The sequence below is a fragment of the Pelecanus crispus genome, chromosome 12 (assembly GCF_030463565.1).
Source record: "Pelecanus crispus isolate bPelCri1 chromosome 12, bPelCri1.pri, whole genome shotgun sequence".
Lineage (NCBI taxonomy): Eukaryota > Metazoa > Chordata > Aves > Pelecaniformes > Pelecanidae > Pelecanus > Pelecanus crispus.
In genome coordinates this window covers 19,288,323-19,432,501 of record NC_134654.1, presented here as the reverse complement: position 1 = coordinate 19,432,501, position 144,179 = coordinate 19,288,323, and the positions used below count along the sequence as shown (strand labels likewise).

At 42.0% G+C, this 144,179-nt stretch overlaps 4 protein-coding genes across 5 annotated transcripts; 2 read left to right on the top strand and 2 right to left on the bottom strand.

Annotated features, from left to right (window-relative positions):
• Positions 1 to 46,526: 46,526 nt before the first annotated feature.
• LOC104039128 (urotensin-2 receptor-like) lies at positions 46,527 to 47,627 on the top strand. Its single transcript, XM_009493703.2, has one exon. It carries the CDS (start codon positions 46,527 to 46,529, stop codon positions 47,625 to 47,627), a length of 1,101 nt encoding a protein of 366 aa, XP_009491978.2.
• Positions 47,628 to 69,695: 22,068 nt separating this feature from the next.
• On the bottom strand, positions 69,696 to 117,509 carry OGFOD3 (2-oxoglutarate and iron dependent oxygenase domain containing 3). Its single transcript, XM_075719755.1, has 10 exons — positions 117,433 to 117,509; positions 116,861 to 117,078; positions 107,685 to 107,760; positions 106,694 to 106,736; positions 100,296 to 100,360; positions 99,640 to 99,696; positions 91,639 to 91,792; positions 84,718 to 84,841; positions 77,929 to 78,012; positions 69,696 to 71,727 (listed from the first exon to the last, which is right to left on the bottom strand). The coding sequence occupies exons 1-10, from the start codon at positions 117,507 to 117,509 to the stop codon at positions 71,591 to 71,593; spliced, it is 1,035 nt and encodes a 344-aa protein (XP_075575870.1). The 3' UTR covers positions 69,696 to 71,590.
• A 324-nt stretch (positions 117,510 to 117,833) lies between these two features.
• HEXD (hexosaminidase D) lies at positions 117,834 to 126,698 on the top strand. The gene is made up of 12 exons (XM_075719810.1): positions 117,834 to 117,914; positions 118,067 to 118,176; positions 118,250 to 118,337; positions 118,796 to 118,960; positions 120,102 to 120,287; positions 121,683 to 121,752; positions 122,534 to 122,729; positions 123,405 to 123,487; positions 124,297 to 124,375; positions 124,454 to 124,555; positions 125,087 to 125,176; positions 125,993 to 126,698. The coding sequence occupies exons 1-12, from the start codon at positions 117,834 to 117,836 to the stop codon at positions 126,159 to 126,161; spliced, it is 1,419 nt and encodes a 472-aa protein (XP_075575925.1). The 3' UTR covers positions 126,162 to 126,698.
• Positions 126,699 to 127,924: 1,226 nt separating this feature from the next.
• Positions 127,925 to 137,620, bottom strand: CYBC1 (cytochrome b-245 chaperone 1). 2 transcript variants are annotated; one of them, XM_009480044.2, is made up of 6 exons: positions 137,478 to 137,620; positions 136,207 to 136,248; positions 134,852 to 134,925; positions 134,221 to 134,317; positions 132,836 to 132,980; positions 127,925 to 132,249 (listed from the first exon to the last, which is right to left on the bottom strand). In XM_009480044.2, the coding sequence occupies exons 1-6, from the start codon at positions 137,560 to 137,562 to the stop codon at positions 132,120 to 132,122; spliced, it is 573 nt and encodes a 190-aa protein (XP_009478319.1). In that variant the 5' UTR covers positions 137,563 to 137,620; the 3' UTR covers positions 127,925 to 132,119. The 2 variants fall into 2 exon arrangements, with proteins under 2 accessions (XP_009478319.1, XP_009478320.1); XM_009480045.2 differs by lacking the exon at positions 136,207 to 136,248.
• Positions 137,621 to 144,179: the final 6,559 nt, after the last annotated feature.

The following is a 144,179-nucleotide window of genomic DNA, read 5'->3' as shown; positions in this document are numbered from 1 at the left end:
TTTATTTTACTCTTCTACTCTGTTTAAGGGCTGGTGGGGTCACTTGGAGCTTTTAACCTCTCCTTCCTTGTTCTTGTCTCCCATTGATGGGCACCACTCCCAAACTTGCATTTTCTTATTTTTCCCCACCACGTCACTCAGACTCACACAGCAGCTCCCCGTTAACCCACTCTTCTTTCTCTTACTGATATAAATGAAAGGTCCACAGTTTTATCTGGTCTGTGCCCAGAAGCTGCAGCTGGATCCATTTCTACATGCAGATGCCTGATGTGGTACTAGATCCATGGTGGATGCTCCTGTTTCTTTCTCCAGCCCCTTTAAAGCTGCACTGCAAAACACTCACAGACAGGGAACAGCCCAAATTTGAAGACACCTGGTTGTCCTTTACCATTCTGACTGCTTGCCACTAATAAGTTCATTAGCAGAATTTTACAAAGCTTTTTTAAAAGACCTTAAGGCACTTTATTAGAAGATATGCCATTTTAGACTCTTAAGCTTTTTATTACCTATAAGCTGCTCAAGTAATAAAATCACACTAGTCCTTTAAAGGAGTTTAAACCATGAAAAGTTAAGCCTGTAACAAGAGAATAAAGGAAGCCAATTTGAATTATCAGAGTTTCTTTTTCTTTTTGGTTCACTATTCAAACAACAGTTGGAAGCCCCAGCATCTGAAGTCCTGCACAGACTGACTTCAGGCTTGGAATTCAGCACAACTAACAAACTAGACTATCACTCAAAGAATCCAGCCCTTGGGCAAGGACTATATTTTGAAATTTAAAAAAATTAAAATAATAAAAAATGAAGTATAGCAAGGCAAATTCTCTGTGTAGAATACCTCCTTTGGCTTCGAATTTTTTTTTTCCAATTTACAGGAAATTAAAATCTTGCTCATTGTTTTCTCCAATTCATGTATTCATACTTTACCGTCCCCAGACTTAGACTAATCCTTCTCTCTGAAATTTTGTCAAAAACCTTCCTATTTCCTTTTGCAATTACTGTTATATGTTTTAATAGCTATCTCTTCTAAGGAAATTGGAGGCCCCGAGCTATTCATGTCTCTGACAGCTTCCGAGTTCTGCATCAGAACAGGATGCATTTTTATGAGAAACATAACAAAGTTCTTAGCAAGCAGCACCATGGCAATACGGTATGAGGAATGCACTCCATGCACCCTCCAAAGCCAGCAAGCGGTGCTGCACCCCCTCTCGAATGGCCAGCCATGGACTTGGAGCCGTTATAAGTAGAGACCATCAGTAGTTTGTCAGCAGTCTAAGCAGGAAAGTTAGCAGATGAAGATGGTCATTGACTTCTAACTCAGAGTTAAGACCTAGCAGCAAAGCTTGAGATGCTAGTAGAGTTGTCCTCAGGTGGTAAATGGGTTTAACTCCTCTGATGGGAAAGAGAAGCCAAGTGGGGCAGGGTCCCTGGTCCCATCACGATTTCATGTATGTGCATGTGTTGTTAACAATATCCATCAGCAACTCAGTTCCTCAAGGACAGATTAAGCCAATGGGACAAATGCCTTCCCACAACACTAACAGTCCATTTTCAAACAAGTGTTGCCGGTCTTCAGCCGTGCTGCAACTGCCACACCATTCCCCGTGGGATTTATCGTTCTGCATCTGGGAAGTCCTGGCTAAGGAAGGGGACTAGTGAGAAGAATTCATGTTTTCAGCAGGTTATCAAATTACTCGGGCATACAGGTTCCAGCATTATTGCAGCATGCTGGAATTTTTAGCCCTCCTGTTAAGTTCGACCCTGGCTGGGTTTTGCATTACTTTTGAGTTCAAGAGCAGAGCCTTGCCCAGAGAAAGGGTCTGACTTAACCAAAAACTTCCCAACTGATCAGAGGCAAAGGGGAGAGTAGAGGACAGCTCAAAGTCATGATGGTGAAAGCCCTTCCAGTGGAAAGGAGAAATAGCCAATTAAAAAAAAAAAAACCAAAAAAACCCAAAACCAAAAAACTCCCACTTTTCTTCAACTTTCCTTCATTTTTGTTCATTAAAGAAATACTACTGCTTCAGAGTGATATACTATAAAAATAAAATACAAATACTGTTCTGTCATTGACCAAGGCAAATGACACCTAGTAATGAAGGTATGTCCTTACACTGTTTGAGGCAGCAAACAGTCTACAGGTAGCACAACCTGATTGAGACTAACCTGAATAAGCACTTTTCCAGGTCATGTACTTAAGGATCATGTTATCACTCTCTCTCAATATTGGGGAACTGGGTTTCACCACTGCCTCCTGCCAGGGTCCCATCTGCAGGACTGGGCATGGAGTGCTCAAGGTCCTGCCCAGGGGATGCTGTGTAAATGCAGATGAGAGGGGGAGCAAATAAATCCCTCTGCCCCAGGAATAACTAAAGGTGATTACAGTTACTCCAGTGGCTGAGCCAGAGGGACATAAGTAGAGAGCAGCCATCCCTGGCATGCTGTGGGGACACAGCGGGAGCCCATGCAGGAGGCTTCGAGCCCAGCTGAAAGCTGCCAGCAGTGCTGGCATGCAGGGCTGCACCCCACCGCACACACTATTGAATTAACTGCCCGCTCCCCTAGGAGCACAGCACAGAAATGAATTTTCATGGACAACAGAGGATCTTTCTCAGTCAAAATGAAGAGTACTTAAGCTCCACATTAGAACTAAAGATGCCTTTATCTTACAAAATATAAATCCTTTGACATGGGAGCAGCAGACAACAGGATAAACACAGGGTTAGATAGCAGAGTGGGAACGACTAGCAAGCGTAGATTTATTTATACTGGGTTTTTTCCACAGCAAAAACTAAGACAAATATAATTATCCCCATGTTGTTTCACCTGCTTTAAAAACAAGACAGGAAAGCAGCTGATGGACCTGCCATGCCCATTCCCATTCCCAGGACAGCTGTCCCCATGCAAACTGTGGGTCGCTCTCTCCAATTGCGTAGTTTATTTTGGGTGCATTGCAGCCCCCATCCAGAGCATTGTGTGTTGGTGTAAGGCTGATGGACGTAACATCACCAGAGCCAAGGAATAAGCACAGGAGAGCCCCCCACTCCTCCCACAAGCTGCCCCTCTGAAAACACCAAGGCAGCAAGACCTCCCAAAGACTCCAGTGGGTTAAAAGGGAGCCACAGCCTTCAGATGTGTACTGCTAAATAAGGGAGGGTCAAGGACCGAGCCCTAACTCCAAATTAACAACCACTGCCTCAAGCCCCTGCTGCTTGGGGCTATCCTCTCCTATGGGAGATTTGTTCTGGGGAGACCCAGGTCAGGATACACAAAACAGCATGGATGTGAAACAGCAACTGAGCTGTGGCCAGATGTACATGCAAAAATAAACACACCAAAGAGTGTGAGTGCATGTGTGGCTGCTGGACATGACTGACACTGCGAGGAAAAAGGCACAAGCTGGGAATGTAAACCAGGAATGCAGACATGGTTTCAGTACCTGGTGCAGTGGTGACTTCTGCTCAGGCTTTGGCTAAGTCACTTCACCGCTTTGCTCCCCAAAAGTAAAATGGAAGAAAAAAAGCCACTGCCTTCTCACACAGGGAAACCATCAGGAAAAGTGCAACAATTATTTTGAGGCTGAATACGACAGAGTTTGGAAGCATGTAATTATTTTTAAAAGGCATATTTTTTGAGGCTGAAATGAGGTTTCAGAAATATTAGTGTAGAAAAGAGAAGAACCTCTGTATGCTGCTATTTTAGTCTGCTTCCCAGCTTGGGGTGATGCCAATGTACCTCCCGAAAGCACCACCCTGGCACAGAGCAGTTCACCTTTGCTATGGCAGGCTCTGCGAGCACTCCGTTTGGTCACACTCATCATCTGCTAGCCTTTGTAAACATGCATATAAATTGCAATTTTTGTTTGCAAAAAGGCTTATGAAAGATGGAAACATATGTAAATATAACACATTGCCACATAAACCTTCACACTGGAAGTGTTAACCCCAAGGCTTTTAGAATCAAGCAGAGAAAAATCAAGAGTTTCAGTCCAAGGGAACACCCTGCGGCTCAGGTGGTCACTCGCAGACCACAAATAATTGTCGGCACAGTCCAAGGAGAGCAGTCTGCAAAAGCAGCTTCTCCACAGGTCCCTGGCAGAACTGCCGAGGAGAAAGCTGGCAGAGTAGATCCTTGCCTTGCCAAGTCTTAGTCACTGCTGTTAGCCCCCTTCAGCCTCACGAACACAAAGGTCACCCAAACATTATTTCATAAAGAAAGAGCAAAGTGCTAGGTCCAAGGCTGTGACATATTTGATTTCATTAGGTGGAATGTATTTACCTTGGGGTTTTTGTGGGTTTTGTTGTGAAGCAGGACGGAATGGAATCCAAATGAAAATAGAAAAGATCATCAAGCCCTGCTTTAAAGTTAATTGACTAACATGATCACCTCAAAAAGTCATCCATCAGCTTAAAAGGGGGCCTTTCTACAGAATGAGTCATTTTAATTAGTTATAGTATTTTCAGTATTGTCATTTAATGTCTCTTTCCTTTTTGACCACTAAGAAATGCACCACTTCTAAGAAGTAACAGCTGAGTGACAGCCTTTGTCTAACCTTCACTATCCAGTACCTTGGCGAGTATGCATTGGAGACAGTCTTACTAACCAGCAGCAGCTCTGGAAGGTATGGGGAGATGACAAATTTGGTCTTACCCAACATACATCACCTTTTACACCTGGTCCACAGACAACTTTCCTAACATCAAGCATGGCTGATTTCAGTGGCTGCAAAAATAATCCCTGATTCTAGCTGTCTCAGTTTTGAGGCTGGTCCTGCGCATACGCATGTCTGATGAGGGATGGAAGATCCCATGAAAACCTTCCCTGACCCCTCCTGGGACAGGGAGTAAAGCAACAGACCAAAGAATTGTCCTCCAGACTAGGTACACCAATATCAGGATATTTGGAATATTCTGAGAAGAGAATGAGAAAAGGTAAAGATTAGTGACAGATACCCAATACAAATGATCAGATAACATCTCCTCACCCTGAAGCACATTTTACAGCCTTCTTTTCAGGCTTCTCTAATGCAAGAAGAATTTCACTGAGGAACAGGCAGTTTGTTTCAAAGTGCAGCTAAGTCATAAACTAGTGCAACTGCCTTATGTCAGATGAATTGTGACACTTTGCATTTTTGTATGTTGAAACAAACTCTATTTAAAAAGCTCTGTGCTAACCATCAATCAGGAAACAAATTGAATGAGAAGCAAAGCAGCGTGCAAGAAACCGCTCATCTTCCAGGAGCTTCCAGCCCCGTGAGGGCACACAGGGAGAAGACTGATGCTGCTGCAAAGTTAACAATGGGAGGGCACCCGCTGTGGCCGGTCTTCCAGACACGCTTGCATTATATCCCCACGGTTTGTGAGCCAAGAGTCTGAGGAAAGGCTTGATCACGCCTCACCTAGCTGAGGACTCTGAGCATAAAGTCTCTCCCCCACTCATGTCCTTCTTAATAAAGTACCTGTCCAAAAGTAGACATAGCATAGAGAGGATCATTCCTATTAAAGAACTGCTACTACATTTGACACATGTATTATGCCAAAGCAACAGTGAGAGACACAGAAGCCTTTTAAAAGTAAATAACACCACCATCCCCCATCACCACTCCCAAAATATCAGGGAAAATAAAGGACCAAAGAACATTTAATTCCTTGAAAACACTCCACCATACAGCTGAGATAGAGCAAGTTGGTTTTGTTTCAAAACAGAAGTTTCTAGGAAAGATGGACATTTAAAGATATTTTAGAATTATTTTCAAAGGAAACAAGACATCCAAACCTGGAAGTGATGCTGATTTGGGGTCAGATGTTGTAATTTTATGTCATTTACATTTACTTTTTCCAAGTAGCTCTATTTGATTTTTTTTTTTTTCCTGAGTGCAAGCAGTCAGCTTACATACAGGTCGGGGACACCAGCAGCATGGTCTCAATAACTGGTGTCGACAGAGATAGAGGTAGCAATTAAGGACTTTAATTGGCCATGCATAAAAACAAGCACTGACAAGAAAGAGAAAATACATCGCTTCTGTATTTTTTTTTTCAACATTATCTTTCTTTCCTGTCCTAATGCCTGTTCCACTTAGTCTCCATGTGGTGCTTCCCCCAGAAGCTGTGTGGACACACTGGTGTGATGCTAATGCTACCCATTGCCCAGAACAGATAAGGTGTCTTCGCAGCCTGTATTGACTAAAGCTGCACAAGAGACATTGGAGATAAGCGGTTTTGAATCGAGTGGGCAGGGAACTGTTCAGAGAATGGGGCAAAAATATGCCTGAATTCTCAGAGGGCTCTGAATGGTCACAAATCAAAGCAGAGCTGAATTACATCTTCATCCACAGCAGAAAAGTGACTTTGAGCAAAACCAAAACCAAAAAAATTATAGCAAAGCCGTTTGGGCAGAAAAACTTCTCAGCTGCTCCTCTAGCACTTGAAGGCACTTAAGACTCTGCCCAAATGCACCAGAGACCCCCAGAAATCACAGAAACCCCACAGCATGGGAATGAAAACAACGGCCTCAAACTCAATGCAGAAAGCTCTTCCACTGCTTGAACCAATGCCCGCCAGAAGGAAAGTGATTTAACGCGAACAGGAGAGAACCACTACAACTTTGGGATTGTGAGGAGCTAAACCACACCTACAGGGCTACAGAAGGAAAAGAGCAAAGGAAGGAGGTGGTTTCTGGCAAAGCACCAGCCTCTCCCTCAACACAGGCCCTCTCCGCTCTCACCGAGACGGCGAGACACGGGCAGACTCTGGAATTCCTCCTGGCTGCCCTGCTCCAGCCCAAGCCACCCAGGTTTTAAGGCCAGAAAGGTGGTGTTTTCATGGCAACGTAACTACTAGGCAATAGCTATCTTGCTGTTAAATCCTAGTGAAATGAAGGCAGCTGGAGACGGTTTCCTCTCCTGCTTTGTCAGTAAAACATCAGTATCTTATATTTCCAATACTATGGGGGCTTTAAGACAGATTTGCCATTCTGCAGAGAAAAGACCCTGTTTTTTCCAGAGTTGAAGGCAAACCTGCAGAGCAACTGCTCTTTGAGAGGTAGCATGAAGACATAAGAATAAGATCGTTTTCAGAAGAAGAGTTAAAAGTAACAATTACTCGCTTGGCAGCCCCAGCAATCACATTCCTTCCTACCTGTGATAGTTTCCTTCTTGCAACCCCATGCTCATTCCTTCCAGCCACATCCTTTCCTCTTGCCATCATTGAAGTCAATGTTATTAACATGAAGGCTAATGCAGGGCACATTTTAAGCCCAAACTCCTGAAAACAGAATCCTTGTCTTAGTTCCAGTGTTGATGACGATGAAGGCAAGTTTACCCTGCATAGCAAATAGTCCATAGTAGGGCATGGAAATTTCAAGGCTCCCAATCAACCCTGCAAATAATACATTCAGCTGGAGTATTAATTCACAAGTTTAGATACAAGGAAATTGCACTCTGCTCATATAACACACGTGGCCATAAGGAAAAGTGGCAATACTTACAGGTAATAAAACTTACTCGCTATTTGAAAACAGCTGCACAAACCACTATTTGAACTATTTTTCTTAAAGTATTTTTCCTTCTATGGAAACAGTTTTGCCTCTGATGGTGATGGCTCTCTTCTAGACTATTGCATTTCAAGGCTTTGAGAGCTGAAAGCAGCACCAGCCCTTCTCTCTAGCACCAGCTAGATCCCTACATGGGAACATAACAGACCGGGGTAGAAAAGTGCTGGTTTTCACCCCGTACAGCATGCGTGACTTCAGTGGGCACAAGCCCCAAGGAAGAGGGCCCAGAGAGATGTCAGAAGTGCCAGCAGTTTTGGGGAAAACTCAGCGGCCTGTGACCTGTGTTGAGTGCGAGATAAGCAGAGGCAACGTGGAGCAACCTTAGATGCCCAGATGAGAGGATCCCAGAAACTCATAGTATTAAACTCAACTCAGCCAAGGATTCCATTCTCCCATAGAAACACGGTAGCATATTTCGCAAGTTTGTACCACGTCTAGCCTCCAGCATGCTTGCGAACACACAGCACTTTTTAGGAGGACTAACCTTGACATTCAGCAAACCGTTTCAGTGATCACAATGCCCTCCCAAGCTCCCCACACAGATTGTTCTCCCCCTCTTCCCCAGTTAAAGATTTTTCTCATCACCCCATTTCTCCTGAGTTAACAATGACACTCAGTGGCCAGGAGGATTCCCTGCAGTCTATACTCATGCTACAGAATCCAACAGTTAATATTCATTTTCTATTACACACAGCAAATGTCTTCCATGAGTTTCAGGATCCTAAGACAGGGCACAAATTATATGGAAAGATCCCCGAAGGAAAGGCTTAACAAAAAGATGAAAGAAAACCATAATCTTTTTTCCAATTTGTGCAGTGACCTGGGAAATATTTTCCATCAATCCACATCCAGGCTATAAAAAAAAGCAGACCAGAAGAGGCAAAGGCAGATCTAGATCAGATTATTAAACAGGCTCATTCAGAGAACATGCAGGCAAAGCAAATCACACTGCTAACATACCAATTCAAACCACAAGCTGAAGAGTCACGTATTTGTAACAAAACTTTTGTTGTATTAATCCTCTCCCACCTCCAAGGATGGATGCAAAACAACTGCATAAAGTACAGCCTGAAAGTCTGCCTCTGGAGCTTTGTCCTGTTGCTTTCTTGACACAACAGAATTTTTATCTGTGCTTCAGCTCTGATAAGTCAGAGCATGATGGATAACCGAAAGAGGATCAAAAGAAAATGCTATTGTGCGTGGACAAGTAAGTGATGAATAATTTGAGTCCATTCCCAAACAGCATTTAATTAGAAGGTTTGAAGGATTCCTATACATCTCTCCAGCAATACAAATCACACTGGTGCAATGCCTTTCAGTTTTGACCTAGACAAAATACTACTCTTTCAATGAATTAAACATTTGATTTACAGCATTCCTATGCTGAAAGCAAAACAAGTAATTAGATATCAGGCTTCAGTCATTGTAACATTAGGTATTTCCTAGAATCCATTTCTCATAGTAATTCTCCTCTTCCCTAAAGTGTTGTGCTTATTATTTTTCAGGGAACAGTTTGACACTGTTTTTTTTCAATATATCAATTCTGGACTGTATCTTAGGCAGATCCACAAAAGGCAGGGATTATTCTTTCAAATTATTTTACAATGTAAAGTACACATATTTTGAAGTGCACACATATGCTGACAGAATTTTAAACCATGCATTTTACTCCTTCTAACAATAACAATTCCGCTCATTTAAGATTGCTCGCTTCTCTCGGGACTAGAATATTAACACACCACAAAGGAAAAGGCTTTCCATCCTATTTATTTGCAAAGGTAATTCATTTAAATGTTACACAGGGTTTTGTTTTTTCCTCTTACCATTGTGGCATAGCTGTGTTTTCCATCATTCCAGTGAGAGCATCAATAAGATATAGCTTATTATTAAACATTATTACAGCTGCCAAGTCAAGCACTCAAAAGACAGGAAATGCAAGAATTCGATTTTGGCTCCCAGCATGTATACATTATGATACTAACTTTATAACAAGATCTCCCTTTCAGTGCTCTGAATTTTTGATGCTCAGAACTGCACCCACTGAGCATAATTTAGGTGCCCCGAATACACGCCTGGCAATGCCCACATCTCTCCATCGCCTACAAGCAGGTTCAGGGACTAACCTGACTGCACGGAATGAGTATTTGTGAATGTCCACCTCAGACTACTGCTGAAGAAACATCAGCAAATAAGACACCAGAACATCAGAGTACTCAAAATAAGGAACATGTCACTGAAAACCATTTGGGAAAGCCATCATTTAAACAACTTCCTCAGCATCACATCAGAAGTCAATATAATTTGGAGGGGAGCTGAACTGGCACAGGGGCTCCCTGCAATGAAGTCACCTTGCAGGGATGGTCCACGTGCCATCTAGCCCATGATAACAGCCACAAAACACTCAAATACACTTAAGGACAGAATTTTAGAGTCATTAATGGCTGAGGTTGAAGAAGATGATTCTATGATTCTAAGTCTCATCTAGGTTGCACACCCTCAGAATAAACTAACACCGTTCAGCACTGACAAGCAGATTGCATGCCCTCACAGCTATTGGGCCTTTCTTAGAGCTAAAGGCATTTTATAATTTGCTCCATCTCTTTAAGATGAATAGCAGCCTAGAAAATAGCATCCTTAATCCTCGCCCTTCCTCCCCATTTACCATTCTAATGATGGAAAAGTAAATTAAAATGCTCCTGTGTAAAGAAGCATGAGAGAAATAGAGGATTCTATCTCCCATAAAATATTAATCAGGTTCACTGACAAAAAAAAATCTGATTATTAAACAGACACTTAAATTACAACTCAGAATGACTCCAGCTGCCAAAATAAGAGAACTCAATTTTGCAAAGCTCCAACACATTAACATAAGTCCCTGCCAGATTAATCAACTAGGAAAGCCAGCAAAGTGACCCAAAGCATGACTTTTGCCCATAGTACTCAGCTTCCCTAGCAAGACTCATGCAGGATTTACACCAGTCAGGAATTAAGCTCAGGAGGGAACTTGGCTTTTTACAAAGATTTGCCGATGGAAATGCACTGCATGTAAGCCTACTGCCTCAGTTACATAGGACATACTAGCCAAGCAGGTCACTTTGTTTACATGGCAAGTGCAGAGCATTTAATTGCATAGCAAGACCATGCTATCCAGGAATTATGGGCTACCTGCCAACTAATTATTTCTTCTCTTTCCCCCATCCTCAAGCCTGCAGCTGCTATGTAACAGTGATCACACTTTGAGTTTATTCAAACAACCTACAATAAATACATAGTTAACCAAGAAGTCTATTTAGCAAATAATAGCCACTATTAATATTAATGGCATCTACATGTGCATATTGCTGGGAAAATTAATGAGTAAGGTATTTACTTACTAAGCCCTGGGAGGTTGTTGGAAAACAAATGAAGGTCAATCAGAGGTTAAACGTGTTACTCAGGCTTTGCTTAACTTAGATAACCCAGCAAATGGCTGGCCCAAGCTCGGAAGGCTCTTGTGCAGGTATCCCATAAGGTTTCTTTTAATAAATAAATAAATATCCACAATAACAAGGAGTTCCCACAGAGCCGAAGCACTACCCGCATTGCAGCCCGCACCCGAAGGCTGCCAGGGCAGGTACCTCCACCATGGCTTGCAATAATAGTGTCTCGCTGGTTAATAGACCCCTAGGGCCAGATCTCGGGGGTCCCACTCCTTGGCCAGGTGATTACAACCAAAAAAGAGTTGCTTTCTGAACAAGAGAAGCAGGAATTGTCCCAGATCTCCTGATCTCTTCCCCTACCAGCCCTCATGCACATCAGAGCTTTTGTCCAAAGGCCCAGGCACCCCGTGGAGTCGTGCAACCAGGACATGGGTGGAAATTCTCTCCTTTCCCACCCCATCTTTCAGAGACCAAATTTATTTCCTGAAAATAAATTAATTTAACACCCTCCCTTCTGAATTCTGTTTGAAAATTGCACCTTGGGATCTTGCATCACATCCAAGTGAGAATAAAGGACAAGCAGAAAATAAAGAGATCATCAAAATAAGAACTACAGGGGCTGAAGAGGTAAGAAAGGCATACTGTGTAACAGCATAATAAAAAGAATTTATTCCTAGCATTTCATCTGTAGAAATCAAACACCTTCAGAACGGTGATAAACATTATAATCTGTTTACAGCAGAGAGACTGAGGGACAGCAAAGAATTTATCCAAAATCTAGCAAACCAGTAACAGCATCAGGAATTACACCAACCTCCTTGCAGCCACTTTAGTGCTCCATGCCCAACCCTGCATCATCCAAGGACGTCAAATAACAGAGAGGCGACTAGGAAAATTGAAACACTGGTAATGAAGAGGTATAGAAGAGAGATTTGTATTGTTCGGTTACCCTGCATGACATTCAATTCTGCTAGCTTTAAATAACTGTAGTACATACATCTTCATCAGACCTATTCAGAATGAGATGAATCAAGTCCAAGAAGTGCCTTCTTTTCTGCCCTCATTTTCAATGCAAGTTATCTGAACAGTCACACTGACGCAGACATTGACGCTGCAAGCATTCAAACTTACTGGGTGAGAGTTTTGTGCCAGACCTCTGTGTATTTCCCTGTGCAATAATAATACCAAGACAATGAATACACCTCTCAAAGTCATCCCTATTGAGACAGAGAACTGGGCAAGTATTTATCCAAGCTCTAACTTCTAAATGTTCATGTTAGATCCAACAGGTATCCTTTTCATATGAACAGTTTTCAACAGCAAAAAGAGGGATCATTATAGATGAAAAAAAAAAAAAATAATCTTATTTCTCTGGCTCCTGTCAGCCAAAGTTACTTTTGGAAATAAAACATTGAAAATAGATACTTTTCAGCCAAACCCTACAAAAGTTCATGTTTGGCCAAGAACAGATTGCTCCCAGTTGTCTGAGAAGAAGCTAGAGGAGCTCGGGAATATAGATTAGTTTTAAAAATAAAAAATCCAGTATTCCATCAGAAAGTGTCAACAGCCCTAATTCAAGTGAGTAAGTGCCACATGCTGCCTCCCCACAGTGTTGTACTGGGAAGAGAAGTGGGACAAAGATGGGCTGGAGGCGGCCCTCATAGTGTGTGCACCGCATCTAGGCAGGACACTCAGTTGTCTGAGGTCCAGAGCATGTCCATGGGTACAAAAAAACTTGACCAACTTCCCCACAGGCAGCCATCTGTTCTTCAGTCTTTCTTTTCAGTGCAAATATGCAGCAACATGGACATTTAAAAAAATAAAATACATATAAGTCCCTTTAAGTATTAAAAGCTCTTCATTTTGCAGTGTAAACACAATGCTGTGCAGATCACTGTGAGCTTACGCCAACCCAAAATACTAGTCCCCCAAAGCACCCTAAGGCACATTGGCGATGTCCTGAGAGCCAGTGACACAGAGTCAGAAACACTGAGACTGTCAGACAAATGACTCATCTCTTGGGCATCACTGAGCTTCCATTGCTCCAACATCATCTCCAGAGAGCGTGCCAGAATATGCAAACTGGCTTGATACGAAAATTATTTCAAGACATTTCTGAACCCTCCAAGACTGCTTTCATGCCCACACTAGAAGCGCAGAGGAAGCTCTGTAGAGTATCATGTTACTTTTTCCTTGGGATCACATTGATTAAACTGTTCTAAGCCCATTCAAGGCAAAAAGCTGTTCACACAAATCGTTCCAGCTGTAGCAACTGCCTAGATGATTATTTCACTCAGGCAGCGAGGCCGACTGGATGCTGACGATGTGGTCCAGGCTGACCCAAATTCAGCAGCACAGCCAGCTGCCACAAACCTTTCCCAGCTCTGCTTCCTCCAAAGATGCTGGCAGCATCCCTGCAATTTTGTCAGGTCCAGACCTAGGCTGATCATTCCTGGACACACTTATCCTATCATATGAACTTTGTGCCAGATTTTTTTTTTTTTTTTTTAAACAATCTCCAGAAGAATCCTGGATGGGATTGCAGCAATTTGAGGCTACAAATACAATTTGAGTACAGGCTGAGTAGGGAAGCAAACATCAACACAGCTTTATAGCCAATACAACAGCAACTTTTGCTATGGAGCAACCATTAAGCTCAGAAAGAGTTAAACACGGCTAAGCCTTCTCACTGCCCCCAAACCTGCAAAGTAAATAAATAGCAGACATTTCTAGGCTGAGGCATGGTCCTGTCACCAGCCTGGAGGGAATTTATATCCAAGAGTTAAGCCATAAGAAGACATGCTTATGTAACAGAACAGTTTATATGGCACCAAAGGGCTCCAGGCCCTTTAATGCCTCATAAACTTCCAAGAATATGGGGCACTTCATATTTACACATACACCCTTCACTACCTTCAAGGTTTCCTGGGATTTTAGCATATCACTGTTGCATTTTATTTTACAAAAAAAAAAACCAAACACCAAAATGTAATTTCATGCCATCTTGGCATGTGACTTCATTGCTTTGTCAAATTCAAAGAGAAATAAAGTGTCACGTTCCTATTCACAGCCTTTGTCATATATATGAAGTTTATTTTGTTAAATAATACTAAGAGCTGAAAACAACAGCAATCCAGCACCACGCGGCCATGTGATGTCCCCTCACTGCCCTGTGATATTTTTTCATTTCATTTATTCAGACAAGCAGAAAGCACAAGTCATAGCTGGTGCAGCACCTCGGGCTGATGAAACCCGCAGCACCTCTCGGCAAACCGCTCCTGGCTGCCAGCACATCGGCGCGTCTGACCAAAACATCCCACAAAGGCTTTTTGTTGTTAACAATGGGCTGCATTTGGAAACAACGTGCTTTCAAATGAATTCATGGCTTATGAAGTGTACCCTAGTAAAACTGACTTATATGATTGGGGCAGTTGTAGCTGCATAACTGGCCAAGAACCTCAGTTTTAACATGGATGGGGTCGACTGTTAGGGTATTTGGTCTCTGCAACTCTTCAGTCTTTGACCTCTCTCCACCCAGTTGTCTCCCTACATCCCACAACTCTCATGCTATATAGAGATACGTTACCAAAATAACACAGATCTGCAGCCCTTGTCTTGATCATCAGCTGGCGAGGGATAAGCAAGGGGCGCCTGCTCTGCCTCACGCATCTCCCCCATGCTTGACTGTCCAAGGGCCAGGTTCAGCAGCGCCTGCATGGCAGCAGCAAGCCCAGACCAGCTCTGTGTTTACAAGCCTACATCACTCATTTTGGGAAGGATCTCCAAGGGCTAAATGTCGTGACGAAAAGTTATTTGGTATTCATCCAAAACAAATCAATCTCACTCAAGCCAGGACACCTCACCCTTGAATTCCCTCCAGGCAAGATCAGCAGCAGATGACATAGTGTCATGCTTTATAAATATCACATAACAGGACCAAACTGCTTCTGCCTTCACCGAATATAAGGGATGAGGGGCTGCTGTGCTCATCTGCTTTGGCCTCCCATATTACCCAAGTCAGGGAGCTCACCAGGAGTCACTCCAGAATGAAATTGTCAGGAATCATCCCTTTGCTACTCTGAAAAGCACATTTTTCCAGGCTGCTTTCCTTTGGAAAAGGTTGTTTTATTCATACCAATTAAGCATTCTTTTTCGCATCCCTCTGGAGAGTTTCAAGAAGCAGCATTTAAAAACTGATTTTCAAAAAGCTGATGGGAGAGAGGAGAAAGAGTCAGGATTTTTTTTCATCAGGTCCTGGCTAGAGAGCCCAAAAATGAGTCACTAGAGCACCTGCAGCTTTAGGACATGCCTCCACAGTTGGACGTTAGAGGGTTTTAATTAGAGTTGTGCATCTGAAGAAGGAAACCTGCAGCCTGTCTGGGTAAGCCGGAATGGACCAAAAACAAGGCAGGTGGACCTCCCTTAGCCCATCATGTGAAGGGACACTCTGTTTTCAGCCACTCGAGAAGAACCCAGAAAAAACACAGGATTTCTCTCCCAGTCTCAGGGATTTATCATACCAGCACTGCAGAAGCCATCTTTTTTTTTTTTTTTTTTCCCTGATGTCTTCCCAATAAGACGGGTTTATAGGTGTATTTCTATTAGGCCTTTAAATAATTTCAGGAGCTACACAGGGTTTAGCTACTACAGTCTTATGTACAGGTGAAAACAAAAGGTACTGTGTATGATATTGCCCAACATAAGCATAAGCACAGTTACCTTGTACTTATTATGTTCAGCTATATACACACACACACACCCCTCAATACTGCTAATACAGTCAAAGCCCCACAAAAAAAAGTTAATGTAGAGTTTTATACTAAGACAAGCAACAGAGGTTCAGAGTTGCATGTGCAGAATTTTAATACTAGTACTATTTATTTATTATGTTAAAATAGTGGTCTGTGTTTTTAAATGAAAACCACAGGGAAATTGTGAAGTGGCTTTTTTTTTTTAGGGTCCAAAACCAATCATAATGACATCCTTTATATTTATAAATGCACATGACTCATTCAGGCATCTTTGTTGAAGTGGTGGATTTCTTTCCAGTAATTTAATAGCTGAATGAGTTTATCATGAAAAAACAAACCACCATCATTGATATTCACACTGAGAAACTGGCGAGATTTTACAAAATCTACTTGCATTTGACATTTCTCCCAGCTCCAAAAAGCGAGTACACATTCCATGGGACTGTTTGTTCCTGGAAAATGCAACCCCAGCTCAACTTCATATATCAGTTTGTCTAGAACAAACATCTTGTACTTAGAAACAACATCTTAATTGACTAAATGAAAAAAAAAGAACATTTGCTCCACATGGCAAATAAGTATCTATTTTCTATGTCATGTGCCACATTTCCAAGCATATACATTAGGATAAGAATAAATACCTGAACACATCAACAAATTCTTTGTGCCAGAACTCTGCAAAGTAGTTACAGTTTTTATGCCTGGATCTCTACCCAGGTACCAATGAAACCTAACATTTTTTTCTGGTGTGAAGAAAAGAGTGTGTCTAAACAGACATATGCTGTGAATCAGAGCACTGTCACTTGACTCATGGACTCTCTGAACTGAGTTATGATCTATTGCATATCTTTGACTTCTTGCATACTCCTTAACCCTTCAATATCTTTATCGTGCAAACCACAGCATGAAGTATATTACGGTATTAATACTCCAAATATCTTTAATGCTCTAGGCAAGTCTTTTAAAATTTTCTTTAATTCAAAATTTTCAGTGGCTGTGAATGAGTTTCCAATGATGTGGGCAAAATGATTGTTTTTCTCACCATACCCAGAAATTGTAAGTAGCTCTTATTTACTCACATCTCCCAGCAGAAGTCACAGATGTTTAAATTAATTTTTGTTAGGGATTAACAGAAGATACAAAGCATCATTATTAAGCAGTAAAACTAATTCAATTTCAACAGCCTGGAAAATCATTTCAGATTTCCAGCACAAAAAAAAAAAGTTAATTCCCAAAGATGCCATTCTTAGTCCTGACCTGTCTCCTTTACACTGAAACAACAGAGCATGGGAGCATTTACATTATGCACTTTTAAAGTGAAAATTAGTGCTGAAGAGAAGCTATCAGGCACATGGACTGAATACCCCCATTCAAAACAGGGTACGACAGCAGCAGATACCGCATTCTGCGGGATATCACATATTAGAGCCCCAAAGTTCGTAATGATCCAGGTAACTTAGAGCCACCTCAATTTCAGTTTAAAACTATTCAAGGCAAAAAGGAGTCTTTCCACAGTCTGCGTTACGTAAATATTTTGTTTTCAAACAAGAACTCTACTGAAGTTGAACTTCCTTGCTCATATATGTTTTCTGACCCTTGCCTGGCATTTTCAGCAGACCCTGTGATGCTCAGTTGGACTGGGACTGGTCAAGAAGAGCTCTCCAGCAAAGCCATGCAAGCTTTCTCCATCACGACCTGCCATTTTCCTCGCCCTGACCTATGCGGGACACCAGCCAAGACACATAAAGTTATTCCCGGGGCTCTCAATCCCCAGGGCAGCATTGCCAAGAGGCGGCAAACTAGCACCGCTGATGGAAGCATCCTTGTGGCCATCTCTGCCATCTAACAGAGCAACTGGAGATGGCTTAACAGAACCAGACCAGGTGCAGGGTCTCATATGGAGCCTCCTTGCCTCCTCTCTACACATTGCACCTTGGTTTTCTCTTTGCAACACCCCCCCAATGATTAGTTACTCAAGACTGACACAGAACCCTCTTTCCTGATGATCTGAACTCACTTTTTTATAATTTATTAATCAGTTCAGAGTACAGCCTCCAAGAGCCTATTCTTGTGTTTATGTTGAAGCACCAAAGTTGCCAAATCCACAGAGGACTGCAATGTCCAAACTAGTAGTTATTTTGGCAGTGTACAGAACTACATGTGATGTATCCAGCACAATAGCAAAAGCTCTGTCAGCTTTTTCTGATCCTTTTGGAATGGAACAGAAGGTATTTTTCTTAAGTGCAAAGTATTTAATATTTCAACAGCTGCTAAACTCATTAAGCCAGCCCAGACAATGATCACATCATTATCATCATTCCATTTAAAGCACTTGCCTATTTTAAGAGGACCAACATGATGCAATCATTAGAACATTTTTCTGGCAGTTAGCACTCTTATTTGTTGTGGGGGTGAGAAGTGAATTGAAGCTTCCTTATTTTTCTTTGATTAAGGTCTCAATTAGAAAAATCAATGACTTACTGAGGTCACCACAAAATTTCATTGTCCCAATTTTTCCACTGAAGACCACAGAAACTTCACTGAACTTCAGAAGCTGAGGAAATTGATCCCCTTGCTTGCAAACCAGACCAGTATGAACTTTATTAATCACCTCTGTTCTATTTAGAATAAAATTCATGTTTCTTATGACTTGTGCGTGTTTTGCAAAGGCAGTAAGAGAATAAGTACAGTTTCTATAGAATGCAAACACAGCATCTGAGAAGAGATAATCCCTCACCACATCTCACAAACCTGCATGCCTGCAGGAAGGCAGAATATTCCCTAAAGAGCAGCCTGCAAAGGAAACAGATAGCAAAAATCCCATTATATAGCACTGAGTAGAAGTGCCAGGAAGCCACCCCTGCTGCTGCTGCCCTTGCAACCCACCCAGCACCAGGAGGGAAGAAGTTGCTGTGTAGGTGATAAGAGAGACAAATCTTTTCTGACAACCTGACAGCAGGCTAAAGCCACCCAAACCTGAAAATGACTGTCAGAGAACAGGCTGGTGGTTGGATATCCAGTATCAGCTCAACCTTGCATCTATTTCTGAGCTAAGAAGGTTCTAAGTAGCACTTCTTCCATTAAGGACTGTGTGCTCTCACATTTTAAAGCTGACAGCTGAAGTATATAGATAGGATAACTTCATGTCCATGGGATAAGTGGTTTTCTGCAAACCACTGCCTTGCCCAACTATTCACCATTTCCTGCAATTCATGAACTAGAGAATATCAAGTGAAACTGCAAGGCAGCAGGTTTTAAACGAAGACATGGAAATACTTTCTACCCACAGTTGTGTAATTAAACTCAAGAATGGTCTGCCCCGGCATGATGTGGCCAAAAGCCAGTAAGGAGACAGCACTGCCCATGTCCACACCTCCCCTTTTCTGATGATCACTGTACACAATGATATTTTTTTTTGTCTCTTACTCTTGAAGATGCATATAAGGAGGTAATTTTCAGCTTGACATGATTTCCTCAAGATCCTACAGCAGTGAATCCAGGAACATGATGAACTTATATTAGTGAGATCTTCCATTTTTCATTCTTCATGATTCGTTTCATGTTAGTGATTTTTTTTTTTCCCCTCTCACACAAGAGTCAGGGCAAGAATTGAAGACTACAGCTAAAGATAACATGGCTCAAATCAGCTCCTATAATCACAGACAAAGAAAAAGCTGTCAAGCTGTCCTGTGCATAGCTATAACACACATCCTATAAGCAGTAGGAATGCAACAGGCAAACCTGTTCAAATATCATCAGGAGCTAGAGCAAGTCTTTAATCATATGTACATGCTTACAATTCTCTGAATTCAGACTGCTGGAGCTTGGATTCAGGCTGGCACAGAAGATTCAAGCAATAGCACGGGAAGAAATGCAATTAGTGAGCTGGACAGGTACTGGGAACAGCATAAGTGAAGGGCTAAGGAAGCAATGCAGTCCTAAAATCAGGAGAAAAGACTGAGAAAAAAAAAAGTATTGCTTGGAGAATAAATGTTCTATACTGTCAGAGTAACGAAGTATTTCCAATATTGCCAAAAGTTATAAATCCTCATTTGCAATGAACCTGTGAGTCATATCTGAGAGCACTTATACAGAATTATGCTGCAGCTGCTGCGTCAAGGTCCTCCTTACTACACACCAGAGAATCCAAAGAGGAGCCAGTCCCTACCTTGTGCCAGATAGTGTGTTGTGCCTTCTGCTGCAACAAACCCCTACTGAAGTTTTTCCACAGCTGGGGGATTCATAACACCTCCATCCTTTGTAGATTCCTGCAAGCCTAGTAAAATCCTGAACTCACACCTTCTTCCCCTCCATGGGTCCTCTCATTGGGTTTTCCTCAACTGCTGTCTTTTTTTGGGTGGGTTGTTTTTGGGGTTTGTTTTTTTTTTTTTTTTACAAACATTTCTGAAATTTTTGTTGGCTTTAGCTGAAATTGGCCAAGGCACTCAAAATTTACAGGGGGACTGTCAGAAAGGCTGATGTGCACAGAGCATAAGAGGTTCATTTTCTTATGAAAAAAAGGCTAAAATGTCCCATTTTTCTGGCAGTTGGGAGGATGTGTCATTTCAAGGAGGAGATGCACAATTAATGATCAGAACACTTTGATATTCTACATTCTGGTTCTTTTCCCTCTGGGCTGCAAGTCTGGATAGCTTCAGACACAGAAAGTGAAAACGAGTAATCTGTGCTGGGTATGCTGCCTCTTGCCCATGCCAGCAGCCTGGGAGCATCTGCTGCCAAAGGAATTTTTTTTTTTTTTAAAAGGAATCAGAATCCCTAAACTTCTTCCAGAATACACAAATCTCTATTTTGCACCACTTCTTACTGAGAAGTCTTCCCCCTGTTCCTCCATTCCAGCTGTAAATTTAAGGTTGTAGGTACAGCGGGACTGTCAGCGATAGTAAAACACAGCCGTGTTGAACCATCTTCAAACTTAAAATAACGAAAAAAAATTACTAATACCTCTCCATACCTTCTAGTAAGATATTTTGGTACTAAACCATCATAAGAACAAAAATTATACTAAAAGCAACTCAGGCGCCAAGGAAATGTGGGAGTTTGTTGGCTCAATTATGAAGAATAGCTGAACATTTATATGGCATCCACGATATGCATCTGTGTCAGTAGCAACAGGCGGAGTTAAGGGCAATCAGCAATTTCTACAAAAACTAGTGTCTTATTAGATGAGGAATTTGCAACGGAATTGCAGGGCACTTTACATGCTTGGGCAGGTGTTATTCCCACACCCCAGTGGCTCCTGCTTGGTTTTGTCCTACCCTAAACCAAGCTGAGTTAGTCTTTACCCAGAGCCTGTATCGAAGTTTCCTGAGGGAAAAGCATCGGCACCACAACGGCACACTATGATTTTGGGCTTTCTGCACAGAAAAAGGGATGGAGTACTTTTCCTCCAGTTCCAGGGTGAGTTTTAACGCAGAGGTGAAACACTGAGCTGGGTAACTCCTGCTGGCGTCCCTGCAAGATCCCTCCCAAACAGAGTGACTTTTAAAAGATGTTTTGTTCCCCAAACAGGAGTCCTAAACTAGTGGAAGAGAGAAAAGCAGATGAATTTCAAATAAAAGAAAATAAAAAGAACCTAAGGCACAGCTCCTACTCTCCCCAGGAACAAAGGGATGAGGGAACGGACAGCTCTGCATTCTGCGGTAGGCGAAAGCAATCACAGTGTCTTCAGGTATGAAAAGCAAAGCTGGCCCAGTGCAAATTTCACAGGCCTTTCGCACAAATCTCAGAGCATTCAGAAAAGTAGTTTCAGCAAAATATGTGTTTATCGGCTTTGGTATTTATAGTTCATTTCTCTAGCCAGACAGAATCTTGCCTTAACAGTATCCTATCGGAGTTCCTCAAACTGCAACACGAACGCCCACTAATATTTAAGTGACAATCTAATGATTTAGTTAATGAAAGCAGTCAGCTTTCACCATTTCAAAATCCTCACTATATGCCTTAAGTTTCTGATGGCTACTTTGAAATGCCTATTAAAATGAGGAATTTCTAAATGTCAGTGCTGCACATTTTCTCATGACAACCCTTTAAAATTTGGACTGGCATTCTCCTGAACTGGCAAAAGAAAGAAAGAAAGAAAAAAAAAAAAAGGACAAAATGAAGCTACAGTTTCTTGCAATGTTTTAACTTTCCTAAAGAGAGATTTACTTTGAAATTTCCTGCTAGTACATCATATCAAAATGATGTTGTCTAAACCAATTACTCTGAAAAATTCCCACAGAAAGCTCTGACAGAAATCTGTTCCTGCAAAATAATTGGATTTTTCTGAGCAAGCATTTCCTGAAATAAAACAGTTTCTTCAGACAATTTTCAATCAGATTTTCAATATTTTTCAAATTTGCCACTATAAACAAGAATGCAAAATCTCTAGACACTTTTTTTTTTTACCACACATTTGGGCAAGCAGTGGCATATATCAAACTTTCTTCCCTTATTGATCCTGTCACTATATTAAAAGCTGCTGTACAGTAAGAAGAATAATCCAGGCAAGTCTGAAGTGTAAATTAAAAGTAAACTGAATAAGATTTCTCACAAGAACAAAACTGTTAAATCTACTCCTCCACTTATTAAAAAATCAGATTAAAAACAATGATGTCACAGTATAATTTCTGTCTTCATTCACCCTTTTTATCTGATCAGTAAAGAGACAATTTAACACATTTCTGAGGAATCTCGCTGCCTGGAATAGGAATACAAGAAGTCATTTTGATTCTTTCAGCTGTTAAAAAAAGAACATGTCCATCAAAAATTGTCCATTAGGTCAGAGGGAGAATTGGATTTAAGAGATTATCAGTGTATTGGCATGTTATGCTTGTAGTGCTCCCACTACAACAAGCAGTACTTTAAATAAATTAACAGTGAGAATTACAATTTCCATTGTAATTCCAAGTGCCATTTCAATTATTCCTACAGCAAATTTCATGCTGAGGAAAGTTGCTCTATAGCACATCCTAGTGAAGGACTGGTGAGCATAAACAACCACAGTCTCCATAGAGGTGCCACCTTATGTCCTCAGGAGACCCAAGGACCTGGCCCAATCCAGCCCGAAGCCTGAAGTTTAGTTCTTAGCCTCATCTGCATTAGAAAAGCTTTCCTACTGCTGCTTTAAATATACAGCAATCTCTCATCCTGCAGAGACAGCATATGGCAGCAAGTGATGACTTATACCAGGGTGCCAAATAAAATCTGTCAGGCTCACAAAATTATTTTTGCCACTGCAGCCACGGGCACAGGGAGGATTTGCTAACCTTCAGCTGATACTGAGATCCTCTGCTCTTCCAACTCTTAAGAGACATGTTTACACCAAACTCTACTCCTAGTAAAGGTAGCACGCTCCTGGCATGACCTTTTCCCCCCCCTCAAGATTTCCTACCAGAGCAACCCCACCATCAGAATATCCATCTTGAACCCTTCTTGCCCTCAATAAATAAAGCCAGAGAGAATTCCATCTTTGCAGGTTGCTATAGACGCACTGCTGACAGTGACCTTTCTCGGGCAGATTCTCTCATTACTCCACAATGATAGAAGGAGAAGGAGGGATGATGAGAAATTAAGCAACTCTTTGCTGTTTTTCCCAAATACTGTGATAACTGCTAGAGCGGAAAGATTAAAAACAAGTATTCCTGTTCCATCACAATACATCCTCCTCCCCCAAAAAAATCTCCACTTTGATGATCACATAACATTTCTTGACACTGACATCTAGAAACATAACACCCAATATCCACTTCCAAAATATCCATTTAACTTCCAAGCACAGCACACACACAGTTGCACACAGATGTCAAGGACAGACAATTAAAAAAAAATCTAAGCAAATTAAAGATCATGACACTTCAGGTTCATCAGTGGTGGTCATCTATCTACGTGCACGACAGTGCAGAGTTCTCTGCAGACCTTCAAAACAATTAACGTGGGCTCTCACCCATGAAAATGTGCATCATATTTCTTTAAAAAATTCATAAGGAGCTACAACCTAAAATGGATCACATTTCTCAGCAACTGGCACCCTCTTTTGCTGACAGGGAAAAACATAATCAGTGCTAAAATTCTGTTTCTGAAACACGGCTTCTATTGTCATCATATTTTGACTCACCAGCACATAGTATCAGCCTGTAGTTGGCAGTTTTAATTTCCTGCTAGTGCAAACACATGGCCCTGTTCCAAGCCCACAACTTGTCTACCAATGTAACACGTGAAGTGTTATAAGCTTACATTTCAATTAAATAAATAGTCCAGATTCTCTGCTTTCAAGAGCCATGAACAAAGCAATATCCCTGAACTAAGTTGTTAGTTGTATCACACTGAAATGTAAGGTAAAATCCAAAATGGTGATTTTACAAATTCCATTTTATCGCTCTCTTTTTAAGATATATGACAGGCAGAAGAAACATGAATCCTGAAGACATTCAGGATGCTTGCAAAACTGCTGCATCAATACGTTTATTTACATGCTGCTGCCACTGGTGCAACAATATTGCAGGTCCTGTACTTTAATCGCAACAGAAAAAAAATGCCCTAAATTCATCAGCCTGGTAGAACTAACTTGCAGTGACAGCTGCCAGCAGCTTTTCACTGCACTGATCATGAATCGACACCATTTCTCTGTAAGAGGAGTTCACAGTGCTAAAAGTTAATTTTTTAAACAATTGGCTAAATTACTAGAAATTATATGTTCACATCACCAGCATAAAGGCCTGATCCCTCAAAGCCTGGTCTAATTAGTGCAGAGAGCAGGGAGAACGTCATGGTGGACAAGATCACTCCCTGATGAAGAGAAAGGAGGGACCAGGTTTCTACATCAGTGAGATGCTCAAGTTGCTTTTATACTGCTGGATACTATCTGCAGTGTTTTCCATGACACTTGGGGGTCCTCTGCAAGGAGACAGGGTCAGGAGCAGCTTTCACTCACCAGCGGCTGCTGCGTGGTGGGCTGCATCAGCCGGGAAGTTGTCCTTCCTCTCCTGTCCTTTCTCCAGCATCGCCAGCACGGTGCCAGCCAGCAGGACGGCATCTGGCTGGAGATCTACCTCGAGTCTTGGGACACTCCCCATGGGCTGCAATTAAAAATGGGTTGGCATGAAGTTTTTTGCACCACCTAGAAGTCTGAAGTTTGTAACCAGTCCCCCAGGAAAGCTTTCTGCTGTGCTAAAGCAGATATTTCCCTCTTGGTGCTGCTAGGAGGCTTTTCTCACTTTTAAATTGCTAGGCATGGGTTGTGGGAGGAAGCGCAAGATCTGTGCAAAAAGAGGCTCTTTGGCTCTAGCTTTGTATATCACGCAACACTTTGTAGTCCTTGTCTGTGAGGTCTCCAAATTGTACGGTGGGGCAGGGACAACAGGTTAAAGACAGGCTGATACCTTTGTAACCATGCTTCAAGCTCTAGTCTGGCCTTTGGCGACATGGCTATGGGAAGAAAAAAAAAAAAACTATTTTCTCTCTACCAGTATTGTTTTCTGCACAACAAATAATGTCCCTGCAGAAAAGGAAGTATTCGTGATCATATATCAAAAGGCAGTGCATCAAGATGAAGGACTTTCCACACTGCCTTGCAACCCACAACTCCTCTGTGCCTACAGCTGCTTGGAAACATCACCCCAGCAACCCAGAAAGCATAAAAAAAAAAAAACCCACCCCAAAAAAAACCCACAACGCATCAGTTAATGTTCTTCCTAATAATCTATACAAATCTGGAAAGATCTGTAAGGTTGAGCTTTTTGATGAGAATATACACTGAAGAGCCAAGAGATAGAATTACTCCTTCAAGTACCAGGAAAATGAAGACTTTCTTCACCCTTTTTTCTTTCCCCCGGAAGTCTCTCTCTAAGAGTTCAAGCAGTTAAAGAGGTAAACATTTTGTCCTCAAAGAAGGATGAATTGATATTTAATCAGCAAAAGACTTTATCTTTACTTTCAATTGATTCTACCTATTGATTTTCAAAAATTAAAATCTATTTCACTGGAGATCTGTATGCAGTCTGATTAAAATCACTTTCTCCCTCAGTTACTTAACACAATGCACAGGGATGGAATAACACCTTTTTGAAAGGTCTGCAAGCTGTGGACTTATACTTGTTTTTGCTGGTATTGCAAAGCTGGCAGAGACCCACCATTGTGTCTGAGGAGCAACACAGATGATGTTTGTTCACATATATTGAATAATCCAGTTATTTGGGAATCAGCTGCACTATGTTGGCTTATTCACCTGTTCTGCTGTTTAAAAATGCAAAGGACACAGCACTTAAGTATCTTTTCACGTGCTGCCACTAGATCAGCTCCAGAATCATTTCCCATCTTCTGAAAGATCCCACCACCTCTCTGCCATCACAGTCATGCTAGGGTTTTGTCGTGGTTTAGCCCCAGCCAGCAGCTAAGCACCACGCAGCCGCTCGCTCACTGCCCCTGCCCCGGTGGGATGGGGGAGAGAATTGGAGGAGTAAGAGTGAGAAACACTCCTGGGTTGAGATAAGAACAGTTTAATAATTGAAATAAAGTAAAATAGTAATGATAATAATAACAATATAATAATGATAATAACAATAATAATATACAAAGCAAGTGATGCACAATGCAATTGCTCACCACCCGCCGACCGATACCCAGACAGTTCCCGAGCAGCGATCGCTGCTCCCCGGCCAGTTCCCCCCAGTTTCTATACTGAGCATGACGTCATATGGTATGGAATAGCCCTTTGGGCAGTTTGGATCAACTGTCCTGGCTGTGCCCCCTCCCAGTTTCTTGTGCACCTGCAGAGCATGGGAAGCTGAAAAAGTCCTTGACTAGCATAAGCAGTACTCAGCAACAACTAAAAACATCAGCATGTTATCAACATTCTTCTCCTACTAAATCCAAACCACAGCACTATGCCTGCTGCTAGGAAGAAAATTAACTCTATCCCAGCCGAAACCAGGACAGGTTTGACACAGAAACAGAGCAGATCTGCACTCACATAGGAACACCCTGCATGCTGGTCACTGAGCACTGCAGCACATAAATACCTTCTTTGTGTTTAGCAATGCTTGTAAGGGAAAAAGCTAGGAGCAAAAGAGGAGGTGGGTACCCCTCTGTATTCACAGTAGCATTGTAAGGAGACAGGCATGTGAGAGACCAAGAGACTCCTGCAACCTGAAAAAGGCTTTTGTGCCCCAAAAGGGGTGACAGTCATTCCAGGGAGAAAGAGGAAGACACAGAGAGTGCTGGAGGAAGCCACAAAGAGAGACAAGGTGTTTCCTTAAGACTTAGGGTTATTATTTCTCTTGCTTTCTAATTCTTCTCCCAATAATATGTTGGCATTTAACCGGTTGTCTGGCTCTTGCCAACAGACCTCAAAACAAGGAGCCTTGTTGGAGAGAACTGTGGGATTTAATAGCCTAATTTAATACGCTAGGGGCAATTTCAAATGCTCTTCCAGGAGGGAGAGAATAAAACACCACTAGCCCTGTAATAAAACCAATCTGCTATCAGCTCAGGTTGGATTTGATCTTCAGAGTGGTCTCCAAAATACGTGAAAATTTGTACCCCCTTAACAACACATAGAATCATAGACTCATAGAATGCTTTGGGTTGGAAGGGACCTTTAGAGGTCATCTAGCCCAACCCCCCTGCCGTGAGCAGGGACAGCTTTAACTACATCAGGTTGCTCATCTCCCTCTCTTGTCTTCAACACAGAAAAACAAAAATTAATTTCAAAATAATTTCCCCCCCCCCCCCCCTTTCCTTCCTAAACAAATTCCTTTCTCAAAGCATTTTGAGTGTCAAAGGACATCACAACCGAACAGGCTGGTTTCAGAGCTTTTACTACAGGCTTTTCATGTCCATTTGCAGCCAGTGCTCTGGAAAACTGCAGTGACTGAGAGACTGACTCCCAAGACCTGAGGTCTAAAATTCTCCAATTCAGACCACCACAGAGTTGCATTATCTAATAACAATCAACTACAAACTACAGCTTAGCTCTCGAGAGGCAGTTTGCCACAAAACCTTAGCAAGCTCTTACCTAGCTTCCACTGCTCCTTTACTGCATCAATAAAAATTTGAAAACACCCATGGTTTACTGTTTAAACAGTAACATTTCTAGGGTGTAGAAGTCACAGTAAGGCTCTAGTGCATGAAGCTTTCAGACCTCAGCTAAAAATAATCTTATAATTAACTTTAGTTAAAATGAAGAACCAACCACTTATCTCTAATGTTTTACTCCATAAAAATCATAGTTGTACCATAGAAACATTTATATACTGAAGCTACTAGACAGGGGTTGACTTTTTTTTTTAACGACCAGACATTTTTCCATCAGAAAGATGCGGTTTTAGTAAAATAAATATTTTTATATGGAAAATACCATTTGAAAGGATGCTAAAACTATATTTTTATTAAATTAACCTTCATGGAAAACTGAACAAACTTCTGGTTTTAATCTGAGAACACATGCACTCCCCTGGGGAAAAGGGAAGAGACTTCAAAAGTGAAAGGAAACAAAATCCAGAGAAGGAAAATGGAAAACTCAATATTTGCATTGCCAAAGTGGCACTGGGAATTTATAGCAAGCATGCTTTTGTTTAGGAATTGCTCCGGGAAGCACAGAAGGTGGAAGCAGTTGGTCCAAGTTTACACAGTAAGTCAGAGGATCAAAACCGAGGAAGGCTCAGCTCTGACCATTTATAGCTCCCCTCCTCTGGCAACAGCCACCAGAAGGAACAGGCTTCAGAACAACAAAGGTTTGGAGCCAAAAGTGGTTTCTCTTACTCTGTGCAGGACTGTTTCACATCAAAACTTATAGTCACAGACTCTGTCATAGTAGTGGTATCACACGCGTTCCCCCAGCTGTAAACACTCATTCACTTGTGCAAGTTAAGAGAAAAATTTCAAGATGGTTTTAAACCCCAAAATGAAAGGCGAGGGGGCAAAGTGCACCAATACCAACCTTCAGTCCACATAGACACCTTAATGCTCAGAGGTAGCAATACAGAAAATATTCAGACCTGGGCTGCAGTTTCTTCTTACTCATTTCTTTGAGGGTTCATTTATGCTGGATATCATTATTAAGCTTGGTTAATGAAGAGTCAAGCCCTTGGCTCCATGCTAGACTGCATTTCTAAGATTGTTCATGGGAACAGTCTGCTTCAAAGTAGGGATGTACTTTGAAAAGCACCAGAATGCAAAATGTCTCCATGGGCTGCCTTTGTTTATCACCTTTCATGGGCTCCAGGACGTACTGGCTAAGTCAACAAGAGAGACTGTTACAAGCAACAACATTTTTCTTTCAGTTCTGACATCTTTGTGGCATCTGTAACCCAAGCTCAGTCCTTCCTTGTTCCTAGAATAAGACCACAAGAGGGACAAGACAGATGTGTTCTTAAATAACACCTTAACTGATATTAAAATTCAACCTTGTGAGGTCAAAGTTACTCCCAGTGAGAATAAATCATCCAGGTTTCCTTCATTTGCAAGCCAGGCAATTAGAAGACAATCCTTGTTTGTACACAGCAGAACAGTAGAAGCAGTCAAGCACAACTGTTGAACTATGATCAGTCCTTCCAAGGCAAAACCACACTGATTTCTACATGATGATGATTCTTCCATTCATGGGAGCTCATTCATCCCACATAGCAGTCTTGAGAATAGCTGTAAATCTTGATACTTCTCCCAGAAATGACTACACTTACAAAAGAGCACGCTGAAATGAAAGGATATCATATTTTTCCTCTTTTTCTTAGGACTCCTTTCTGGCTCATCCCTTCCAAGACCAAGTTTCAACAAATCCAAGAATTTCTGACATTGCAATAGCTCATTTTCTAGCCCTGCCCTCGGGTTCCTGATGAGGGTTTCATTACAAGCTGTCTTCCCAGTCTTACTTCTCAAGTTTCAAGAATTTGAATGAAGGTGTTTAAATGCACAACTTTTGGAAGGAGATGGAGGGCAAGAAAACAAAATAAAGAGACTTATCTGCTCTACCATTCCGTTTCATTCGGAGACACTTTGCAAGAGATAATTAATTTTGAGTATCAGTAAGATTGCATAATCCAGCCACCCACTATCAGGCTGCTTAGCACAAATTTGGCTATATTTTTTCCCTTGCCAAACTGTTCCTTCAGCAGGCCCCTTCCTTGGCAGAAATGTTGCTGCTATTCTGACTGTAGAACACATTTAAGGGGAACACTTTGTTCCACTGTGTCAAATTTATTCTCGGCAAACTCTTCCTTCCTGCTCATGGCGCTCCCTACTCCAGAAAAAGCCACCAACACGAGAGCAGCCCCAGCCTCGGTCCTGGCTCATCCATCATCCGACTCCACAGCTCCACCACACCATCTTTTGTTGGGAGTCTTGAACAAGCGTCAGAGTCCTGCTGATGGAACTACCTATCCTGAAATAACTCATCTCAATGGGCAGCATGAAAAATGCTCAGCACAGGACTGCTTTCATATGGAGTGACAGGAGTTGTGTTTAGAGGGTGATCTCCAGCCCAGACTTGGGTTTCTTTACAACTGTGACAGTCATGTGTCTGTCTTCTGCCTCACTTCCATCAATACAAACTGCACATAATAAAAACCACTATGAAAGAGACTGCTGGACAGAATTAATGCAGAAGATTTGGGTTTTGTTTGGGGTTGGGTTTTTTTTTTCCCCCCCTCAGCTCATCAGGCCTGGAGACTGCTGCAACAACCTACTCTTCTCCTTGTCCAAATTATCACCATCTCCATTGAGACAGGGTGACTAAAAAGGCAGTGGGAAGTGTTTTGAACCCAGACCTCTGAAAGGACAGAATCAGGATTTCAGTTTTTTAATTTGTAAGAAATATCCATTAATTCCAGCTAGGAATCAGTGAAGTTGCTCATTATTCATAAAACAAAGCTAAAAGGCAAAAGCTTAAATACCTAAGTGCTAGTACCGGGTTGCAGGCCTTTAAAACATCCAGCAGAAAAGTACAGTCAAGTACTCTGCTCCCAAACTCACAGCTCTTTTATGAGACAAAAACTTGCATTGAAATGAAAGAAACAGATGTGCGTCGCCACTGAAAATGCAATAACACAACTTGTAACACTATCAGCGCTTATATCTAACTTTTCCTTAAAATCATTAACCTTTTTATAGCTTGCTTTGTGGCTGAGCACTTTCTATTCCACACAATGTTCTGAATAGAAAAGCACTCTCAAGTGAATTTAGCCTAATGAGAGAAATCCTTGATGACACTTAAAATCATCCATTTATCTTTTGAAAAGAAACAGCATAAGTCCACATGCTTACTTACAAATTTGCTTCAAGTTTGTTCTCTATGATGAATTTAATCCCAGGCCAGCTCCATTAGCTTCGACTTGCAGTTTTATATTGTGCTTGGTTGTTCTCTGGAAATCAGTTTGGGATCCAACAGCTTGTACCCGAGAACCATGGGACAGTAATTAACTCAGGGTTAACTTCAGCTGGGCTCACTAATGAACAAGCGATTCAAAGGTTAAAGGCTCCACATCAATTCTCGTGATATATCCACGCCGAGACTGCCTTACAGTAATTTGCAGTGATTAATACTTGTTACGTGCTGGCAGAGCCCGATACAGGCACATGCCAGAATTATGCTTCAATGGGAGAGAGAAGGACACTGCTGTCAGGGAGAGACCTGCCTGCTTGACACGTATGAAAATATAACTCTATTACCACATCATCACTACATTTTCCGAGCCTGGCAGAATGCAAGCAGCCAGCCTAACATCTCTAAGCCAAAAACCTACTGAGGATGCAGAATTATGTTTGGCTTCTACAGCAGTCAACTGTTTTAACACCCCCATCATTTTTACATTTGTATTACTTAGGTGAACATTACACTTGTTGCTGCTCCTGAACCTACCATCCAGACTGGGTTTTGTTCAGGGCTATCTAAATTGAACTTTTGGTAAAATGGCATTTTTTTCTTGTTATTACACAGCAATAAATCTTGCTGTTAGGAATAGAAAATTTGTGTTTCTCTGTTGAGAAATAACACCATCAGGAGAACAAATAACACCAAACTGAATATCTAGTCTTCATATTCCTAGTTATTGGTGAGGGGGGCAGGGGGAGAAGAGAAATGCAGTAACTTTAAAGGAAGCACAGAGCCATTCTGCCAAACAAATGTCTTGACTTGAAAAATTAGAATAATTACCAGCACTCTCTTACCTTGTTGATGAAGTCTCAAGTGAGCCTCAGACCTAAATTGTCCTATAAATGCAGCACAGCTTGAGGTCAGACAACACTTGAGAAGTGCTTGAACTTAGTTTCACTACTTATCACTGAAGATGATTTGGGTTGATTGGTTTCTGAATGAAATCAAATGAGCTGAAATAATCCATTTAAGGTATCACCAGCTCCAGAAATTAAAGGTAAAGACCCTGAAAATCAGTGAGCCTGATTCCTAAAAGTGAGGATGAACAAAGTAAGCAGAAGAGTGGGAAGTAAAACTCTAACTATCTCTGATGCTGGAACCCTTACATGGTGTAACAAGTAACTAGAGAAGTTACAAGCACTTTAAAAGGGTGATAGTTTAGCAAAGCAGGAATGTACGTACTCCTAATAAGTTTCAGCCCACTTCTGGGTTATATGGAGTTTGGGGACATTTCTAGTGAGAGCAAGTGCATCAGCACTTAGTAACTACTGAAAATGCATGGAAGAAGTATTAAAGAAATGTCCATGTACACCACAGAGACTGCAGGAAAACCCTGAATTCTGTCACTACCTGACTTTTGAGTTGGGAACTCATAGAATTCGTGCACAACAGATTTTTGCTACATTATTTCTTAAAAAAAAAGAAAGAAAAGATGGAATGGAGAATAATCAGGCAATCCACCACAGGGACCCCCATACCATCTGTCTGCAGGACCCAGCCCCTCCCATCCCAAGCCAGGGAAGCTCTGGTTGAAGCTCAGGGAGCCTGGGGTTAACCACATCTCTGAAGGCAGTCATCAGCTGTCATCCTCGCACACATCAGCCAGCCAAGGGGAATAGGGCAGGCTCCTCTCCAGAGGGTTTTGCAGCTGTTTATGGACAAGTGCCAAAGGCAGGGATTCTGGAGTCCTGGATTAGGAGCCAGACACTGGGGATGCCTCATGAGCCACAGACCCTTTTTGGGAGCTGTTGGGGTAGGCACTAATGCTATCCCAGACCTCATTACCCCATTCGTAGCTGCACAGTGCACCAGTTCTTAATTACCTCCCTCATTCCTCCTGCTCTTCATAGAATCATAGAATTGTTTAGGTTGGAAAAGACCTTTAAGATCATCCAGTCCAACCATTAACCTAACATTACCAAGTCCACCACTAAACCAATTCAGGGTAGAGTAGTAATTTCATGTTTCCTGGCTTGGTGGCTGGATTATTTTTAAATGAATGTAAAACTAGGGATCATTAAGGTTGGAAAAGATCTCTAAGATCATCAGTCCAACCATCAAACCAACACCACCGTGCCTACTAAACCATGTCCCAGAGTGCCATATCTACATGTTTTTTTGAACACTTCCAGGGATGGTGACTCCACCACCTCTCTGGGCAGCCTGTTCCAATGCCTGACTACTCTTTCCATGAAGAAATTTTTCCTAATATCCAATCTAAACCTGCCCTGACACACCTTGAGCCCATTTCCTCTCGTCCTATCGCTAACTACATGGGAGAAGAGACCAACACCCACCTCACTACAACTTCCTTTCAGGTAGTTGTAGAGAGCGATAAGGTCTCCCCTCAGCCTCCTCTTCTCCAGGCTAAACAACCCCAGGTCCCTCAGCCGCTCCTCATAAGGCCTGTGCTCCAGACCCTTCACCAGCTTCATTGCCCTTCTCTGGACACGCTCCAGCACCTCAATGTCCTTCTTGTATTGAGGGGCCCAAAACTGGACACAGTATTCCAGGTGCGGCCTCAGCAGTGCCGAGTACAGGGGGACAATCACCTCCCTGCTCCTGCTGGCCACACTATTCCTGATACAAGCCAGGATGCTGTTGGCCTTCTTGGCCACCTGGGCACACCGCTGGCTCATGTTCAGCTGGCTTCCTCCATGTGCCCTGGTCCCCAGCACCTCAGCCGGCTTTGCCCTCCTTTCTGTTGGGGACAGCAGAGGAGCACCACGAGCCCTAGACCGCAGGTGCTCCCAAGGAGCGAGGTGGGGTGATTTGGGGAAATTCCTGGGTAGGTGTCTCAGCCCTAGTCCTGTCCTAGCCTCGACGCAGGCAAAACCTTCCTGGTGTGTATGACAGAGGTGTCCGGTGCAGTGGAGCCCAGCATGAGTGAGCGGGCACAGGAACTTCCTGCACTGCAGGGTGTCCTGGCCAAATCCTGTCCGGCTGTCCTGGTTTCGGCTGGGATAGAGTTAATTTTCTTCCTAGCAGCAGGCATAGTGCTGTGGTTTGGATTTAGTAGGAGAAGAATGTTGATAACACGCTGATGGTGTAGTTGTTGCTAAGTACTGCTTATGATAGTCAAGGACATTTCAGCTTCCCATGCTCTGCCAGGTGCACAAGAAACTGGGAGGGGGCACAGCCAGGACAGTTGATCCAAACTGCCCAAAGGGCTATTCCATACCATATGACGTCATGCTCAGTATAGAAACCGGGGGAGGTTGGCCGGGGAGCAGTGATGGCTGCTCGGGAACTGTTTGGGTATCGGTCGGCGGGTGGTGAGCAATTGCATTGTGCATCACTTGCTTTGTATATCATTATTATTATTATCATTATTATACTGTTACTATTATCATTACTATTTTACTTTATTTCAATTATTAAACTGTTCTTATCTCAACCCAGGAGTGTTTCTCACTCTTACTCCTCCAATTCTCTCCCCCATCCCATCGGGGTAGGGGGAGTGAGCAAGCGGCTGCGTGGTGCTGAGTTGCTGGCTGGGGCTAAACCACGACACCGGCCAAAGCAACTCTTTAATTAGCCTGTTTCTCCATGGAGAAAATGGCTTCCAAGGCAAAACACAATCAAAAGCAAACACCCAGCATGGCAAAAGTCTGGAAAAGACCCCCACAAGCCAAAACCCAGATCTCATGGGAAGTGCTGAGCCATCTCAGCCATCTCACCTCCACCTGTAGCTACACCCCTCTCTGCTTCTCCACTTCCACACTTCATCATGCCGCCACCCTCTGCTACCCCAGATGTCCTTAGGCACGGGAGGACACGTGTGCTGTCCTCAGTCCTCAGTGAGCACAGTCACTGCTGTGCAAGCCTGCCTGCTGTGAGGGTGATCAGCGACACCTTCACTTCGGTGCCCTGCTTGGCTGCACACTACAAGCCTTTCAGTTTGCTCATTATCAGTTTACAGCAGGCAGCAGCCAGCATGTTCAGCTAATTTAGCTTGGACTTTCCCCCCCCCCCCCCCAGGGCTATAACACAACTCTAAACTTGCAGCAGAAACTTATACCAAAGACAGAGTGCACAAAAGCCTGTTTCCCTCTCTGGCAGCAGAAACTTTGAATGTTTCTTAAATCAGAAGCATCAAATGCTCTCAGCTCTATGTGGACTTTGATGCTCTTCCACAGAGTTTCTGAATCCTGCAGATAAAGCGATGTAAGATATCCTGCCAAAGTCATAAAGCTTCAAACTATACAAAGAAAGATGACTGGTTTTCAGCAGACTATCTGGATTACACGGCTGGAATAAGCATGAGTAAACCCCTCTACCTTGCAGGGTAAAACTTAATGAATTTGCACATTTTCTGATGGTTGAAACACAAGCCAGCCCAGTGTGAACACCTGGGAGCATTAATGTGCAATAATATAAAAGTAGTCAAAAACATTATAATGACTGTCACTCAGTCAGCAGTAGCTGTGTAATATGAATAAGAAACACATTAAATCTGTTCTAAATAATTGGCACTATATGTTTATATAGGACTAGGGTTGCATGTTAAAACACACCTGATTTATTCTTCATAAGCAATGAGTATTTACTACATCTGTGATAGCTGTATAGATTCAAACCTCATTTTTTAAAATGATTAATTGGTATTTAATTAGCATGCATTACCATACTAGTTATAGACATCCTAGTTGTGATGCAAATATAATTCTAATAATTACATAACTAGTTATGCTTTCAAGAGCCTAATACATAATGCAGTGCAGACAGCTTCCCTTGCCAGAGAAAAATAGAACTTAACACATACAGAGTAACATTTAAAAAATGATTAAATCCTCTTTTCAAAGTGGACTTAGGTCTAAATCAAGAACTCTTAGATTTTCTAGTGCTCAAGTACAAAACTGATGTGCCACTGCCATTCTCAAACTGTGCTACACAACCCCAGAAGCATTTTTGTTCTTGCTGGTTGGCACAGGCCAGGCCACGTAAGACCACCAGACAGTTAATGGGTTGGTCGGTGCCATACCTCAAGCTGATCCCATGAGGATCCAAGGTGGGATTCCTCACCTGAGCACTCCTGTTGGCAGTTTCCAGGTGAGCACATGCAGCCCGGGGCAGGTCGGACCATCCAGCCCACCTGCCTCAAATGCTTCCTTAGGCAGTTTGCCATTCTGCTCGCTCGCCTCTGGGTCCTCATAACAGCAATGGGAAACTAAGACATGGGATCCCCGCAGTAGATACAGCTTTGACAGCAAATAACAAGGGGTTTCACAGCTGAGTATCCTGAGCAGAGAGAGTTACCACAACTCAGGACTTGTTGATGACAAGATTGCTACGATAATGTTCAAACCCTTTCCTTCCCTGTCATCAACAGCTCCTTTTTCAGCCATTTTCTGCAATACATACATAAACGTCCACCCATGTGGAAGTAGTCTAATGAGCCTGAGCACTGAACAAGGAGCTGGGAGCTGCAAGGGACACTGGAGGGTTGTGCTCTGCATTTGTTTTATAGCTTGGACCCTCAAAGCTGCTTCAGCGACTAAATCCCAGTGATTTTCAATCAAACATATGATCCCACATCTCTTAAGTCCTTTTAAAAAAATAAGATATAGTCTTTTAAAAGCATTAGGCAGCTTGGAAAGACCTTTATATTGGCACCCTTTCTAGGAGTAATGAAACTGCCTACCTGAGGACCATTGCAGGGGTTGGAAGGGGCTCTTCCCTTCGCTAAGATATGCCTTTGTTACACTAGTTGTAAAGCAGCTACTTCTTTCAAATGCTCAAGTGATGTGTGAGCTTCTGGAGATGCATGCTTGAATCTCAGCCAAGTAGCAGTGCTGTGACACCTCAAGGACTGAGCAGAGGTGGCACCTTCAAGCGATGTGCTAGGACAACTGCCAAACATGGGCCAACGTCTCAGCACTTCTCTGGGAGACAAATACCTTTATAGTCTCCTTCCCTTTGGTGGTGTGCTAATTCAAAGTGGCAGTGCAGAGAACAAGCCTGGGGCCACCGGCAGCATAAAGACTAGGTGAATCAAGTAATAACACTCAGTGCTTGCGTTCATCATTTTATCAATATCTAAGAAAGGTCTCTAAAATCCACCCCAAATCCCAGTGGTTCTGTCAGGTTCTCTTCTACCTTCTTTCAACTCCATGCTACCAACAGGGAGACATTTCTGAACAGGTTAGGAAGGGGTAAGGGGGGGAACAGAGAGCTCTTTGGGAAGTGAAGAACAACACATCTTCTGCTATTTCTCCCACTTAGAGAAGATGCTCCAGCCCACAGCTCACCAGCCCGGACCCTGAAAGAGAAAAGTTGATTATCCCCCCTAGCAGAGAATACCTACCTTTTACCTATCTCTCGTCGAAGCTAATGTAAGACTCTTTTTAAGCAGTCAAATCTCCTCTGATGCTGACAGGTAAAACTGCTAGTGTCCCTGCACGTCCTCCCTCTGAGCACTGAGGAAGGCAGAGAAATCCCAGCCCCTTTTCTGCACTTCAGCAAAAAAATCCGCCCCCTAATTGGTGGCTGTGAAGAAAAACCGTCAGGTCCAGTTCTCTACTCCAACACCACCTCCCATCCTTTCTTTCCAATGTCCCATACCTCACATACGCATGCTTCTGGCCCCTTTTTTTGCCAGCTTAGAGATATTTCTATTTCTACCTGTAGCTCAGGGTACAGGAACTCTCCTGCAACACTTTATAGAACTAAACAACAGCCCTGCTTCCAAATCCAGGTAAGTCTCTTAAGAAGATGAATATGCTCTCTGTGTCTCTAATCAGAAGCCTACAAAAACAAGTTTCTGTATGTTAGGCCAAAGACATACAGCCTCCTTTCAACATCCCCGCTATTAGGTGCGAGCCTGCAACCCACTGAGAGGAAGAGGGTACCGGAGCCACCGGCCTCAGCGCACCTCAGAGCATCCTACAGCTGCAGTCAATGGGGGGGAAAGGCTGCATTTGTCAGTCTGGCAAAAGCAACCCCAAGATGCGGCATTTTCTCCAAGTTCAATAACTCCCCACGCAGAGGTTCCTATCCCCCGAGCATCACTCCTGCAGCCCTTTATCGAGATCTCTCCACTTCCCACCAACAGGAACAAAAAGCCCGGAGCTATTCAGCTGCACTGACCAGGCTTTCCCTCCCCGGACTCTGCCTGTGAGATGTTTATCTTTCATTTCTCCTGTTGAGCCCAGTGCAGGAAAATCCTACTGAAGATAAATCCCCTCTTTTTTAAACATAAAATTTTAATGGAAGTAGTTTTTAGTCGAAGATTTGCTGATCACTCATGGCAAATAATAAAGGCTTTGGTTTATAAACAATTGCGCTTGTATCATCCAGTCTCACCTTTTGTCATGTCTCGCTCTTTATCTTGTAGAGGTTACTGAAGTGGCTGCTGTGAGTTATTGCTCAAAAGAACCATTTGATTGTGCTTGTTCAATGCAGCCACACATCTCTGTATCATCACTGCCAGAGCTGTCCTCACAGTCATTACCAAATAAATGCCTGACCATAAGAAGCAGTAGCAAATTTACCAAGGGAAGGATGACAGAAGGTAGGAGACATCTTTATGGGTCCCACACTAGTACCGTACCAGCCACCCAAATGGGAAAAAAGAGACTTCACCCTATTTTGGCATGGCTGCATGAATGCAACTGAGTCCGTAAATACCGACTTACCCTCGGAGGTATGCTCTTCACTCAAACCCACCGCCCGGGGAAGCGTGCATCAACAAAGTGTCTCTTCTGGAGATGCCTAGATAATAGCTGTGACCAGGACTACCAAACCCCCCCTTTACCAACCCTAGGTACATTTCATATTTAAAGGAAGCATTAACATTGCATGTTTTGAGAGCAAATACATATGAATTATTGCAGACAGTTAAAGCAAAGGCACAAATACCCATCAGGAAGCAAGGAATAGTTTTATGGCTGTGAAGCTTTGTGGAGCCAGGAACATGCCCACTGCAATGTGAGCTGATCATATGGCACAGCAGATTTTGATGTTCTCTTTGCTGTATGTCACGTACTTGAGAGCTTTTGTGCAAACTGCCAGGAGACAAGAAAAACATACCATTACTGGGGGAAAATCAAATATTCCATTTTCTAGACAAAGTGTAGGGGCTTGAGCTCTGGGCTGTCTTCAGTAATAAAAGTATTAGTGTTTTTACATAAATATGCTGGTCTAGTCCCAGGCTGGTTAGTAAAGAATTGTAAAAGTACCTGGCTATCCGCAGCCTGCAGGGAACAAGCTATGCTCCTAGTGGTTAGTTCTTAAGTCTTTGAGTTTCTGAACACTGATTTTCAGATTGTCTACAAGTTGCCATGAAATTAAAAAATGGGTCCAACCCCCCCTCCAATAAACAAACAAACAGATCCCTGTGGTTCCTTTATCATTGTTCCTCTCCAGTGCTTCTGTTCATCCCAATCATCCACCGGCCGGCACGGTGACACGCAGGAGAGAGTCCTTGGGGAACAAACCTCTCTGGGTTGGCATGAGCGAGGAGCCAGCAGCAGCTGGTGGCACACAGCCATGGCGTCGTGCAGCTTCTCCAGACATGGCCTGACCAAAGCCCTCTGCCCGGGGAGCCCAGCTAGCAGCCCGTGGGGGCTCAGACAGCACATCACTGCAGCAGCCCCGGGTGGAAAAATGACGGGGGCAATGCTGTTTTGAAGATCATTTCAGGACTGGAAGTAGAGTGCACGGAGTAAATCCTCTGCTCTGTTCAGTCGAGGCTTTTAAAATCAAGTTTAACGCAGATCTTAAGGGAGACAAAGTCTGATCCAAAGGCAATGGAAAAACTGGAACAAAGAGGACTTCATTGCTCTCATTAAAGCCTATGTAAGTACCCACCCAGCGGGAGTTTTCACTGGCTGAAATCCCCTTTCAGCAGCAACATCTGACAGTGATAGACTCCGACACATACCCTTGAATAATTAAGCCAGAAGAACATTAGAATAAAAATATAACAAATGGCTCTCAGCTTCCCCAGAGGCATGAAAATCTGGAGGGAAAACTCAGTTTATGGATAAAACTGGGAGCAGTAAGAGTCCCTGCCTGGTGCTGCCAGGCTGCTGCATAGTCTCCTTTTCTGCATAACACACACCTGCACACAGTGTCTCTCCGCGGAGTTTAGGAGGAAGAAATCTATAGGAGGAGGTAGATAACGAGGAGAGAAATGACTAAGCGGAGGTGAGCAGGTTTGACTCACACACACAATCACCCTCACCCCGAGAGCTGTGCCAGGAGTGAAAGTGCTACCCGAGAGCTCTCGGCGCTGCTGTGCGATGCTGCAAGTGTGGCTGCTGCTGGAAGAGGTTTAAATAATCCACCCTAAAAAGGATCCTGCGCTGCCAACCTCCAAGGCAGAATCACCACTCAGTTCAAACATCCCCAAAGCTGGACCCAGCTCTGGTCTGAACTTCTGTTCAGAGGAAGGGATATGAGTTCTTGTTTGGTTTTTAATCACTGGCTTCCTCCAAAGCCCACTGAAATTCAGGGAAAAGCTCCTGCTGACTCAAGTGAGCTCTGACCCAGACACTGAGCATGAGGCTTGACTGGGAATTGTTTCTTTGGCAAAAAGAGATTCCTTGGGTTTCCACCCTTTTCTCACGTCTGTCAAGAGTTTTTATATAATTTTTATAAAACCAAGATGACAGAACATCCATTTTCCTATTAACCACTCCTGCAAAACAGTGGGAGTTTCCCTCTCCACAGTGCAGGGTGCACCATCCTGGCATCACCCGGCCGCTCCCCACCAGCTGCTCTTGCGGCTGCTCTTATGAAATGCCGACTATTCACCTGAAGGTGAAATTTCACTGTGTGGACAGAGAAATACTACAGAAGCCAGGAAATAAAAGAGAGTTTCCAGTATCTGAAGCCCTTTATTAACAAGAGGTTGAGTTGCAGTGATGAAAGCTTGCCATAGGTTTTGCATGCTCCTCTGAGTGGAGTTCAGACTGTAGAAAGAGCCAATCCTTCTTTGGGGGAGAAATTTGCAGACACAAACGCTATAATTTTTCCATCAGTAGGATGGGGTATTTAACGGGACTAAAAGCCTTCCTACCTTGAACAAAAACAAATCAAGTACCAAAAGCAACATTGCATTGAGCATGTGACTTCCAGAGCTTCTTCAGCTATGTAAAAGGTAACTCAGATTGCCAAATCAAACCTGCTGCTGTCCCCGGCTACACCCCACGCTCTTCAGGTCAGATCCCTGCCAGCTGTTTGGCACCGTCACTGCAATGCACGGGGCTGTGCAGATGCTGTGTTGTATAATAACAAAAAAACCTCTCCGGGAGCCAGTACTGGCTCCTTTGTACTCATGTGCATGGTGAAGGAGGATGATTTTCAGTGTCTTTTAGGTGGGGGAGAAAGAGTTCAAATCTAAGGGTAATACTGGTTTGAGTTTCCACAGGAAATGACTTGGGATTATTAACATGTATTTTTTCCATTGTAAAATGATCTCTTCTCAAATGCTCTAACACAAGGAGAAAAAAATCCTCGTAAAAATCCTGCCAGAGCCCTTACTGCTCAAAGTCACTATAATAGCACACAATTTACACTCTACTGCAAAAACCAAGGACAAATCCTCTGATCTCCCATCTTTTCTCATGGCCCGATGTAGTCTCTTCCAGTACTGAAGATTCTCAGGCTTATCGCAGCACTCTGAAGAAGCTTTCTTTGATGGCTTTGGATGTACGAGAGGTAAGGAACAGATTTTCTGGACTCAAATCTATCACGTGGTTGCTTGCAATTATATGGACTTGGAGTCAGCAACCCTGATTGTGCCTTCCTATAGGAAGCCTGCAGTGTGCCTCCAAAGGTAGCAAGCACCACTGGCCAGATTCTCCATGGGTGCAAATCCATACGGCGTGTCAGACCTTACGCTGACGGTGACGCTTCACACATGGCAGCAGGAACGAGAGAGCAATGCATTTGCTCATGAGTGCTGTGATTAAGAGGTACAAAAGCAAGTCCCTCCTATGTTCTTTATATCTGGGAAGGCTTTTAAAAACCCACTCAATTAGATTCCTGAAATAATGCTGCCTGAAACCTGTTACACAGTCTTCTTCAGAGATCTTGGAGAGGGTTCAGGTTCTCTCCAGTGACTCCTCCAGCGCTAGGACACTTGCCTCTTAAACATCTGAGCGGGGGGAGAGAGCTCTAACTTTAATTTAAAGTGTACCTGTAAATTTAAATTTAAGGGCATGTTCAACTGGAGAAGATGGATATAAACATAAGTATTAATGACAAGCTTTCAGAAGTGGTGGATCAACTTTGCTTTTGCTTATAGCTTTGCACAACAGGAGTGACTCCACTGAGATCAGTGGGTTATGCTGTGCACGGTCCATGGTTTTAAATAATCCTTTGCACCTGAGTGACGGTTCTGGTTCAGAAACAATTTCAAAGACAGATGAAGACCTATGCATATTATTGCAGAGCGTAAACATTGTTCCAATGAGATTCAATTGCCAAGCCGCAGAGATTATATATCACTGTTTTAGTAACTTGAGATAAGGTTCTGTATGGCGTACGCTATTGAGTTAAGCAATGCGGCCACATCAGTCTCTGGGCATCCCATGGGATATTATGCTGCAGTTGCTTTTGATACCTCTTTGTCATCCACTTCCACTACAACATTACATTCCTTTTACAGGCTCTAAACTAACAGATGATAACTTTGAGCCTCTGAGTTTAGGATTAAGAAATGAATGTACGGATCTCATCTGACAGCACGTGTTTGGGATCTAACAAACCTCATCCTTGGGCTTCTCCAGAGCCATCTCAATCTCTGCCTTTCTCACGTGGATGCTGTATCAAGACCTCTCTGAACTTGGCAAAGGCTAAATATTTTCCTGATGCTTTGCCAAGTGATCAGTTAAGTCTTTTCACTTCCTGCTGAGTAGGAACCTGATGGGAACAGCAGTGGCCATGTGGTGACAGGGCACAAGAGCATCGCAAGAAACAGCAGTGCTCACTTGGCCAGGCAGAATGAGCACAACTAAAAGCAACCCCATCCATAGGCTGAATCTGTGTACCACAGCATTGGTACACTCAGAGCTGGTGGATGCTGAGGAGGCATTTCACATGTTCCCTACCCTGAACTGCAAAATTCACTCTTGGCAATAAAATTCCACCACAACAGCGCTTCAAGAGGACAATGGCTTACAGTGACAGTCCATAACAGGGAACCTCTGCTTCCAAACACTCACTCGCTGCCCTCCTTTTGCCCGGCTAGCACTGAGCTCTGAAGCCTGTCACAGCTGAATGGAGCAATGAGAGCCACCTTTCAATTTGCCAAGACTACAGCTTTCAGCTGCCCACCATATATATCTGACCTTCATAACCAAACAAAGGCGTACCAGCTAGTCACTGGGTAAACCAATGGGTTTATAAAAAAGATGTTGGACATGGCTACTCAAACAGCCCTCATCATCTAGACTGCTATTGTCTACTTCCTAATAAGCAGACAATTTTGTTAGGAAATTCTAAAATTAGGCACTGAGCACCTGAAAAAAATTTCCTATTCAAAACAGACAGTAAAATGCAAAATGGAGCTATATTTTAAGATGGCTGGATATGTTTTTGTGCGTTAGCACAAATGCCTCCAGAGGGGAAATTTTGCACATGAAGTACATTATTAATCATTTTCATATCAATACCTTTTAGGATATTACAAGAAAAAACACATGGGGATTAGCAGATTTTGAGGTTCATAAAAGACAATTTGATCCTTGATGACTTGATTTTGTGTGCAATATGTCCCTGAGGACTTATTCTGGCAGTAAGTCTGCACTGAGCTCCATCTTTCTATTTGATTAAAATGTCTTCCAGAAAGACACTTGCAGTCCTTACTTAGACATCTGGAGAAATGGAAAATTCACCACTTCTTCTGGTAGCTTGTCACCCACACTGCTGAAAAATGTGTGTCTTATGTACACAGATGAACGGGGAACATCAGTATTCCAGACTCCTGCATCGTCCCCTTTCTAATTCTGATTGATCACGGTTGTCATACGCTCCAGACCCAATTCCACCAGGCATCAAGTGCTATGTCAGTTCTTGCGGGTGTGCAGAAGAGACTTGGTGCATTGCAAGAGCAGAGCATCAGAGGGAAGAAGTGCCTCTTGCTCAGAGAACAGGCTTTGCTCTGCTGCAGAATGACTTCAGGCAGCAAACTATTTTTTAACAGTTTAATAGGAGTAAGTTCCCATGGATACATGCGAGTATCCTACATGTTTAAGAAAACAAGTGTCTTGCAGACTCACTAATGCTTAGCGTTGCTCAATTAAATAGTCTTCTACTGGAAGGGAAAAAGGAAAGTTGCAATTAGGTATTTACTAAACAGATTAAGTAATTCTCTGTTTAGAAGAATGTATCACTGCTTATCATCTCATGATCACTGCTTGTCATCTCATGTGATCACCCAAAACGAATGAGGTAACATGGCAGACAACAAAATATCTGTTCTGTTCTCCCGTTCTCTATTGGCCCTCCGTCCTGGCCGTTAAATGAAGACAGAGAACAAAACAGTGCAGAGAACAGCTTCAAAACACAAAGGAGACAGGACTGCAAAAGTTGCGTGCAACCTAATTCTCAGAGATGATCTATTTATGCCAAATCCGGATCTTACTTGAAGTCTGTGGCAGTCAATCCCCTTGACTGCCATGCAGGCAGGATTTGGCCCCGGTAAAATATCCGCCTGCATTCCCAGCTGCTCGGTTCAGCTGCCGCAGAGGAATGCAGGGCTGCCGAGGGCGCTGGCATGGGACGGAGTCCGAACTTCCAGTGAAAAAAAAAAATCTCCATCTCAGCGCCTGGATCTAAACTTTGTCAGTGCCATGGCTGAATCTGATAAAGCAAATTCCTGGCTGACAATAATTCAATTTAGATTCTTCTCTCTCACCAGCATTCAAATTGAGTTTGAGCCAGCTACTTTATTGAATATAGCTTTAAGCATTTGGAGAGCTTTGGAAAGAGACGATTGACGAGCAGTACCAGGAAGGAAACCAGAGTTACACGTGTGTGTGTTCACTTTACAGCAAATTACAACCTAGTATTCAATACGATATTTTTATAGGGCTAAATCCTGCTTCGACGAGTCAACGAGAGTTTCACCACTTTGTAGCACACCACAGAGAATTAGATGATGGTTTGCACAAAAGGACTTTGAGGGGTTAAAACAAGCAAATAAACACATAGCAGTCGTTTTAGCACTCTGGATGCAAGCAGAAATGTTTGAGGGCATAAAAGCCAGTTAATTCCTGTTGGAAATCAATGGGATCTGAGGAAATACGGCACCCTTGGAAAGCTGTCCTTTGACTATGGATTGCCCTAATTTCTGCTTTCTCTAAAATAAGATCGAAATGTAAGGTGCTCATTGATTTTGCAACTGTCCCCAGATTTCCTGCCTAACTGGAAAAGCTGTTTCTGTACACCTCATTCATCACGCTGTGTACTTCACCCTCTCCAGGTGAATCCGCTGTCACTAAAGCTCAAATTTAAATCTTACTATAACAGTGCCATGCTATTCAGAGTAAAATTCAAAATACAAGCTATTTCCACGGCAAAAACAGAGGCTATTTCAGCCCCGGTTTTTAAGTGTGTCTCTGACTGTATCTGAAACGCTCTGTGCTGTCTACCTGAGAAACACACGGGGTATCTCTGCCTCTCCCTACTGCCCCCAGAGATTGCTCTGACGACCTGAAGCAAAGCAACGAGCTCCTGTCGCCAGCGGTGCTAACCCGGGAGAGAAAAGCCAAATTACAGCAGAGCGCCCGGGCAAACTTTTTAGGAAGCTCCCACAGCCTGCATCTGCCTGGCCGGCTTGGTTCCGCGGGGGGCACGGAGCGCCCCAGGTTTGCCCCCCGCTCGGGGAGCCCGTCCCGGCCGCCCCCCGCCGCCCCCCGCCCGCTCCGGACCCCTCCGCGCTGCCGCGGGGGCCCCGCACGGAGCCGCCTGCGCCGGGACGGCACCGGGACGGCACCGGGACGGCACCGGGACGGCACCGGGACGGCACCTGCCCGCGCTCCGCTCCGCGCTGCCGGCCCCGCGCCGGGCGGCGGCGGCGGGGGGGGGTCCCCGCTCTGCCTCCGGACGCGGAGAGCGGCAGCCCCGGCGGGGCGGGGGGCGGCGGCGGCGGGGGGGGGTCCCCGCTCTGCCTCCGGACGCGGAGAGCGGCAGCCCCGGCGGGGCGGGGGGCGGCGGCGGCGGGGGGGGGTCCCCGCTCTGCCTCCGGACGCGGAGAGCGGCAGCCCCGGCGGGGCGGGGGGCGGCGGCGGCGGGGGGGGGTCCCCGCTCTGCCTCCGGACGCGGAGAGCGGCAGCCCCGGCGGGGCGGGGGGCGGCGGCGGCCCTTCCCCCGAGGGCAGCCCCGCGGGCGGCCCGGCACCGCCCTGCCTCCCGCGGGGGGCGGAGCGGCCGCCGGCGGGGCCGGGAGCTCCGGGGCCGGTGCGACGCTGCGGGGCCGCCGCCGCCGCCCATGGAGCCCAACGGGACGGCGGCGGCGGGGGGCAACGCCTCGGCGGCGGCGGGCGAGGGCGGGGGTCCCCCCGGGGGCGGCCCCCTGCTCATCCCCTCGGCCTTCGGGACCGTGCTGTCGGTGATGTACGTGGCCGGGGTGGCGGGCAACGTCTACACGCTGGTGGTGATGTGCCACTCGGCGCGCTGCGCCGCCCCCATGTACAGCTCCATCGTCAGCCTGGCCCTGGCCGACCTGCTCTACCTCTCCACCATCCCCTTCATCGTCTGCACCTACCTGGCCCAGGACTGGTACTTCGGGGACCTGGGGTGCCGCATCCTGCTCAGCCTGGACCTGCTCACCATGCACGCCAGCATCTTCACCCTCACCCTCATGTGCACCGAGCGCTACCTGGCTGTCACCCGGCCCCTGGACACCCTGAAGCGGTCGCGTGGCTACCGGAAGGTGACGGCGGGGGCCGTCTGGTCGGTCTCGCTGCTCCTTACTCTGCCCATGATGCTGATGGTCACGCTGACCGAGGGGGGCAAGGCAGAGGGCAAGGTGAAGAGGATGTGTGCGCCCACCTGGAGCGTGGATGCCTACCGGACCTACCTGACGGTGCTCTTCAGCACCAGCATCATGGCCCCGGGAATCATCATTGGCTTCCTCTACACGCGCCTGGCCAGGACCTACCTGGAGTCCCAGAGGAACCCCCCCCACAAGGAGAAGAGCAAGAGGTCCCCCCGGCAGAAGGTCCTCATCATGATTTTCAGCATCGTGCTGGTCTTCTGGGCCTGCTTCCTGCCATTTTGGATCTGGCAGCTGGTACGACTCTACAGCAGCTCCCTGCAGCTCACCACCCAAACCCAAAAGTGCATTAACTACCTGGTCACCTGCCTGACCTACAGCAACAGCTGCATCAACCCCTTCCTTTACACCCTGCTCACCAAAAACTACCGGGAATACCTGCGCAACAGGCACCGCAACTTCTACAGGTTCACATCCTCCTTTCGCAAGAGGGGCTCCAACCTGCAGTGCTCCTGGGGACGGTCCATGTCCTCCAGCAACCAGTACGACTACAGCTCGGAGGCCCTGGGCATGGCCACGCTGAAGGACAAGTGAGGAAGAGGAGGCGCACCGGAGACACCAGGACCAGCAGAGCATCTGGCCAAGGTAGGCCTTTGGGACCCCTTAGCCCAGAAGGGTCCTAAAACCTCATTTCTGGTGGTCGCTGTAGTTAGGGGCAAGATGTCGCGTGGACTCAAGTACTATGAGACGCGTTTGAATTTCCGTCTGGCTTAAGGCTGTCAGGGGGCTCCTGCCAGGAGCCGGCAGCCATTCAGGACAAATCCTTTCGGGGTGTTGGGTGCAGAAGATGAGGTGGATACTTTGTTCAGTTCTGCCACAAACTTTTTTGACGCTTCGCTGAGTTTTGCCCAGCTCCAGCTCTGCACCGTTTCTCCTGTGTGGTTTCTCAGTGCTATCCTCAGGCTACCGCTGGGTCAGATCTGCAGAAGTCTGAAATTGTTCTGGTATTGCTTAATTTAGCTGCAAGCCTTGGGTTTGCCCTATATATTACTGTTGTCCGTTTCTAGAGTGTGTAAAGAGACCTTTAAGCCCCTTTTCCTATTTCCTGTTACATTATAGTGCACTACAGTTTCATCAAGCTTAAAGTCTCTATTTTAAAATTCATTGCAGCAGCACTTCCAAATCCAAGCATTCAAAAACCACAAGGTAAGCTGTGAGAAACCACAGGATTACCTAAAATAAACTTGTAATTTTTTAAGGTTTCTACGTAAGGTGATTTGAATTTGCCACTGGTTTTTTTTAAAGTTGGTCCCTTTCTCAACAGTCAACAGGGCTTGAAAAACTGAAAATTTACCTTGGAAAGAAAGAAAAATGTCTTATAATCCTATCGCTCAAAGACCTGAGGTTCTAAGAAAAATGACTGAATCCTATACCATGAGACTCATCATAAAAAGGACAAATTTATTCATGACATTTCATCAAAACCATTTTGCCTCAATGTATTCTGCTCATTTTCTCTCCACTTAGCGTCTCGTAGTAAACAGTCACCACAGCTACTAGAGATGCCTGTAAGCATCTAAAAAATTGTAAAACCTCAGTTTATAAAATAAATGCTGATTAAAAAGTGGACCATCGTCAGGTTTCCCCTCGCATGGTCTCTTCACCCAGCTCAGGAGGATGTATTTACCGAGGGAAAGGCTGCCATTCCCAGCTGTTCTCTGAAGGGCTCATGTACATGGGGACAAAGTTGGGTTCAATATTCCTCTTTCCTGTTCTGGGACAGACTCTGGGGATAAGTGAAGCACAATACGAGCTGCATAAACTGTTGTCAGCAGCTAGTGATGCCCAGGGACTTCTGAAACAGTAGGCGGCTGCTTAAGGAACAGTCATTTCCACATTCTTACAGCATACTCCGACCCCCATCCGCTTGAGAGGAGTCCCACTCCAGCCCTGAAGTGTTACTGTGTTCCTGTGTCCTTGGGTGATCCTCCTGTGGCACATGCCAAACTTTAGGGTATGTTTGTGCTAAGGCAGAGACACGAAGTGCCAACACCGCAGCCAAGGGTTGGGAGCAGAGAACACAGCACAGCAACATGCTGGATTTTATGCACTCTACTAACAGCAGAAAAATAAACCTTTCAGGGCACATGTCGGGTGAAGACCAGGGAAGCACGTTCCTGTGCCAGGAGTCATTCTTACAGATGCAGTTGTTGGGATGCTTTTCAGGGAGGGGGAAATAAGTAACTCGCCTTAGAATTGCTTGTATTGCTTTTAACCACAAGATTGTCTTTGAAATGCTGCTGACCACTTTGTCATGTTCCAGTATTGCATAGACTACCATGCTGGGCAGTATAGATAGACCTAATGGTGCCCATTTCCATACAAAATAGGGGGTCTAACACACAGTTCATGTTGGGAATTGGCAGGGAGAGCAGGCTTCGACAGTTTTTAGGAAAAACTTTTCAGGAACTAACTCATTTTTTAATTATTCATTCTGAAGTCATTGTAACTTTTCCTTTGCTTCCCATTTCCAAGTCTGGAAGTCACTCCCATATAAGAATAACAAAGATAAGACAACTCAAAAGGCAGTGTGGGAAGGCTGGCGCGAGTGCGTCATCTGCGAGGTGTGCTGTGCCATCCTGCTCTCAGGGAGCGGAACGGTGTAGCTGGACAGACATTCTGGCAGAGCCAAGCATGGCTGCACCCATTCCAGGTGTTGCACGTGCCATTTGACCACCTTTGAGGAAAAAAAAAATGCCTTACAGCTATAGAAATCAAAACCCAGCCTGATTTGGATCCTGACCTGACACAGTGCTGATGTGTCTTGATTTCCATTGCTTGGCCTGAGGAGAAGGTCCTTGGAAGACCACTTACACACCATAGCGCTACAAGGCTGCTACAGGATGGATGATTACCATGTATGAAATAGTTGCAAGGCATAGTGTATATCTTATTAAAAGGTATGTAAGGGGAAGCAGATGATGAAGAGCCGTATAGGTATCAAAAAGAATATTAGGGAGTACACTTTCTGCTTTAAAAAAAAACCACATTAAAACATCTAAAGCCAAACAGTCTGAAAATACAGTTATTAATTAGAAGGGGAAGCTGAAAAGGAGTCGTGCCTAGAAAAGGGGGATGAAAATGCAGAGCAGATAAGATCTACACTCATAACCTAATGTGGGGATAAGCAAATAGAAGGGCTTGATTTGGGGTACGCTTCCCAAGACGTCCCATCAGTCCCCAGAAGGGATTCTGCTACTCTGCTCAGTGTCACGAACGGTACATAGGGGATGTGCTTTCTGTGCCACGTCGTCAGAGCATTAAACATGAGAGGGTTGATGGAGGAGCATCCAGATGAAATGCGAAATATTGGATATTTGTCACTCATCAGGTTTTTCAAACAGTATGTTCTTCAGCCTGGTCCCATCCTAGCGCTGCTCCCCTGTCTCCCATCAGCCTCTGATAAATCCTTACGAAGTTACTCTAAGAGAGAACCAGTAAATTTGATGACACCCACAAAGCATGTCACTGGGGCAGAGGAGAGCCCGTTTAACACGCAAAACTGGCCAGCAATCAGAAGATGCCGCTGTGTGTGACGAATGACGGCTCTTCAGCAGCGCAGGAAGCATGACACAGTGCAGACCTTCACAAACACGACTCCTTGGGAGCCTCTTGTACTCCCAGGGATCAGAGCTCAATTTACAACATGAATTACAGAAACAACATCCCTCTTATTGTCCTATCAGACCAGTTAAACTGCCAAAAGTCAGTAGGCTTGACCCACTTCATAAATATCCCACAAGAACAGATGTTTTAACTGAGTTCCTCTTGTCCGTAACTGGGCAAGCCACGTCTTCTGGATGTGCTCACGTTTTGGAAATGAGGAAATAGTCTTCATCTATCTCCCTTTAACAACAAAACCAAATTAATCTGGTAGTTCGCTTTGGAAGGGGATTGCTGCTGCCTCTCTGTACCCCTGTCCGGGGCTGACACAACCTTGAAGTTACCCGTAAGGGGTAGCTTTGCCTGCAGCTCACCCAGAGTGTTGGTTTGGGTTTGTTAGGACCTCAGTATTCATAAGCACATCTCCCTGGAGCCAGTGCAAGCCATGCAAAACTGCTGTAAAGCAGCTCGGGCTCTTTTCTGTGTGAGGGAGAGGTATTACCTGTCCTCAACACTAAAAAGGATGAGTTAGGACTCCCAAAACCATGAGATTAAAACCACATCTTGTCTCCACAACCACAGAGGCTACCAAAGAGTATCAAAATTGAGACAGACACATAACAAGAATCCAGATGATGGGACTTTGCAAACTCTACGTATCCTGTCACTTGAGGTAAACCTGAAGCATCTCAGGCCAGGGCTGAAGTAACAACAGGAAAGTCAGTTTGGGCTGTAACTAAGCAAAATGTGATAATTTCCTTGAAAACAATTTTACTTTGGCTTTTCTCCTACATTCCAAGAAGGCAAGCTATGTGTACCCTGGGATCATTTATCATACCCAAATCATTGTAATCCTGTGTTTTTTAATGTGGGGTTTTTTTATTATAAATGAAATTTTGCTGCAGGTTTTGTGACAGAGATAGTTCTTCAGCAAAATGGGAAATAATAGTTTCAGGAAAGGCAACAGCATTTTTGTTGTTGGGCCAGAGGTTGTCACTGCAAAACTCCATACATGCTTTACAAGAAAGAAAATAGTTTAATCACTAGAAAATCTTTTCCAACACCCCTTAGGGTTTAGGGGTTTATGACACACAGAAAAAAAACAGACTGTGAAACAAACACAGTTTCATCCTGAGTGCTCTTTCCTTCCTTTAATCTAAGGTACTATCTACTGCAGCAATGGTAATTTTTTTGCTTTCACTTGGAAAAAGAAAATGCTGGTTCTTCGTGGGACAAGTGAGAATGGTTGTTTTCCCCAGACACAGGAGAATCCACCTGAGCCTTACTGAATTTTTCCAGACTTTACCTTCAATCACACTCTTTTTAATCATCTTTCTCCCCACTTTTTAAAACCAAATTTGCAATAAATGCAGAAAAGCCCCGCATTACAATTCAATCCTGAGTGCGAGCAAATCATTAACGTTTTAACTCCTATTTTAGCAGTTGTTTTTGGTGCTTATTGTGTGATTGAATACCAGGAAAGCCAGTGAAATAGAGGTGATTTTATGAGCATTTTGTACCTTGCGTGGTACAAAACACATGGCTTGCTGCCCAGTTGCATCAACCAAGGAGAACAGGCAGGATGACTAAGTTCATAATCTGTTCCCCCATCAGCATGATGAGAGGAGAAAGTGCATAAACCTCATATCCGAGCCCAGCCCTCAAGCCGTGGGAGCAGATAACACAGCACCTGAGAAATCCTGAAGGCAGCCCCTGCAAGTCAGACGCCTTCGCTGAGAAGTTTGGCCCGGTCAGGGATGCTCGGCTCCTGCCGTCGTATTTCTGAGTCCCTCTGGTGGCAGCAGCAATCTTCCATCCTGAGGTCTCAGGAAGAAAATTTGCTTTTTATTTTAGGCTTTAAAACATAGTGGTTGCACACAATCAGGGCACAACCTAACCCTATAATAGCATTTAATATCTTTAAAGTGTAATGTTACTACAAGATTTGAAGGGGAAAAGTCTGTTGTGAAGGGAAATCCTACTTCCAAGCGCTAGCTTTCCTCTCCCACATTTCTTTCTTTGCCGAACCCAGACTAACTTTATTCCTGTCATTTTGCACAGCATCCTCACTGCCAGCACCCACGGAAACACCCAGAGCTGGTGACTAACTACAGTTTAGCTCAGCTGGGCATTTTTTTGCCTTATAATATTGGTTGTTACTGTTAGTTTCAAGTTGTGGAGAACTGGAGAGATGTGGAGTTAATTGCTGTGGCTTAAAAGAAACATATTGCTTTGTCTTCAAAATTGTAGCAGCAGCTTCACAGGATATGAGTATCCTTTAAAGTTATTGTTATTATCATTATGCAAGCTTTTTTGCCCTTGTTTGGGAATGTATCTAAAACACAGCAGAGAGAAAGGATGCATCAGTTGGTAGCAAAGTATCAGGGGGGTTTGGATGGCCCAGGTTGAGTTTGGTGAAAGCCAAGGAAGGAGCTCGCTGCTGGCTTGCTCAGCCAAACCTCTAGGATGCCACGAGCTTCTGTCAGACACCCAACATTGAAAGAAGTTATTGAGGTATATTAAAACCCTAAATGGGACATATATTAAAAGGTTTTTTTAAATTATAAATATTTCTTCTCAGGAATCCAGCTTTCCACCCACACCGAGTTTCTAGTGTGCTATATATCACCTTTGGGGGAGGCTAACTTCATCCTAGCAGGTTTCAAATGGACAAAACTGAGCTTTATGATCTGTGGTCCCAACTAGAGCCTTCCTGTCCCTGAAGAAAAGGTTCCCAAAGGGATAAACCAAAACAAAATTGCTGCAACACTTTCCTTTTTTTCCCCACCCAAGAAAGGGACAATTAAAAGAGGAAGGGGCGAAATGAATCCTGAAGAATTCTTCTGGCATTTGGGCTCTACTTTTCAGGTTCTCCATATTTATAATTTAAATTTTAATTTAAATGAAACATTTTTGTAAACACTAGGAATGCTTCTACAATGAGAAATAAGGTGAAGAGTTAAGAAACATTCACTGAATATATTAGAGAAAGCTGAACTTCAATATTGCAGAAGATCCCATCCAAGCCCCTCCGTCGAGATATCTGGAGGGAAAATAGTAAATAAGTTTGTGCAAAATCAAACCATCCAGCAATATTAGCCATGCTTGGCAGAGGATATAACTCTAAAACCAAAAGAGTACTAATGCTGGAGAAGTAAAATCTGCTAAGTTTCTTTCGGGTTGTTTAGGCCAGTGTCTCTCCGAGATGTCGTTAGCCTTTCCTTGTGCATTCCCATTAGGATCTTGAGTTCAGCTCCAGAATTCTTAACTAAAACCAAACACGATTTCATCCAAAGCAAGCAAGGGAGATTCCTGAAACTAAATGTAGTGTGTCCATAAACACGACATTTTGGAGACAAGTTACTGCTTCATATATGTGCTCCTGCAAACCTCATCACGGATGCCCATCATATTCACAACACTTCTACGCCTTTTAGGTTTTTTTAAATATCAGCTTGACCTTTGAATACCACGAGGCTGGCTCTTGCAAGATGCCTCCCAGGAAAAGCCATTACATAGCAATTACTTCTCAGGCTACATTGAACTTACCTTTCAAAAATGTGGAAGGATGGAGAAGGTAGATTAGCTGTAATGCAGTAATGCTAAAAGGGGAGAGAGTGGCACTCTTGAAGACACATGTAGAGAGAGGACACCTAACCTTCAGGGACGTGCCGGTCCCACCAGACAAGCTGTGCACAGCAGTAGGGAGTACCAGTCCCATGCCGAGCTCCTGCAGCATCCTCCCTTTGGGGAGCATGGGCTGACAGCCAGCTCCCAGCATTGCACTACTCAAAATCCCAGTAACCGCACTGATTTAAATTAAGTTTCTGCTTTTTCATTTGTAACAGATTTTTTTTTTTTTTTCTTTCATTTAACACTGCAGAAAGAAATATCTTACAGGAATGGCATTATTACGAAGTCAGCTGGAGCCCTAGTTACCTCTAGCCACCACATTTTGAAAGCAGCTTTCTGCCCCTGGGCAGCATTCAGATTAAGGAGCAGTAGCAGGACTACACGGGGAGTCTGCAGCACCCGCCTGTCTCGTGCCTCGCGGTAGCAGCAGTTTTCTGATCCCACTCAAGCGGATATGTTTATCTTCCTTCACATCATCTGCTGGTGGGCACTCGCAGGCCATTCATCCCGAAAACACTAGTGCTGTTGATAAGTAACCCAGGCAGACAGTGCAAGATAGCTAATAAAATCCAGAAGAGATTTACAAGGGTTTTGACGTTGGAGACGCCTATTGAGGCAGCACTCACCATCAGAGCTGGAGAGAGATTATCTGAAACGGGGGGAGGTCAGAAGTCCTGGCTTCTTGTACAAAATCACCACTGACTTGCACTGTGACCTCAGGGAAGTCGCTTATTCTTGTGCTGCTGGTCATTAACTGCCTCGGAAACAGTGACTCTATTTCCATCATCCGCACAAGTGTTTTAAGATGTCACTGATGTGCATGAAATGTTTTGAGATCCTTGGATGAGAGGCGCTACCTACAGAAGGGAAAAGCGCTCCTTGTAGGGATAACTTAGGGTTCAGGTTAGCTGTTATAATGGTCGAACGGAGGAAACGTTTGTGTACCAGAATGTCTCCGTTTTTGATTAACGGCAGCCGGTCAGCGAAGATCATCATGCAGCCCACAGCAATGGCAGCTGTGCTTGGCTGGCTTTGCTGGGAACACAGCTGAAATGAGTGTCCTGATAAAAGCATCATCATTTCAGTGCATCAGTACCCTCTCTCAACCCCCTCCTCAGGTGAGAAACAATAGCAGGGGATACGGTAGGGAAGAAAAATCTTTCTTTACCTCCTGGGAGCCTCTGCTTCCCCGCGTGATGGGTTGGGAGCACTGGGGTCAGTGGAGGTAAAGGCAGGGCATCGCTCCCAGGCAGAGCCTGTGCCGCAGCCTGCTCCACTGGCACGGTTTTGGTGCAGAGGAGGCTGAATAAAAAGAATTATCCCACCACTCATCACTGCTTGCCAAACACAGCAGAGCTTTCCTGTCATTTTGTTGCTGGCATCTTTTTAGAATGATTAAATCTGACGAGGAACCTCCGCCTGCCTGAGGCACAGCACGAGTAATTCCCAACAACAGGAGCAGAGGAAATAGCAACCAAGTAACTTTGCTAGGCTGTTTTCATTTGTTTGTTTGTTTTAACACAAAGGCGAGTTTATTATGGCAAACATCTCTCAAATTTCAAAGTGCCACCTCTACCTTTGCAGCAGCTTCACTCAGGCAGGATAAGAAAGTAAAGTTCCACAGCCTACGGCGCCCAGTGTTAGGGGAAAAGCTCCTTGCGGAGCTGGCTTAAATGGGGGGACCACAGTGGAGGGATGGGGACAGAGCTGGAGCATCACTTGGTGTTTTACTTCCATTCATATAAGTGAATATTTTCTCTGGCAGGCATTGTGTGCCATGGGTGTTCAGTATCTATCTCTGTTATTCAGAAAAATATCTGTAAGAAGTCTTGAGTTTAGTCCAATAAAAGACAAGAAAAAAAACTTTAAACCTATAACTTCACAGCCTTGGGAAATTGTTTGTGTCTCCCCCCAACTCAAGTCCTCATGTTCACAGCCACAGACGGGCCCCATGGAAGCAGGGACGAGGGGGGCCTTGGGTGTGGGGAAAAGGGCTTCAACAACTACGCTACCTGCAAAATGCAAGAGCGAAATAGTTAATGTGTCACGCTGAATTGCTCATTAATCTTAATGAGAGCGCAGAGAAATTGCTTTAGGCTGAGAGGAGGCTTAGGAAGGCAATACTACCTCAGGTTGATGCTGCCTCCAGTCTTTACCAGCCTTTACACCTGGCACTGAAATAGGCCAGGGAAGAGATGGGCACCCCGAGGGCCTCCAGAGGAGAGCACGTGCTCACGCACCGACAGCTGCCACACACCAGTGGTTTCTTGAAATCTCGCCTCCTGTCAGCATCCCGGTGCGGAACCAGCATCTGATCTGACAGCCACATGCCCTGTTTGAGACGCAGCCAAGCCCCAGCTTGACTTCCGTGCAAATCCTCCTCTCTTCTTGCCCTATTTACTGTGCGCACAAGGAAACCTGGTGCAAGAGCCTCTAAACTCCGCTACAAGCACCAAGGCCTCGCAGTGCAGGGTTAGGAGATACAGAGGCAGTGTGGGGCAACAGGAGCGGGACGTCTCTGCCGCTCTGATAGCGTCAAGGCAAAGGAATAGAGAAGCTCGCTGGCATGAACATGGTGGCTTAGATCTCAAAAAAAGCACCAAAGCAGCATTTTAACAGGCATTTTTGTCTTCTGTCACATTCTTCGGTAAATGTTTATCTTGCAGAGCTGAGGCATGTGTTTCAGACTCAGTTTGGGGGGGGGGGGGTCTACGTATAATTACAGACTTCATCCCAGGACCTGCCTTAACGATGCGCATTCCCATCGCTCTCCATAGACGGAATCTCCTGCCACGTTGAAGGGAGCTTTTATGGAAAGATCGTGGATCAAATGTGACTGTTTAGCTTATTTGTGCAGTAGAAATATGTGCTTGTTTTTAGCATGTTGCTGCCTTTGGCGTTCTTATTTTAATCCTAGCTTTTTCTTTTCTGTCTCTGCATGTTCTGTCCTTTCTTCGTGTTACGTTTCCTTCTCAGCAACAAGTTTCAGCCTCTCCCAGGGACTCTGTTTCCACCCTCACTTTGCTCCATAGCTAAAACCAGCACCCATCAGACTCTGTAATACCCCAGTGAGAGTTTCAAGGCTCTGGGGAAATTTCATATCCCTTGAATTTCAAATCTGTTATTTCAGGTTGTCCACAGAGAAGGCAGAAGTCCCTATTGATTTCCACAACCTAATCAGAAAGCGGGCATGTTTCTGCAAGTGTGATTGCTATAAGGAAATCATTTAACTACATTAAAGAAGTTATGTCTGCATAGCTAGGAGTATAATTTGACAAGCGTTTCCTTTACTGTTGTTCCAGCTTCAACCTCCTCTGTCCCCTCATTTAGGCTGGTACATCTGTTTTTGCAGCCTTGTGGTTTTAAAGGATTAAGCCATTTTACTTTATAGGGTTGGGGGGGGGGGGGGGTTCAATCAAGCCAAAAATAATTATTTCTTGTCCTGATCAGATTCCCTGCCCACCCTCAGGCAGCTAAACCAATACAGCTGATAGGCCGTGAAAAGAAGTGCTTGTGAAACGACATCTTCAAATCTGTTTTAAAAATCATGGATGAAAAGCTTCAATGCACTTGAGCTTGTTCTTGTTTAAAAATATCACTCAGGCCAGTAAATGGCTGAATTCACAATCCAACAGCTTTTACCCTACTGGAACTAGAAGTGCCTTTAAGACTTGTGTTCTCAGGGGATTTGGGCTTTACCTTCTGTTTTCTCCTTTCTGGTCAGCACGTAAGGCAGTGGCTTCCCTCTCTAGAGATGCACATCAGCACCCAGGGAGGCTTTGTAAAGCCTTGTGAGGCAGAATAATCATCAGGAACCTTTATATCTTCGGCAGAGCACCCATGAAAACATAGTGCTTCAGCTTCAATCCACACTAATAATTTTTATGAGGGATCTTCAGTCTGGAAGGGACTACACACTTAAGGACTCAGCATGGGGGAACAGTTTTCCTTACATTGCCTCTGAACCTGTGGGGTTTTTTTTCCTGTCAATTTTCAATATTTGACTCACACTTCATGGGCTTCATTTCCCGGCACATTAACAGCTGGTGGTTTTGAAGGCTGCAGTTGGCGAGGGCAGTGACTGGAATGGATAGTAATTACTTGCTGAGCTCTTATAATTGTTCAATTATTGAATAATTTGGAAAGGCAGGCAGGGGGAATTTTGGTTAATTAAGAGCTCGTTTAATCACTGCTAAATTTAGCCTTCCAAAACAGTGCTCACCCTTCCCCAGATTTGAAAACCTTTGCTTACCCACACTGCTGGGGAAAGCAGGAGCACTTTCTCTCTAGTCTTTGACTTCAGCCATCAAGATGGCACTTGCTCTTCACCTCGTGGCATCATGGTTTTGGTCCTTATTCCCTACTAGCTCTGACCCTCCCACATTTGGCTTCATGGGCACTAAGATCTCTCTGAAGCTGCCATCAGCCTCCAGTGAGATGTTTAATGAGAAGCAACTCACCTGTAAGCACTCAGACACTTTTGGGACCAAATTCTCTTCTGATGAAAAAAAACATTACAGACAGAATAGCGGAGTATGAGCATTTAATAGAACCCAGTAAGTGCGAGCAGGAGAAAAGCTTTCAAGCCCTCCTCATTTTTTCTGTTGCTGCTGATCTAACGTAGGTGCTGGACACAAGTTTCTTATGTTTGAGGTTTTTGATAATTTAAGGCTTAGGAAGCAAGTTTATCACTCAGAGGATGCTTTCTGGAGCCTGGACTAACTTCAGGGGCTCTGGGGAGTCTGCGAGGCAGTGCTCAAGGCAAAAAAGCATTTACAGCTTATTGTCATGTCTTTACTGTTGCACTAAGAATGTCAAGTATCTGTATGAGAATTCAGGAAGGCTTGTAACTGAAAGGATTTTATCTGAGGACTTTTTGGGAGAGTTTTGAGGGAAGGACTTAAATGGGAAGTAGCATTTGACTCAAGATGAGTACAACTTAATTTTAAACAACTAGTGAACAGATTTTAAATAATTATTTTGCTTTGGGCTTTTATCCTTTATCCTAGATTAATTTAACACATGATATTCTTCATGCACAGTATCAGCCAGGTGTAACTACCACTGCAGATAACGCCCATGGGATTTGGGCTGTCAGCAGGCACATGCAAGTAAAAAGGGTGCCTTCCCCCCCAGCATGGAAGTCAACCACAGATGTTCAGAAAGGAGAAAAAAAAAGAAAAAGCAAAGCCTTGAAACCCTTGCTGACCACAGGCAGATTTATCTCCTTTGCACTTCCAAAGTGAAAAACGTTTAGAGCCTCCAAGAGCTAGCGGCTCTTCCGATCCTGTCTGCAATACGCACAAAATAAAGAGGAGGAAGAGTCCATACTGAACCTCATCCTTCACAATACGCTTCAGAACGAAGTAAACTTATTTCTTCTGTTAGGGAGAAGACATTAGAATAAGCCAGATCTTTTATGTCTGGAGACATACCAGTCTTTTACAAAGGCATCCATGAACTTCTTGTATTTTGCTTTTAGTTTAAATGCCGCAAAAAAGGAAAATAATTTTTAAACAGGTTTTTCAGAGCAAACTCTGCCAGGTAAATTCTACAAAACAGAAAAGCCATCAAAGCAGGTTGATTTTAAACCTGACAACCTTGACAGCCTCCTTGCAGCAGCACAAAGCCACGTCATTTCTGCAGTTACCCGTGGTTACAAAATTGTTGAATGAAATGGAATCCAAACCTGTCGAGGGTTGTAACTCTCAGACAGGCAGAACAAATGATCTGGAATGATAACTAGCCAAGTACTCCACTGGGTCCTTAATTGAATATTTTGCCAAACTGCTCCAAATTAACGGAGCTTGTCCATTCTGAGTCTGGGCTGCTGAGATGAGGAAGCCCCCAGTGGGATCTAGTTGATTTTAAATATTCCTTTTTTCTTTTTTCTTTTTCTTTTTTTTTTTAACAAGAGGGTAAGGCATAAGGCAGCTCTTCAAGAGATCCTGTGATTTCGAGTAGAGAAGTGTTTCTCTCCCTGCCCCCAAGGAAAAAGAATCAAGTTAACATACGGGCTAAAATTAGTGTTTTCTCTTCAATTAGTAATTTCTTCTAAATTAATAAGGCTGAGACATCTACTTTAGCAAAATAATTAAATAGTACATCAATAAAGTAGCTGCTTTAAACCAGGCAAGTGACTTTGGTTCATTCCCCCCCTTCGTTTCATCAGGACTACAGATATTGTGCCCTGGAGGGTTAAAGTTTGTGTGTTTAGGGCCACTTCCACTCCCAGGGCAGTGATTTTTAGGAAGACCACGGCGCGGCTGAGCTCCGGGCTGGCGGGGCACACAGCGCTGCCAGCCGCAGGCAGGTGTCCCGCAGGCAGCGGGGCCGGCTCCTGCCACCCCATGTGAGCGCTCAGCCTGGGGACACTGCGTGGCTTCAATTACGCTGCCAGACAGTCACCGATCCGATCCTCCTATGTGTCTTGCCAAGGAAGTGGTATTTAATCAAAGGGGTTCCTTAACTAAAGTTTTTTTAACTTTTCTTTCTGAAATGTCCTGCTTTAAAGTAAGGCTTTATGCAAAACGTTCCTACAAATTAGCTTATCAAGTTCCAGAGAAGCTTTAAATTAAAAAAAAAAAAAAAAGAAAAGAAAAGAAAAATCTGTTTCAATCATTAACTCTTGCCTTTGCACTTTCTGACCCTTCCTGCTGGGCATCTCTCAGGTTTCTGTGGATGTATGCCACTGAGGCAGCCACAGGCTAATTCCATTGCCCTAAGTTTTCTGCTGGATTTTGGAGGTACTGTGCTGGGAAGAGGACAACAGCAATGCTGTCAGGATCTTTTCTTCCTGCTAAGTGTCCCTGTCAAAGCATCTTTCTGTAGCACACCAGAGCAGCATGAATTTTCTGCCTCTCCTGTCAGCCTTCTTTCCTTACCTGGTACCCAAGAAGCTACGAAAAATCAACAACTAGAGAGTCCTATCAGCAAAGGATGGCTGGAGACGTGCTGCAAACTGATCTCAACTCTCAATGCTAAGTGAAATGTCCCTAAAAACGTATTTCAGCCTCTTCTTGCGAAGGTATCCCACACTCTGCTGAAGTCCCTGGGCCATCAGTTAGTTTCACCTTTCCCCATCACGTGTACCCACATGATATCAATCCCCATCAAGTGTCATTTGGGATGTTAGACCTTGTTGTTCAGCACTCACCCGGATTTAGCATTTGCTCCTTCTCAGCACCTCTTCAGCAGCAGGAGGCCTCACCCTTCCCATCACCTGTAATGTCTTGCTGAGTCCCACAGAAGAGCCCAAATATTATCTGCCATTCCCCCATAGAGTTTTTTCTGCTGCCACCACCTTCTTAGTCTCCAGATCTGGCAGATGTGCCCTCCCCATCCCAGCTGCTGACTACATTTTGGACTTGACAGACAGAGCACACCGTCCAGCCCCCACCATGCCACGAACCTCCTCCTGGGGTGGTCTCTACCACCCGTGTTGTGGGGGGCCAAGGGACACAAGGGTTTTCTTGGCTTCCCTGCACGGGAGTGTGTGCAGTCAGAATTCTTATAAGCATCAGTTTTACTGCCTCTTCCCAAAATAAACTGGACAAATAGATGGAGTCCTGGCCCCGAGGATAAACACCATCTCCATTGTTTAGAGTAACTGTCTCCTGAAAGGAGAAACGCGCAGCTGAGCTGACACCCTTGCTGCTGGGGAGCTACCTCGGGGTGCGGGAGGTGCCTGCGGGCTGGTGGCACTACCCCAGCAGAAACCTTCCCCTGCTATCAGACACGAACAGGAGCAGTCCGCAAGGAGGACTAAGACTAGAGAAAGTCCGCAGTTAACTCAGGTACCGTAATAACAATCTTAAACTTCTTTTGCAGAAATACAGAGGACTAGCTATCTTCACCTGAGTTGCTCGTAAAAACTCCTGCCAAGGGCTGGTTTAAGCCTGTGCCCAAATACGGAGGTTGGCTTTTAGTCGCAATACACCAATGTCGCAAAATGCTTGGGTTCACAGAGTTTTCATATTTCAGATTAGTTTCAGATTTTTAGCTATTTAGGAATGGTAAATCCTCATGTGGTTAGGCAGCATTCTTGGCTATTATCTCTAAAAAGAACTTACTTTAATATTTATGGTCAGGCTAGTACTTTTGAAGGAGACTGAGATTAGATAAGTTCATTAAGTCAAGCATTCTTTCCACACCTGCATTCTTCCCAACAAAATAATATTTCTCAGTTTCAAGGCAGCTAATTTAAAGACAGATTTTCTTGTTGCACTGATATGAACCTGAGCCACTGGCACGCTCCATGAATAAAGCTGGCTCAGATGTACCCATGCTGTCCTCACCTTTCATGGCCTTGAACACAACTGGAAAATACTTGTCTCCTAAGTGATGCAGTCTGGTGCAACTGGACTACTCAGAACGCATTCAGCAAGCATGCCATCACTATTAGAGAACTAAAATCTTACTCATTTTTAAAGATTTCACAATATCCTAGTCCCGTTCCCACCTTTGTCTTCTCCGTACCACAAACAAGCCCTCACCAGCGCTTAGGAAGTAGCTATGGATATCTGGAGCAAGAAGTGACTGCAGCCTCAGGAAGAAGGGTGACAACCAAGCTGAGCCTTCTCCCCTGCAGCACGTCCATCCCTGCATATCCATCCACAGCCAGAAGGAAAGAAACCTAAGGGTCAATAACCCTGTTCAGCTGATGGGCAGGGGAGAGGCAAACAATGACATTTAAGTTAATTGAGCCACTTACTCATTCACCCCATTCCATTCAGTAAAAACAAGGGTTTAAGGCTCAAAGCTTTGGTTTTTTTTCAATTCTGTCAAATGGTCTAATAAGAGGATATTACTGTTCCTTATGATCCTTGCCACGTTTGTAACTTTAATCTATAAGCCCTTAAAAAGTGTACACACACTTACAGTACTATTACACCTCCCGCTCTAGGGGAGTCAGGTGAACAGCACAGCTGCTGTCAAACGCCTTCACTCACCTTGCTCAGGATCCTGCAAGTCATGTACTGTCCTCTGGTCAGGCCAGCTTTAATTAATTTAGACCTGAACATCTCAAAAGTGTCTCCCTGAACAATTCAGCCACGGAAAGGCTTTTGATTACTGCCTGTCTGTGCATGCTTTATGGCTGAAGTATTTAATTTAAGGAGAATGATTAGGAAGAGGACAAGTTTTAATGACCTGCTCCAAAGCCTAGATAGAAGTCTTAGCTACAGAGTCGAAATGTGCTTAACTTGTATTGGAAGTGATAATTTTTGCAGCATGCTGGAATTCACTGACTCACAAGCCATCTGGAGGTGCTAAAAGCATTTAGAAAACAAAGTCAAGAGGGTTCAAGTTCCAGTTGTTGAGAGGAAAATACCAAGGCTCAAAGGTAGCAGGCAGTCAGCTGTGAAGATGGAAGACTTCAAGGCTCTCAGCACGAATAGGTGTGACATGAGTGAGTGCCTTCCTCACCTCCTGAGCTGTGTGCTTTCAGCTGGGCGCTCTTTGAGAGGAGAACAGCCTTCCTGAGAAATCCACGTGCTTTGAGAAGGGCAACAAGGCTGGTGAAGGGCCTGGAGCACAGGCCTTATGAGGAGCGGCTGAGAGAACTGGGGTTGTTTAGCCTGGAGAAGAGGAGGCTGAGGGGAGACCTTATCGCTCTCTACAACTACCTGAAAGGAGGTTGTAGTGAGGTGGGTGTTGGTCTCTTCTCCCAAGTAGTTAGCGATAGGACGAGAGGAAATGGGCTCAAGCTGCGCCAGGGGAGGTTTAGGTTGGAAATTAGGAAAAATTTCTTTACGGAAAGGGTGGTCAAGCATTGGAACAGGCTTCCCAGAGAGGTGGTGGAGTCACCATCCCTGGAAGTGTTCAAAAAACGGGTAGATGTGGCACTCTGGGACATGGTTTAGTCCAGTCTACCCTTGATTGGCTTAGAGTAGACTTGGTAGTGTAGGTTAATGGTTGGACTGGATGATCTTAAAGGTCTTTTCCAACCTAGACAATTCTATGATTCTGTTCTATGATTTATTTTGTGCCTGTGCTGAGGCAGAGAAACAAGATTCTTCCTGCCTGCATGTGGTTTGAATGGACGAAGATCTCAACCAAGTGTGTGTATAACTAGAAAGGACAAATGAACAGGGAGAGGACTAAATTTCCAGATTCTGTGCAAGCATGAAAAAGTGGAGTAGAAGCTCAATGGAAAGTACTGAGGAGCAGGTGCATATCCCCTACACCTCAACTAAAAGATTACAAAATGAGTAAAACTTTGTCCTTCCTTATGGTTCCAAAAAACCCAAATTTTTTCAAACCTTTTCTTTTTTTTTCTCCCCCAAGGGGAAGATTTCTGTATACTTCTGTATATTTATGAATTCAGTCTTAATTTCTTCTTGGATTGTTTCTTATTTACAGGCCTAGATTCTGCCTAGTGCCAGAAAAGGTACAATAGATAGATGCTATAGATGGAGGACACCATCACCTAAAAAGGCCCAGTTGATACACAAGATACATGCAGAAGAAACCTTAATTCATTATTTTTTAAATAGATGGATGCAGCATGACTTATTTTAGTGTACTCAATATTCACTATTAATTCAAACAGAATATGGACAGGATAAATAGCTTAAGTAAATGGTGTTATGAAGGGTTTTAACAGCAAGAGCTTTGCTGCCCAAAAGCTCGCAATTTCCAGTTCTTTGTCTGATCTTCTAATGAACAATAAAGCAGACTGAAGAGGGAGTGAAAATGTCAGTTCAACATTGATATGGATGTTCCAGTGTGGGAGAAGTCTCCCATAGCTGCTCTCTGCCTAACACCATCGTAAATTTAACTTATGCTCTGCTGGAGTTACTTTTATTGTATTTCTTCTTTCATACTAGTAAATGACAGTTTATTTTGATCACATTCCTCCCTGTGGAAAGGAATGCCTTCCTAATTAATTTCTATCTCCCTTTAAAATAAAGAAACAAATGAGAAAAAACACATTTATGGCCCACAGAATCCAAGTGCAAGATCACTTTTCTGTTTGTCTGGTTTCACGGCAGCCTTTTCAGTTTTGAATCACCTGTTAAAATGTGGCCTTCTTTTTACGGGGCTATTCAGTGAATCACATTTAAAGCCCTAGTATGCAGAGAGGACTCCCAGAACATGTCTCCTCTTCAGTAACATAAATCAGAAATAAAAACATTTGCCTGCTAGAAGGAATGGAAGAAACTACCATCCAGAGCCAACACTTGCCGAATTGCTCCATTAGGACCTGCCGTTGTTTATTCCCCCCAGATTTAATGGTCTGGCTGGCAAGTTAATATGCTGAGGAGGTCACCTCCAAGGTGTGAATTCACCCAGAGACCTTACCCTGGCAGTGAAAAGCAGTCTCAAAAAAAAACATTAAGATTTTTTTTGTGGAGTCAGCAGCAAAGTATCCTGGCATCTACATAAACAGCTTAATAGAATTGTATAAACTGATGAACAAAGAAGAGCCAAATTCTCAAGGTGTCTGTCCAGAAATATGCCTCAGTAACCCAGCTGGCTTTTTTTGTTGTTGTTAACAAAAGAATAGGAAGGGTAGCCATTTCTAACTGAGCTTTTTGAATACTGCAGGCCTATTACAAGAAATTTCCAGAAACAAGTAACACGAACACCCCATAAATCTCAGCTTCTCTCTATAAATAAAATATTTCCTTCAAAAAGAGGCGCCAGGGTTTCAGACACATGCTCCTTCTGTACCTCTGCACCACTGGGTCTTCAGCTTGAAGTCTCAGGTGAAGGTCTCCGTAAAGTTCACTATTAACAACGCATCTGACCTGGCAGCTTATGGATTCAACCAGTCCAGACTCCTCGGACAGCCTCAGGATTATCCAGCAGTAAACTTAGATATTTTGAGGTTTTTGCTTTGTTTGGATGAATCTAAAGGTTACAAAAATAAAGGAGATGGTACTTTCAGGCTGCTTTATTGATTTCACAGTAAGAACTATGCAAGTAAGGCATTTCTTGTTGTGATCCTGCAGTCTGATCTGCATGCATAGCATCCCATTAAAGTCAATGAGAGTTCACAGAGGAGCAGCTCTACCAGCAGTTCCCTAATGCAAAACAGTCACTGACAATCGACGTGAAAAAAAAAAAAAAAGTAAGTTTCTCTAGTATCTGTTTCAAAATTCAGTACTCACTGTCCACAAGTTACCATGTAAGACAAGAATGCTCAACAGCAGGCAACATTGTTCCCTACCTTGTCATTATTTCAGCTATATAGGAAAACAGGCAAGATGGAAATAACTATCTCTGAAATAAAGGGTGTCGTTTCAAGTATGGACAACACCTGTAATAGAAGAAAAATAAGAGAGTATTTGGAAAAAATGAATGCTTAAAAATGAAAAATTTCAGAAATTGAGCAACACTTGACAGTTCCACTACCGTTAGAAATTCTTCTTAAAGATTAATACACTGCATAGGCTAAAAGGCTTATAGGGAAAAAGCTAGTTCCTTTTCAGTTCTAGCAAGCCAGTCTAAGAATAAATAACGGACTGAGCTTATATACCCTGTTCAATATCTGCTACGGATAGAAGTTTAAATATGCTGGGACAAAATTGGGAGATGAAGTGATTTGAGGGAAGATGATAGACAGAATCAAAGATGTACAGTTTGGAAATAGGACAGTTATTTTCCTTGGACAGTCCATCCTGAAAAGCTTTAGTACAAGTCACCAACACTCATATGGAAGATAAAAAGTGCCTACGCAGATACTTCAGGGATAACCGGATTGTCATTAAAAGAGAGTTGACTGGCAGGTTTCAGCAAACATGACATAAAATTAGCTTTCAGCTTCCTAAGAAGGTTTACAAAACCAGAGATAAGGCAGAGTATGCTATAGTTCTTTATGGTGTTTTACAAGGAGCAATAGACGCTCACTTTACGATGGCTCTCTCAGCCTGATTTCCTGAGAAGACTGCCTTTCTGAATGAGGCTAAGATGATAGATGCATGCCAGAGCCATCTGCGGTTCAGAAAGGAAATAACTCTTCTGCTGTTCTTGGAACATTTGGTTGGCTTTCCACACAAGACACTCAAAAAGAGAGACAGGAGTTGGGATTTTCTTTTTCTTTTTTTTTTTTTTTTTCCTGGGGCGAGGGAAGATGATGATGACGGTTGGTTGTAATTTCCTCCCCCCCCCCCACCTCAAAGAGCACTGACCTCCAGCAACATTTCCCAGGTTTATTCCTAAAATTTAGACAAGACAGAAATATTGCACAAAACTACACATGAGCATGTTAGAGAAATCCAACTCGCATGTAAATACTGTGTAGGGATATCTGGATGTAGAAAGAATGTGAGGAACTCTATATGAAAAACAAAGCCATCTTTATTTACTGGGGAAAGGAAAGCTATAAAGGAGAAATCTATAAAGGAGAAATTCAAATGTACTAAGAATTGCAACTGAAGAAGAAACAAAACCAGATTTTCTTGACAGCATAGTCATTATCAATGCCATTTCAGCTACACTTTTAATGTGCTACAGCCTTGGCAAGTACCCTGTTGAGATGCTGACCTTATAAATAAAAATAAATAAGACATGAAGCTAAATTTCTGCTATAAATCCAAATTAAGATCTTTTTCTAAATACAGTATCCTGGTAAACGTTTCTGGACTTGAAATTCATTAAGATGGAGCTTAGAGCATTTCAGGGAGACAATACATAGTCAGGAAAATCTCAACATAAATGTACCTTTCCAAACCTTCAGTTGATTTATGGAGAATTAAAAAACACACTGATTCCACAACTGCTTGCACAATGAAAATTTTATACATGAGAAATGCCAGAAAGTCCACTCAGAGTTCCTAGAATAATGTCATAGGGGATAAAAAAAATAAAGTAAGATGCATGCTACAGCATTGAAAGCTAGGTTTACACTAAAAACCTAATCTGATCACATACCCATTAATTTTACAAAAGTTCCTGATATTCCCCAAAACCTTTGAATGGAAAAATAGTATTAAAAAAAGTACAATTTCACAGAAGTCCTCAGGAAGTTTCACTCAATCTCTTAAGAGGGATTCAAACTCTGTCTTGCTCTCCTGCCATATTTGCTATTTCACCCTGGGACTTTTCACAGAAGCAGGCTTTACCTTTCCTTACAAATATTTGTCTTTCAAAATACAAAGCAACATTCCCAAATACTTGTAACAAGTATGCTTTCACATACAGGGCTGTAAATTTAATGTCAGGACTTAGCCCAAATTCCCACTGAACATGTACTCTTTACAAAGGTTCTCGCACAACTGGGAAACATCAAGCCAAATTCTGCCATCACCTTGTATTCAATTAAGAGCACTTGCCTGCAGCAGCTTGGCATCAGATTTATGCTAGTTTAACAGAACAAATCCTATCCTCAGCATAATCAGTGTTCTAAGAAACAGAGCACTGTGTTTCCCTGTAGCAACAGGCATGCTGAACCTGGACAGGCAGTAATTCAGTTATTTCAAATTCGGAATTATCTGTCAAGAACTGGGAGGAGATACCATTAATAAAAAGTTGTTCAGGGTATTTAAGTGGACCAAAATACATTAAGCCAAGTTTATTTCTAATGATCAGTGAATTCTGCAAATTCCACTCCGCCCCAGGAACACCAGCCTTTCTGCAATTACTGTTTTCCTGCTGGAGGCTATGTTCAGAATCTTTTAGATTGCACTGTACTTCCTCATTTGCCATTTAATTTCTTCATAGATCTAGATATTGCTTTTAGTAGTCCAGATATTGAAGCTTCAATTAGAAAAACCTTGGTTGGTACTGAAACATACAGCATATTGAATTATTATACTACTTTGAAAAGATTAATTCCTTTACCAGGTACAGCACATATGTTTTTCCACAAATTATATTTGACAGGTTTGGTCATCATATTGAACACATTACTGAAGCTTAAAAACTCCAAAAGACAAATACCAACTTGATTTTATTTCTGAATGACAGTCAATTCATAGCATGAGAGATGCACTGTGTTTGGGAGATATTACAATACAGACAGAAGTACCTAACACTTTTAAAAAAGTGGCAGAGCAATTTATAAGACAATGTTGCAGAGCGGTGATAGGACTTACAGTGAAGGTAGGAATTTTGGAACATAGGACCTCAACCTGAAGAATCCCAACCCAAATCCACAAAGGTCCATTCATATTTAGATTCCACTGCTATCAGGTATTTTTGTGGAAAAGGCCCTACATTTAACTCTCAAGGTAACATTAGGAACCATGTTTTAAGCCAGTAAAGCAGTTGCTGGTGATCTTGGTATGCCTTCACATAGACTTACTACTAGGATGTAATGCAAATTTCTTGGAATTAACAGGCTCCGAGACAAGTATTTAGATATGGAACCCAACTGACTTTATTATTTTCTAGCATCCAGCCATTTTAACAATTCTTCCTTGTTAGCATGGACACAGAAGCCTTTTTCAGGTTTGAGAACAAAGAAATGAAATTACAGAAGACTAATCTTGCTGGTGTGCCAAATGAGAACACTCACAATAGAGTCGTCATTCCTCTTTATATTGATCTTCATTGTAATCCCCCCCAATACTTATTTTCATAAAAGCATACATTAAAACAAAAGTGAAAACTGTATGCATAAAATCTTCTTAAAAAAAAATTAAAAAAAATCAAAGGACATTTCCAGATTTTCAAAGTGTTTCACAGAAATTATATAGACTATTAACAAAACAAATCAGCAATTGCTAAAAAATTAGATTTTCCTACCATTTACTTATCAACATACTGACCCACAAAAATCTTTGATTGTAATAAGAAAGCAAGGTAATTAGCAAGATAAAGTAACAAACAAATGCATTATCTGTACTGCAATGCAATCATCCCCTCTTCTGTGAAGTCCTTGCAATTTATTATTCAAGGAACACCACAGACTAATAGTCCTAGTTAATAGAGAAAGTCTTCATACTAAACTGAAAAAGAGGAGTCCAAAAAGAGCTATTGAGAAACTTTCTGAAACAGATAAAACATTGTTTTGGACAAGATAAAACACAATACTTCACAACACAAAATTTGTAGTTGCATCAACAATAAAAAAAAAAACACACCCACACACAAGCTTCCTTCAACTTGGTCTTAAGATTACATTGAAAACATGTATTTATTAGGCCTAAAAGTGTTTTATTATCGAGCTCCAGCTCAAGACCATGTCAATTTAAGATGTAGGCGGACACCAGTTTCCCTCAGACCCCACATACCACAGTCCACAGGTCCATGTGGTTTTGTTAGCCAGCCTTCCAAGAGCAAGCCAAGGTTTACAAGATTGAGTCTAAGGAGGCCAGAAGTGGCATATGAAAAACCACAACAAAACTAGCTTTTTTTCTCAGCTGTTTCCCTCCCAAATCCTACTGGCCTACCTGGTAATTAGATATTGATGAATGCTCACATGAATCTGGAGAATTGTCTGCTTACCTCTGCCCACCTCTCCTTTTTAGTGTTTACTTAATGTACAGGGTTACATGGTCAAGCCACCTCCATAAAGAGCTCTTAATAACCTGGGCTTTCAACAGGAAGACTGATCATATTCATTATGACTCAGAGAAAATGAGGCAAGTTGGGAATACTGCATTTTAATCAGAGGGATCTAATGCCATGACATTCCCTTGCACACCAAAGCATTTGTAATCCAAAATCAATATGTCTTCTGGCTAACCAGAAAATTGTATTTCTGACTTTGTATTAAGCAGTCCCAGTTTGTAGCAGAAAATGTCTGTAGTAATTCAGTAAAAAAATTCAAGTAAGTCCCAGTAGTCAAGCCACAGGTGTATTACCCACTAATGCCCAGGCTAAGGAGAATACATTCCTCTCAGCAGAAGGTATGTTCAAAAGAATAACACTCATCTTGCTCTACTAACTTAGGTCAAGCTTTCTACATCCCAGACTAAATAATTAAACAACAGGTAGCAGCAACATGGGGAGTCATATCAAGACAGGTCCCAAAAGATTGTTTGTCTCAAACTGGAGAATTTAAAAAAACCAAACCACCACAAAACAAAAACACACAAGAGCCCACTCCAGAACTCTTCTTTGTAGCCTATCCCTTTAGGACATTAAGACAAACCATTTTTGGAATACACCAAATTTAAGGTAGTCTTTAAGGCACTGTTTGCAACATTTATGGGAAAGGACATGTGAAAACAAAATGTATTACAATATATTAATACAGCTGGGAAATTCTAATTGAATGTGAAGTTACAAGAGATGTTATCTCCCTCTTTCCTCTCCTCTTGCAGGGCTTCTCTCATTCCATTTGACCTCATGTTCCATCCCTGGAGGAATTACATCAAAACTGGATCCCCAATGCCATGGTCTGGGTTGCAGGTGAAGGAAATGGTGATGGCATAGCGAGTGCCCCAGTGAACCTTTTCCACCCGATGAAGGTTCTCCGATCCAGAGGTGAAAAAGGAAACCCGTCCTGCAAAGACAAAGTATTCAATCAGTGACACAGAATTTACCACTCAGCTACCAGCTCTCTACGCAGTTCTGCTTATGTCTCAGTCCAACTGTTCCCTAGCTACTTGAGAGCCCATAGGTCAAAGACAAACTTGAGCTTATACTGCACTCTGACAGCTTTATGTACTGTTTAAAATGTACATTAATCCTTTGTGCTACAAAGCTGGAGATGTAATTCCACCGTTATCTCATCGATTATAAAAGGTGGGAGGAGGCCAAGAACATCTGAAACCAGTTCTTAGTTGACTCAAAAAACCAAGCAACTCTAGTTACTGTCAGCAAACTGTATTGATTTCCTCCCTGCTCCCCTTCTAGCCTGGGCTCTAATTTTAGACCAAAGAAGGAGGAAGTACTACAAAGGTGGCAAAAAGTCTTCAGTGAAAAAATACTCAGCAGGTTTACAAGCAGCTGTGGCAGCTTATCAGCTTTGTACCAAGTATTTGCTATAGCTTTTTGTGCACAGTCTGATCACTCACTGTTCAGCCAGGTTAGAAAGTTATTTATCAGTCATATACAAATTAATTTTCCTTAGAAAGAGCCACTCCATCAATGCATTGGCTTGGAAATTGTTTTATAGATGCAAGTGCTTACTCTTGTGCTTCATCCTGCCCAAGCTTTGACCACCACCCTGCCCTAGGGTTCTCCAGGCCTTAAGTGGCATCAAGGTGAAATGATTTTCTTTTCTTCTAAATGAGTTACTTTGGTAACGACAGCAGAGGTATATTAGCATCCCACCTGTTGAAACAGCAGAATGGAGCCCTCTGCACTTTCACATTAACACAAACTCTTGTGTTCTCAGAACAGTTTAATATATAGCAAATAACTCAGAACTGATGCAACTCTGTAGGACTGCTCAAGTTCTCTTGAGAAAGCTAGTAATACTTATATGCACAGCTGTTTTATCCCAATAGCATGTGTTTTTCCTACTCAGGCTTTTTTTTCCCCCCACTGTTCAAATTAGATGAAAGTTTGTTATAAAGCTTATCATAGAGAATTCATATTGACAATCTAACTCTGCCTGGGACGCATTCACAGGCAAAATGAAACGCTTATATGCCTACTTAAATTTGCACAACAAGATAGACTATTCCAACCATCATACAATCTCCACTGCAGAAATGGGCACCAGACAGAGCTGGTTTTCTCTTTAACCAAAAGTGATCCAAAAGATCCCAAAGTTATTTTGCTTGCATACTCCCAAGCAGCACCCATGGGAGATTTGAACAAAACAAGAGTGGCCTCACAGAGCTCGGTTTACCCACTAATCTCTGAAGTCTATTTGAGTAGACTTTGTGTCCCTGCACATTCAGTTGCAGTTTACATTTAATCTTCCATAGTTCACATAGTCTTTCATAACTGCCAAGCAGAAGTCCTATCATACTCTTCTCTGCCTGTGGCTGCACATCAATAATTGGTAAAGCTATATATATATAAAAAAATAAAAAATAGATTCATTTGTACGCACAGCTCATTTATGCGTTGGTGTCCTGCTTTTCTGGATGAAAGACTAAACAAAGGCAATGTACTCCTATCCTATGAGTGTTGCAATGAACAGCACTACCCTCAAGGATTTCATACAACGTCCCTGTGTCATGATTTTTTTTTCCCTTTTAAATCTTATTTCAACATCATTCAAGTACTTTATCAGTCCCTCCCCTACTCACCCAAAGCTTTGCCTTAAACTGATTTTCAAGTGTTTTTGTTTGATCTCTTATTAGAAGTAGTAGTAATTCAGTTAGACAAGTTTCAGTGTATTGTTTAGGCCAGTTAAACTGGATTTTCTGTCTACACAAAATGACTTTTAATGTCTTTCTTTAATAAATATGTCTTCATATATATATTATCTTATAGCTCCTTGTGCATCTGGTCCCATATCTGTCTACTGTGGTCTCCAAGTCACTGAACAAGCCTACAGTCAGTTTTCAAAGATACTTTTTCCTCACTTGTAAAGGATTTCTTTTAAACTAACTTCCAGTGCAAAATTTTGAAGCAAAAGCACACTCTCTCCATGGTACACTATTTTTAATAGTATAAATGTTCAAAAAGAGGGTAAAGAATGCTAATTCCCATCCCATCTGACAAAACCTTCAAGGAATATATGGCAATATCATTGTCCAGAGACTCCTGGGGAAAGACACAAGATAAAGTTGTATCATTACTGGATAGGATGACTTCTAGGACTTTCAAGCACACCAAGAGTGGGCCCTTCATACTCTTGCTTCAATACACAGTACATGGAAACCACTTCAAAAGTTAAATCACTACAGGAAAGCAAGCAGGTCAGGACTAAGCAAGTTCCTTAAGAAAGCGTGGACCTACTCCTAGGTTATCACCTGTCCTTGTTCTAGCTAATTTTGATCAATTTTGAGTTAAGATTTTAAACCCCAAAGTTCCAAATTTTGAACCATATTAGCAAGTTAGTAGGCTCATATGCAATACGGGTCTGTTTTTAGCTGTGAGATTGCATTCAAAGTGTTTAAAGTGCACTTTTTTTTTTCCCCTTTTAAGTGTTACACACTGCCACAACTAATGTAGCTGTGATAGGATTTCTCTCATTGTGAATGGTGAGGAAGCCATGCATAGCGCAGTTCCACTAAGCTCTCCAGACTATGAAATACTGATAGAGTGAATGCTGAGCTTCACAAGAGGTTAGCGTTGTACTACAAATGCTAAAGAATGGCCATGCAATTATTCATTGCAGATAAAAGTACATATGTACTTACAATTTCCTGATGAAACATTTTTGAGTGACAAAAGCTCAGGAGAAAGTGTGTAGAATTCTAATCCCATTTTCTTTGTCCTTTTTCTTTAATTATTTAACAATGGTCTCAATTTTTTAAATTTTCTTCTCCCCTCCTCTGACCTGCCTGCACAGATTTCTTTCCAACATGCTTTTCTGCTCCACTAAAAAGCGATCTTGACTACTACCTCCTGCCACATCATTTCAGTTTGATTTATGAACACTACTGTTAAAAGTGTAAGCTTTTTTGAGATCACAAGCTACTACTCAATACAATTTTATAGTATATTATCTAACCAAAAAAGAGAAAGTGTTTAATCCCTGGTCCTTAAGGGATGAACATTTGGAGAGTAAGAAACAGCAAAGGGATCATCTCCTGTTTTGAGGTCCATGCTTCTAAGCTTTCTGAAAAGAGGCCAGTCTCTGAGCTACATTCTGAAGGATGAAGTTTGGAATGGAAGTGTCCTGGGGTTAGAAGTGATGCCAAGGGTAAAAACCAAAGGATTTGGGGTTTTTCCCACTGAGATAAATCTATAGTCTGAAAAGTATTTAATCCCAATTGTGAACATTTGACTCACTTTCCCTTTTGGATCATGGCAAGATCCCAAAAACTCCATTGCTCCTTTAGTTTCATGATGCTTTGACCAGTACCTCAACCTCAAGAAGAGTTTTAGATCCATAAGTTACAAGGAACCATGGGCTGCCCTCTCACATCTACTATCTATCATCCCCTCCTCACCTCCACTCTCCATTCCACAAGAAGTCAATCAGGCAGAGCATACCACAGCAATTAGTGCAGTACACCAGAGCATTTAATGCTTTTAACACTTGGACATACAGCCCCCATATTAGATAAAAATACATTTTGTAGGCACTTCTATCCATGCTCTTTCCTCTTTTCTGCCCACAAACACTTAAAATTTCTTTATAGCTGTTCCTAAATAGCTTCAAGATTTCCATCAGGCTGTCTAGTAACAGGGGAGTGAGCTGTACTCCAGCCTAGTTCCCATGGAAGAGTGCAACAATAGGCTGGAGGAAGTTCCTCCCACACAAATCCACTTGTTCTCACCTTTCTTACTAGAAGAGGAAAACAAACCCAAAGAATTGGAAAGATTTGTGGTAACCTCAAGACCTGCAGGAGCCTATTTCTAAATGATTAGCTTGCCTGCATGTCTCTACAGGAACAGAAGTAATTAATCCTTGCCTCTGATCTTTATTTGACAACAATACCTGAATCTACAGCTTGTTTTCTCTTCCTTTCTATGTTTTCTCTACTTTCCAGCATTAAGTGCTAGGAAATGTGTTTCAAGATGGAGCTCGGTCCAATAAAAGCTTAGCTGATGAGCTTCTGTCCTTGCAGATTGCAGAAAGTGTTATTGTGATGCAGTCACATCTCCAGCTCTGCTTCTATACTAAGATTAGTCAAGAGTTTCATCCACAGGTGGAGCTGCTTGACAGTCCCTTCTTTCGGTGATCCTTAAGCATCCACACAAGTTTTTAAAACTTAAGATCAAGCAAAGGATAAATTGTATTGGGGATGAAAGAACTAACATCATGGAAAACTCAGGTGAAAACTCATTTAAATATTCCATCCTCTCACAGTGACCTAGGACAAGGAACTGCTAACAAGCTCAGAGCCACCGCATCCATCAAAACTGAGCCTGGTCTTTGGTGTCACTGACACAAGTCAAGCTCTTAAATGCTGTCAGGCTGAGAAAAGCTTGTGATGTGAAAAACAGGAAAGGTCTTGCTCCTCTTACAGGAAGCAAGATCTTAATTGTATTAGAGGGAACCACTTATTCTCCTGATTTTTGAGAATCCATTTTTGCACTGATCCACAGGAATCATTATTTATGAAGACATACAAGTGCCAGTCACAGGCTCCACTGCTATGAATTTTATGTGATCCTAATTTAGATGAAGCAACAGTTATCTTCAGGAATAATACTTAACAAGCAACAAACAGAATCGATACTTCACTATACAGCAATTATGTCCCATTTAATTACTCAAACAAAACCACTAGAGGAATATATGTATTAACTATGAGCTTTTGCTTTTCCCTGCTTTTGCTTTCCTAGGTTTTAATCACAGACATAATTGCCCCTTAGCAATGAGTTCTTTTTAGATGTACTCAGAAAATATAACCACTGCAAGAAGCAGCATACAGGTGGGAAAGAATTATTCATTCAGCTATATATCACAGTAAAAACATAAGTATTCCCATAAGGCTTGCTTTCAGATCTTATCTGCGTTGAACTTTAACATTCAGTTACACTTCCATAAACAAGATGCCTACAATTTGCTACCTAACCTCTGTACTGTGAGGTAATATAGATTGGAGAAATATATAAAAGAAACAATTTTCAATGACAACTATGCCCTTGACATGAAACTGGGACTTCAATCAAACCACTTACTCTCTCATTTGTTTCCTTGTCTCTAAAATGAAGCTAGTACTGACCTATTCTAACAGGGTTACTGTGAAAATTAATTAGTCAACACCATGACAATACTTTGCAGTTAACACACGTTCTGTTTTACAAGTAGTATAAAAAAATCCTCTGTTGTTCTTATTCTGGCAAGAGAAAAAATAGTAAAGCGTGCCAGATTAAATTATAACAAGATGTAGGGAATATATGAAAGGACTTTGAGAACCATACAAATATTAACATACCACAATGCTCATAAGAAAAAATACTACAAGATTATTATGCCTCTAATATTCTAAATTAGTTGCATAACTTAGGTTGGGAGAGACCTTGGGAGGACATCTGGTCCAATTTCCTTTCTCAAATCAAGGCCAACTTCTAAATTAAGTCCAACTTCTGAGTTCCATCAGGTTGCTCAGGGTCATATCATTAGCACATGTGATCACAGCATTCAGATACTGACATTTCCCCTGTATGTCTCAGGCACACACATTTTGCTACCCCCATGTCTCCTGTGCTTGATTTTTGAGCTGGGGCACGGAGTAGATGACCTCCAGAGGTCCCTTCCAACTTCAGTTATTCTGATTACACATGGAACAGGCCATTCACACTAATACCAACTTTGGCAATCGCTTCCGATTTGTAGCATGCCTGTTTTGCCACTGGATTCCGAACCCGTTCATGCTCCCATCCTTCACATGAGAATGCCACTTCTACTTTCTTGGCAGCATCCTTCTGGCCCTTCTAGTTTAATTCACTGCCAAACTTCCTTGTAAACTCCTTGGGTCATGAGAAACCACAAGTTAAGCATTAGATTGTCTCAACCAGCACTCAATCATGCAAGCAAGGGAATGATAACTATCCCCTTGTTCTCCTCCTTGGTCTGCTTAAGCTGTGGCTGGACACCAGGGAAGGGCAGGGGCTGTCCCTGATGGTGCCAGTGACAGGGAAGGGATGCAAAGCAGGGCTGAGGGAATGTAAGAGGTCTCACCTCCATCCACTGTCCACAGCAACTGGTTGGGGGCACTGGAAAGACTGAGCTGCTGCTCAGAAGGAAATGAAGCAACCCATGTGCCTGATTAAAGGGAGGCAGGAATGGTTTATTTGGCACTACAGATCTATTCAACATCTTTCATCTTATGCACTGACAGCTTTGACTGTCTGCTTAACATTTACCAGCTCTAAATGTTACTCAGGAAAGAAGGAAAAACTGTGTCATCTGCTGAATGACACCAAGACAGAAGCACTGCCAGGGAAACTGCACAAACACAATTGTGTTTTCATCCTTGTCGTCTGTTTAGGATTAATTGCCAATTCATTCTCATGTAAAGTGTCCAAGAAAAACCACCATATCATTAGGCAAATAACCTGATAATAATATTTTCTGTAATCACACAATAAAACTTATTTAACATATTCAATTACTTCTAAATGTTGAATGGGGAGAGCTTTAAGCAAGTCCTTACCTAAACCCCACAAAAGTAACATGGAATGACAGCATCTGTGAGTGCCCTGATCTACGGTGAAGAGAGGGTGCCAGAAGAGAGGGCACAAGCTTCTCTAAACAATCTTGCTACACGTATGCCAAGCACAGAAGCATAAAGAAGCCTACGGCCTAAAAAAAAAAAAAACCAACCTTAACTGCAACAGGTATCTAATGAAGCCTAGTTACAAACTTGTCCCAAATTTATTTACTAGACAAAGAAATTATGTGCTGTTATAAATAAAATCACTGATTAACATAGCGAACTCTCCCACTGCCAGCTTGTGATTTGCAGAAATATTATCAATGATTTTAAAAAGTACTTGCTTCTATTTTAAATTCAGAAGCACCTGGACTGAAGACTTCCAAATTACAGTTTTTAAAGAAAACAAGTGAACTTAATTGCTTCCTACTGAAAGTACATGAGCATTTTTAGACTTCAGCAGAATCCCTGCTTGCTTCTCTCCTATCAGCGCAGTTGGTTGCTCAAAATAACAGGAGTTTCCTCTCCATACATTATGTCTGAGGGTGTGACAACAGAGTGAAGTATTTAGAAGTGAAAACTGCATAACTGTGCTCTCTCCTAATCCCCGTTACTGAGTCTCACCAAGGCCTTTTGGCTCCATTTCTTCTCCCTGCAGCGAAGAGGAAGACCAGGATATCACCTCTGCTCTGCCTTCCAGTTCTCCCCTTCGGTACTCAACCTCACCCAATGAATACGGCCAAGTCTGCTCTGTTGTCCCATGTTAGAGCACTCTGGGCAGAAGTTTTCTAAATTGGACTCCTACAAAAAGTTCTCACCACACGAGCCTCTAAGAACAAAGTGTTGCAATTTCAATCACATGAAATACCTCTGGATCATCTATTTTACTTTTCTTGACCTTGCCAAACATGGCATTTTTAGTAGAGCTGCGGTCAAATCACATGGATGCCCAAGTTCTAGGTTTTGGACTTCTGATAGAGAAGGAATTCATCCTTACATTTAGTAAATCACTAAAGCATAAACACAAGGGTAACTTCTGCTGCTCATTTCTTATTAAAAAAAATGCCCTTCAAACAGAAAGGCTTCATGATAGCACCTATGGTATGTGACATGAACACTGACAAAGCTTAGGAACCAAGAAATGAAACATCATTACTGAACTATACAGTGTAACACAGCTGAACCTGCAGTTAAGTTGGTATTTTGTTTTACTTTATCTTTTACATTACCTGAATTTCATCAAGTAACTGGTTGAAGCTGTTTTTCCTCTGGCTCCCTCTTTATGCCTTCAGCTTTGCTGCGTATTTGTCTAGCAGCATGACATCAAATTCATGCAATGTTGGCCTGCATATGCATTACATAAAACAGTCTTGTGCAGCAAGCAATGAAAAGCACACAAGGTGCATGCTACATGTATTCATTTATAACTAAGTACTCTATACCAGGGAAAAAAGCCTTAGAGGCCAATTCTCAATACTGACAGTGCTTCGCAACATTCTGTGGATAAACAAGACTGTTTAGCTCCCCCGTTCCCCCAACACTCCTCAGTACTTTCACTGGTCCAGCTAGTGTAAAGTGACCATTTCTATGCTCAATAACAGATGCCCTGAACAAGACAGTGTATTTTGTATGAAGAAGAAGTTCATATAAGCAGCATGGGAACTGCAGGTCTGACCCGCACCTCCCAGGTACCTATTGCTTTATGGGACCAATTAAAAGATTATTTCATTTAATGCCATCATAAACCAATCACCAAGCACCACTGGAATACAAAACCAGAGTCTGGAAGACAGTTATCCTTACATGGAAAACAAAACAGAAAGCAAAGAAAAATCTTCAGAGTTCTACAAAGAAATGAGGGTCTATTGAGTTATTTTCTACATATTTTTATCACAATTACAACAGGTCCTCCTTTTTCTACCATTTCTCTCTGCAATCATCTTACCAGTCCCAGGTGCAATTTGTGATTCGTATTGCAGTAAGAATGGCTCTCCTACAATCCATGAACTTTGCATAGCTGGTTATTACTGCAGCTGCTAATGCCAGCTCCATTTATGCTTCTCTAGGACTGACAGCTACATCTGTGGATTTTTTAAATCATTCTCAGCTTTCAGCTGTTACTGATTTAATATCAGGATGTGCTCCAGTTTTACTGATTGGAGCAAAACTAAAGCTAGGAATACCAGAAGGTTATCATCTACACCTAGATTCAGTGTGGAGAAAGATCAGGGTACCTATACTCAGTGGAGGGAGGAAAAAAAAAATCAACTATTCCATGATACAAGACAGATTATTACATATTTGCTTTAAGCACAATTTTCACACCTTGTGTTAATGTTATTGTGGGACTTGTGAATCTGGAAATCTTACTTTTCAAGCCACTGTGCTGCATTCCCTCAGCATTTAGTAGTGAATTCCCCCAAACTGATTTTTTAAAGAGCACAACAAAGATATGACAAATTCCCACCACTTAACTTGGAGTACTGCACTTACTTGCATGATTACAGGATCTGATGGTCATGCGATATCTAACCACTGCAATAAAGCTACACTTACCTCAGTGAATGTACACAGACACCTTGAAGCCCATTCCTGCACTATGAGAAAGCTATGTATGCATTCTTAAATGTATGCATTCTTAAATGTATGCATTCTTAAATGTATGCTTTTCTTTACCTGAGCAGAAAAAACTAACAGCTCAGGCTTTGAGCATACACTTTTTTCCCCCATTCTAAATGAAGAATAATCCAACTTCACAAGTTCCCAAATAACTCATACCTTCCTCTCAAATATTTTTACACTTTCAGGAATACACACTTCTGACAGCTATGAAAATATGCTAAGTTTGAGATTCAAGGAAGAGTCACATTTCACTCCCCAATGCACAGAATTCATTTTGCACCATAGATTATTCACTTCCACAAACACACAGAAATGATTGCAACCTTTCCTCCTACCCTTACATAATAAACAACTTGTATAAAGAACAAACTCCTTTGTGAGTTGAAGATAAGTGCAGCAAAGCTGACCTAAAAATCAGAAATGTACGTGCAAATAAGGAACACACAACTGGTACTGAAATTTCATTCCAAGTGCAGGGTTTCATCTATACTTTTATGATAAAGTGGAGTCCATGACCTGTCTATTATTGCCAGTCCCCAAATTCACACAAGAGTCTCTAAAATTATGAAATTTTAAATATGGTTTACACTGATAAATTTAGTAGCAGCAGCAAGTATACCATGTTTATCATTAAAAAAGGAATGGCTTGATATCTGCCATTTATTCTTAATCCTCCTGTATCTATTGAGGATTACTAAAACAGGTCTCAGGCCAGCAAAGGAAAGTTAATGTTGAAAAGGCTGTGGGCTTTGTTCTGAAGAACCTCATTCTAACTGTTGCTCTATTTTACGTCATCTCTTGAACAGAGCTACCCCTGGTGCAAAGGATGAAAACAAAATGCTAATAGTTTTATTTCCAAAACTGAGGTAACATAGCCATTTAAAAGCAACAGATACTATTTTAGAGTTGTTTCATTGTCAAAAAACCCCAACGCTTTCCTTCCACAGTAGGATTTCACTTGGCACCAAGAGTTCTCTTACTTATGGTACAGTGAGTTTCTCACAGCAGACAGAGGTCCTGACTTAAGACACATATATACTTCTGAAGCCCATCAGGGCACAAGATAGATGTGTTCCTTAATGCCACATTCAGTTATGAATTAGCCAAAGGTCCGTACATACGAATTGGGATCACAGTGCTGACTTGTTCATGTCCATTAAAAAGAAAAAAAAAAAATCACAAGAGCCTCTAGGTTAATAAGTTTAATTCCTCCTTAAAGGTAGAGATATTTGTTAATAATTGAACTAGGCCATGTTATAGACCATACCACAAATTATATTGAAAGTCTTTCACTCAAATCAGACTTCATATACAACCCACCAGTGATACATATTTAGAGAAGTGATAAATGTTTCAAAATTAGGCTCCACTTCTAACAAAACAGTTTTCCCTGTCCCTAACTGTCTGGCTAAGACTGATCCTTAAACGGTAACTGCTGCAAAAGCATTTGAAGCAGCAGTGGGACTTGCCTAGGCAGCACTCCAAAATACAGGAAATCCCAATGTTTTATTTTTAATTGTCTTTTTTTTTTTGTATTTCCAATTACTGTTTTTCTGCTCTGCTGCATCAGTAACAATGCCTTTCTGTTCTCTAATGCAAAGCCTGACACTTTAACAAATTACTGCTCTCAGAAAAAGGAATATGCTCAATTTTAGCACACAGTACCAGGCTCCGAAAATGCAGACTAACTGAGACAGAAGTGCCAGGTTTTGGAACTGAAATGGCATTAGCAATATGGAGAAGGTAAATTAGCTGCCATGCACTAAAACTGAACCAGCAATTACGGGAGTCATCTCTAAAAAAGCCTGAATCTCCTAAATGAGAAGCATAAAGGCTTACCAACACATGGTTTTAAAAGTTGGGTTGGAGTGGCAGGAGAAGCACAAGGGATCAAAAGACACATAAAACAAATAAAAAAAAAACACCCAAAAAGGGAAGGAGAGAAAAACCACTGCAAAGGAACATGCTGAACATGAAAAATACATCAACCTGTACCAGCAACAGAAAACACCCTGAGGTCATTCCCTCATTCGCAATCTCACACAAGCTGCATTTTATCAGCAAGAAGAAAAACTAAGTGCAATTGCTTTCACATTGTGAAGAGAACTTAATTTTCTGTTGTGTACATGTAGCACATTTGATCTTCCAAAAAAGGCTGTTCCCTCCAAGCTTTGCATTGTTTTGTTTTAAAAAGGTGTGTTTAACCAGTTCTGTGGCACACATACTGTCAAATACAACAACTGTGAAAGGGAATGGCCAAAACCAGGTGCTGTTAAAAATCTTTCTGCACTTCATCTGCTCCCTCTTCCTCCCCAAGAATGACAAAGGGCAAACAACTTGCAGCAGAGCCTGAAAATTAACCAGATGGGGCTGAATAGAAGCAATTTCACAGTTGCAGACTTTCTGAAATTAAGTCAGGGGCACGTTGCATACAGCAATCGGACCGAGTGCCCCTGTACTGTATAAGGAGACAGCTGTCCTCCCAGCTACCTAGAATTCAACTATGATTTCTACAGCTATAAAAACATGTTCATTTTAGAATTGCATCTGGAAATTAAATAGTTTAGTGTGTTCCCTTTCAAAATACTGGTGGCAGCATTTTGCAAAAGATGATACTTTCAATTTAGAGTTTATTTCCAACCACAAAAGCCAAAATAATCAAACATACAATTCTTGATACCAAATCCAGAATGCAGATAATCTCAGAGTTTATCTAAGCCAGCATTACTGCTGGTGAGTGGTTCGCTATCATCTATAAGTGAAAAAAACCCCACGCCCATCCCCATTTGCAGGCAGCAATAGTCAGAAGTCAGTAGGGTAATGCCTGTCAGCAGACAATTACTGAGGCTGTCTTTAAATGAGTAAATTTCCATCTTTTCTCTCTTGAAAAAAGAGACAGAACACAGCAAGAATACAAAGTTGTCCTTGATTTTTTTTTTTTTTCCCCTGCAAAAGTGTGACAGGTCTTGCATTATAAAAGGTTACACTGCTGTAAGCTCAAGTACTCACCTGCCAGGCAGATGAGTTGAGGCTGAGCTCTTTCTTCCTAGGCATACTGCCCAAAGTAATTTTAGTTTCATATGTGCCACTTGCTAGACAAAAAAAATCTTAAGCCACCCTTAAAGGAAAGGCTTTATTTTTATTTTAAAGGTACAACTGACAGCCATCAGAATGCTCATCCCCATCAGATCTACTGAAAGCAGGTATAGACTTAACCAAGTTACTGTAGTTCATGATGTTCCTGCAGTTTAGCAGAGCTGTGGTAATAAATCATCTTCACACGCAGCCCACAGCAATTACAGGGTATTAAGCCCCACCTTGAACAGCAAAGGAACTTCAGGCCAGACAGTCTAAAATAAATTGCTTTATTTTGGATTTGCTGTAGTCACACAGTTACCTTTGCTCTTGACGCACAGTGACCTGCTAAGCTGTCATAACTGGATTGTATTTCTAAGCCCTACAGCTTTCAAGGGAGTCACTTTGCGTAGCTTAACTCCAGGTATTTCAAACTGTGGGCACATTTTAACCTTTTTTAATCTTTACTTTTTATGTAATCAATCTGAAAACAAAATGCTACATTATTCCACAGTTACTGCTGACACAAAACAAAGTCCCACTACATCTGCCAGCCCACCCAGTTAATAAATGGCACAATTTGGCCTGCCTCAATACAGGCAAACCAAGACCCTTACCTGCTCGGGGCTCGATTGTCTTGTTGGAACTTGCATCCATGAAGACAAACCGCCCACCACCAAAGTCTTCAGTGTAGTCAGAGAGATAGAGCAGTGAAGTATAGTCAAAAGAGCCATAAGTTATCTAGAAATAAAACATTACCAAAAATTAGCAAATTCTACTCTCATCCCTGCAGAGCACAAATAATTAAGCACATGGATCTGATGGGTTTTTCTAATTTTCCAGTTTTCACATATTTATTAAAGGGATCTCTGAAAGCTGAGAACATTCTTTTCTAGAAATGATGTATGTTTATTAGTCTATTCTGTTTACACACACAATATACAAGACTAGCATGTTATATTATTTCTATTATTACAGTTTCCATAATTAAAGAAGCACTCCTATTAATTTCTATCACCCTAAGTCTACGAAACAGCTAGCAAAAAACAACATAGTGTCAGAAGTTACACCTCTGCATTGTATCAAATATATAGAAGGGCTCTGATTATTTATACTATTTCAAGATAAAATTTCACCATAAGGTTAATGAGACCCAAGACAAGCCTTTGACTAATTAATTCCACCCATTATCTAATCATGGTTATAGGTTTCTAGAAACCTCATCTTTTACTCTTTCACCAGCTACCAATGCAGGAGCTTCATGGTAACAGTGAATCAGACTGTTCCAAGTAAACACACATTTGTTGGAGGAACTTCTACTCTTTTTCATACAGATTTTGTTTAAAAACCTTCAAACGTGACTTTCAAAGTCTCTGCTTCTTCTCAACATACAGACCAAACACCCCATTTTTAAGTATAACAAGGCGATTTTCCTTCCTTTTAAAGTATTATTTTTGCTTGATATACAAGTTGAAGATGGAGAAAAGACATACTGTATATTAATGCTCAGAGTGAAGCTATCTAAATATTTAACACTGAGTTTAGCTGATTCTGGAAGTATTTCCTTTTCATATCTACACATCACCAACAATTAAAAATATACTTAAAATCAATGGCTGTGTTCTCCAATTTCTTCACACAACTCAGTCAAGTTCTGCATGACATTGTCAAACAGTGAAATGTGCAGCACAGTAGTACTGTATAAATACACAGCATTTGCAGAATGTTTCGACTGACCTGGTGACTGTTAGAGGTAGGTGCTACTTCCAAACTCAGAAGTTTTCTAAATATTTTCAGTTTGGTTTTAAGTTACATTCATTAGTGCCAGTTAAATTTTGGCTCAACAGCAGTTGTACGTATTATTCTGTAAGGGCAATGACTAAAGAGAACACAGCAGCAGATGGAATAGGAAGACATTTTCATTCTTACTCATCTTATTATTTTGACCATAAGGGCTTAAAGGAAAAAAGCCAAATCTGGTGATATGCTGCACTACACAGTCTGAATCGCAAGAATGAGAAAAATGTTGTGGTGATCCCCTTCTCCCCATATTTACCCAAACCTTAGTAGCAATACAAGGCGATAAAGGGGAACTAATGAGCATGTGGTGCTGCAGCAGCACCTCAAAACAGACATTCTACAGCCCTCCTCATGCAATCAGCTTTACAAACCTATTTTCACCTTCATTGATTTGGTGATAAAACTTCCAGTCAGCTTAAGGAAGTCTTCCAGCCACTGAAGGCATTAGCATAGTGAAGAAGCTCATTCAACGCATACGTCCAAGTCTAATCCATTAAAATTGTTTCTGTGAACTCTTCAGTGGTACAGCAACCTTTGCTCCATCAGTGTACTCTCTATCCTCTCCAAGATGGCTTTACCAATTCTGAACTTTTAAGAGCTGACTACAAACCATTTTAGCCTAACCAAACACATCTGATTTCTATAGATTCCTAATTTGGGGAACCAAGTATGCAATGGAAAATGGCCTTTCTGTTCTTGTTCGTTACTAACTCTCAGAAGGCAGCCATGCCTGAGAAATGCAACACCTCGGAAAGGAGGCGCTAAATTATACTCAGTTATTTAAAATGCCAGAAGTCATCCATGTATATCAAACAGATTTATTACCCTAGTAATGATTTCCAATACCACAAAGGTTAATAATTGAACCAGAAGTTCAAACTATGTGAGAAAAGCTGTCATTAAAACCAGGTGATAAGCCATACAGGCACACTGCAGCAAATCAGATTTCTGTAGTTCCTTATGAACAATTCAACAACAACAACAAAAAGCAGGCATTTCCACTCAGCCTGATATTTCATACAGTTAGTGTGCTCTTTTTGAGCACCCTTTACTCAAGTAAGTCAAACACAGCTGATTTAACGGTAGGTGCTCATAATGATATGTATATGATACTTCTTTAAAGGCTATTATTATAAAGACAACTAATTGTCAGAATTAGCCAACCACATTTTGCGGTGTGGCACCCTGGGGCTTTTGAGGGACACATGTTTATATGCCACTAAACAGTTGTAGGAACACGCAATAGGCCTGCAGTTACTAAGATAGATACGTAGGACAGCATCCTCTGCTTTCCATCGCAGAAGAAGATACAAATGTATTCACTTTCCAATCAGCATAGGTCTAGCATGCTATCTTGCAGAAATAAGAGTCAAAACTGCTCTTTTCCTGTAAGCCTCTACTTACCTCTTTGTGCAGATAATCACAAAAACAGCCCTGACAGCTACTTCCAATGTTCTATATATTGGTAGTACCTATTTAGTAGGCAATGTAAGACACCAAACAGCATGCCTCTGAATTACAAGGGGCTGTAGGTGAGCTGAGGTAACAGGTTTGAGCAGACACAAGAATAAACTTCCTCAAATTTCAAAGACGATGCTGTCCTGAGGCAGAAGTAGGATCTTTTGATGTATTTCATTAAGTGTCTAACAACATGAGGGGAGGAAAAAGAAGGGTGAAAAGTCTGCTAGAACAGATAGCACCTGCTATTAGTAATAGCCTCGACAGCCAAAGGAGAGAGGGCTGCTAGAAGGGTTAGGGAGATGGAGAACATATCACAGGTAAGGAGACTGGAAGGTTTGGCTTGTTCAGCTTAGAGAAAGAAAGGCTGAAAAGGGATATGATTGCTACCTATGAATACATGGGGATGGGAGGAGGGAGAAAATAGCTATAAACTGATCATGAACAAGTTTAGGCTAAAAAAAAAAAAAAACAAAGAAAATTTGCACTGAAGTCCTGGAATAGGTCTGATAGAAGAAATTCAAGGAAAACAAACCAAAACTGATCTTATGGCAGGGCCTGACAATTCTGTGAAGGTTGACAGGATCCTCACGCAGGCAAGGAACTGCAGAAACCTTCAAGTCCTGCCTCACTTCTTTTAGAGAACGTTATAAGACTATACTGCTGTCAGAGTTGAGCATGCAACAGCAATTCCAGTATAAATCAGACATTTGAAAGGCTCAGTTCCAAACAGATTCCATCTAAGATGAAACTCCACGTCTTAAGCCAACACTCTCTTTGATTTAAATGCTTATAAATTCAACAAGGTTAAATGATTCATTTGGGTGATTTCAGGGTTTCCATTCCTATATAACTAAAAACCAAATAAATTTTAGGAAAAAAAACCCAAAGCCTCATATAGACACAATAGATCTGTGCTACTCCATTATGCAGTTAAAATCTTCCAAACCAAGGATATTCAGATTGAGAAATATAATTGCAATAGACTCAGCAATATAGGGAAAAAGGCAAGAGGGGTATTCATGTGCTCCAAGAAGCCTACATCTTTGACCCAACAGTGTCAAGACTTTGAAACAAAAAAAATGTGTCAGATTCATTTTTCAAAGGCTTAATTTTACCTTTCTCTTGGAAAGAGGCAGCAGAAAAAAATTCCTGAAGTCTTCCAGGAGCAACCGTCACCATTTAATTATTATGCAGAAATACATAAAGTGATTTATCTGTTCCAAGGGGAAAGCATAAATAATGATACAACACCAAAGCACCCAACAAACTGGCAAAATATTTAACAGGCTGAGTTTTATTGATCTTTCTTCAGCTCCCTGGTATTCACACTTGTTTTGGAGGCAGAGTAAGACTACTACTGCTCTTATCTGGGAAGTATTTCCTACCTCAGATCAGTAGCAACGCTTTTTTTTTCCCCCCTTGCTTTCAACTGCAGTCTGGAAGTGGTAAGCAAAACTTAGTTTGTTGGAGAAATTAAAATACAAGGCAGGCTGACTGCACCAAAGACAACCTGTGAAGCTATACAACTTGTCTATCCTATTTAGACTTCCTTGAAATATTTCCTGACCTACTGACCTTCTATTTGAATTCAGTCTCCTACATAGCCCGATCAGCTATAAATACTTATTTTTACCTCTTTCTAAATACGTAACAATATAGATACAGATATACATAATGTACAGTTATAGTAGGTTAAAATTACATGCAGATATATATATTCTACACATACTATAACATTTTTTGCAAGCCATGATCTGGCAAACATGTATGTGAATGCTACATCCACATATAGCCGTGTTCCAATTGCACTTAAGGGGAGAATAATACCAGACCTTTTGGCACACAAACAGAAGTTAGAGAGGAGAGGTGAATTAGAGGCTTGTTTGTGCAGCAAGGAAAGGATTCAAATTAATCCTTTGATGCCAATTCAAGTGAATGATGTACCAGAAGTGAAGGCGGCCAGTGTCCAGTAGCAATGATACATAATGATGTAATTTGGCCTTTCATGATGGACATGAAGTGAACAGCATCAAGGATGTGTTTCTATCAGACCCTATTTAAAGCATCACTAGCCCGGTTCAAACTCTGAATTTTCAACCAAGTATGCTGGGGTGGGGTGGGGTGGGGTGGGGTGGGGTGGGGTGTGTGTGTCTGTGTGTGTCTGTGTGTGTCTGTGTGTGTCTGTGTGTGTCTGTGTGTGTCTGTGTGTGTCTGTGTGTAAATTCTACATGATTATGAACGAGGTGTTTAGCAACTGCCCCAACTGGGATAGTCACCTCTGCACTGCTGTCATAAATCAGACTACTCAGTTATTCAGTATGGAAACTATTAAGGTTGAGGTTATCCATAGCAAGTTTAAGAGACCACATTTTGTGTTTGTTTTGTTTTTTGAAGCTGGGGGTGGGTTAGAAAAAGCCAAAGCCAATCAGTTGATATATCTGCTCCCTGAACAGACAGTCTGCGAGATAAATAAAGTGTGGACAAAACAGATGGATAAAAACAGCAAAACATCTAGCCTGCTGTCCATCATGTATAGGCACCATCAGGATACCATAACAGAGAAGCAGCTTCTACAAAGGAAGCAAATTCTCTTTGTGGAAACAGATTTGCTTCTAAATGACAAAATAACTTGTACGTTATAGGAGAGACTTAGGTGGAAACACTTAATTGTGAGGTTATCCAACCACCCTATTCATTTACCAATGTGAAACACATGCAGAAAAGAATAAAGAGAATATTGGCAAGCCTAATGCAGACACAAATCTCATTATAGTACTAAATCAGAGTCTGAAATTCGAAAATACGCTTTTTTGGGCTGAAAGAAAACAGTGAAGAAAATAGCCATCAGCTATTGAAATTTAGTTCTTTCTCTTCCCTTGTGGCAGTCAAATTTGATTCTCTGAAAGCATGGAAAAATGAGGAACCCATGATATTCGGTGTCTCTTAGAAATGAGTGCAACATGTGATGAACCCCACCAGCACGATTTGTTCCCTACAACCAGTTCCTACCAGCCAAAATCTACTAATCCTACTAGTCAAAATCATCCCTACCACCTCTGGTCCTAGGTCCACTCCTATTCAATGGTTACATCACAGCTTTTTAAACAAGAAGCATCTGACAGCTGGTCTCATCTTTGTTATCTCAGTGACTGCAAATTCCACCCTGCATTACTTTCTTCTTTTAAACAGCAGCTGTATTGGGTATCATCCAGTCACCATGTTTTCTAAATTTAAGCTGCTTCTACCTACATGACAAGAAAGGGCACAGGAGCTTACATTAATGTTGTGAGCAACAACAGACATTTTACTTCGCTCAGACTGACTTTTTCCAGGAAATATTTTCAAGGCAAGAAATAATTCTCAGGTTGATTTTTCATCTTAGACGTTTCAGGTCATAGACTTCAAGGTACACTACCCACATACAGACCAGCACTGAGACATAACTTCAGTCTTGATGGGATAAGCTTTATTTAGTTCCATCTTGGGTGATCCGTGACTCAAGTGACTAAATTTTTAGATCCTGAAGACATGAAATGTGGGTATTCTGGGTTTTTTGGGAGGGTTGGTTTTTTTGCTATTTGATTCTTCCATTGTTAGTTTGTATTCTGCTTTGCTGCACGGAACCTTTGAACTCGGTTAAATGCAGAAATAACTCAATACCAATCCCAAATCATATAAGTCCATTGAGAAATGCAAAGTATTAAGCTAAAGCCTACAGATAGAAGACTATGCAGTTAAAAGTCACAATATTTACATTCAAAAAAACCAATAAAACATCAAATTATTAAGAGGGTACCATATCCCCATTGAAGAACATTCAGTAAAAAAGCCTCAATTCACATATAACTGAAATATAACCATTAAGCATTTATCAAGAGGCTCACATCAACGAACACTGACTGACTGACCATTTTGAAATAGCTCCTGCTACACCTGGCTGAAAGAGCGATAGCCTAACTAGAAACACAGGTTTGAAGAAACTGAAACACTTTGTAGGTACAAGTCAATTTAATCAACATTTCAGACAAAAGAGACTCCTGAGTAGTCATTTACATAATTTATTAATTCTAGCAGAACTAAAATAGAGAAAATAAAATAAAAAGAAATGTACTGGCCTATGTTTCCAAAACTTACTTATTCTTCCATTAGGTTCATCCCCCAAAGTATTTTTACAAGCACCAGTTTTCAAACATGTTTGATTGTTTAATGCAAAATGACTTTGAAGTGATCTAATAAAAGCAGGAAACATTTGCATCCCATCTCAGCCTCCTACTTACCTTGTCAACATGTGGGTGCCAGTATTCATCGTGCGTTGTCTTAGCTTCTGTGTTGTTTATTCTCGAGAAGAAGGTTGGTTTAGTCAGGTACATGGAAGCAGAGCTGATACCAAACGCCTGAGCAATCCTTTGTTGAATTCTCAGTCTTACATCACTGCAAAGAACACACCACAGCATGCTAAGTGACACTTCTCTCCTCTCCTTCATTCACAGTTACTGCTTCTTCAGGGCTAAGCTTCTCCTCAGCTAATAAATCAAGAGGAACATATACCCATACTTTCCCTCTTATTTTGCCTCAAATAAAGGAGATCTACCACATCAAAAAAAAGAGGACCCACAGTGTTTTGGGTTGGGGTTTGTTGTTTTGGGTGTTTTTTGTTTTGTTTTGTTTTTTAATTCTCAGAATATCAAGAAAAAGAAACTGTTTGTGGCCTAGGTGTTAAAATTTCTTTGTGTGAATAGCCCGCTTTCCTGAAAAATTCTACACATCTCACTGTTTATTAATTACTGAAAAGATTAAAGTGTTTCACATATAAATTTTTAATGCAAATCAGATAACTACAAAGTTGTATCTTCATAAAGGGTTGCCTCTGAAGCACCTTCAACTATTTTTACACTAATTTTAAACCAACCGATGAAGTCCCCAGCACCATGAAACTCAGGGCTCTCGGTCAACATATGTATTGGTATCATAATCAGATTTTCCTTAAAAATTAATCCAAGATGTCTTTCGCAATATTTTCAAAGATTCAACCAAACTATTTCTACCTTGGCTATTTCTGTGTTTCCTGTTTCTACCTTGGCTATTCCTGTGTTTCTTGGGAGACAGGAAGAAAAGAACAGGATTTTTATTTTTGAAGTTATTAAGACTAATAAACGCACATGCATTACTACACAGAACTGCTTATATAGCAGCATTCATCTTTCAGGACAGATATCACTGAATACAGGGCTAGAACAGGGACATCTAGAACTGCCAGCCTTAGTTCAGTCAATGCCGCTTTTAAAGAGAAGAGATTTGTGACTAATGAGGAATACCACTGGCAAATCTCACCAGTAAACACATACAGCTAGCATGTATTTAACTTTAAGGAAACTTAAAAAGTAGCAAAGAATGCAATAACACAATGAGATTAAATTAAAACATTGGGGTTTTTTAGATGTAATCCTCTATGCGTCTTAAAATCTTTATATTGTTTTTTCCCACTTTTAACACATTCTGAGCTATTTCTGTTAGTCTTCCTTTTCTTCCTTCCCAAGTGCTTCAAAAGCAGCACACAAACAAGATACTCTGCGTAAACACACTTCTGAAGTTGTGCATGGAATTACATTAGTAGTTTTGCATCTTTTCTGCATCAGACATTTACTTCTCACTGGGTAGCACTGAACTTCAGCATAATTTTCAAGAAAGCTTTTCCCAAGTTCTCTAGGGAACTTAAACAGTGACTAAAAAGAAGTGACAGAACTAAAACCAGACCTACAATGTTAGGCTGTGAAAGTCGCCTCTTAAAACTATGTCCACAAGTACTAAAAAAAATCCTAAATATTCATTCTGTTCACATCTTGTCCCTCACCAAAAATAAAAATACACATACAGATTTGATTTTTAACCTGTTGCATTTCATGTTTTTAGGGGCCTAAGCTTTAGGGGCCAATTCAAGCTATCTTACATGTGAAATACCAAAAACATTAAATGAATTTAGGGCTGGGATTTCCAGGTATTTACATGGCTGCATGAACTGAGGTTTCAAGTCAAGAGCTACAAAGTGGTAGAGTTTGTAACTGACATCAGGAAAGGATCTACAGGTCCTTCCTCTCATGCCTGTGGGAGCCTGATCTTTCTCTCTGATTTCTTTCCAAGAAGTAGGACTTCAGCAGAGGCTGCCTTATGTTTCCCAAAAAGCATTAAATGTAATTACTCATTTCACTTTGTCATGAATTGAGGGCAGCTGGCACTTTGAACAACCCAGCACAAGAATTAATAGCCTAACCCACAAATACTAAAGCAGCATATTCCCTGGCTCTGACACCAGGTGGCCAGTTGCATCAGCCAGCTGGAATATATCTACTCTGAAGTACTTAGGCCACAGTCTTGACATAACTTTAAATCTCCAGTAGTTGTATTGCTCTCTAAGCAGTACTGCTTCCTCTTTCAGGCTGATTCCTTTTCCACTTTTAAAAGCTTTCTATGGAGATTTGCTGCCTGGTGTTTATAAGGCTCTGTAAAACTTCACTCCTCTAAGACTTATGTGCAATGGCTTTGGGCAAGACTGCATGTTTTACAAACCAAGCAGGAAGCAAAGCTCTACTCAACTCCTCCTGATAGACAAAAACAGCGACCAAACGTCTGCCCAGTTTGAACTGGCCAATAGGTTATCAAAAGAAGAGGAAAATAAACTCAACAGTTTAAGTATGCTGCAAAGATAGAATAAGCATATTTTTCAGAAGGTAAGTTTGTTTTTTCCTGTTTATAAATCAAGTAGGCAGGGGAAGTAGTGACTAGGAAGACAAAGTAATGAAGCAGTTGAGATGACAGGTCTGAAAGCATGACTTCAGGTGCTGTCCTGGTCTCATGGAAGCAGCTGCCTTCAGCTGACCCAGGTAGGTGGATTTTGGGTGTGGAAGCAGACTGCTAGCCTCTTATTTCCCTGTGTGCTATTGGCTTCAAGTATTACTTTTAATCACAGTAGCTTCTTCAAGTGCACAAGGTGACAAGAGGTGCCAACCTTGCATTTCTTCAGTTGACTTGCGTGCTCCTGCCATTTGCTTCCCTGTGAGTTGTCATCCTACATATCACAGCATCGCTCAAAAACTTAATCAAGGCAATCATCGCATATGTAGCAGACTAACATGAATTTTATGCACATAAATAATTTGCGTTCAACAAAACAAATAGTAAACTATGAAAAAGCCCCACCGATTGTAATGGATCTTGACTAGGTTTCAAAAAAACAGGTATTTACCCTTTACACTTACAAGTGTGCTAACACATAATACAGACACACCATGATATCACATGTTCAGGGAACAAGTTTATAGCAACAGCCTTCCTTCAAGAAAGGGGTCAACAGGGAACAGAATACTGACTATTCATATCGGAGCTCAGTGAGCAAGAGGGGTTAACTTGCCTATAATAAAAAGTTGAAAATAACAAAGCAAAAGTAACTTTGCTTGATGTGCAGGCTGCAAAGTCATAAAAAAAGTTAAGTCTCAAGGGGAGAGGACACTTAATCTTCTAGCTGGTCTTCAGTGCTCTCAGACATATTTGAGAACTGGGGAATGACCAATTTTTTTTTTTTTTTTTCCTGGGCCTAATCAAGCACATGCTGAAGTCAGTAGGAAGTCATTTATTAATTTCAATGAACTCCAAATCTAACATGAAAAAAACAAGCAAACCAACCCAAACTCATGTACTAGTCACTTCAAACAAGACCCCTTTCCAGCAAGCTTTGCTCGTAAGAAAAGCCCTTCACAGGATGACCTTTCTAAAGAGCAATGGTAGGAACAGAAAGGAAATATTCAAGACTGTATTTTTTTTTTCTTCCCCAGTGTACACACATGACAAAATACATGTAACCTACACTGCTGTAAACTGGGTATTCCCAAAGTTCAGGCTTGAATTTAAGACATACAACAGAAACCTATGTAACATATGACAGAGCAGAGAGTGACAGGCCATCTCAGCCACCCTATTTCTTCACATCCTGTGGATGCTCTTAAATTTTTAAGCATGAAATACTATTCTGATACACAATGTGTCATCTGATACACCTCCAACCAATGCCCAAGCAGTTTATGTTTAATACTAACTGTTAAACTGGAGACACCGTGCCTACAAATATGCACATTTATTACACTGTAATGCAGTACAATAAATAACCCAATTACAGAGAATCAACAGAAAAGCTAAAAAAGACATATCAGTCATGAATAAACTGTACATTTCCACTGATGTTTGAATAACCCACATGGCAAAGATTTGCTGGAAACAAGCTCCAAAGAGCAATACCTTTGAGTGCCTACATGCTGCTTCTTGCTTGAAGATATACCATACTGCTCAAAAGCTACAGAAAACTCCATGAAATTCCTAGTTCAGCCAGCACATCAGTATTATTTCTACACAGAGATAATGTTTAATACCTACTTTCTAATAATGTGGCATCAGTTAAATCAAATACGTAGGCCCTATAACCTAGAGAAGAAAACAGAAAATATGCAAGGCAAGACTGTTTCTCAATGCATGTGAATAACAACCAGGACTTCTCACTTTGTCATATGTAAGTGGCTGCGGTTCAAAATAAGTTTAAGAAAGCCATATAAAGTATAAAAGAACTTAATGCTTAATGTCGGGGTTGGGGGGATTTAAGGTTCAGAACACTGATCTTACTGGAAAACATTGCATTGCACTATTGTAACTAATGACAAGGAGATCTAGCTTGTAGCTGATGTAAGAATGTGTAAAAAACATCCATCTACAAGTTTGGTGCCAAAGGCAAAGATAACTGTGTGCTGCAGGAGGTGTTTTGCAGCTTGCTTTGTGATAATCTTGGTTGCCCTTCATTCCACATTTACCCTACTGCAGGAGTCATCAACAGGTTGACAAACAAACTCTGCTTCAAACTCCATAAGGCATCTTGTGTCCCTCTTTGCAATAGCAAATTAAACAGTATACATGGGAATCAAATGTTTACCTTGCAGTAGGAGCAAAGGCATGACTTCTTTTAGGGATCAAAGTGTTCCCTAGAATCCTGTAAAGCATGTATCTGAACACATCCATCTGTGTACTTCAGCTCATTCTGTGCCCAGTGTATGCCAAATACAGCATGAAGCTGTTTTCAAAAATAGTATAAAGTCTCTTTTTAGCCTATAAAAACTCTTCCATACAGCCTGCTTTCCACTGACCTGGCCATTTCAACATTTATCAGCATCAGGACCGCAGGCTTTTCTTTCCATTCCCTTGCCTGCTATTCCAGCCTATATAGGCTATTGGTAAAATACTGAGGACAAACACGTTGTACTTCATGTGTAAGTCACATGACAAGATCAGCCAAATTTCAGCTTAGAAGGTGCTATCAAGGAAGGAATGAATGAACCTAGAAAATCTGGCTGCCTTGGACCTGGTACAGTAAGAGCCACATTGTTCCCTCAGCCACTTCTCATATGCATCCAGAAGAAGCAGGAGCCTCAGGCAGGAGCCTCCCTTCCCTCCTTGATCCTGGCCCACTCATTCTTTGTACTTTTTTCCTCCATGTCCCCCATATATCAAAAACTGTTGGGAGAGATCTGGCATACTATAGCTACAAAGAAAATACTTCTTTTTGCTGGAGAATGTAAGCATTCATTTTCATAAACACAGCAACTATTCTATCATTCAAACTGCTTAAGGTGTACCCTAGCTCTGATCAGATGCACTAAACAGAGCTCTGCTGTGGCAATAAATATATGAGCACAGCACCCAGTCAACAATATAAGTAACAAATTAATCCCTCCCAGAATTTTTCAGCAGCAGTACTTGTACATTTGCAGAGTCACTGGATAATATCAAAATGCACAGGCCAAACTCAGGGAAAGGCAGAACAGAAATCCCCGAAAAGAGCATACAACCACCTTCTATAAAAGCAGTTACTGAAGTTTATGTTGGAGTCAGGATGATGGGGAAGAAAAAAAAAAAGCCAACGAAGTAGCTAGAAGTCTAAGGAACATACAACTTAAGAGAAAGGATGTTCACTAGATTGCAAAGTTGCCAGCTTAATGTATCATCAGCAGCATAAAAGACTGGACTAAAAGAACTAAAAGTGCCACAGAAAGTTTCTGTATGATACAAGCTCTGCCAGACAAGCAAAAAAAAAAACCAAAACAGTCAGGAGTCACTGCAAAGCATGATTCAAGTACAGTGACAGGAACACTCAGAGATTTGCAAAACTACACAACATCTCTAGCCCACTTGTCAGCATCTCTGCACTGTTCCCAGTGAAAACCAAAGGCAGTAGAAGCAGACAAAGCAATGCTCTTCTACAGCCAGAAAGTTTTAACAGAAATCACACATGCAGAACAAGTAAAGGGAGAAAAACTATCAGCTCTTCCTCTGCTCTTTCTATGTCTCTACCTTCGTAAGTTGTAAGATTTTTTTGAATACTTTGATAGTGCCATTTTCTGCTGAAGTCACAACCCTTAAAGCAGGCATCCACATTTAAAGGTCTCTCTTCTGGATAAAGATGCATCTATTATGTGAAACAAGAGGAATTGCTGTAATATGCTTGGCAGATAGTGGCTAAAGCATCAGCCTAGAAACCATAATTGATTCTGAAGCAATATAATTCTGACAGAGACAGTTTAGAAACCAGCCTCCTGGCTCAGAATGCCTACTCAGATTTGGTATTGTTGCAATCAGTAATACTTAGACATGAATTACATTTAGTTATTTCTCTCAAGAGTGTATTTTTAAACTGACCTTGGTAGGTAAGTGAAAGTAATGAAGTTAAGTGCTCCCAAGAATAGCATAAAATCATTCATTAAGGACATAAGGTACTACAGTCCATGTTAAAGCACTGCCATTAATATGAACAGAAGCATTTAATAATACATTTTGTATTAGATTCATATCCATCAGACTGGAACATCTCCTATATTGGCATGAAATACCAATGGAATATTGATATTGCCTAGCAGCTGTCTCATCTCACAGTGTAAGGATCAGAAATTAATAAAAATTAACAGAAACATTCAGTTTTTCAATAATGTAAAACAAATATTCTTTAGTAAGACACCCCCTCCATACACTCATGTTATTTCTACAGTCTTTGATTCTACAGAATGGAAGACAAAACAAAGGCTATTTTCAAAATATTCCCCACTATCTTAGCAAGGCAGAGACTATATATCTTCTTTATACAGTCAAAGTTCAATAATAATCAAGGAAGCATCTCATTTTTGTGATCTGGGCACAGAAGTAAACACATTTTGAAGAAGTTCATCTATGAAGAAAACAGTATCAAAAAATAGTTGTCGAATAGAAATAAACTTTAACTGGTTAATATTTTAAGACAAATAACATTACTATGCTAAGAAAATTAATAAACCTATTGGCTACTTAACTACTTCCACCACTAGAGGGAGGTCATATTCCTTCACAAAGGCAAGGAAAAAAGACAGAGTTAAAATGTTCAAGCCAGGTATATTTTAAATTATGAGAAAGCAACTGAGATGTGTAACTAAAGATTTATTTTGTCTAGTCAACAAAGAATGCTTGTTCCTAAACTTTGGCCACACACCTTCACAGACACATGGAACTCGTTACATTTGTTGTCTTCGTTAAGTATATGAGCAGGTCTACAGGAAAGCTAAAAGCATCAGATGCCAAAGCTATTACATTATAGCACTACTTCATATTCTGGCTTCTTAGGGGGAAAGGATGCCCTGCTTCACTAGCCAGAACATTAGTAATTTGAAATCCTTCCACTTCCTGCTTTACCATTTTTAACATTTTGCTACACTTCACCCAAAAACCCCCAAGTTCCTAATGTAATAATAGCATAGGATTGTCTTTATCATCTAATATAACACCTCTTGGATAACATGTGAAACAGGAGTTAATGCTAAAGGATTTTTACATCCCAGCTATAATGTTCCAGCAAATAACCACAGAACTCAGATGAAGCAGCTTTCCTTACTTGCAGGTCTGCAGGGCTGGCATCAACCCCTTACGCAGAAAGGGAAACGTGTGGTGCTGCCATCATTCCGATTACACTGATGCCGCCAGTACTGTCCTGACACTGGTAATAAGCTAAGTTCAAAGCAGCAGATGTTATTGATCAGTTAGTCACCAAAAGGTCCTTTTACTTACTTTCCTCAAGGCATCTTAATTCTCCCAGAGATTACTATTTTGAACTGCAAATTCAGCTGTATGTCTGAGTCCAAAGGACAATCCCCTCCCAACCTGCACTCTACAAAAAAAAATAGTTATGTTTTGTGGTTCATTCAGCAGTTACTGAAAATCTTTACCGATATAATGCAAAATCCTCTTCTGTGAAGATGTCTTGAATTTTGTCCCCAAAGTACCTGAAAAATTAAACAAGAGTCTAAAAGAGGAGCTGCTGAATCAGACTGCCTGTGTAATACCAAGACGCATTCTCACTCCCATCTGCTTTACCCACAATCAATAAATGAAAACACAACACAAAAAAAGCCCTCCAAATGCTTTTAAGCGTGATGTTTCCAAAGCACTGCTCAAAGATCAAATGTTAAAGATTAAAGCATCAAGATGCAACAACTGATAATGAAATTTCCCAGGCATGAAAAAAATCCCCTCCCATATCATGAAATAAGCACATTGATTCAAATTCTTTAAGAAGTTCAGACTGCCTGATTTCTTCCACTGCTGACAAACTAGACTAAGTGTGAAAAAATACTATTATTTACTGGTGCAAGAACAACTCTGGAAAGAAAGGTAATGGTAGCTTTCAAAGAGCCCAGTTCATCAAGAGATTGGTTTTCATGCCACGAAAGTTTTTTAACTGGTCATAGAAGCTATGGTAAATCTAATATTTCTACAGTTTGTCATTACTAACCCCAGCCCACAGGGCTTGAGAAATCTGAAAAGGCACCGAGCACTTAAGGTGTAGCATAATAAGAGGCAGCAAGCCACAGCCCCATTTTACCTGTACAGATTAACAAAATGCTTCCCCAGTGAAAGAGCTCCAGAGTGCAAGTCCAAAATTGATGCCTGGGAAAGGAAACAAAAAAGTAGGAAAAAAAGCATGAAAAGGTTTTATCGTTATTTAACTATGACCTTTAATAACTGTCCCAAGTTGGCTCTTCACTTTCCACAGCCTCCCAAGTAAAAATATTAGTTTCTAGCATTTGAGTTCACAATACTAATGCTTACTTTACAACTACAAACCTCCCGCAGTTTGCTGTATAGATGCACAAAAGATTAAGGTATATGAATAAAGCCCAGGACTGCTATTCCTGAGATTCAAATCTGACATACAGACTTGCCAGTCTTCCTCCATGGGCTAGGGGTAAGACACGGTGTTCTTGGATCCCTTCTTGAAGACATTTCCCTTCCACACAAAGATGACTAATTTTCCAATATTTGTGAAGCGCTCAAATAGCAGCACTAATATTTATCTTGCCCAACATTTGTTACTAAAACTTCTCCTTCACCATGAGTTCCTGTACACTTCTCATATTTAATACGGCCATAAAAGTCTGTTTAAAAGAACAATTATAATTCTAAGGTTTACTAGAGCCAAACTTTCTTTTCCCCATTTTCTAAACCACTGTAAAAGAAAAACGAGTGAAAGGTTTCTACATATGAAAATTCAATCCATTTCTTCATCCAATTCAAGCCAAACACTTCTGCTGAGCTCCAGACCAGGCTAAAAAGATTAGTATTCAGATTTGCCAGGATAGAGTGCTACCTCTCAGGACTCTAAATTATTTCTCTAAATTGAATAAAGTACACTTTTGTATGTCCCTTGCTGTCCACAAAATACATGTTTGTTTTAAATCAGTTAAACAGTATTTAAAAATATGACTTCTTAATAGCAGTCTCTTTTTTTTTTATACTGGAAATATCAAGTAGCAACAGTTAATTAACCCGACCGGCACCGAAGTAATGACATCTTTGATATACAATATCCGGGCAAAAGCACTCATCTTGGAATTTGGCATTTCTTGATGCACCACATACCATTCACATTATTCTAACAAAATCCAAACAATAATAATAATACCACTAGGTAAGCTGCCTGGAAAGAATGATAACCTCCATCTTACCCGCAACAAGAATTTCTGGGTATGGTTGGAACAGTACTGTGTGAAGCCACCTTGTATCTCTCCCCCCACAGACAGGCTGGTGAACGAGCAGCAGCAAATCATCAGCACATAGACATGTGAGAGCTGCAATGCCAGGACAGCAATACAGTTTCACGTTCACCCCTAGTCTCAAAGCACTTTTCTCCTTCCTCCTCTGGATCGCATTGGAGGAAGACACCCATGACAATCTCTCAGCAAAAGAAAATTGCTGCAGGCTCAATTGCTCTGAGCTTCAGAGCTGAATCAGGGAAACTCCACTAAAGTCTCCTTTTAAGAGACAGAAACAACCTTCTTTTAACAAACCTACCCAAATCATTTTATTTACCCCTGAACAAAGCCTTAAAAATATATAAAGTAACGAGCTATTCAAGTGGACATAGCATGAGCTTTTCAGACCTCCCCTTTCCACAGAAGTTCTCCAAAAACTTCAGAGGACTGTTACAGAAACAAGTAATCTCACACTCATGCAAGAGCAGCTCTCCTAATAATCTTTACTCAAGCTTCAGAAGCAAAATATTTTCATTTTTTTGTTTCTGGTTCTGTACAATGACCTAAGCTAGAGCTAGAAGAAGTAAAACCGCTCCCATGTAGCTTCAAAAATATGCTTGTGATCATGCTAAAGTAGACTATAAGAAGTAGCAGCACACATCTGAAAAGATTAATTTAATTTAAAAACAAATTGCCTTTCAAAGACTTTCAACATGCTTTCCAAACATACACATTTCTTTTCACTGTTCAAGCACCAGATGACTACACTTGGGAAGACCCAAAATGACCAAATGAATCAATAGAAGATACCCCCAAGAACTGTAGGTAGTCATAGCTGAAAAGATAATAGCTACAATATAAAGCTTAGAAAAGCCAGATGAAGACTGAAAAGGGAATATGAAAAAGAAAGAATGTTCTTCAGGGTTGTTTCAGACAGAGGAAAACAACTTAACGCCAAACATAGACAGGGACTTGATCACACATGAGCACAGAGCTATTTGTATAACAGCTACCTTGGAAAGAAACTGAAACACATTTATTTTGGCCTCTGCCATTTCAGAGCATTACATATTTTCAGCATCATTTCCTACGCTAAGAAGAATACCTTGGTGGAAGCCTGTGTCAACACCGTTACTTCAAGTTCAGCTATCTGATCAAGGGTCAGCCTGCCGTTCAGGTCAGCGTTCCAAGGCTGAAAGCTCTACAAAGTTTATCTAAAGACGGCAGGAACACTGCAAACACACATAACCACACACCTATTTCTGAGAGACTGTTCAACAGAACTACCCCAATATCCTGGTTTACAGAACTTCTATAAAGAGGAAATTGAACTTCCTTAAAAAAAAAAAAAAAGCAAAAATGTGTTCTTTTGGACCTTCAGTATTTAGTCCCACATTCTCCACTCTCTCACCGCTAAAAGGATTCAAAGAACATGCAAGTAACCACCACTTCTCAGCACATGGCAAAAAGGATCAATTTCCCCATCTTGCAAAGCAAAGGCCCTGCCTTTGATCCTCACTAAAAGGGACTGCCAACCATTAAATATACATTCACTTCTACAGCAATTCCACCTTCTTCCTCCACCCCTTAAAAAGTTAAGTGAGATTTTTAAAGAAAAAGCAGACATGCTGCCCAAGAGAGAAGAATACAAAACTTATTTCTACTTGTCTACAGAGAGGGTGGTAGAGCTCAAAAAATCTTCCCCACTTCTCCTGTGGGAACACTCACATGCTTGAGCTGAGAAGAGGGAAGAACAACGCAGGTTCTACATAGCCACTGATTCCTGGGCAGCATCAAACTGGCTGTCACTGCAGGCAGTCTTATACAGAATCTGAATTAAGAGACACAAGTGTAACCCATCTAATCTATATATCACTCAGCTGGAGTCACCGGTTATTACTGTGGAAGTACAATATTTGGCTATGGTGTCCAGTACAAGTTTACAGTAGATATAGATTAGACACAACCAGTTCCTCTCCAGCTTCCTAGAGTTAAGTCCAGATAATCACACCAACACACAGCTGTAAGTAAAGTGAAAGACACACTGCCAGGTATGTCTTTCAGTCCTCACAAGTATGTTTCCTATGTGCTATCAGGAGGCTAATTATGAAGGAAGAAACCTATGCAGCCTGTAGTAGAGGTAGGAGATAGGACAAGTATTATGCAGAGGCTTTATCTTCTCCCTGGAAAACACAGAGCTCACAGCATTTTGAGGACTTCAGGGCTTGGTTGAGAGGGCTGAAAGCAGAACAAGGAGGGATATGGCCTGCAGAACCACTGTTCTATGCATGGGTTAGTGGGCCCACGTCAGAAACCCTTGTTTAGCATCACAGCTACACAGGTTGTTTGCTGCTCCCAGTGATTAAGAAATTTAATTTTCTCCTGCAAAAGGGAGGTCTAGGTGGCTACTCCTGCCAGTTTTGCTGCCACACAGGAAACAGACTGCAGCTGACTGGCTGCACCAAGGGATTTCTTTTCTGGGGCTTTTAAATAAATGCCAATAGATCCAATACTAAATGAGTCGTTTCATTTACACTAGAGAGATGTTATGACAGCAGCACCTACAAAGACGTGAATGAATGAGTCATGACTAAAGTGGTAACGCAAGCAGGGGTAGCATGCAAGAAAATATTAGGTAGGGAAGAAAGGGAAATGACATTATCTTTAGAAAGAAGAAAAATCCTAAGCTGAGGCAAACATCAAGAGAACTAATGCAATTCACATTCTGTGAATAAGAAACAGAGTATAAAACTATTTTACAGAGATAGAGATGTACAAGGGAAAGCAGCGTACTGGTGGAGAAGATGCTCCTGTTTGGACTCTGTTGAAAGTTAGACTAGAAGATTACAGTGGCCTCTTCTAGGCTCACTCTGTGTGTGTGCATAAATAAAAATAAATCTTCGAAAAGTTACAAAGGAAGATAAGAAAGAAAGCTCAGCATGACAACTGGGGCATGACTCCTGGGAGATTTCAATAATTCAGATGTTTGCCAGGACTTTCTCAGCACAAAAGGATGGAAAGGGAAACAAGTTTTTGTGCTATACTTCAGTCCTCCAAGGAAGCAGAAAGGGCAGCAAACAAAGGGAACAGACAATTGACAGAGTCAAGATGCAAGTTTAGGTCTTTAAATTATTAAGTTATATCCTGACACATAGACACAAATCCACTTCTGTGAATTCAAAATATAAGAAGTATGACAGACAAAAAAAAGAATCAGATATGTTGCTTAAAAAGGGGTTGGGAAGAAATCAGAGAGAATGAAAATGCAGTCTGCATCCCAGCAGAAATATGAAGAAGTTTTATTTGGAATAGCAGAAAGACCAAAGTGGCTAGAAAAGAATTAAAAAGAATTAAACAGAAACAGGAAGTTATTTAAGGAATTTTTAAGGAAAAAAAATAGTCTTATAACAACAGACATAATCGGACAGAATTATCCAAACACTTTAAAGCCTAAGAAATTTAAAGCAACAAGCCAGACCTAATCCAACAGGCTTAAAGCTTGAGGGGCATACAGGAAAAGTAGCTAGATGAAGACAGACTTGAAACATTTTGTACGCTTGTAAATAAGAGATTTGAAAAGAGGATAAAAGGCTCAGATGAAGAAAGACGGTTTCATCTATACATCATCACCACACATCCCAACAGTATTTAATGATATCTGGGAGCCAAGATAGCACTGTTGGGAAAAGATTCACTCCGTGACACGGAGAGTACAAGCATGCTCGTTGAAAAAAAGAGGAAACCAGCAGAACAGAGGAGAAAGAGGCATAAAAGAAACTAGGTAAAGAGACTGTATTTAAAGGCTTCTCCTAAACATGATCTCCCAGAAACACTGGTCAGCTTTTTTTTTTTTTTTAGCATCTTTCAGTGTTTATTTTGGATAAGGCCTCAAGCAATACTACACAACTTTCTTCTTGCACCTTTCCCTTAGGAGTAACAACATGCCATAACTTTCTCACATTTACAAATTATGAGAAATGTGAGATGGCTTGGAACACAGCCCAGAATTCTCAATGGATATCAGATTTAACAGACTTATTTTATTGCAGCAATAGAATCTTCTTTTCCCCCTCAATTTCCCTCCACTTTAAAATAAAACCTCACAGTGATGCTTCCAAAATGATGTAGATGATGGATTTATATTTGCCTGATACTCTGCCTTGTCCAAGTAAGCCAGCTCAGGACCCCTGCCCAGCTCTGTGCATTGGGCAGCAAGTTCACTGCCCCTCATGTCTCTTCCAAGCTTTCTCTGTCTCTGTTTCCCCAGTTCCCTGACCCCCAGCTGGACATTAGCTTTCTGTGGTCCAAATCCATGAATGTGTCTGTGTTATGCACTGCCCTTCTAATCCCTCTTTGTGGAAGTCTAATGAAAAATCACACGTAGGTGCCAAAAGAACAGGATAGGAAACCCACTTGACAGCACTAATGACAGGAATTAAGCCATAGGTCCCAACAAGCAGAGTAATCTAGGGCAAAGTGGCAAATTATGCAACTGCAGAACTGAAAAAAATCCAAGGGATCCTGACAGAACTGAACAGAGAATGTTAAATCTTTTAAATATATTGTTTCAGATGGGCAGCACCGCTGAAGTTTCTCAGGTTACATTTTTTGCATTTCTTTCTCAGCAATCACAAGGACAATAAAGTCTTATTTTTTCATTGAAACCTTTCTCCTTTTCTGCTAATATATGCCCCAATTCAGCAGAGGCCTAAAAAAGTGGTTGTGTTTACAAATACTCAAGAAACAGTTTCTGTTCATACACAAAAACATCCTGAGAACAAAGACAGGGGAAGAAATTAAAATAAACATGCTTGTTAAAGAAAAGTTGTTTTGTTTTCATTTTTAAAGATTACTCAAAGTTCTACTTAAGACATTACATGGCATTTTTTGTCACTACACAAACCCAGTCTTTACATGATGCTGTGAACCACTGTAATTTAGTTTCAGAAGTCAAATTTGTACAGTTCTGCTATAGTAACTGTTTCCAAATGGAAAAGACAAAATCAGTTCGAGAGAGGCACTAGAAATAACTAAACAGAATAATAGGAAATATATCAACTGTATTGCATAAGTCACAAATTATACTGCTAGCAGAAGTATTAAATGGGAGATAAAATAACTTTCCAAACAAGTTTTTTTCCAAATCTGAATAGAAGGAAAAATTCTCCATCTCCTCTTGCCCCAAAAATGCATTTATAATCTTGCCTTGGCAGTAAAAGGATATAAAAAGTAACAGGACACTGCTCACCCCTCCATCAGATCCTCCCAAGGACAGTCCCCTCTCTGCTATTCTGCAGGCAAAACAATAACCTCGATGAGAACTGAAGTCTGTTACTTTGTCCTTTAATGTCATTAGTTACAACATGTAACACTTCAGTAAGTGTTATTTGATGCATCAGATATAACCCGAGTGATTTAAGAGAAGCTGCCATTTAGTTGAAACAATCTTGCAGCCTGTCATGAAAATAAGTATCTGTGTTGGAAGAACATTTCTGAGCTTGTAGCCCCCTTCCATAAATCCCCAGAACACTCCTGAAAAACAGTCTTTCAAATACATTCTGACCAAGTAAGATTAAACATAAAAACACCCCAAATCTTGATTTTTAGGGGCAGTATAAATAAGCCTGTACAATGCAGAAACGCTGTATCAAAATCAGGAGCCCAACTGAATTTGAAGTCAAAGGCTGGCCCACCCAACTAGAGAACAAAGCACTTAGACGAGCTGCATATTGCTTCAAGCGTTACACTGATATTCCCCACTTACATGATTATCAAGTGCAAATCACACTCAAGAGGCTGATAACTTTTCTAACTGCATAATTTGACAGTGTCCCCTACTATTTGATTAAAACTCACCACTTAGAGTTCAGAGGACTATAGGGTCAGCACTAACTCATAATCACCCAGAAAGAGACTCAACTGAAAAGAGGCTTATGTTGTTTTATTTTTAAAGGCCAAATGGAACAGAAGGCCAAGTGAAAATCCTTTAAAACTTTAATTCATTTTCCTTTTTTCTCTCTACAACACTCATGCCCCACAGAGCTAGGCAGACTCTGTATGAAAGAGAACTACCTCCACTACAGGAAAAACAGAAAATGGCTTTTTAAAAGAAAGTTTAGTGTTTTAACCAGTTTAACCCATCCTCCTTCAGCCAATAAGCTTTGTGCTACACCTTAAACACTAGCACACTGTCATTAAAGCAAGTGCTCATAAAAGTTAAGAGGTAAGAGAAAAATTACCTACGGATTCTTTCAGCTTCTTCCCTTGTGATTACCGCATCAGTCACACCTCTTCCACACTTTCTAGGAGTGCACCCTGGAACACAAAAGAGAAAAGAAAAAAGAAAAGATCGTCTTTCAAACAAGGCTCAAAACAAACCTCTATTAATATCCTCCTACTCCACCTTTCAGATTACAACATTCAGAAGGGATATTGGCGATCTCAGAATATTTTAGAGCACTTAAACTAAAGAAAGTTCCATCTCCATTTTGACATGGTTTGCACCACAATCATCACAGAGTTGCTCCTGCACACGTTCAAGTCCCCAGGACTCATCTAAGCTACACCACTTTCCCTGCTATTGTTATCCAAAAATTGATGTTGCTATAGATGTCCGTTGTAGAGTCCTGCCCTAACTTTTCTTTGTTTAATTAATAAGTTGCTAAAGCAACCCTAGCCAAGTAGGTAAAATATGGTTTTGTGGACAGTTAACAAATTGTTCAAAAGAAAGAACAGAGTGATATATTACTGCTCTCATCAGTAAACCATGAATGAGTATTATTACTAGAAAAATTTGCCTTGGCAGAGAATAAAGAGGAGAAAGGTAATTCCAGCAGTGGGGAGAACACGACCACCAACTCAATTGAAAGTGGAGAAGAATAACCCACACACACTGTCTAGGCATGTGTAGTGAATTAAAAATCAAGCTGTATCTTTAAATCAAAGCGAGGAAATTAAAAACCAATAAGAAATAGGTTTTTAGCTAGCTAAATGATTGTGTATTACATAGGTGTGGTTTGATGGTACTTTGTGAGCTTACCACCTAGCACCCATCTTGGCACAAAAATGCAATAAACAGTATGTCGTCTCAGTGTGTGAAGATTGGCTTATTGCACACCAGGTAAACAAGCCCTATTTGGGACAACACTATGGCTGTTTGGTGTGATTCAAGGGGAATGACACCAACTCAACTGACAAGCTATTTCCTGCTATGTCCATAATGCAATTCAACAGAATGGAGATGATCTAAAAGGAATGAATCTCAACACCCAAAGTAGCACAGCCACTGGAGATGTGGCTGTCATGCACGACCCAGAGCCTCCAGTGCTTAGGTTAAGCAAAACGCACAGCAATACTGTGCCTTTAAAAGCAAACTACTTTTCCTGCTGATCTGAAAATAATTCTTAGAAACCTTAAGTTTGTTACAAGTCTTTACAAGTTTGTTACAAACTTTGGGATTAAAATTGACTTACGGATGTTCTTTTGCACATCTACTGCTTCAAGCTAGAGAAGATAGCCTTTGTTTAGTAAGGCCGTTATCAGACACATCTGTATCTCAATGTACATGCAGCAAGACAGATCCAGTGATTTTTCCCCTTCTTCCCAAGTGCAGTAGTGAAAACAAACGTTCCTGTTTACGAAACTGGTCTCTGGAAGGAAGATGATCTTAGATGATTTCATCTTACACACTCTGTTCTAGCCTTCGGACAGGCAGGACAAGAACTGGAAAGCTCAGCAGTGCCACATGGACCCTTCCATCTCAGGCTGACAGTTCCAGTATCAGCCAAGATCTCTAGCAACTAAACCCCCTTAATATCACATGTCCATGTACAAAACGTTTTCTATTACAGTCCAGTTAAGTCTTCAACTCAGACAAAGGTCCAGTATGCACCACTCTTAGGTACAATACATAACACGAGAAGAGTTCTGTCCCAAAATTAAACAGCCTCAACAGGATAAAGAAACTCAATTGTCCCAGAGAAAAATGAGATGCAGAAGACAAGACATACTTGGATGCAGACTGCAGTGGATGTAACACCAGAGCACCACCATGCTAATAACAGAAAAGAGAGAATGCCACTCAGACAGGAGTGAAATCACTACTTGACAGAAGAAAAACTGAAAAAAAATTGGTTAGACTACAAACAGTTCAAGCCATGAAGAAGATACTACTAGTATCTTCTAACAAGGGTTGCTGAATAGGTATAGGATCTTTATGTAGTATCAATACATGCTAGTTCATGTATTAACACAAAGAACTGCATTTAACTTATGTTTCGGTATTCAACCCTAAATCATGCAGTTTATTAACAGAGATTCCTGTAGTCAAGCACTGAGAACCACTGTATTTGTCCACTGGAAGTCACTGGAGAAGAAATGGTAACGCAAAAAAGCAGTGAATTTGACATTCCAACTGTACTGCCAGGAGAATAAGAGCAGCATATTTCAGATTTGCTCAACCCCCTCTCCTGCCAAACATGAGTCAAAAGGAAGCAAGTAACATTCTGTATGGGGTGTCTATACAAATGTAACTTGAAGGGCAGCTTTTTATATGAGCTTTTGCACAAAAGTGTCTTGAAGCACACAGCTTGGACATACATGATAAAAAAGTTTCCTAAAATTCATTGCTAAGAAAACTAACATTTCATTTGAAAAGCTCATGGAAAAAAGCCAGCAGTAAGAGTTCCAGGTGAAGAATATATGTAAGTTCTTATGAAACTGGTCCACAACAGTCTTCAGGCAAGAAGAAGAAATAAGATCAATTCTAAGCCACAAGGGAGACCTAGGGATGTCGCACCTGGCACTTTACTGGGGAAGATCCATATATATATATATATGTGTGTGTGTGTAAAGCACAGAAAAGTTGGGATGAGTGTCATTTCTGACATCTGCCAATACACATACTGTTGCTGAACTGAGCTCCCCTTCAAGGATTATTTGCTCATCAGAACATGGGGCAGCAGCGGGGGTGACACGACTCCTGGAAATCAATCTATCAATTCACCCATGCAAGTCAAAAGCATCAGTCTGCTCTGATCAAGAGCAAGTAATGATAACAATGACCACAGACTGAGAGAAAGAGAAATTTTGCCACAGCACGAGTGCTTTGTAGGAATTTCCATTCCATCTTGCTGGATATACCCTGACAGACCCCCCTAATTACACCAGTGTTTCAAGAAAAGAGAAGCAATGAGAAGGAGATGTGTGGGTGAATAGGCTGAGTCCTGACAACAACATACCAAATTCTACACACTGTTTTCTTGCCTGGGAAAAGAAAAATCCCTTGTTTGACCTATGTTTAAATTGAAGTCAAAGACACCCACACCAAGCAGACTATTTAAAAGCAGATCAAGGTCAGGAAATCAACTGGATTACAACCCAGATAATTTATTGCATTTTCTGACTACCCAGCAATACTTCACTGAAGTCAGCCCAAGATTCACATTCCAGGAAGTGCACACTAATTTTTTTTTTTTATTTCAAGTTGACCTAGGAAACTAGCAGCCTAAAATAATGCTAGAGATTACATTCTTAAGCATCCATTTATCAATGCCAGCACAGAACCCAGCAGTGTGACAAGAATGAACCCGAACCACTGCTCCTCCAGCTCACTTTTCTCCTTTTCACCCTATGAGGTCAGAGAAATGAGCAGAATCAAAACACACCGTTCATCAGAAACCATAGTGCCTATCAAGGCAAAAAAAGCACCATAAAAACTAAAAATTCTGGCAGCAACCCAAAGGTGCTTTGCATATTAAAGAACAACACTTTGCAACACAGTACCAGCCTCAAAGGTAGAGAATTCAAACAAAAACAAACCCACAAGGGCTTTACAGGTGGAAAGTTGTTCTAAGTTACAAATTTGGGAGGGGAGGGAGTGGAGAGAAGGGGGAGCTTCTGTGCCATGTTTCAGGCACATTGTAAATATCCCCTCCACAACCAGAAAGGCTATGCACAGTTTTTGTGGGAATTCTTGCATTTTTCAGTCTCAATTCCAGGAACCAACAATTTGCAAGTTAAGCACCACAGATCTTACAATAAAAACGCAAGCATTGGAAACGCTATATTCCTTTGGAGCATTTGACCTAGCGGTTCTGAAAAGCAACAAGTAATAACCAGCAAACACTGCAAACTGTTTCTTGTCTGCCCTAACAAAAACATATACATTTTATGTTGCTGTGCCTTAAAGGCTCCATCATACATTCAGCAGTGGCAGATTAAAATCAGTTATTCATTTCTGAATGCCAGGCTGAAGAGCATCTCAGAAGCCAGTTGACAGGAACGAGACATCTCTGCCTCTAGGCTAGCAAACGCTCACCCAAAGAATGAGACAGATGGCTGAGGCAGTAACAGTTTCCAGCACCCAATTTTAAACTCAGATACATGGGGGGGGGGGGGGGGGGGGGAACCCACACCAAAAAAACCACACAGCCAAAGGGGAACCAATTTGGGTTCCCAGAACTGAAAACACCTTACCAAACATTTTGTTAGTAACCATAAGATCCACTCAAAGATTTACAGAACAATAATAATCAATCACAAATCACATAACATATACTCCACACTGTACCCAACATTCTGTTGGGTATAAAGATGCCAACAAGTTTGGATATTGGCAGTACACTTTTTTTGGTAGGCCTGTTAAAAAAAAAAAGATTAGAAAAGGCTGAGGTAACAGGCTGAGAGAAAAATGAGATTTTGAGGAGTTCAGAGAAAGCTGAACACATAAAAACAAGGAAGCTCTCTTGACTAAGAGAGACAAGAAAAGGGGAATGACTTTCCTTCTACCATTGAAAAAGGTCTCTTTAGTGCTTGAAAGGCAAAGAAAATTGTCTTAGAGATGAGGGAAAGCTGATGTTCAAGGAGAGAAGAGGTGGGAAAGAATAAATTCGGAGGAGAATTTCAATACTCCAGGACAAACCTGTCTAAATAGGGTTTTCTTTGTACGACATTCTGCAAAAAGGATGCTAGCAAAAACTTCTGATTTCAGAAGAGATTTGTGCTCTCTATTTCCAGCTGCAAACAACAGCACAGATGTTACCCTTTTGGAAAGGTTGGTACTGGAGAGTCCAGATTTGGCAAAACTACAGCATTATCTCTGACAATTGTTATGTGTCTAGGGTCTCTGACAAAGAACTGGCAAAGACTGCACTGGAAGCAGGAGGTGTTCTGAAGGCAAGAGCAGAAGCTTTTCCAAACTGAGAAGAAAAACAAGAAAAAGATAGTCCAGCATAAAGTCAGTCAGGTACCAACAGTAAGGCACAAACACTGAATGAATGCTAAGGAAAAATCAGAATAGCCTGTTTGAAAACAATTTTAGTATTAAGAAATGTGTCGTCTTTGTCTAAGAGACCATGGTACATGGGAGCACTGAAGTGATAAAAGCATACTTGGAGAATCTGCACTGAAGAGAAATTCAGTTTAGTATTACAAAGTACTCTTTCCATAAATTTGTACCTAGTAGGCACAAAATCATTCACTTAGGTCTAATAAAGCACTCTGCTTTGGATCCAAGAGTTTTTTTCAACCAAGGTAAAGGAGGAGCATACCAAAGCATGAAAAACCACAAGTACTGCCTATGGTCCCTGTTCCTATTCAGCACACAGAAAACAGAATGTAACACAGGGGTCTAAGTGCCTAAACTGCAGCTTTGTCTTCTACTTAACGTGGTACTTGCCCAAGCACCATACGCTGCCGAGACCAGGATGATTCACATGAGGAAAAAAAAAGGCCCATCATGATGGTCCCCTAATGTAATCCATCTCAAAGCAGGACAAGAGGTGGCAAAGATTTATTGGATACCATCCCCATAACCACATGTCCTGGTGTCAGCTGGGATAGAGTTAATTTTCTTCCTAGTAGCTGGCATAGTGCTGTGGTTTGGATTTAGTAGGAGAATAATGCTGATAACACACTGATGTTTAGTTGTTGCTGAGTACTGCTTATGCTAGTCAAGGACTTTTCATCTTCCCATGCTCTGCCAGGCGCACAAGAAACTGGGAGGGGGCACAGCTGGGACAGTTGATCCAAACTGCCCAAAGGGCTATTCCATACCATGTGACATCATGCTCAGTATAGAAACTGAGAGGAGTTGGCCAGGGAGCAGCGATCGCTCTGATCCTCTCCCCCATACTTTCAGGGTAGGGGGAGGGAGTGAGCGAGCAGCTGCATGGTGCTTAGTTGCTGGCTGGGGCTAAACCACAACACCACACTAGCAGTCTAGGTGCTAGACCTTTTCCTCCACTGCTCACTGACTTCTCCGCTTTCCACATCCACTGATCTAGTCTCTGGAAAAGCATCTTAAAGCTCTCTCCTGGGCAGCGGTCATGGATGCTTTGTACACTGACACAATATGTCAACACACATAAGAGACTACACAGGAGTTTCATCAGACACCCTAGTACCCACAGTAGTTTTAAGTAGTTAACCGTGTCTCAAGACAGCAGAAATAGCCAAGGTCTGGCTGCAAGGTTCAGAATGCAGATGAGACTGTACTCACAGGACACCCTATCTTCTGCAAATATAATAAGTGCTTGGCCTCTGAAAAATAACACATTTTATTTCTGTATGAAGCAGGTTTACTGGCAGGAAGTGCTATGGAAATAAAACCACTGCTCTGTGACACCAACTACCATATCACTTGAAGCAAACTAGAAGCTCAGTTGCACTAGTCCAGTTTGAAGCAGGGACAGGTGCATAAATAAAAAGCTCATCTTAGCAGTGGAAACTTTACGGCTGAGCATCAGACATCAAGTGATGATAGGAATGTGCCTCATTCTGACACAAAGCCAGCAGCTGTGGACATCAAGCCAGAATAAAGACAGAGAATGAAAAGCTATTGAGTGATAGAAAGCTATTTCCAATAAAGTAACTAAAGCTCTGGAGCTGAATCCAGTTTGGCAGAAAACCATAATCCACATTTACTGCCTCGCTAAGCTATCAGTAACACACGTGGAGCAAGGAGCCAGCTTCGACGGGACAGCAAGGCTCAGCGGCTCACCACCACCCTCTTGCGGGCACCGAGCAGGAGACAAGAGTTAAAAAACGAGCAAAGTTCATTATCACAGCACGGCTTCAATTAACCACTTAACAGATGTTCACACATTTCTAATACCACCGATCTCCTTCTGAAAGCATAATACAGGGGAACACATGTAAAAACATCTGCTAAAAACCCAAAATCCATCACATAAGTTAAGAAGCAGCTGCAAGCAAACATCTAATTAGAAAGCCAGAATACAAACTCACACAAGATGACTCCCCTTTGTTCCTTCTGGGTTGATGCCAGCCACGTCAATCATTCTCACACAAAGCCAAGAGAGGTCCCACTTCACCCTGCAGTTAGCATTTGCAGAGCTTGCTCCCCGCAGCATCACAAGAATAGGGAACACATTCGTTCCTCTTCCTGGGCAGAGATACCCTCGAAGTTCGTTATGATAGAAAGAATAACTGAGGGGGTTGCCAAGACCAGAAGCCCATAGCTCAAAAAATTCCTTTTGCAAACCAGGGAAGGGAAAAAAGTTTTTGTTGGGTTGGGGGCGGGGTGGTTCTTTTGATAAGCAAAAGCCCTAGTAGCAGAACACACACAGTTGTAGCCTTAGTTCAGTCATAACTACCAAATCTGTGGCAACACTGGCTGCAGAGTTTTCTCTGGCCTTGGCACTACGCAAATAAAGCCAGAAGCAGTTTCTCCTTGTAGTAACTACAGAAAGTTAAAACATAACATATGTTTTCACGTGCTCAGTCAAAAAATCCCCCTACTAAGGAAGTTCTCTTGCTGGTAGCTTCCTGACAGCAGTTTTCTTCATTTCAGTAACATTTGGGATGAATCCTTCAAAACCCTATCAAAGAAGATGCTACAACAGCAGCACTGAGGCAAAACTAGCTGACCACAGACTACACAAACATTTGGTTTATGTTACAAGCCTTCTGACCAACACCACCAGGACCAGCCACCTGAAGAGGGCAAGAGAAATTACCTCCACATCTTTGGGGCGCCACATCCAGGCTGCAGTTTAATGAACACTTTCTACCAGAACTCGCACTGGAAGAAAGTCAGAAATCATGGAATCACAGAACAGCCCAGGCTGGATCAAAAGATCACCCGGTCCAGACTTTCATGGGAAAGGGAGCCTAGATAAGATTATCTAATACCCTGTCCAATTGCGTCGTGAAAACCTCCAGTCATAGGGGCTCTACTACATCCCTGGGGAGGTTGTTCCAGTGATTGACTGTTCTCTCTGTAAAAAATTTCTTTCTTATATCAAGATTAAACCTTGCCTAGTGAAACTTGTGCCCATTGCCCCTCCTCTTCTCCATGTGACTCCTTGTGAAGGAAGAGCCTCCATCCTCTTTGTAGCTGCCCTTTAAGTACTAGAATACTGTGATGTGGTCCCCCCAAGCCTTCACTTCTCCAGAAGAGACTTAACTCTTTCAGTCTTTCCTCATAAGGCAGGTTCTCCAGCCCTTCGATCACCTTTGCTCTTCCTCAGCTCCAAGCAGCTTTTTCCAGCCTCCACACTGCCTCCAGCTTTGCGTCAGCAAGTGTTTTGTCAGCTACATAACAAACCAGGTAAGACAACTGGTTTGGCTAAAAACTAACTCAGAATTTTTTTTTTTTTTTTTTAGATACAATAGCTTATCAGTCAACACACAGCTAAACATACAGATCAGCTGGCAAAAAGCTAGAGCAGAGCTGTTCTCTGGCAGCAGTACCAGCTCAAAATGTTCGAGATACACTTTGCAAATCTGAAAAAGAACATCATCATAGCTTATCCATGCGAACTGCAATTTTCTCACTGCTCTTCATCAGAGAAGACGAAAGGCTTCCACTTCTCTATAAAATCCAACATCAACACTCCAAAGCAATAAGTGCCATATGAGACACACCAATTTGACAGAAGACAAGCTCAGCTGAAGGACATAAAGAGAGGAGAAATTCTTTGCAGGCAGCATCAAAAGCTGCCTGCACACACACCCCTCTCAAAGTAGGTGCATCCGAAGCTGGCATTTGTGCTATTACCACACGCCAGCGGCACAGACAATATGCTAAATCAGTTCCATTCCATACCCTGTATGGTATTTACCAGTAACAAACTCGCCACAGGAGACAGAGTATGAAAAGACACTAGAAACAGATTTAGCAAAAGGTTTATTTCATACAGCCTCAGCAAAGCAGTTTCAGAAGAGAATTACATAGGAATGGCAGAAAAACCTCTCAGACACAACAGCTTCCGGGCCGGCCCAAGAGGCACAAGCATTTGGGGATTTAAACAATACACACAGCAACCTGGTGGTTGCTAGAAACACAGGAGTTTTGCAGTATGCATTTGATTTAGCAGACTTAGGCAGCATCAGCCTGTTACGGCCCTCTGAAGACTGCTTCATCCCACTCCAGACAATCCTATCCAAATACCTTCAAACCTTTTGTGGCTGTCGTAGTCCTCAGAGCAGGGGACCTCAATGAACTTGTCCTGCAGGCTCTCACTGCGATGGGCCAGCACCTCCGTGACCCCATCCTCGGCACTCAGGTAGCTCCAGCTCAGGAGGCCACCGACGGCAGCAGAGGAGAGGAGGAACGCTGCCTTCAGCCACCTCCGCCGTGACCCTTGCTGGCCTCTGCTCTTCTTGGCACTAAGGAGGGAGCACAGCGACATTCCCACGTAAGCGAACGACACGCTGAGGGACCGCCGCGGCCGCTACCCCGCCCGGTACCGGGGAGACCCGGTCAAGGACCAGGGCCGGTACTCCTCGTTTTGAGCACACACGTACATATTTACAAGCAGACGCAATTTTATCCCCCTTTCATGCCCGGAGGTTACAGGCCGCCTCCCGACAGGAGCTTCCACAGGAGCCGGCGGCGCTGCCGCAGGCCGCTCCCCTCGGCCCGCCGGGCGCGGGCACCGCCACCCCCGGGGACAGCGGCCGCCGCCGGCGGGAGGTGCCAGCCGCCAACCACAGCCCCGCACGCCCGCCCCCACCGGGTACCTGCCGTGGCGGCGACCGCCCCCGCGGTCCGGCCCCGCTGCCGTCCCGCCGCTGCCCGCCCGCCGCTGCGGAGCCATCGCGCCCGCCGACACAGAGCGATGCGCTCGACCCGCGTCTCCCGCCTGCCAGGGGAAAGCAATCGGCCGCCGAGCAGAAACGTTTCTGGCAGGCAGGCGCAATCCATTACAGAGGCGAGGCGGGGGCAGCGGAGAGGCGTCGCCGGGGCAGAGGGGCGGCAGCCGGGCAGCGCCGCAGCCAGGGCGGAGGGACGCGGTCAAGCGCTTTATGCCGGGGTACCGCGGCGGCAGGCCAAAGCAATCGATGCGGACCGGCGGTGCCGCGGCCGGCCTCGAGCGCGCAGGCGGGAGCAATCGAGGCCGGAGCGGCGGCATGCGGCGGGCATGGAGGCGGGCGGGCCGCGGCGGCGCCTCGTGCACCTGGACCTGAAGGGCGCCCCGCCCCGCGCCTCCTACCTGGCGGAGGTGAGGCAAGGCCAGGGGGTCGGGCAAGGCCAGGGGGTCGGGCAAGGCGAGGGGGCCAGGCAAGGCGAGGGGTCAGGCGGCGGGGGGCGGCGGGGGCTCCCCGGCCCGGCCCGGCCCGGCCCCACCCGCCCGCTCTCCCCTCCCGCCCTCAGGTGCTGCCGCTGCTCCGCGCCCTGGGCGCCACCGGGCTGCTGCTGGAGTACGAGGACACCTTCCCCTACGCGGGGCCGCTGGAGCCGCTGCGGGCCCCGCACGCCTACAGGTACCGCCCGGGGAGGGCCCGGGGGGGCCCCGCTGCCGGCGGCGGGCCCTGACGTGTCGCTCTCCCCCCGCAGCCCCGGGGAGGTGAGGGCGGTGCTGAGCCAGGCGAGGGCGCAGGGGCTGGAGGCGGTGCCGCTGGTGCAGGCCTTCGGGCACATGGAGGTGAGCGCCGGGCGGGCGGCGTCGCGATTTCGACGCCTGGGAGTGCTGGGTTGGGGGAGCGGGGATGGGCAGCTCCGGCTCGGCTTCGGCCTTGGCATGGCATGGCATGGGGGTGGCTTTGTTGGGAAATCTTCACTGTAACTCCCGGTGCTCCAGTTATCCAGCTCCCATCAGCTGCATGCTCCGGACGCCGGGGTGACGCTGTGTTGCCCACGCCGTTTCCCTCATCCCGTGAGGTGCTTCGTGGCCGGAGACCCCCGCGGCACTGTGGAGCAGCAGCCGTGCCCCTCCTGCCTGTGCCACCCCTGGCAAGAGGCCTCGTGCTGTCCTCTGTGCTCACACACAGCCAAAACCCAGGTTTTAGCAGGGTAACTGTTAGCAGAGCCCTGGGACACAAGAGGACGCTGCTGTCCCCTTCATTTTGCAGTTGTTCTCTGAGGTTCTTCTTTCTCTTGCAGTTTGTGCTGAAGCACAAAGAGTTTGCTCATCTCCGGGAGGTGAAGATGTTTCCTAATGCCCTCAACCCACACAAGGAGGAGTCGCGGGCACTGGTCAAAGCCATGATTGACCAGGTCATGGCGCTGCACGAAGACTTAAAATGGTTTCACATCGGATGTGATGAGGTGGGACTTCTCTTGAGCCAGGAACAGTTTTTTTGTGAGGAATGATGGTAAAGGCTGAGGGTTCTGCATTTCAGTGGTGCCCAGGCCACGTTTGGGTAGGATTTTGAGGACAGAAAACACCAATTCAAGCCAGTGTAGAAAAGTCATTTTGACAGTAAAACATTCCACTAGCACAGGATGTCATTTCTATTCATCAGAGTCTAATATAGAAAGTATTGAAAGCAGTTTCTTAAAGCTAACTCAGAGTTTGGTTTTAGGTCAAATGAGTATTTAAAGTGAGATATCAATTGGAGGTATTCATTAAGAGTCATGTGAGTTTTGATTTAAGATGCTGGCTCATTGTTCCGGCCAACTTATTCAAAGCAAGCCCTTTTGTGGTGGGAAATGTTGGGTTTTTTTTTCCTCTTGGTAGTTTGTCTCTCCTTGAGGAGGAGAACATTGAGTTTTCTCCTTTCTCAGGGTTTCTTAAAACCCTGAAATTCATTGTGATCACCTTAACTGTACTGATACTAGTTTAGCATTTTGAATCGTGTTGTTTGGGAAGAAATGGCAAGGTTGGGATAGGGACCTGCAAGCTTTTTTAAAGCAAAATACTTTTTATGTAGAATAAACATGTTTTAGATAAAACCTGCTCTAAAACAACAAAGAGTTTAAATGCATATCCAGCGTAACAGGTCAAAGTCCACTGTCTGCATAGGACAAAGTATGCTGAGGCCACTTTTGGACATGCCCCCAAGTCAATTCTAGATTCATGATCTTCTTCCCCAAGACAGGAACCTCATTTTATATAATTCAGGACCTTATGCATTGCTAGATTTGAACTGAGTAAAACTGGTGAGAGCTACTTCCAAGGACAAACCTTCCAGAGACAAATACAGAATGCTTTAGTTATTCTTTAGATGTTTTAGTACCCATAGGAAAATTCGCTTATGTGATGCATTTAGTCAGGGTCACAGTCTGCTGCAGACTGATGGAAATGCTTGCAGTGTCTTCAACACTGAGAGGTGCTTTTAAATGTGTCCACTCGGTGTGTTATATCTTTGCAATAGGTTTTGAATACTGTATGATTTCATGACACTGTGTTGAACTCGCTCCCCCTATTCCTATAAAAGAAGTCAGGATTATTTGTTTGATGTTTCAGGTGTACTACCTTGGCGAAGGAGAGGAGTCAAAGCAGTGGCTGCAGCAACAAGACAACACTCTAGAGAAGCTGTGCTTGTCCCACATAAAAGCAGTAGCAAGTTGTGTGGCCTCATCTTACCCCACTGTGACGCCCATCGTGTGGGATGATATGCTCAGAGGGATAAGTGAGGAAACATTGGCAGGTGTGTGACCAATGATGGGGTGAGTCATATTTTGTAGCATACAAAAGAGTTTACACAACCAGTTAAAACAGATCTGTTGGCAGATGAAAATAATGAAAAGAAGAAATCTGAGAGTAGCTGAGATACGATCCATTAGACTAGAGACTAGAGACATTTAGTCCTTGGCTACGTCACAGACTTTCTGTATGACTGTGGACAAGTCTCAACGCATACACTTTAGTTCTCCATCTGGCGGTACACAGTGACAAACAAAACAGTCATCATGCAGTGGTTGCCATCAATGCTACTTTCTTTACACATTAAAAAAAAGCCTGTTAGCATCTGTGGTCTCAGCCTAAATGTCTATGCCTTTCATCACCTTTTAATGTCAGCTGTTGCTCTGTGCAGTATCTGGTTCCAGTGGTGCAGACTCCCACGGAGAAGCTGCAACCCCGTGAGCGTCTTTGACAGTATAGGTGATCACAGTGCACATCATGAGGAACTCTGATACTGAATTGTGGGATAGCTCCAAGACCTTGACATCACGAGTCTTGTTTGTTGAAAAATATGAAACCACTGCTAAAATTTGAGTAGTCCTAGCATAGATGGAGTTCCGCATTTTTAGAGCAACCTGATGTGTCTGCTCTAAACAGATTTAGACAATGTCATGAAGAGCTCCTCCAGCAGTGACTGACCTATTCATGGCTTTAATGATGGGACATCATCCGAAAAAATGCAGATAGGATCCATGCAGTTTCCACAAGAGCAGCACAGCATCTGGCTAAGTGCACTGTACTGCCATAGGCAATCACAGACTAAACAAATGAGAAATGGGATGCAGTTAAAATACTGAATTTCTGTATAATTCACTGCAGTTTCTTTAGGGGTCGGTTTCTCATGTTTAAAACTAGTCAGGGAGCTGATTATAAATGGATTTGAAGCTAAACCTGTATCTTTATTTGTACTTTAAAGGCGTCTTGAGAAGCTAAGTTCTGAGCAAACACAGTTCAGACAATCTCTAACTTAAAGGGTGAAGACTTCCTTTGAATTTAGCTGAAATCTTGCATGTACAGTTTGCAGCTCCACCAGTTCAACCCAGCAGATACACTGATAGATTCAAGGGACTAAGAATGACATGGGCTTGGGATGAATGGGATCTCCGATGAATTGTCACTGCTGATCCATATTAGTGGTTTCAAGATGTCTAAGGACTTAGTGGCCCCTGACATGTGAACCCGTGCGTTCAGAGATCTGGCCAGGCTGAAAATGCTCGTGGGCACTTGAACTGTAAACAAAGAATTCTAGTGACAAGCCTTAGTTAGTTCTAGTCATGTGTTACTGCACCACTAATATGTACTTAGTTCTCACTTTTAACTGGCTGTTTTCCATTACTTAGAACAACTCTGTTCTTTTCAGAGTCTGGGGTCCCACAGCTTGTGCAGCCAATGATCTGGGACTATGCAGCAGACCTTGACGTGGAGGACAAAGGTTTGTACTTCTCTGCTGAGCTGCTTAGAAGCAAAGAGCTCTGCTGCCTGTTAAGCAAAATAGCCACAACAAAATAGTATGATTTAAACATACCTTAGTTGGATACCAAAAAATTCTATTTTTCTTGATTTGCTTTAGTAGCATAAACATAGTCCTTGTTTGATTTCACATAATAGTTGCTATTTTTATTTTCTTTTTCTATTTATGCTTCTCCTATGAAGGACCTGCATTGTCTGCTGCTTAATTCTTTTCAGCAGGGCTATGGAATCACTGATGGGAGATGGAGAGGTTTTTCATAAGCACTGTTAAATTAACTCTCCTTGCATTAAAACAGGTGGGAGCAGATAGCTCCGTATTGAACACCTTTGCAAAAGAAGCTTCAAGGCTTCATACATTTATAGAATTCAAAGGAAAAACTCCTAAAGGCTCCAGTCAGGCATCTAACATGCATACAAATATTTCTTTGCTGAAAGAAGAATCAGTTGTCAGATGTTGCACATGCTTGTTACGTGCCCGTGGTTCTTAGCATTGAAGCAATTTAGCAATTCAAGGGAATGGAACATAGTAACCGGGCACGTGAAAATAGGAGGGCAGTCACCAGAACAGGTTGCTCAGAGAGAATGTCAAATCTCCCATCCCTGCTGATGCTCAAAACTTGATGGGACAAGGCTCAGCAGCCTGTTGTAACCTGACCTGGGTTCCTGTTAACTGGAGCATTACAGTCAACGCTGAAAATGGAGAAAAACTCGTCCTGTAAGTGTTCTTTTGTGTCTTATTTCAGTGCATCTCATAGAGAAGTATCGTAGATGTGGCTTCTCCAAGGTGTGGTTTGCTAGTGCTTTTAAAGGAGCTACAGGAGTGAATCAGTCTCTAACGCTTATTGGACACCATTTAAAAAACCATCTCCAATGGCTGAAAGTGGCAAGCAATAGCCCCGCTGATGTCCTTGAAGGTATCGCACTGACCGGCTGGCAAAGGTAAGGAACATCTTTTTAAATGATTCCAAGGATCACATGGAAGCAAACTTCCACCCAAAAACTCCCTAAGAGGTACAAGGAGGCTGGGGATTTAGAAGGGAGCTTTGCAACCCTGCAATCCTTCCTGTTGGTTACTGCTGGGCCTCACCCAGCCGACTGTGAAGGGTGGATTTCAGAGTTCCAGTCAACTGCTACAGCATTAATTGGCAGGAGCAATTGTTTTGGCAGACACCAACAATAGCAGATTGGATTTGAAGGCTTGAATGTACTTTGTGCCACCTTGGACTGCTTATAGACAGCATAGCACAATGCATGGTGTATATCTGAATGTCTAATGTGAATTCAAATAGAATGAAGTTGCATAAGAGAGAAGAGTTTGTTAATGTAATGAAGGAGTAAAAGGTTTTTATGCAACAGTCAGGAGGTCTGAGGGAATCGAGAGAGCTGAATTCCAATTTCTGACCCTAATTTGGCTTGAGAAAGTAATTTGTTGTATCTGTTCTCAGCAGTAAACCAGGAATACTTAGCGTTTCAGAGATAAAGGCCCCTTCTCCGAGACAGAAACTAATGTTTCTAAAGCTCTTTGAATTTTAGTGATTGAAATATTAACACTTTCCACTTGTTTAGTATGTTCTAACAGTAAAATGTCTAATTAATTAATGTTTTCTTATTTAGGTATGATCACTTCTCTGTTTTGTGTGAGCTTCTGCCTGTGGCAATTCCATCACTGGCTGTATGTCTGCAGGCACTAACGAATGGTACAATGACAACTTTATTCTCTCTCAGCTAATGCCTAGCACAAGCGTGAAGTGACCTTGCCCTAAGGTTGGCACGGGCTTATTACATTTTGAGGTGGTTTGACTATCTGATCGTGGTCTGAATTATGAACAATAAATTGCAATCTTGATTGTTTGCGATACAGGAGCAGAGAAGCCTCTTGGCCTAAGTATTTAAAAATAGCCATAGTATACTAATCATTTATTATGTTTTGACCCATAAATGGTCGCAAACTTCTTCATGCTTATACCAAAAAAAAATTAAGAAGCCAAAATGCTTTTGAAACTGATTTGAAACACTACTGGCATATCAGAGACTAATTTCGTTTACATTTAGATCTTGTTTACATGTAAAAGTTGTTTTAACTAATCAATTTTCTTAAAATTGATCTAGGTAGTACACTGTCTGGTAAAATATTTCCTGTAGTTTCTGGTTTCTTCACAGGCAGTTCCAATAGAATTTTTATTTTTGTCTTCCTGCATTTCTTATTTTCAAAATAAAAAACCCCACAACATACCTATTTTTAACTAAGGCACTAAAAATATTCAGCACCCTGAATGGAAAGCTCATAGTTAGGAAGTGCTTTACCTAGCACAAGACAATTGTGTGAAAGACAATGTACTCCTCCCACCCCCAAGTTTTTTTCCTTGTTCTATTTCCATTTTACTTTTTAAAAAATCTTCATCCAAGGAGAACTACTAAGCCAATGCAGAGTACTCCAGAAAAACCCTCTTTAAGAACATTTTGGTTATTTAGGCTCCTTTTACTTACTTCCACTGTCTTCTGCCAGGTGGCTATTCTGAAAAGATTAAAAAAAATGTGGAAAAGCTCCTGGGAATGTCCAACCTGGAAACTGAAACTTTCATGAGGTAAAATTCCAGCTGTGGGATTCAGATGCTTCTCACTGCGTGGTAAGTTCAGAAACTTAACAGATCCTTTTTGGACAGCACAAGTCTGGGGACCTTTCCTGGGAGCAATATCCTTACACTTGTGACGCAAGTTAGCTTCTACCTCAAGTCATCAGTGGATGAACTTCTTGAAAGGAACAGGTAATAAGGTTTATGTTGATTCTCTGGCTGTCTGCAGGAGTGTGGGAGCTGTATCATCTCAAAATGGGGCACAACTCCAGAGAAGTGATTTAAACATCAAGCTCTACATTTAAGGCATCATATCCCTATATATTGACACCGCAGCAGAATGTAATACTTAGATGCAGATTTAAAATATTTCAGCAGAATTCCTAAATGCTGTGTGCTGCCCTTATTTCAAGAATCAAGTTCTTTCCTGAAATAAATCTTACTGTTACTTAAAGTAAAAGTGATTTTTTTTTAATGGTATGGTTACCAAAAAAAGGACCTGGAAATGAAATTTAAATTGCAACAGATGACTGTTCCTGGTAGATGAGAATAACTGATCATTTACAAGGTCGTTCCAAAGATCTGTAGACTTAAATTTACTTAATCCTTCAGCATTATCTCTATTTGTGCAGGAGAAGTTCAGCTACAGCCCTATCACCTCCCTGTCAACCTACACATGTCACTGCTGTTCCAAAAACTGCTCATACTAACATGCATTTTCAGATATGTTACAGGCTGGTTCAGCCCCTACCACAGAAAAAGGAAGATTATTCATCCTATAATAATGCATCACTTTCAACCAGATGCAGTAAGGTAACACCACTTATTTTGCATTATAGGGGAAATAAAGTCTGTCATATTTGGCGCACTGAAGTGCCCAACACACAGTTTTGAGTCCTTGCCTCTTTCTAAAATTATTTCAGAAGCATTAGTGGAAATCAAACAATATGAAGTATTCATAATATGGTTTTAAACAGAAGAACATGTTTATTTCTGCCTCCTGTTGAACAAATTCTTTGAATACAGGTACAAAATTGGTCTCTAAAAACCTCTCCCTTGTATATGCAGTTACTGCATATATGTATATATGCTGCATCTTACAGCAGGTGTTAGCTGCAGCATAGGAGCCCCCCGTAGGCCATGTTCCAGGCAGGGCTTGGAATAAAACCAGACCCCTTCCCCCTGCATGTGCTTTTTCAGAACTTGTGCTAAAGACGATGCTGATTCCTGCTAAATGGCTAATTTATACATTTTTCCTGTGATAAGGTGAACATCCAACTGCATCTGCTCTTGCTGATAAAAAAACAGAATTAAATTCCAAACAAGTCTTATAGTGGGTTTCAGTTACACTTAAAATGTGTATAGTGTTTTTCTGAGCTCACATTTGTGTACTTTAAAAGTCGTTGCATAAGAGAAGCGCCAAGATTAGTGGTACTTAAACACAAACAGCATCAACCTTTTGCCATCTGCACAAAATCAAGTCCTTTCAGCTCTTGTAATAGATGCTGATTTTCCTGTAAAGTAATTTTAAGGACGGTACTCCCTTTAAAAGGTCCAGTAAGCTAGCCCTCCCTTGAGGCAGAGCTGAGCTGCAAATGTGATTGTTTCTTCCTTCTGATTTCTGCTCAGTCTTCTCTCCAAGTGGAATGCTGTGGTGCAAGACCTCCAAGCAGCCATGGAGCAAGTTTTCCACAAGTGTACTGTAGAGGAGTGGATGGAGGAGAACGTCCATCCCAGCCTACAGAAGCTGCAGCAAGTGGTGGATGACTTAGATAAAGCAATAAAAGCACAAAATTAGGGGCATTTCAATTAGTCTGTCTTATTCCATGGGAAAACATGGCTAGTGGAAATCTGCAACTAGTCATATAGCTAGAATTTATCATCTTAAAGAGTTGAAGCAGGAACTGTGATTAAACACAAGTGACCTGAAGGCATAAAGGAATTTATTAGTGTAATAGGCTTCAACTGTATTTTAATTTTCCTGTCTTCACACATTATTGAGCCTTAAATCACCTGCCCTATAATTCAGGTTTTCTCCCCTTGCATAACAGAATGCAGGAGTGAGTCAGAACTGAGCTGCATTACAAGGCAGGAGAAAAACCCAGTTTCTTCCAAATTCAGTATTTGTAGTAATAGACTTCCTTACATTACAATGACCTTGAAAAGTTCCACAAGTTCTAGTCTAGTCACTAGCCATCATGTCCTCCCTTCACAATTTCCATAAAGAGAGATTTAGGATACTTTAAACATGCTTGAGGTCCTTATGGTCTCATTCCTCTTTCAGGTATATTCAGAGATGTGTCCTACTATTCCATCATGACAAGTCCTTCCGCAGCATAGAGCAGTTGATTTGTTCCATTTCATTTTGGACATTTTCAGTCTTTGAAATACATAAAGCCATCAGTCCTAAATCCAGCTTTGATTAGCCTGAGATCAGGAAATTAACATCCAACTTTATGCAGAAGTCTGAGCAAGGAACTGCTGTCTTGATGCTCACTAGGTTACAGCAGATACATGAAAGAACATGTACCATGGCAGCACAGAACAAGAGGGAGCTACAGGAAAGGGCCTCGTTGCCAATAATGAAGGTGACACTTGGAGTTTGAGGGAAAAGTGCCTTAACACATTGGGCTTCTTGACATTTTACCAAAGCATCATCTAAGCTAAGCATTGTTTCATCCCCACAGAAAAGCACCATCCCAGTTACTTTAAAGCACCTACTTTGCCACATAAAACCTGAGACTGCAGGTTCATCCAAATTCAAAGCATGACTAAAGTCTACTGAATGAGGGAAAAATGCTGGTTTATTCTCTTTAATGTTGAACTTTTAATAATGTATAGCAATATATTTTGTGGACTTAACTGGAGCATTAAGATAATCACCACAAGGGAAAATAATTCAAAAGTCTGGCAGTTAGGTACACTGCTGTGAATATTCAAAATAATCTTTACTTGTTTGCTTCATTTCTTGCCTTCTTGAAAGTCATCTTTTGGAAGCACAGGTATTGAAATTTTCTTGGAACAATGTATTACAAAGAGTAGAGCTCTAGATACAGAAAGTACAAGACACAGCATAAGACAAATCTAACTTAATGAGAGCTACAGGAGTTAGGTCCACATGCAGATTATCTAAAAAGAATCAATTGCTATGGATACCTTAATTACAAAAGTCATGTACCTTGAACTAAACAAGATCTTAATTTATTTTACTTTAATAAATCCTTTGATACTCAAAATGTTTGTGGAAACTTGCCTTTGTTTTGCATGTGGCATGTTGGTTGGGTTTAAAGAGGGGAAAAATGCAAATATTTCACCAGTGGAGAGTTGGTTATATCAGCTTATATGAAACTTAAAGCCAGACTGCTGTAAAAGAGCGGAAGCAGCATCAGTAAGGAGCTAGGTACTTGAGCTTCCTCTATGGTCCCATTCCCAACCCCCCAACCCCCCCCAACCCCCCCATTAACTCCTTCAGTAGGTCTTGCCAAGTGGTAATTTAGACAGCCATTAATATTTTAATAATTTTAATTAAAAACAATATAAAAGACTACAGTGACACAAAACAAGTTAAAGTTGATTTTATCAATGGATATTTTTTTAAAAAAAAGACAATATACAAGGCCTTGCTGAAATTCTACTTGCAATTTTAAAGCAGAAAAGCAATTTCTAAACATTTTCCAGAAGTATTTTTGCCTCTCAGCAACCTACTACAGTGTCAGAACTAGCACTCTATTATGTAAGCCAGCTTAGTTTTTGCTATCTGTGTAACTTCATAAATACAGCACAAGAGTCAGATCTCAGCTATATAGTATAAATACTCTGATTTTCTTTGAGACTTGCACAATTGATCCTAGTTACTAGAATATCTCATTTTGTGAAATATCAGAATATTAGATTATAGCTTACATAATGCAACTTTCTCCCTTTGTACAACATGCAGTCTAGCTTTGGTTCAGTATGACAGCTAAGGCCATGATCCCATCCAACCGTACACATGCAAGTAACTTCAAATGTGCTACTCAAGTTTAAGCTGAAGCATCTGCCAAATGGCACTTACCATACAGTTGTATGAACTGACACAACAGAAAATGCTGGCTTTATGGAGCAAGGCGTTAGATCTAACTTAAGATCTTTTATGCAGATTTTCAAATAATTTATAAGTCATACTACAGCTGTCCAGGCTCAAGTTACTAGACAGCCCGAGATGCAAAAACTTTAACAAATACATCTGTAATACTCTCCTAGAGGAGTATCTAATTTCCTAAACAAAACTAGTCTTTCACATCATTCCTTTTAGTACAAGTCACTAACTCAGACACACATAAGGCTTCATTTACTGGGCCTTTTGATATGCTAGGCCCTAGAGAAGTGAGGAAAACTATCCAAAAAAGCTTTCAGCAAAATGGTGAAAAGTGGCAGGAAAAGAGGATGAGAGAGGGGACTAGTGGAAAGAGGGAAGGACAGAACCTGTCCCGAGTTAGCACCTGCTGTTCTAAATAGTTCCTCCAAGCTGCATCACACCACTGAGGAGTCTGCAGACCAAAACCAAATCCATGTTAAAAGCAATTTGCAAGTTAATTTTCCATGCACACAGTTACTGCAAAACACGAGAATCTGGATATGTCTTCCAAGTACAAAAGACAAACAGTTTTTGAAGACAGGAAGCTCAAAACCTAGATCAAGAGAAATACACATCAGCCTGTGATACACATTCATGTACGGCATCCAAGTGCCAAGCTGCAACATTCTTTACCTGCACTGTAGGTTGGTATCACAGTGAGCTCCCAGCTGCACGTATCAAGCCAGCCGTGCCCAGCACAGAGCCCACAGGCAGAACCCACAGCATTGGAAGAATTTACTCAGTCAGCCTTCACATTGCTCAGCCTACAGAACTCAGGTGATCTCCTTTGAAGCTGTCCTAGTTTGTATGGCAACTGAGCTGCCAAATGCAAAATGGACATGGTACAAGAGAGGATTACACCAGCTGTTCCAAGTGAAAGGCTGAGGAGTCAAAATATTCCTCCTACACACACAGTGCATGTCAGCAGTCATCCCTCTCCAGCCTACAATCAGGAGCGTACCAAGGTGGGAGGGGGACACTATAGAACGTCTTTAAAGAGATGATCATTGGACATAAGTGAAAATGCAACTTACTCCACAGAATGTGTTTCAAGCTATGTTACAACTTACTATAGGTCATTCCCCTTTCTAGGGATTTTGATTTTCCTTACATTGTTTTAGTCTTTGTATAATGATATTACATAGTCCATAAGGATATACATTACTAACATCGAGAACATACAGCAAGCTAGATGCACAAAAGAGCTCAGCAGAAGCAGAGCACATGATGCAGTATAGGGTTAGATGACCAGACATACCTTTCTAAAGCTGATTTTTAACTGGAAAACCGCAACATGGTTTGTATCGTCCACGGAATGTTAGCTCTCATGGAAATACAAAGAAAACCCAGTATAGCTAAGATTGAATGCAGGCAGTTTTGTCCATTTCATCCGTGGTCAAATCTGTGGGCTCAGAATATTAAGTGCAATGCATATCCATACCGTGTACTCCCTTTGAATATCCTTGCTACAAAGCAGCAGTTACCTGCAGATTGAGCCCTTTTCCTTACATTCTACCATTAAATACTCTAGTTTTTTTCAGTATTTCTAACTGGAAGTCCTTAGAACACTTAACATTCTCATTTTACACAGGGGGAAGGGTTCTCCAAAGTCTCCTCTCTCCAACATGAGTGTTACTTAGGGTATATATATTAGAGTGGATTTAAATGAAGATCACTCCGAAGTGTTACATCCTGCAATGTTTTTTTAAACAGGTTTGATGATTATTCTTAGCTCACAGCTGTGCTTTAGAATAAAGGCCAAATTTAGCTAATTGCCTGCAACCTAATTTCCCACATTCATACACAGCAGCTTCCCAATTCCAGTGATATGGGGTAGAGATTGAAAGCCACATGATTAGCTCACCAACTCAGAGGACTTAACAAGCATGTCTATTGACAGACATCTGCTTTGATACCTGATGTGATTACAAGTTTCTAATTTAATAGTAATAGACCCACTTCTGTGCTGCAGTCAAGCTGCGTCAACAGCTATCTCCCTGTTACAGTCTGATTCCCTTTTCAAACTGACAGTAAGAGCATCTTTGCCTCACAGCTCACATACTGGGTCTAACTGGCTGGAAGTGAAATCTTGGTACAAGCTGTTCTTTGGTCAGATAAGCATGTGCTTCGTTTCAGATATGGCTGGAACACAGAACAGGACATAGCTTCTGCTGAAATCTTTTCAGAGCTTTCTCTTCTGTAGAGGTAGAATGCTTTGAAAGAAGAATGCAGGTTCTTTTAAGTCCTGAAGAAACTGCTGCCAGAAGACATTTGCTGCTGGCTAACTGTGAAAGCCAACTACACAGTTACCTTGTACCCCATTCAGATCTCCTAGAAGTAACTGTGTAAATATTTTCTAATCCAGGTCTTATCACCATACAATTCCTAAAGAAAACAGTGAACTTTAATACAAGCAGTTTTAGCACACTGAAGGAACTTTTAGCTCTTTACAAGTTTTTTCTTGTACTGACATGTTGATATAGGCATGATGAAGTTTTAGTTCTAGACAGAACGTTTTGACTAACAGAGGTAGCTTTTACTTCAAAAAATACGTTGGAAAATTCATATTTTAACTATTTGTGAATCCATTGGTCAGAACAGAGGACACTACACACACCTGGAATAAAACATGGGTGCAAGTCAAACACTGGGTCTATCCCAGCTGTCTTAAAAAAGTTAGTTATTATTTAGCACTTCAGTATCATTTCAAGTGAGGAAATACTAAACAAATCTAGGCTGCCATGTTTGACATCAGTCTTCTCCCTACCTAAAGTAACAGATGTGCTTTTCTTCCTTTCCAAATACACAGTTAAAATAGTAAATGTTGAGGTCTGGAAAAAGTTTATTCTATCTTGGGGTAGTCTATACCCAGAAGTTAAGCAGAACAGGATTAAGCTAGAACATCCCAAAGATGTTGAATCATCAACATGATCATTTTTGTTTACTATTTATAGCTCCTTGACAAGTCCAAGAGAAGACAATGTAACAAGTTGATCAGGCTGATGTTTCCAATTCCAAGACAGTCAACTCCAACTTTAATTTCCACTGATATCTAATGGCAAGTCAGTAGTAGAGAATATAAAAGTACCACTATCCTGCATCACCTAATTGCATATATTAAGCTGCTTAAAGCCAAGTTAGCAATATATTCAGTCATTTATAACATTTCAAGAAAAGCCTCAAAGCATTGTGTTACGAGTTACAAACTCAGCTCTTCATTTCATATACTCTACCTGCAGCAGATGTCTGCAGTAAGTGGAAGTTTACATCTGTATGTCCACCTCATTAATGGGAAAGCAATAAATGATTTCAAACTGATTCATTAATAAATAACTATTCCTAGACAATTTTGATGACCTGACAAAGTCCAAAAGCCAGCAATGTCCACATACAGGAACTAAGTCAAAGGAGCAAATAAAACAGAATTTGCCTTGGACTCTACGACGGCAATACTGTGAGTATGGATCCTGAAGCAGTTTAGCACTAAAAAAGGTGCCCTATGACAGATTCCTCCCATTGTAAGTCCACATGTAGAGAAATGCCCAGGTCAGGACTGAGAGGGATTTCTTTTTCTGAAGAACGATCAGTATATTTTCCAGATGTTTGAAAGCCTCCGCTTTCTTCAGCTGATGATGACTATTAATATTTATCCTGTGGTTCATCTGCATCACTAGCCTCTGTTTCGCTGCTCTGAGAGAGATCTTGTTGGCTCTCTACTCTGTCCAGTTCCAGAAAACTAGTAATAAGTTTGGCAACTGCTTCCACATCACTGTGGAAAAGAAAAAAAAAGTAAAAAAGTTAGTGGAACTATATTGTTGACAAGACAAGAACAGGCACGCTAATTCTTGAGAATAACTGCTGGAAGGGCTAGTCAACATATGGCATAGAGTATGACTGACAGCATCCCACTTCTGAAGGCATATCAAGCCAAGCCATTACTTCCACATCAGAACAAATCAATCCTTTTTCCCCACAGTCCCTGCTGCAAGATTCCTTATTATCGATGCTTAACATAAATCCTGTTAACTGGTAAATACACTGGATGTCTACAAAAGAGACTTAATCCCCTCTGCCATTGCACAGCTGAGCTAGTGAATGTAACTAGAGCAGATGTGCAGCAGTAAAGGGATTTTAGATATCTAAATATGATCAGTCTCCTGATGGAAGATGGTGTTAACCCAAATGTCCACAAGTGAAAGCATTAAAGGGTTAGAAAAAGTTAAACTGAGTAACACAAGGTCATATCAGTAAGTATGAAAATGGAGCTAAGATGCATCTCAATAGTTGACAATTACTGACCCATGTGATTGGTACTTCCCACCTTACATTCTCATTAAAAAAAATCCACACTGCACCTTCTACAGCCCAACACTGCACTCTGAGTCAGTGGGTGTGAAAATCCAGTGACAAATCGTAGCACAACCAGGTAACCCTTCCCAAAATATCGCACAGTCTCCTCTTCCACGTTCACATCTCGGATCTCATTCAGTAGAGCCACTACTGTAAACAGACATAGAAAACAAAGTAGTCTATTAGCATTACAGTAAACTCTCAACAGTGCTACTAGTGCCTTGCGTGGCTGGGACTCTATGCTCTGATCCTGTACAACCAGAGCAGTCCTGCAATAGCGAACAATGGCTAAGCTATTCAGGCAAAACAAAAAAGGAGAGACTACAGAACATACTAGGTGGTATAGGCCCTAATGAACAAGACATACTGCCTCCCAGAAACTGGGGACCGCTAGTTTATTACTTATGTTTCCCACTTTAATGACAGTTTTAACTATTTTTCTGTACAGAGTAGGTAAACAGCTGTTAAGTTTACTGAGATTGAACAAATACTGTAAGATTTAACTGTTCAGAGCATCTGCTGATCTCTGCATCCCCACATTAATGGTACTTGAAACAGTTATTACCAAATAACCTCTCAGGAAGAAATGTGCTCAGCTTACCAACATAGAAACATACCCTAAAGAAAAGTTCAGAGACATTAAACATCCTTCTCCCCACATCTCTTATCTTCCATCTCCAAAATGAACTGTTTAAAAAACAATTCAACTTAAGGACATTCCAAATTTTGTCAGTTTTCTAAGCGTATTAAGAGTTGGTTTGATTTAGACTAGCAAGTAGAATACAAAAATCTGACATTGAAAAGGATCCTACTTCAGCTTGCAATGGAGCTCCTGTCTCACAGTGACCCAACCAAGTCACTATACTTCAACTTCTGCTACTCTGACAGGAAGCTCAAAAGAAATGAGATACTGCATTAAGCTGAGCCTACTGAATATGCCGTTTTAAACACATATGATATCTGCAAGACATAACATGCCTGCTTGCATATGATATCTAAAGATTTGCCTGCTACCAAAACCAGGTTAGATTATAGAAATCTCAACTCCTGGATCCAAAATTTAAGTTTTTCCACCAGTCCCACCTGCAAAGCAGGCTAGCCAAGGGAAATTTAAACCTGCATGTTAGCATCCCAAAGGAATGGCTAAGACTATTATAGAAAGCAATGTGTAAGCTTAGTTACCTTGGATTAAAACAACAAGATGCTAACCTGAAAAAGCAATTGGGTCCTGAGAGGCAGACTATTATATCTGCTGCTTGGGAACAAAACAGATCTGGAAACAGATGTGACTAATTTGAGTACAGAACTCCAGAGAAGCTCATTAAATGGGCATGTATGCATTCCCTCTGTCTGCCCACCACATTTGCTACCACAGATACTGCTTTCTCACCTTGTTCATTGCCTCCTTTTGAGAAGGTCAGCATTTTTTTGTAAAGATTGAATGTTTTTAGGCAGACCGTTCCCTTGTTCTTATCAAATACAGCTTCCTGTAAAATTAAAATAAAAATCAAGCTTTTCTTAAAAATACCATCAGTAGCTATGCTTCAAAGTAAAATAAAAATAGTCACATGGGAAAATAATCCTGGTAACACAGAAAAGTACATACCTACAGTACATACTCTCTTCCCAGCGGAAAACAGCTGAGTAGCCTGGAAGGTTAAGAGCTACCCTATTTAATGGTCATTCTGTCACTAGCTGACACAGTAAGTGCGACATCATGTTGCAGCAGCTGAACATGCTATTCTTCCTCCCTCTTTAAGAGGAAGAAAAGGCCACAAAACAGTTTGGGGCAAGTCTCCGCTTAAACACTCATGTTTAGCTTCACATTTTCATGCTTGTGTAGTGAAAGAATTATTGCCCTAATTCTAGTCCTAGTATAGCAACCCCACAGGCTTTCCTCAAAACCACTCTGTTTGGACTGAGCAAGTGCATGGGGCTGAAGTAGACAGGACTGCTGCAATCAGCATCTGCCAACTGATTCTAAACTAGCATGACCTCATTTCCCGAGTTCAGCATCTTACCTCCCACTGCTCCAGATTCTGTGCTGCCACAAAGAAACACCCAGACATATAGAAGAGCTTCCATGCCAGGCTGTCTGAACAATGCAAAAAAATGCACAAATGTAGGGATTGGGTTTGCGTTTTTTCCCCCTTCTTTGGTATTCAAAGAGTTAGTTTTAAAAGCAACATGCTCTATTTAAAGGCAAAAAAAGGAAAAAAGGTTTCTTTGATGCAAATTCTTTGCCTTTAATTGTAATGCAAGCTACTTTACAGCTCTCCCAGGATAAAAACACAGAAACTCTTTACTTATTTTTCAAAGACTCCATCTACACAGGGCTCCAAACCATGCAGAATTACAAGCATATGTATTATTGGCAAGGTTGTAACGTCATTACACATCTTTCTCTTCCCTAAAAGCAAAGGCATCTTAAAAGGCATCCACACAACTATCAACCACCAAATATTTGTGCTGCAGAGGACAAGGGTAAGGGACAATGGAAATTCACTGGAGCAAACATGTTTCTTTAATAAAAGGAAGCAGTCAGCCCTCTTGACAAACAAACATTTGCATGTTATGTCCTGGAAATGTTTACATATAGCAGCCTAAGCAATTTGCTTACTCAGAATACTGAAAGCAGAGTAGAATTGTGTTCAGTACTGTGTCAGAAAACTTTGTTGCAATGTCTTAAGAAAAAAGGCTGATATAGCTGGTGTCTCAAGCAGCTTTCACTGGACTTTGCTCTTAAAAATACATTTATTATATTGGCAGTGTATTCCTACACACTATTACGTTTTAAAATTTGATGTTAATAGTACACAGTAAGAGAATCACAGCACAGCGTGCAGAGTAATTCCATAGATGGAAGGATACCTGGCATTTGGTACCATCTGCTCTATTGCAGGGGGGGCAGGAAGCAGCCGTAGCTGCCTGTTCTGTAAAGGTGTTTTTATGAGGAATCTCTGCCAGTGATGATTTAAGTTTCCAGAGAAACAGAGCACTTCCATCAAAGGCAAGGTAATCATTTCATTATGGTGGCAAACAGTCATTATATGTCTTTCCCAGGAGAGCTGTGAGGACCAGCTAATCACATTTACAAAACACACTGAAAGTGCAAAATGCCACAGAGTACTAAATACCATTATTAAAAATACTCTTGCAAATGGAAAGGGATGCTGAGTAAGAAATAGAGTATTAAAGCACACTAAGTCATACACAGGCAACAATTATTAATGGATTTTAATATTCATGCCACAAAGTGTGATAGGTACCTATACTGCCTTTGTAAGGCCAGACAGAAGCTGCAGAGAGGAGGAGTCAGCATGAAGAACAGATCAACAAGAAATAAACAATTCTTAAAAAAATGATAGGCCATTACCTGCACTATAATAAGCAGCAGCCAAACCTATGGACGCTATTCCTAAGATAAGAGAGGAGAGCATTAGGACAAACAAGCAGCTCAAACCATCTAAAATTCCCTGACGAAAAACACATGAATATTCACAAGTTCATCACATTTCAAAAAAGGGACAAATGTGATTGCAACATTGATGACTATATGAAAGAGTCCGTTATTTTCTCTGAACACAGTTTAAAAACCTCCCATGCTGCAAAGAGACTAAAGCACAGGGGCCGAGGTCAGAAATACAGAATCAGGAACAGAACTTCAGAGGGACTCTCAATCTAACCATTACACCATACTTCCTCTCAAACACAGCACAACTTTGAGCATGCTACCATAAACACTACAGTGGTTATTTTTTCCTCTAAGTGCTCTGTGGAGCCAAAAGAAAATTTCTGCAATAAAGTTGTGCCAGCTCTTTTCTCCCATTGAGAAGGTGGCAGTGGAAAAGTGCTTCATGCCCCAGAGTGTCACTGCAACTGCAGATATCTTGTCTCAATGACAGTTTGACAAGACAACATCATTGAAAACAATGACAACATTGTAGTGTTACTGCAATGGGATCTACTCGGCTGGAAAGCAGCATATGCCACATTTTCCCCACCAGCTCTCTCAGTGTGGTCCTAAGTACCACTCCATTTTTTTCTGCATATTCATAAAGTCATAGAATCATTCAGGTTGGAAAAGACCCTTAAGATCATCAAGTCCAACCGTTAACCTAGCACTGCCAAGTAGTGTTTAAAAACAGATGACTTTCAGAACATCCTGTATGACTTCCTATTTCATATACACAGTGCTGTTAAGAGTTCAACCACATGCAAGATCTAACCCCAGCATCACTCCACTGCAGATTTTTCCACTTCTGAAAACCTAGGTGTTTTCAACGTAAGCATGCATCCGCCTTCAGAAGCTTCACATTTATATTGCTATATTGCATACAATAAACTTTCTTTTCTTGATCTTTCAGGTCTCCCCTTAAAATTCTGTCCATGAGCCTCTGAGGGTCTGCAGGTGACAGACTGAAAAATTATCAGTCTCACAGTGAAACTACCATGCTGAGGAGGAAACTTCAGACTCATTTAGTGGCTAAACTAAAGGAAAGGTTCAGAGCATGATGATTCCTCCTCTTGAAAGAAAAATGCCTGAAAGACAGGCATCTCTTGTAAGAGGCTCTTTCAGGAATTTATTCTGTGACCTTCTTCCCTTAAGCAAGCTCTGAAATAAACTGAGGAATATTGTAGTCTTACCAACAAAGAGAGACCAAGATCGGATGCCAGGCGACCTCTTCAGATGAAGATGGGAACTTGTGCGGTTTTCAACCAACATGTACATCTTCAGAAGAAACTCCCAACAGCCCAGTCTGACTCATGAAACTTCACTGGACAATAAAAAAAAAGATAAGTAAGAATTTAAAATCATTGTCTACTCCAACACTCTCCCTTCCTGGAGTTTTTCAGCACTTATCAAATCTTAATATAGAATATAAAAGATGTCCAGGGTAAAAACATAGTCTTTTTCTCACACGAGCAGCAATATACACACTTAAAAGAACTGCAAAGAAAAACTGTCATGTGGAGACTTGCACAACAACAACAGGAATCTGAACTCTTTGAGTAACTTCTCATTTTCAGGGTAAAAGTCTCTTCCCTTCTACCACAAGCCGATTCCAGAAGAAAATATGAAAAACAAGAACCTGGAATGATGTTGTTGCTAATTCATGCAGCACTTGTAACAAATAAAACAGCAAGAGCAACAGAAAGTTCTTTGACAGCATTTCTCCTGCTCACTGCGAAGGCTGTCGTGATGGACTAGCCTGGCAGCTGAAGCAGGACAATGCAGCCTTCTGCAACACAGACATCAGGTCCCTCATCCCTGACACCAGGCCAGCACGGGTTACAGCCTCAGCCTAGCAGTGCCAGTGTCACATAATGCCATACATGGCATTCCCATCTTTCGAGCCAACTCAAGAATAAAGCCAGGAGTTTCCAACAACAAGTATGTTTGTCTCTCCCCAACAAGACCACGCCTCAAGCCAGAAAGAAAATAACAGTACAGATTAAAGAGACAGGTACCAACCGAAAACAGTAAGAGCTGGGCAATCCCATGCAGCATTGTCAGGAAGTTTTTACTATTTACAGCATAAAATGGTTTGAATTCTGGCATGATTGTGAGCTCCAGTACAAAAACCAATCCAACCCTAATACTCTCAGCACAAGCTTAAAGACTGATTTGTACAAGATGCAAGAGGCACGTGAAGACCCAGCTGATCTTCCAGAGTTGTCACCCGAGAAAGGACAGGCTGCTTACTGCTTCTCTTGCACAAATCGGCAGAGATGCATGTTGTTATTATGAAAACCACAACCCAGAAAAAGTAAATGTGAAATGAAAGCATGTGCTAAGCATTGTGTCGTAATGCTAGCAGGGTATAGTTGGCCTTCATCAAGGATGTCTTCTTGTTTTGCTCTTTTGTGTTACAACCTTGACACCACTTAAGGTAGGGGGTTTTAAGCAGACTCCCCCAGAAGGGATTTCTAAAAAGGTTATCACACCGATCAGAAAAGTAGATAAAGTTAAATATCTGTGAAGCATTCTGGGGACTGCAGAAGCATTAAACACCTCATTTACTGTTGAAGACAATGAACACCAACTCCTCCTGTTGACTTGGTAGTTTAATCATTAAACAGCCAACTCTGCCCACAGAGCCAGTTCCATTTAGCATTAAGCTGTTGTTAGCCACCCATCATAACAAGTTTCCAGAAGAATGCCAACATTCAACAGGTTTTTGAATAACCTTGAAAAACAATTAGAGAGCAGGCCCAAGCACATCCAGGTTCTTACAGAAGAAGAGTGCGCAATTTTTAGTCCTTTAGTCATCTTGCTGTTATTAGACACTACATGACACTCCCACAATTCTGCACCAAGTGGCTAGTTTAGATACAAAGCTCCAGGGGATCTTTTTTTTTTTTCCACTTAATAAAGCAGATTTGGCCAAATCTTTTCAGTTAAATAAAAAGTACGTATGACTTTGATTTTAATCTCCTAGCCACACACCTGAGAGAATCTGAAACTGAAAGAGACAAAACCACTTATGCACAAGACACACTCCATCTCCTCCGGATGCCAAGCAGCAAATTTTAATTTTCAAATGACTCCTGTGAGTTGCTCTCAATATATCAGAAAATATTTCTGCAGATACAAAGCCTTCTCCTGCCTGCAACCTAGAAAATATCAACAAGGTATCAAATGCACAAAGATCGCTGCAGAAACCCGGTGTATTTCACAAACAGCACACCCTACTTAGAACATAACTCACATACATACCAGTTAAATCCATTAATGCAAACTTTGGTATCGCTCCCCCACATCCATTCAGTGAAGTCCAATCATGCAAATGCCAGTGCCAGCTTAATATTAGACACTCAAAGTCAATGGCATCATCTCTCAGAGGCAGCTGCTTGCAAGACAGGTACCTCAAGGAGGCAGCTTCTTAAAATTACGCTTAATAAAGTAAGTCATGAACATGCCTTTAAGCGAACACAAAAGTTGTACCGTGACAATTTCATGATTACAATTTCATAATTACGTGCCAATTTCAGAGAAAGCGAGAGGTATTTGGGGGGGGGGGGGGGGGCCTGCTAATTTTGCTTGCATTTGTTGGGTTTGACATCAAACTGATCTTCAGCACCAAAAAAACCCATTCATATGCTTCCTCCAAGTTCTCAAGTCCGGGTGAGCTAGCAAGAGCTATCCAAACAAGCACCCCGAAAGCCTCACCACAAGTTATGATTCTATCTGTCGAGTCGGGACCATACACCGGGCCGAATTCTGCCTCCCAGCCCTGCACCTGCCTCCCGCCGCGAGGCCCACGCGCTAGCGGCTCTGCCCCTCACTGAGCACCCATCCCCTCGGGGAAGGGAACTGCAGCGTGCTGCCAACACCACCCGCAGCGTTACCTCCCCCCGTACGTGCGGATAACGCCAGGCCTTCGGCTGGGAGCCGCCCGGAGCGGCCCCGCCGCAGCCTGCCAGGCCGACGCCACCGCCCGTCACCCGCTCCTCAGGCGCAGCCCCCGGGGCTCCGCGCCGGCAGCCGACGGCTCCCGGAGGGGCGGTGCAGCGCGGCTCTCCGCGGGGCTGCGGCTCTCCCCGGGGCTCCCGCTCGCCGGGCCCGCACCGCGGGTCCCCCACCCACCCACCCCTTCCCCCTGACGGACCCCGCCGGCGGGCTGCGCCTCAGCCCGCCCCGGCGCCCCTTCAGCCCCCCCCCCGCCGGCGGTACCTGCCCGGGGCGCGCAGCAGCACAGACCCGCACGGATGCGCTTTGAATGGGACGCCCGGGCACCTCCGCTTCCTGCAGCCCGGCCACCCCCAACCATAGAGCGCGGCCAGAGCGGCCACTGGGGCGCGCCGGCGCGACGCCCGGCTTAAGAAGGCTCGGATGCACCAGCAGCCATTTTGGGTGAGGGCACAGGAGTGGATAAATAACCCTTCCCTGGGGCTTTATATCTCATTGGAAAAGGAAGAGCCTCCCCAAGATGGCGGCGTGCTGCCCGCGTTCAAGATGGTGGCTAGGGTCTGTGGGTGCTGCTTAAGTAAGAGCGTCCATGTTTCCTTTGGTCGTATGGCTTTAACTGTACAAAAAAAAAAAGATAAAAATTTGTATGTTGGTAGAGGAGGGATGCTTTAGGGTGAGGCTGAGTGTATGGAAGAGCTTCGCTGGGCACAGTTGGTGGCAGTTTGCTAGGCTTGCTCTGGGTGAGGTAGACATGGCCTCTTGCACAACAGGGCCTGGTAGGGCTGCCTGCTGCTGCAGGTGAGGAGCAATGGAGGGCAGGAGGAGCCCCCCTCTGTAATGGGGAGCCTCTCCCGGCTGCCCCCCATATTTGGCCAAGCCCTGGTGGCTATAGCTGCCATGGAGGCTGATGCCCCTCTGGGCTTTTGATGGCAGGTGGTGTGTACCTCGCACCTGGGCACTGGCTGTCACAGAGCACCTGTGCTGTGCGGTAGCCATTACGCGCTAGCACGTCGTGTCTCTATTGTACGGGCAGGAGGCTGCACAAGGGTAGGGTTTGGAAGTGACTTCTCAGTGTTGCCAAGTTGCCTCAAGATGGCTGCCAAGAGAAGACCTGTTGCTGGGGCCTTGATTCCCTATTGCAGCAACTACAAGCCGCTGCTTCTCTGTACTGGGTGTGGTTTTGTGTATGTGTGTCTCTCTGTGTGCGAATAACTTCACACATGCAAGCAGAGAGCTGACTTATTTGTTTCACATTTCCCATTCTTCCAAATATGGCTCTTGATACTTGTGAGGGTTTTTGCTGCTGCTTTTTTGCCAGTAGTAAATTACATCAGTGTTGACAATTAATGTTTTTTATCACAAGTTTTGTAATACTTGGTATTACAATGCTTTAGCTTTCAGCATTGATAACTACAATGGGGGGAATTGCAAAGCAGAAATAACAGTGATAAACTTATGGGTTTGACATTGATATTGTGACCTTTTGTGAATTGTATGCCAATTGAAGGCTTGGGTCTGGAAAATCTGTTGTTTTGGGAGGAAAGTTTCTGCTTCACTTGAAATACTGAGTGACTTTCCTGTCGTGGACAGTAGGCTACATTTGAAAACTCCTTTGTATTTCTAGTTCAGTTAAACATAATTTCCATGTGAAAGCTGTTCCTGTTCAATCCATTAGAGCAACTGGTTATGTCATCTTTGGGACAAAAAGGGTGAAGTGCAGGCATCTGCAGTTTAGCTTAACTTCTTAAATTCCCTTTATGTAAGTCAATGTGTAATTTCATCTATGAACGATATTTGGTCCTCTCTCAGTTGCACAGGAATGTGGTCCTTCATGAATAACATACTCAATTTTTTACTTTTTTCCTAATATGAATCCAGATACTCTAGAATGTTTGCTCAAGGCCATAACATGGTAAAAGTTTGTTCAGCTGTTCTTGAACATCATTGTTGGTGAACATTAACTGAGATTTTGATCAGATAGTGTTTTTCATAACAGTCCAGAGTGACCTATTTGAAGATAGTGGAAGAAAACCCTCAGAGTCCATGGTATAGACTTGACTGACTCTAAGTAGTAGAAAATACAAACCGATCTGCAATTTTTGTGTAACTGTCTTAATGGGAAAAGGCTATAAGGAACTCCAAGAATGAATTGGCATGCTTGTGAGTCATGAGGTACCAGCTGCTGGATTTGGATGAAAAATAGGAAGTAATAAGTATCACGTGTTCTCAACCCAAACAAGCAGCTGACTGAGTCTTCTGGGAAGAAATTTATCTATAGGCAGTTGTCAGTTAGCTTTTATAAGCAGCCAGTTTCTCCAGAAACCAAATGTTAAGCCATTTGGAGTGATACAAGATGAAAGATTTCTTGTGTCTAGAGTGAAGTAAGTAAGAAACTCATCTGTCCCCTCCACTCAATATAAACCACACAGCATATCACTTGGTTTTATTCTTATGTTACTAACTGCAAAAATATTAACTGTATACTTCTCCAGTTCTGCAAAGACCATGGTAGGATAACCTGATGTGACTTAATTTAATTATGAAGTTAGGAACTATTTAAACTATGAGAAATACCACACACACACAATCAAGCACTTGTCCAAAATGGAATATGGCAAGGATCCTTGTAAGCTTCTGCTATTGATAATGATTCTTCCAACATATTTTCTGCAATCATCTGGGGATTTTACACCAGCACTTTGAAGTAGGTAAGTGATGCTATGCCTACCAATAAACAAAGGAAGAAGAAACACATTTTAAAAGCCTGATCTTGGGACTTAAAGAACAGCATGAATTCCAAAACATGTTGCTGCCGAAACAGAAGCTATTTGCCAGAAGAAACATTCAGAAATATGTAATTGACCATTTGTAGACTTCTTGCTTGATAATACAGATTTTTGTAAGGCATTGTGTAGTAAATACGCTTGTAACTTTTAAGTCATTGATCTAAAAACAATATATAACAGAACTGGCCTTTATTTTGCTTTAGTTTGACACTACCTACACTTCTCCTTTTTTCTAATTTCAGACTGTTTTCCTAAATATTATTTTCTTGCACCTTATATATCCCCCCCCCCCCCCAAGGTCTTAAACTTAGAAATTCAGCTGTGTAATAAGCATGTGATCGTACTAATATGCCAGGAAAAAATTCCTAGTGTGCTTGATTTTAAACAGTTGGTTGGAAACGGTCACCAAACCAGTGTTTTGCAGCTGGACTGCACTGGCTGTAAGTCCCTGTTATAAATGAGATCATCCTATTGAGCTCTGTGTGGTGCCCCACTGACCTCTATGGGAACACTATGTATAAAGCCTGGGGAGTACTAATTTCATGGAATACATGTTTACCAGCTGTAACTAAGATTTATTGCCTAATTCTGACAGCTGTTGAGTGGCATGTGCTGTCACTAACTTGAGGCATTTACAGCTTGCAGTGCCTTGCAGGAGTGATGCATAACCTTTAAGGCTTTCTGAAGTTGTTTGCAGCGTACTGTTTTCATAAAGAAATATTTAGTTTTCTATTTCATTCTTGGTGTAAATGCTTTAGGTGCAGGTATAAATGTTAAATGTAGCAATGGAGGCCAAATACATCAAGAGAGGCCATAAAAGCAAGTCATGGTCTTAAGTGCTACCTACTGTTGACATAGGAAAGCTTTTATATTGTGAGGTTTTTTGGACGTAGCCTTTCCAGTGTTGGAAAGGTAGTAGCTGTTACCTCCCTGGGGACAGATTAAAACAGGACAGTGCTTTCTTTTCTCAGGTTGTCAGGCACGGTGCTGATGGTAACTGATCTGATTTTCTGTGGGAAAATGGTATAAATAGCTAATGGAAAGCAGAAATTGCTCTTGGCAATAAAATAAATGGGACATCTAATTATCTAATGATTACGCAAGTATAATCTTATACTGTGCATTGAAACATTGATTCTTTGCATGGTC

What these genes read in the sequence shown, in the direction of transcription:
- LOC104039128 (XM_009493703.2), top strand. Translation starts at nt 46,527, where the DNA reads ATGGAGCCCAACGGGACGGCGGCGGCGGGGGGCAACGCCTCGGCGGCG.
- OGFOD3 (XM_075719755.1), bottom strand. Translation starts at nt 117,509, where the DNA reads ATGGCTCCGCAGCGGCGGGCGGGCAGCGGCGGGACGGCAGCGGGGCCG. An exon ending in CAGCCACAAAAGGTTTGAAG is followed by an intron (nt 107,761 to 116,860) that starts GTATTTGGATAG and finishes TTTGTGTTCCAG; the next exon opens with GGTGCACTCCTAGAAAGTGT. An exon ending in CATTTTGTTAATCTGTACAG is followed by an intron (nt 99,697 to 100,295) that starts GTAAAATGGGGC and finishes TTAATTTTTCAG; the next exon opens with GTACTTTGGGGACAAAATTC.
- HEXD (XM_075719810.1), top strand. Translation starts at nt 117,834, where the DNA reads ATGGAGGCGGGCGGGCCGCGGCGGCGCCTCGTGCACCTGGACCTGAAG. An exon ending in GTGAGGAAACATTGGCAGGT is followed by an intron (nt 120,288 to 121,682) that starts GTGTGACCAATG and finishes TTCTTTTCAGAG; the next exon opens with TCTGGGGTCCCACAGCTTGT. An exon ending in GCACTGACCGGCTGGCAAAG is followed by an intron (nt 122,730 to 123,404) that starts GTAAGGAACATC and finishes TTTCTTATTTAG; the next exon opens with GTATGATCACTTCTCTGTTT.
- CYBC1 (XM_009480044.2), bottom strand. Translation starts at nt 137,562, where the DNA reads ATGTACATGTTGGTTGAAAACCGCACAAGTTCCCATCTTCATCTGAAG. An exon ending in AGAATCTGGAGCAGTGGGAG is followed by an intron (nt 134,318 to 134,851) that starts GTAAGATGCTGA and finishes TTAATTTTACAG; the next exon opens with GAAGCTGTATTTGATAAGAA. An exon ending in GCAGTGTTGGGCTGTAGAAG is followed by an intron (nt 132,250 to 132,835) that starts GTGCAGTGTGGA and finishes TCTTTTCCACAG; the next exon opens with TGATGTGGAAGCAGTTGCCA.